The sequence below is a fragment of the Ranitomeya imitator genome, chromosome 1 (genome assembly GCF_032444005.1).
Source record: "Ranitomeya imitator isolate aRanImi1 chromosome 1, aRanImi1.pri, whole genome shotgun sequence".
Lineage (NCBI taxonomy): Eukaryota > Metazoa > Chordata > Amphibia > Anura > Dendrobatidae > Ranitomeya > Ranitomeya imitator.
Window position 1 is genome coordinate 421,979,482 of NC_091282.1, and position 144,179 is coordinate 422,123,660.

Below are 144,179 nucleotides of genomic sequence, written 5' to 3' on the forward strand. Positions count from 1 at the left end.
TTCTGTCATGTGCTGCTCCCATCCTGCGCCACCGTTCTATCATTTGCTGCTCCCATCCATATGCCCCATACGCTGCTCCATAAAGGTTGATGGCCCCCATAAGATGCTCCATAGTATATGCCCTCGTACACTGCTCCATTATGGTTGATGGCCCCATAAGATGCTCCATAGTGTATGCCCTGTATGCTGTTCCATAAAGGTTTATGGCCCCCATAAGATGCTCCATGGTATATGCCCCCATACACTGCTCCATTATGGTTTATGGCCCCCATAAGATGCTCCATGGTATATGCCCCCGTACACTGCTCCATTATGGTTTATGGCCCCCATAAGATGATCCATGGTATATGCCCCGTACACTGCTCCATAAAGGTTTATGGCCCCTTTAAGATGCTCCATGGTATATGCCCCCGTACACTGCTCCATTATGGTTTATGGCCCCCATAAGATGCTCCATGGTATATGCCCCAGTACACTGCTCCATTATGGTTTATGACCCCCATAAGATGCTCCATGGTATATGCCCCCGTACACTGCTCCATAAAGGTTTATGGCCCCCATAAGATGCTCCATGGTATATGCCCCCGTACACTGCTCCATTATGGTTTATGGCCCCCATAAGATGCTGCATTGTATATGCCCCGTATGCTGCTGCAATATATAAAAAAAAATACCATACTCACCTATCGTCGCTGGGCGCCAAGTGCTGGGGGGCCTGAGCAGGCGGGGACACCGGCATGCTGTGGGGATCAGGTGCCGGTATCGCCGCTAGCTCAGGCCCCCAACACTTGCTATATTCACCTGGCCCAATTCCACCGCTGCGCGCCGCCATCTTCCGGCTCCTCTGGCTGTGACTGTTCAGTCAGAGGGCGGCGCGCATTAAGCGTGTCATCGTGCCCCCTGAACTGAACGACACAGGCAGAGGACCGGGACACGGAGACGGAGCCGCACGCAGCGCTGGAACGGGGGACAGGTGAATATAGCCGATACTTACCCTCCTGGCGGTCCCTGCTTCTCCTTTGGAGATCGCGGTGTGCGTTCAGTGTTTATGCATACCGCGATCTCCTGGGAGCATCACTCTGTGGGGTCCAGACTGTGCCGGTGCTTGCGCTTGCACAGTTCATAAAGGCTTCGGACAGATTGACGCTCCCAGCGTTATATTATAGATTGTAGTGTCAGTGTCACTGCCCACTTCCCATCCTCCCCTCCTTATCAGGGATGCCGACTCACCGCCCCTTCCCTCGTCTCGCACTTTCACCTCCTCCTGCTGCTTTCTGGGATCTGTGCATGCCTGGCTGATCCCCTGGCACTTAGGGTGCTCACGCTCCCCGAAAGTGACAATATGCACCGTCCAAAAGTGTCCCCAGCCAATGGCTGGGAGACACCTATTATTAAGGGCCCCTCCACCTGTTGGGAGGTGCCTTATCGATGTGTTAAGTCAGTTAATTTGCATGATTGCTAGTTCTCAGGTTCCCTTTTTGTTAGCACCTGACAGTACCCGCTTGTTCCTGGTAATACCTGCCAGTACCACTTGTCCTTGCTCGTTCCTGCCTGTCCCAGCTTGTGCCTTTCATCTGCATGCACCTGCCATGCCATTCTGTATAACAGCCGCACCTGAATGCACCTGCCGTGCCATTCTGTAATACCAATCATACCTTCCTGCCCCTGCCGTGCCAATCTGTATACCAGACATACCTGCCTGCATCTGCCATGTCAGTCTGTAAACCAGCTGTACCTGCCTGCACCTACCGTGCCAGTCTGTATACCAGCTGTACCTTCCAGCACCTGCCATGTCAGTCTGTATACCTGCCGTGTCTGCCTGTACTTATCAAATCCATCCATTCCCGGCCGTACCCACTACCTGCCCCTTTGGGGGCCAACTGCAAAGTGTCCGAGGTCTGTCCTGGAGAAGCACCATCTGGCACCAAGTCTATCCCTACCATCTAGGGCTCTAGTGAAGAGTCAGTCTCCTCAGTCCACGGCACAGTGGTTCTACCACTAACTCCCGTTGGCTCTCTATCTTCCTCTATCTCTGATCTGGAGGAGGTCTCCTGCCAGATCAACCAGCAGGATAAAATCTTCTCCTACGGACAGTGACCACTCGCTTGGACACGCTGACATCTGCAGCCACAGCCGCACCTGTTCAAGCTGCTGCAACTTCAGATGTGACTCACCAGCCTACCATCTTTTTTCCTGGTTCTAGACCCCGTGTATCGACTCCACCACATTATAACGAAGATCCATTAACACCGTGGATTCATTAATCATTGCACTCTGCACTTTGAGCTTTTGGCATAACAGGTCACTTCAGATCGGGCCAAAGTCGTATTTATCATGTACCATTACTCTTCATATTGCACCAGAGTAACCTCAAAGTGGGCCAGTACATCATTTGATTTCGTACCCTGTCCTCCAAACTCACCTGGAACAATGAGGCGCTGGTAGCTGTTCTCGGGGAGAACCTTTCTGGGACAATTAAAGACGAGCTGGCTGGTCATGATAGTCACACCTCGCTGGATGACCCGGTATCCCTGGCTACTCAGATCAACATCAGATTTAGGGACTAGGGAGTGCTCCAAGGAGATGACCCATGAGAAATGATCTGTGCACTTGGTTCCTACCTTTCAAAGGACAGTCATGCCGCTGACCTCAGCCTAGACACCCTCCTCTGAATCCATGAAAATCGACTGGGTGAAGCTGGGCAGCCACCATCAGGTGGTCTGCCGTGCCAATGGGAGGTGCTTCTATTGTGATAGTCTTGAACAATTAATCCACTCCTGCCCTGAAAAACTGGTAAACTCCAAAATCTAGGGTCTGTTGGAGAGGCTACCCTGGGCGAAAACTACTCCTTTCCTCCACTGACTCTATCAGTATCCGTTTCCTGTGGCAACATCCGTTTCATTGAGTCAGTCTTTCTGGACTCTGGTTCCGCAGGAAATTTAATTTAACAGGCCGTTGTGGAGCGGTATCAGATCCACTTCCAGCGTCTATTGAATCCTTTTCTTGATTTTGGTGGTATCATCCGTGGATAGGAAACCTCTGTCCAAGGCCTTTCTTTTTGTTTCCAAGCCTGGGGAACTTTGGGTAGGAATGTTGCACTCAGAGAAGATCCCTCTTTATGTACGATCAGGTCTTTCCCATCCTCTGCACAAGCCTGTCTTGGATTAGAGATCAGGAGAAATACTTTGTTGGGGCCAAGCCTGTCACGAGAGATGTTTTGCCCCCATTTGTCCTGCTCAACCTCTGGCTACTCCATTAAATTTACCTAGCTTGCTACCCATTTATTGAACTTGCGCGGATGTCTTTGATAAAAAGGAGGTAGAGTCGCTACCACCACACAGGCCGTACAATTGCCCTATAGACCTCCTTCCTGGCTCTTCTCCTCCATGAAGCCGGATCTACCATTTGTTAGAAAAAGGACTGATCACTTAGTCTCTGTATTGATTAGGGGTCTCTACCACATAATGATGAAAAATAAATATCTTCTGCTCCTCATGTCAGAGATGTTTGATCCTCTCAAAGGTTCCAGAGTCTTTACTAAACTTGACCTGCGGGGAGGGGGGGATTTATGCCAGGAGGAAGTGTGGAAAACTGCCTTTAACACCTGGGATGGTCAATATGAGTATCGCAAAATGCCTCTTGGGCTCTGTAATTCCCCAACAGTCTTCCAAGAACTGGTGAATTATATCTTCTGTGACCTTCTCTACTTGTGTGTGGTGGTTTCCCTGGACGATATATTATTTTTCTCTCCCAATCTGCCCACACATGAGGGATGTTTGCCAGGTTCTATAGAGACTGAGGAAGAACAGTTTGTGTGCCAAGTTTGAAAAGTGCATCTTCAAGTAAACCTCTCTTCCATTCATAGGGTACATCATCTCTGAGACTGGATTGAGGATGGATCCCAAGAAGGTGTCCGCTGTCCTGAAGTGGCCTCGTCCTGATGGTCTGAAAGCAATCCAGTGGTTCCGCGGATTTGCTAATTACTATGACGAGTTAATTCAGCATTTCTCCTCTCTGACCACCCCAATCTCGGCCCTGACCCGCAAAGAAGCTACCCCAGGTGGTCTCTCTTCTGAGCCCGTTTTGATTTTATTCTTTATTTCCAGAGAGCGGACAAGAACATCAAGGCAGATGCACTTTCTAGGTCCTTCCTGTCTTCAGACCAGGAAGAAGAGCCCTAACATAATATGGAGTCCTCCAATATGGTTACTGTGGATCTGTCCCAGGTTCCATCTGGAAAGACCTTTGTCGCAGAATCAGACAGGAAATGGTCCTTCACTGGGGTCACTCATCTAAATTGGCTGGTCATGCCGGACAGAATAAAACGGCTCTTCTCATTTCTCGGCATTATACGAGGGGCGATCCAAAAGTAATCGGTTATTTCTATTGCACACAGAAATTAAAATAAAATGTTTTCTTCTCTCTTAGGTACCCACTAGTCCAGGAAAAAAAAATTGCGGATTTCATTTTGGTCTATCCCTCTTGTGCCCAGAATAAGACTCTGAAACAGCTTTCAACTGGTTGGTTGCTTCCTCTCCCTGTACAGTCAGCTCCCTGGCAGCACATTGTAATGGATTTATATATTTTTGGCAATTTACCTATCCATTTTTTACTTATTGTTATTCCATGTTCCAATTCTGTTACATTATTATATATCATCATTGTGGGGAATATGTTTGGAGGAATTTTTAATATCTCTTTATCCCTTTAACCCCTTTACCCCCAAGGATGGTTTGCACGTTAATGACCGGGCCAATTTTTACAATTCTGACCACTGTCCCTTTGTGAGGTTATAACGCTGGAACGCTTCAACGGATCCCAGTGATTCTGACACTGTTTTCTCGTGACATATTGTACTTCATGACAATGGTAAAAATTCTTTGATAGTACCTGCGTTTATTTGTGAAAAAAACAGAAATTTGGCGAAAATTATGAAAATTTCGCAATTTTCCAAATTTGAATTTTTATGCAATTAAATCACAGAGATATGTCACACAAAATACTTAATAAGTAACATTTCCCACATGTCTACTTTACATCAGCACAATTTTGGAAACAAAATTTTTTTTTGTTAGGGAGTTATAAGGGTTAAAAGTTGATCAGCAATTTCTCATTTCTATAACACCATTTTTTTTTAGGGACCACATCTCATTTGAAGTCATTTTGAGGGGTCTATATGATAGAAAATACCCAAGTGTGACACCATTCTAAAAACTACACCCCTCAAGATGCTCAAAACCATATTCAAGAAGTTTATTAACCCTTCTGGTGCTTCACAGGAATTTTTTGAATGTTTAAATAAAAATGAACATTTAACTTTTTTTCACAAAAAATTTAATTCAGCTCCAATTTGTTTAATTTTACCAAGGGTAACAGGAGAAAATAGACCCCAAACATTGTTGTACAATTTGTCCTGAGCACGACAATACCCCACATGTGGGGGTAAACCACTGTTTGGGCGCATGGCAGAGCTCGGAAGCGAAGGAGCGCCATTTGACTTTTCAATGCAAAATTGACTGGAATTGAGATGGGACGCCATGTTTCGTTTGGAGAGCCCCTGATGTGCCTAAACATTGAAACCCCCCACAAGTGACACCATTTTGGAAAGTAGACCCCTTAAGGAACTTATCTAGATGTGTGGTGAGCACTTTGACCCACCAAGTGCTTCACAGAAGTTTATAATGTAGAACCGTAAAAATAAAAAATCATATTTTTTCACAAAAATTAACTTTCCGCCCCCAATTTTTTATTTTCCCAAGGGTAAGAGAAGAAATTGGACCACACATATGTTCTGAGAGGTTTGAACCCCCAAGTGTTTCACTACAGTTTGTAACGCAGAGCCGTGAAAATTGAAAAAAAAAATCTTTCCCCCCAAAATTATTTTTTAGCCCCCAGTTTTGTATTTTCCCGAGGGTAAGAGGAGAAATTTGACCCCAAAAGTTGTTGTCCAATTTGTCCTGAGTACGCTGATACCCCATATGTTGGGGGGAACCACCGTTTGGGCGCATGGGAGGGCTCGGAAGGGAAGGAGTGCCATTTGGAATGCAGACTTAGATGGAATGGTCTGCAGGCGTCACATTGCGTTTGCAGAACCCCTAATATACCTAAACAGTTGAAATCCCTCACAAGTGACCCCATATTGGAAACTAGACCCCCATGGAACTTATCTAGATGTGTTATGAGAACTTTGAACCCCCAAGTGTTTCACTACAGTTTATAACGCAGAGCCGTGAAAATAAAAAATCTTTTTTTTTACCACACAAAAATTATTTTTTAGCCCCCAGTTTTGTATTTTCCCAAGGGTAACAGCAGAAATTGGACCCCAAAAGTTGTTGTCCAATTTGTCCTGAGTACACTGATACCCCATATGTTGGGGTAAACCCCTGTTTGGGCACACGGGAGAGCTCGGAAGGGAAGGAGCACTGTTTTACTTTTTCAACGCAGAATTGGCTGGAATTGAGATCGGACGCCATGTCGCGTTTGGAGAGCCCCTGATGTGCCTAAACAGTGGAAACCCCCCAATTATAACTGAAACCCTAATCCAAACACACCCCTAACCCTAATCCCAACAGTAACCCTAACCACACCTCTAACCCTGACACACACCTAACCCTAATCCCAACCCTATTCCCAACTGTAAATGTAATCTAAACCCTAACCGTAACTTTAGCCCCAACCCTAACTGTAGCCTTAACCCTAGCCCTAACTTTAGCCCCAACCCAAACTGTAGCCCTAACCCTAGCCCTAACCATAGACCTAACCCTAACCCTAACTTTAGCCCTAACCCTAACTGTAACCTTAACCATAGCCCTAACCATAGCCCTAACCCTAGCCCTAACCCTAATCCTAACCCTAACCCTAGCCCTAACCCTAGCCCTAACCCTAACCCTAGCCCTAACCCTAACACTAGCCCTAACCCTAGCCCTAACCCTAGCCCAAACCCTAATCCTAGCCCTAACCCTAGCCCTAGCTCTAACCCTAATGGAAAAATGGAAATAAATACATTTTTTTTAATTTTTCCCTAACTAAGGGGGTGATGAAGGGGGGTTTGATTTACTTTTATAGCGGGTTTTTTAGCGGATTTTTATGATTGGCAGTCGTCACACACTGAAAGATGCTTTGTATTGCAAAAAATATTTTTTGCGTTACACATTTTGAGAGCTATAATTTTTCCATATTTTGGTTCACAGAGTCATGTGAGGTCTTGTTTTTTGCGGGATGAGTTGACGTTTTTATTGGTAACATTTTCGGGCACGTTACATTTTTTGATCGCTTTTTATTCCGATTTTTGCGAGGCAGAATGACCAAAAACCAGCTATTCATGAATTTCTTTTGGGGGAGGCGTTTATACCGTTCCGCGTTTGGTAAAATTGATAAATCAGTTTTATTCTTCGGGTCAGTACGATTACAGCGACACCTCATTTATATCTTTTTTTTATGTTTTGGGGCTTTTATACGATAAAAACTATTTTATAGAAAAAATAATTATTTTTGCATCGCTTTATTCTCAGGACTATAGCTTTTTTTCTTTTTAGCTGATGATGCTGTATGGCGGCTCGTTTTTTGCGGGACAAGATGACGCTTTCAGCGGTATCATGGTTATTTATATCTGTCTTTTTGATCGCGTGTTATTCCACTTTTTGTTCGGCGGTATGATAATAAAGCGTTGTTTTTTGCCTCGTTTTTTTTTTTTTTTTTCTTACGGTGTTTACTGAAGGGGTTAACTAGTGGGCCAGTTTTATAGGTCGGGCCGTTACTACGGACGCGGCGATACTAAATATGTGTACTTTTATTGTTTTTTTTTTTTTCAGATAAAGAAATGTATTTAGGGGAATAATATTTTTTTTTTTTTTTCATTTTTTAGGAATATTTTTTTTTATTTTTTTTTACACATTTTGAAATTTTTTTTTTACTTTTTTACATTGTCCCAGGGGGGGACATCACAGATCAGTGATCTGACAGTGTGCACAGCACTCTGTCAGATCACTGATCTGACATGCAGCGCTGCAGCCTTCACAGTGCCTGCTCTGAGCAGGCTCTGTGAAGCCACCTCCCTCCCTGCAGGACCCGGATCCGCGGCCATCTTGGATCCGGGGCTGGACTGAGCAGGGAGGGAGGTAAGACCCTCGCAGCAATGCGATCACATCGTGTTGCTGCGGGGGGCTCAGGGAAGCCCGCAGGGAGCCCCCTCCCTGCGGGAAGCTTCCCTATACCGCCGGCACATCGCGATCATCTTTGATCGTGGTGTGCCAGGGGTTAATGTGCCGGGGGCGGTCCGTGACCGCTCCTGGCACATAGTGCCGGATGTCAGCTGCGATAAACAGCTGACACCCGGTCGCGATCGGCGGCGCTCCCCCCGTGAGCGCCGCCGATCACGCTGGACGTACTATCCCGTCCGTGGTCATGGGGGCCCACCCCACCTCGACGGGATAGTACGTCCGATGTCAGAAAGGGGTTAATTGTTTATATAATAAAGGTTAAAAGGCTTTCCATTCCTTGACAGAGACAAAAATGATGTGAATGACAATTTACTATGTTATTCGTTCATGTGTCCGTCTGTTTGCTTCATCTGTCTTGTAGGTCTCTGTTTTATAATGTAACACTGCGTTATCATTTTAATGGCAGGAGGCGGTGCCGGAAGTGAAAGAGTTGCGTTCCACCTGGGGGAGCGCATCACGGTGTCTATCATGTGTCCAGACCCAGAAGTGATGCGTTCTACACAATGGAGCGCATGGTGTATTGCACAGAAGCATTCTGGAGCGCACAGAGCTCACACGGTGGAACGCACGCCAGCGGTAAATAGCATATGTTATGGAACATGGTTTGTTCTGACCCGGTTATTATTCTCGACGGCCACTTGGTGGGCGGAGCTTATTAGGGTGTAAAGATTCAATTGGGGTTATTTAAGTCTGCTCATTTGACCGCCGGGTTATGTCAGCTATAATTATGGCATCTGTTATCTTGAATATCCATGCTACCTCCTGATGAACCATGACAACTGGGAAACATGTCGGAGTGTTTCCAACTCATGCTAAGTTACACTCTCTATCCTGTGTCAGCGACGGCCAGCCGGAAAGCAGAGCGGTGACGTCACCGCTCTGCTTTCCGGCCGCTGTGCTCACAGTCAGTGCAGGAAGCAGTGCGTCGGGGACAGACAGCAGAAGGTAAGTATGTAGTGTTTGATTTTTTTTACTTTTACGATGGTAACCATGGTAAACATCGGGTTACTAAGCGCGGCCCTGTGCTTAGTAACCCGATGTTTACCCTGGTTACCGGCTTCGTTGGTCGCTGGAGAGCGGTCTGTGTGACAGCTCTCCAGCGACCAAACAGCGACGCTGCAGCGATCGACATCGTTGTCGGTATCGCTGCAGCGTTGTTTAGTGTGAAGGTACCTTTAATGAAACACATGTTCCAACACTGCAGAGAGAATCCCCCCCCCCCCACCTCCGCACTGCACAGCCAGGGCTCACGGCAATCAGGCAGTATTTAAATTAATATGCCTTGGAGATCGCAGTCATACAGATCAAGAGTTGTGGAAAGCTATCCATGATGAGTTTGAGCAATGGTTGTCTACACTCAACCTGGAGCCATGGAGGCAGTGTGCGATAATGGTACAAACCTGGTGGTGGCCCTACACCGGGCCGACCTCACACATGTGCCTTGCATGGCTCGCATCCTCAACCTGATTGTACAGCAATTTCTATGCCACTGTTCCAGCCTGGATATGCTGCTACAGAAACCACTGTCATTGTGTGCTCATTTCCACCATTCCACTTAAGTTTGTATAGAGATCTTTCGGACTACCAGTTAACCGGTTGATATGCGATGTGACCACACCATGGAATTCACCTCTGCACATGTTGCAGCGACTGTGGCAGCAGTGCTGAGACCTGGTGCAGTATGACATTTTGTATAGCCTGGCACAACCCAGTACAGACATGGTGCAATTGACAGATAGTCACAGATGAAGGACCTCTGCACTAGGGTTGAGCGAAACGGATCGGACAAATTCAAAAATCGCTGACTTTCGGCAAAGTAGGGTTTCATGAAACCCGACCCGATCCTAGTGTGGGATCGGCCATGAGGTCGGCGATCTTCGCGCCAAAGTTGCGTTTCGTATGACGCGTTCAGCACCATTTTTCAGCCAATGAAGGAGGACGCAGAGTGTGGGCAGCGTGATGACATAGGTCTCGGTCCCCACCATCTTAGAGAAGGGCATGACAGTGATTGGCTTGCTTTCTGCGGTGTCACAGGGGCTATAAAGGGGCGTGCACGCTGACCGCCATCTTACTTCTGCCGATCGTAGCATAGGGAGAGGTTGCCGCAGCTTCATCAGAAGAAGGGATATAGTTAGGGAGGGAAGATTAAGCCCCGAAACTGCTTGTGCTGTAGCAATTTCCACTGTCCAAACCACCATTTGTTTGCAGGGACAGTTGCTGCCATACTTGTCCTGAGATCATTGTAGGGAGATTGAAATTGTACTACAGTCCTTGTATTTTTTCATATCTTCCAGCCACTTTCTGCCACTTACATTGTGTTGTTTTATGCACAGGGCCTGAGGTTTGGTTTAGTCTCCCCCCAAAAAAGTGAGATTCAAATTATCACAAAGTGGATATATTTCAGTCTTGTTAGTTGTGGTATATGAGCCAGCCACTTTCTGCCACTTACATTGTGTTGTTTTATGCACAGAGCCTGAGGTTTGGTTTAGTCTCCCCCCAAAAAAAGTGAGATTCAAATTATCACAAAGTGGATATACTTCTGTCCTGTTAGTTTGTCGTATATCAGCCAGCCACTTTCTGCCACTTAGATTGCGTTGTTATATACACTGGGCCTAAGTTGTGGTTCAGTCTCCCATAAAAAAAGGGGAGATTCAAATTTTCACAAAGTGGATATACTTCTGTCCTGTTAGTTTGTCGTATATCAGCCAGCCACTTTCTGCCACTTACATTGTGTTGTTTTTTTGCACAGGGCCTGATTTTATGTTCAGTCTCCCAAAAAAGGGAGATTTTAAATCTCAACACGTTTATATACACCTTCTACCTTGTTTTACAGTACCATATAACGGTTGTTATTTTGGTTAGATTTTCCAAAAAATGAGGAAGTCAGGTGGAAGAGGCCATGGGCGGTGGTTGCGAGCTGGTACTGATGGTGGTGGTGCATCTGGTGGTAGTGGCAAAAGCACAATAGCACCTAAGGCTGGAGGTGCTGAGCCAGCGTCATCGTCTGGCTACACAAGGCCTCGAAGGCTCCCTTATTTGGGAGTAGGAAAACGGCTTTTAAAGCCAAAGCAGCAGGAAAAAGTTTTGGCTTTCCTTGCTGATTCAGCCTCTAGCTTTTTCGCTTCCTCTTCAGAAAGTTCCAAACATAAAAGCAGCGAGTCGTCAGTGGATGCTCCCGGTCAGGAAAAAGACATTTCAAGTGTCCTTCACCCAAACCAAAAGTGAAGCATGCGTCAGGCGACACTACAGGTAACTCCATGGAGCTCTTTACACACACCGTGCCTGGGTTAGAACGGGAAATTGTTAACTGCCCATTACAAGATGAATCGGACATGGAGTGCACTGATGCACAGCCACAGCTAGATTATAATGCTGCTCCATTGACTCAGATCACTACATTGCCCTCACAGTGTACTGAGCCAGAATCTGACCCTGATGAGAATATGGTGCCCCGTCCCGAACGCTATAGCACCTTACATGGTGACACAGAGGAAGGTGCACATGACACTGAAGAGGAGGTGATAGATGACTCAGTTGTTGACCCAGATTGGCAGCCATTGGGGGAAGAGGGTGCCGCTGCCAGTAGCTCAGAAGCGGAGGAGGATGATCCGCAGCAGCCATCTACATCGCAACAGCTGTCATCTGGCAGGCCCGTATCAGGCCAAAAATGTTTGTCAAAAACAAAAACAGTTTTAGGACAGCGTGGCAATCCGGTGAAAGTAGCACAGCGTGCAATGCCTGAAAAGGTATTCCATAGTAGGAAGAGTGCAGTGTGGCAATTTTTTAACTAAGATCCGAATGGTCAGTCAAAAGTTATCTGTAAGAAATGCTCAAAGACCTTTAGTAGAGGGAACAATCTTCAAAATTTAAATACAACGTGCATGCTTAGACAATTAACCAGCATGCACTTGCAAGCCTGGACTAACTACCAAATGTCCCGTACCGTTGGTGCACCTGCTCAGAATCAAGGTAGTCAGCAACGCTACATTGCTTCCCTCACTATAAGCCCACCGGTTAGGACACCACCAGCAGCAAATGTGGAGGTATCGTCGCAAGGCCAAAGCAGTCAGGGAATTACAAAGTTATTGGTAGGAAACACTGTATACAGGCCAACATCGAGAATACCATCACCAACCCTCTCTCAATCCGCCATGTCCACCACCACCACCACCGTTAGTTCCACCATATGCACCTCTCCAGTCCAGCTCACCCTACAAGAGACTCTCGTTAGGAAAAGAAAGTACTCATCCTCTCATCCGCGTACACAGGGTTTGAACGCCCACATTGCTAGACTAATCTCGTTAGAGATGATGCCCTACCGGTTGGTTGAAAGCGAAGCTTTCAAAGCCCTGATGGCCTACGCAGTACCACGCTATGACTTACCAAGTCGACACTTCTTTGCAAGAAAAGCCATGCCAGCCCTCCACCAGCATGTCAAAGACCGCATTGTCCATGCACTCAGGCAATCAGTCAGTAGAAAGGTGCACCTCACAACAGATGCATGGAATAGTAGGCATGGCCAGGGACGTTACGTGTCCATCACGGCACACTGGGTTAATGTGGTGGATGCAGGGCCCACAGGTGACAGCCATAGTGGGACAGTTCTGCCTAGCCCACGGTCTAGGAAAGAGTTGGATGTAGGCATTCGCCACCCCTCCTCCTCCAGAAGCGAAAGCTCATCCACAGAGCGCAGTCGCACGACCACTCCATCCGCAGCTGCCAGTGTTGCACACGAGGTGTCCTATTATCGAACAGCTAGTGGTAAGCGTCAGCAGACTGTGTTAGAAATGAAGTGTTTGGGTGACAACAGACACACCGCGGAAGTACTGGCCGAGTACTTGCAGCAACAAACTCAGTCATGGCTGGGCAGTATACATTTTGAGGCAGGCAAGGTAGTCAGTGATAACGGAAGGAATTTTATGGCTGCCATAGCCCTTTCAGAACTTAAACACATACCTTGCCTGGCTCACACCTTGAACCGGGTGGTGCAGTGCTTCCTCAAAAATTATCTGGAGTTACCAGCCCTGCTCCTGAAGGTGCGAAGACTTTGCTCGCACATCCGCCGGTCGCCCGTACACTCCAGCCGTATGCTGAACCATCAGCGATCGCTGAATCTACCCCAGCACTGCCTAAGAATCGCTGTTACAACAAGGTGGAACTCCACACTGCACATGGTTCAGAGGCTGTGCAAACAGAGGCGTGCTGTAATTAATTTGTGGGAGGATACACATACACGGGCAGGCAGTTGGATGGCAGACATGAAGTTGTCTGGTGTGCAGTGGTCGAAGCTCCAAGACCTCTGTCAAGTCCTTCAGTGTTTTGAGGAATGCACATGGCTGGTAATTGCAGACGACGCCATCATAAGCATGAGCATCCCACTAATGCGTCTGCTGATGCAAAGTTTGACGCACATTAAGGAGCTGGCGTCTCCAGCCGAGGAGGAGGGAAGCCTTGATGACAGTCAGCCATTGTCTGCTTAGGGAACTCTCCTGGATGAGGTGGCAGATGAAGAGGAGGAGGATGATGATGATGGGGATGAATATTTATGGGAGGGGGATGCTTCACATTGGCAATAGAAACTGGTGGCGTTACAAGGTCAGGTAAAGGGTTTTTGCGAGACACAAGTGATGTTGATTTGTAAGAAAGTGCTCCTCAACCCAGCACAAGCAGTGAATTGACACCTGGAACATTGGCCCACATGGCTGAGTATGCCTTGCGTATCCTAAAAAGGGACCCCCGCATTATCAAAATGATGACCGATGACGATTACTGGTTGGCCTGCCTCCTGGATCCGTGATATAAAGGAAAATTACAAAATATCATGCCAAATGAGAACCTTGAGCAAATATTGGCTACCAAACAAGCAACTCTTGTAGACCGTTTGGTTCAGGCATTCCCAACACACAGCGGCGGTGATGGTTCTCACACGAGCCGTATGGGGCAACATGGCAGAGGTGTTAGAGGTGCTCAAATCCGAAGTGGCGTTGGACAAAGGGGTTTTATGACCAGGTTGTGGAGTGATTTCGCAATGACCGCTGACATGACAGGTAGTGCTGCTTCAATTCAAAGTGACAGGAGACAGCATTTGTCCAGTATGGTTACGAACTACTTTTCCTACCTTATCGATTTTCTCCCTCACAGGTCATTCCCCTTTGATTACTGGGCATCTAAAATAGACACCTGGCCTGAATTGGCAGAATATGCATTACAGGAGCTTGCTTGCCCTGCTTCTAGTGTGCTATCAGAAAGAGTCTTCAGTGCTGCTGGTTCAATATTGACCGAAAAAAAGACACGTCTGGCTACCCAGAATGTTGATGATCTAACCTTCATTAAAATGAACCAATCATGGATTTCAAATTATTTTGCCCCTCCTTCTCCTGCTGACACGTAGCTTGCCTGAAAAATGTCTTGCTTTTGGCCTCCTCTTACTGACACCTCCAATTCCGCCATTTGCAGCTGCTGAATGTCCACCATAGGCCATTTTTATACCTCCCTAAATGGACTGACTCCTCCCACAGGGCCGTGGTCACCACCTGGCGCAAGCACTGTGCGAGTGCCGTTTGCCTGGACAGGTGGGTGCACCCACTCTTGGGCGACGGCACTGGCACAGGGTCCCTCATAGTACAATGAAGTGTCTCTGACGGTGGTGGTGCACAACCAACGTCAGACACACCGTCGTAATATGAGGGGCCCTGTGCCAGTACCGCCGCCCACGAGAGAGTGTTCCCCCCAGCTCGAAACAGTACTCTACCACTTGCAATACTTACCTCTACCTGCTCCACCACTGTGTAGTTTGTGCTGTTAAATCCTTCAATGGCACTGCCAATACAAATTTGTTGAAATGATAGATGATAGTTAAAATATACAGGGGCCCTGGCCTCCATTTAGACCAGTTAATACTTTGCACCTACTACCACTGTCTGCTACTCAGCAGAGGAGCCCACCCCAGTACCTAGCTATGCCGCCTGTTTAGTCCTGTTACCAATTATGAACTGCATTTAGCCTACTTTTTTTATTGTGGGCCTACAAACTGTGTCTGCGCCACTCATTACAGTTGTCCTCCACTGAACAAAGCTATGCCGCCTGTTTAGTCCTGTTACCAATTTTGAACTGCATTTAGCCTACTTTTTTATTGTGGGCCTACAAACTGTGTCTGCGCCACTCATTACAGTTGTCCTCCACTGAGCAAAGCAATGCCGCCTGTTTAGTCCTGTTACCAATTTTGAACTGCATTTAGTCTACTTTATTATTTGGGCCTATATCTGTGTTTCCTCCTCATCCTGCCCATTGCCCAGCCACTGCTAGATGAGTCTGCTGGTACATTGACCCAGACCACCACATTCCCCTTGCACTCTACACAGCCAGAATCTGACCCTGCTGAAAGTCAGGTTCCCCTTCCCGCATACTATACCACCTTACACGGGGACAAAGAGGAAGGTGCAGATGAAAGTGCAGGTTCCTTTATCAGGTGGGGTAGGCATACTCGTTGGCGACGTCACTGGCACAGGGCCCCTCATAGTACGCAAAAGTGTTTCTTGCAATGGGAGGTGGCACCCGCCGTCAAACACACGGCCGTATTATGACGGGCCCTGTCCCAGTGGCAACAAGTGTGCCCCCCCCTGCTTGCTCAGGATCACAGCATTGCAAAGTTGAAATACTTACCTTACGTATTCCGCATTTCCTGGGCCCACGAAAATCTTGAGCCAGCCCTACCCCCCCCCACAACTTTAGCCAAATGACCCCCTGTTTTCAATGCCTAACTATTATTATAAAGTAAATTAAGATTGACAAGCTTAAGAAATAAGAATTGATGTTTTTGGCATTAAAATGGGCACTGTAGGTGTTTTCCTGTCCTCCACTCTGCCGACTTTGATTCCCCATTGATTTGCATTGGGTTTCGTGTTTCGGTCGGCCCTCGACTTTTCGCAATAATCGGCCGATTTCACCCGACCCGACTTTTGACAAACTCGATCCTAAAAAAGTAAAAGTCGCTCAACTCCACTCTGCACCCTTCCGCACATTTTCAAAATGGCTACTAAGATGGTTAGCAGTGATGATGCCATCATCAGCATCACTATTACTGTCATCTACACACACTTGGTGGTGCACACTTTAAATTGTCTGGGTGAGGAGGTGGTGGTGGTCCTGGGGGAAGAGGAGGAAGCAGAGGAGGATGCCTTTAGGGTTAACAATGTCTATAAGTTCAGGACTGTCACAGGAGGTTGCCATGGGAGGAACAAATGGGGAAGGATCATGAAAAGGATGAGAAGGAAAATGTGATGGACTTGCAACAGTTAGGAGATGAAGACGATAATGATTCCATCTCTGTTGTCCGTAGTTGTCAGAAGGGGATGGAGGAAGAAAGCTTGAGTGTTATCCCGCCTTCAACACACTGTGGAGTTGGACCTCATGAAAGAGACTGACCAATGAGCGCCTTCTTGTAGCACTATCTGCAATATGATTGTTACCCGTATAGTTATGATTTGAAATAGTGCCTGACTACTGGTTGCCAGTGTGTTCTATCCACGATACAAAAGTACATTTTGCCAGTTGCTTCACTCCTGGAAAGGGATGTGCCCATGCTGCAGTATCAAGACATGCTGGAAGACAATCTTGACAGTGGTTTTCCCCAAGATAGCAGTGGAGCACAAAGTTTGCATAACAGTGATAGGCTTCCAACCCCACAAATGTTGAGTCATCAATGCAAAAACATTAGCAGCCTTGCAGCACTGGAGTACTGTGTTCAAACCACACCAAGGACAACATCTGCAAAGAGTTTGCATGTTCTCCCAGTGTTTACTAGAGTTTCCTCCACTAATTTTTCTACCCACACTCCAAAGACATACAGATAGTAAATTTAGATTGATAGTCACAATGGTGACAGTGCCATTAATGTCTGTAAAGCAAATGTTGAATAATTGTCGCTAAGGTATAACCAAAAAATAATTGAAATTGATGCTCAACCACACTCAGGTGGCACAAATATCAGTTTCGTAGAATACTATTGTTAGAAAAATGTAAGGATAGTAACATGAGTAGTTAAATTAAAGAGAGTGGAGTACTGCTGGTATCTGAGGCCTACTGCTGAAGGCAACACACATGAAGGAAACCCAACCAGGTGTCTACACATTTCCAAAAAATTATTGACAGACACCAACAAAGTGACATCAATTTTACCACAGTAAAATAGGAACCAACAGATCTTCCACTACACCCAACCCAGCAGATGTACACCCAACCAGGAGTGCTCACATTTCCAAAAATTAGTGGCAGACACCAACAAAGCGGCATCAATTTCACAACACTGGAAATAGTATAATAGGGACTGACATCTTCAACTACAGCCAACCCAGCAGATGGACACTCAAGCAGGACTGTTCACATTTCCCCAAATTAGTGTTAACAGCAGGCACAGAATCCCCACTAAAGATATCACAGACTGCAATTATGCGAGTACAATGCAGCACACTAAAAAATACAACATCCAGTAACAGAAGTTGGCAGTTGTCTTTGGATAGGACATAGCACTGTTGGTTCACTAGTAGTGTTGAGCATTCCGATACTGAAATATCGGGTATCGACCGATATTCGCTGTATCGGAGTTCTGATACTTTTAGAATATCGAATACCAGAATCGGAAGTTCCCATAATGCAATTAGCCAGTTTAATTTTATTCAGCCAATGAGGATCCTAAGATGTGTGGGCACATCCTGTTAGGCATGTTAACTAATGGCATGGCTGTGATTGGCTGCTGAAATGATGTCATGATGAACTATAATGGAGTGTGGGCGGTGAGTGGGTGGAGACTGCATGTCTGTGTGTGCGGGCGGGGTCTGTGCGCGTCCGTCGAGGGTCTGTGCGGCCCTGCAGGGGGTCTGTGCGGGCCTGCCGGGGGTCTGTGCGGGCTGCTGTGGGTTTGTGCGGTACTGCCAGGGGTCTGTGCGGGCCTGCTGGGGCTCTTTGCGGGCCTTTGTGTGTGTGTGCAGGCATCTGTTATGGACCTGGTGGTTAGGAGCACCCGGCACGACCTGATAGTTAAACTCACACAGGACAAGCTCTGGGATGTGGGAGCTCTGCTGACCGCAGACCCTAATCCTATCACCACAACTAAAAATAGCCGTGGAGCGTTCCCGACTCTCCCTAGACGCCTCTTCACAGCCTAAGAGCTAGCTAGCCCTAGAGATAGAAAATAAAGCCTACCTTGCCTCAGAGAAATTCCCCAAAGGAAAAGGCAGCCCCCCACATATATTGACTGTGAGTAAAGATGAAAGTCACAAACACAGAAATGAAACAGGTTTCAGCAAAGGGAGGCCAGACTTACTAAACAGACAGAGGATAGGAAAGGTATCTTTGCGGTCAGCACAAAAAACTACAAAAGACCACGCAGAGTGTGCAAAAAGACCTCCGCACCGACTAACGGTGCGGAGATGCCACTCTGTATCCCAGAGCTTCCAACTAGCAAGACAAAATCATGATAACCAGCTGGACAAGGAAACAATGAACAAATAATAACTATCAGGAACTTAGCTTCTGCTGGAGAAGACAGGTCACCAGAAAGATCCAAGAGCGAACTGAACCAATGCAGGAACATTGACAGCTGGCATGGAGTAACGATCTGAGTGGAGTTAAATAGAGCAGCCAACCAAAGGATAAACCACGTCACCTGTGTAAGGAACCTCAGAAGCAGCAGCTTCACTCACAGCCACCAGAGGGAGTCCATGGACAGAACTCGCCGAAGTACCATTCACGACCACAGGAGGTAGTTCGACAACAGAATTCACAACAGTACCCCCCCCTTGAGGAGGGGTCACTGAACCCTGACCAGAGCCCCCAGGCCGATCAGGATGAGCCAAATGAAAGGCACCAACTAGATCGGCAGCATGAACATCAGAGGCAAAAACCCAGGAATTATCTTCCTGACCATAACCCTTCCACTTGACCAGGTACTGGAGTTTCCGTCTCGAAACACGAGAATCCAAAATCTTCTCCACCACATACTCCAACTCCCCCTCGACCAACACCGGGGCAGGAGGATCAACGGAGGGAACCATAGGCGCCACGTATCTCCACAACAACGACCTATGGAACACATTATGAATGGCAAAAGAAGCTGGAAGGTCCAAACGAAATGACACAGGATTAAGAACTTCAGAAATCTTATATGGCCCAATGAAACGAGGCTTAAACTTAGGAGAGGAAACCTTCATAGGAACATGACGAGATGACAACCAAACCAAATCCCCAACACGAAGTCGGGGACCAACACAGCGCCGGCAGTTAGCGAAACGTTGAGCCTTCTCCTGGGACAATGTCAAATTGTCCACCACATGAGTCCAAATCTGCTGCAACCTGTCCACCACCGTATCCACACCAGGACAGTCCGAAGGCTCAACCTGCCCTGAAGAGAAACGAGGATGGAAACCAGAATTACAGAAAAAAGGAGAAACTAACGTAGCCGAGCTGGCCCGATTATTAAGGGCGAACTCAGCCAAAGGCAAGAAGGACACCCAATCATCCTGATCAGCAGAAACAAAGCATCTCAGATATGTTTCCAAAGTCTGATTAGTTCGTTCGGTTTGGCCATTAGTCTGAGGATGGAAAGCCGAAGAAAAAGACAAATCAATGCCCATCTTAGCACAAAAGGACCGCCAAAACCTCGAAACAAACTGGGAACCTCTGTCCGAGACGATGTTCTCTGGAATGCCATGCAAACGAACCACATGCTGGAAAAACAATGGCACCAAATCAGAGGAGGAGGGCAATTTAGACAAGGGTACCAAATGGACCATCTTAGAGAAGCGATCACAAACCACCCAAATGAACGACATCCTTTGAGAAACAGGGAGATCAGAAATAAAAAATGCGTCCAGGGCCACTTTGGGACCGGCAAGGGCAAAAGCAACCCACTGGCACGAGAACAGCAGGGCTTAGCCCGAGCACAAGTCCAACAGGACTGCACAAAAGAACGCACATCCCGTGACAAAGAAGGCCACCAAAAGGATCTAGCCACCAAATCTCTGGTACCAAAGATTCCAGGATGACCAGCCAACACCGAACAATGAACCTCAGAGAGAACTCTACTAGTCCATCTATCAGGGACAAACAGTTTCTCCGTAGGACAACGGTCAGGTCAACGGTCAGGTCTATCAGCCTGAAACTTCTGCAGCTGCAGCACGCGCCTCAAATCAGGGGAGATGGCAGACAAAATTACCCCCTCTTTAACCCCTTCCCGACCTTTGACGCATACGCTGCGTCATGAAAGTCGGTGCCATTCCGACCCATGACGCAGCATATGCGTCATGGAAAGATCGCGTCCCTGCAGATCGGGTGAAAGGGTTAACTCCCATTTCACCCGATCTGCAGGGACAGGGGGAGTGGTAGTTTAGCCCAGGGGGGGTGGCTTCACCCCCTCGTGGCTACGATCACTCTGATTGGCTGTTGAAAGTGAAACTGCCAATCAGAGCGATTTGTAATATTTCACCTAAAAAAATGGTGAAATATTACAATCCAGCCATGGCCGATGCTGCAATATCATCGGCCATGGCTGGACACACTAATGTGCACCCACTCCACTACTCCGATCGCCCCCCCAGCCCCCCGATCTGCGGTCTGCTCCCCTCGGTCCTGTGCTCCGCTCCCCCGTCCTCCTGCCCGCTCCCCCGTGCTCCAATCACACCCCCCGTGCTCCAATCAAACCCCCCCGCACTCCGATCCCCACCCCGCACAGCGATCCCCCCCCCCGCACAGCGATTCCCCCCCCCGTGCTCCGATCCACCCGCCCGCACAGCGATCCCCCACTCCGTGCTCTAATCCACCCCCCCGTGCTCCGACGCCCCCCCGTGCCCTGATCTCCCCCCCTTATACTTACCTGGCCTCCCGGGGACCGTCCGTCTTCTTTCCTGGGCGCCGCCATCTTCCAAAAAAAAAAAAGTAAATGACCCCCCCCCCTTGTCACCCCCATAGGTAGGGACAATAAAAAAAATATTAATTTTTTTTCCACTAAGGTTGGGGTAAGAACTAGGGTTAGGGTTAGGGGTAGGGGTAGGGTTAGGGGTATGGTTAGGGGTAGGGTTAGGGGTAGGGTTAGGGTTAGGGTTAGGGTTAGGGGTAGGGGTAGGGGTAGGGGTAGGGTTAGGGATAGGGGTAGGGTTAGGGTTTCGGTATGTGCACACGTATTCTGTTCCTCTGCGGATTTTTCCGCTGCGGATTTCATAAATCCGCAGTGCTAAACCGCTGCGGATTTATGGCGGATTTACCATGTTTTTTCTGCGCATTTCAATGCGGTTTTACAACAGCGATTTTCTATTTGAGCAGTTGTAAAACCGCTGCGGAATCCGCAGAAAGAAATGACATGCTGCGGAATGTAAACCGCTGCATTTCCGTGCAGTTTTTCCGCAGCATGTGTACAGCGATTTTTGTTTCCCATAGGTTTGCATTGAACTGTAAACTTATGGGAAACTGCTGCGGATCCGCAGCGTTTTCCGCAGCGTGTGCACATACCTTTAGAATTAGGCTATGTGCACACGGTGCGGATTGGCAGCTGCGGATCCGCAGCAGAGTTCCATCAGGTTTACAGTACCATGTAAACATATGGAAAGCCAAATCCGCTGTGCCCATGGTGCGGAAAATACCGCGCGGGAACGCTGCGTTGTATTTTCCGCAGCATGTCAATTCTTTGTGCGGATTCCGCAGCGTTTTACACCTGTTCCTCAATAGGAATCCGCAGGTGAAATCCAGACAAAAAACACTGGACATCCGCGGTAAATCCGCAGGTAAAACGCAGTGCCTTTTACCCGCGGATTTTTCAAAAATGGTGCTGAAAAATCTCATACGAATCCGCAACGTTGGCACATAGCCTTAGGGCTAGGGTTGGGTTGGAATTAGGGTTGTGGTTAGGGTTAGGGGTGTGTTGGGGTTACGGGTGTGTTGGGGTTAGGGTTGTGATTAGGGTTACGGCTACAGTTGGGATAAGGGTTAGGGGTGTGTTGGAGTTAGAATTGAGGGGTTTCCACTGTTTAGGCACATCAGGGGGTCTCCAAACGCAACATGGCGCCACCATTAATTCCAGCCAATCTTGTATTCAAAAAGTCAAATGGTGCTCCCTCACTTCCGAGCCCCAACGTGCACCCAAACAGTGGTTTACCCCCACATATGGGGTACCAGCATACTCAGGACAAACTGCGCAACAATTACTGGGGTCCAATTTCTCCTGTTACCCTTGTGAAAATAAAGAAATGCTTGCTAAAACATCATTTTTGAGGAAAGAAAAATGATTTTTTATTTTCACGGCTCTGCGTTGTAAACGTCTGTGAAGCACTTGGGGGTTCAAAGTGCTCACCACATATCTAGATAAGTTCCTTGTGGGGTCTAGTTTCTAAAATGGGGTCACTTGTGGGGGGTTTCTACTGTTTAGGCACACCAGGGGCTCTGCAAACGCAATGTGACGCCCGCAGACCATTCCATCAAAGTCTGCATTTCAAAAGTCACTACTTCCCTTCTGAGCCCCGACGTGTGCCCAAGTAGTGGTTTACCCCCACACATGGGGTATCAGCGTACTCAGGAGAAACTGGACAACAACTTTTGGGGTCCAATTTCTCCTGTAACGCTTGGGAAAATAAAAAATTCTGGGCTAAATAATTATTTTTGAGGAAAGAAAACGTATTTATTATTTTCACGGCTCTGCATTATAAACTTCTATGAAGCACTTGGGGGTTCAAAGTGCTCACCACACATCTAGATAAGTTCCTTTCGGGGTCTAGTTTCCAAAATGGGGTCACTTGTGGGGGGTTTCTACTGTTTAGGCACATCAGGGGCTCTGCAAACGCAACGTGACGCCCGCAGAGCATTCCATCAAAGTCTGCATTTCAAAACGTCACTACTTCAATTCCGAGCCCCGGCATGTGCCCAAACAGTAGTTTACCCCCACATATGGGGTATCACCGTACTCAGGAGAAACTGGACAACAAATATTGGGGTCAAATTTCTCCTGTTACCCTTGGGAAAATTAAAAAATTCTGGGCTAAATAATTATTTTTGAGGAAAGAAAACGTATTTATTATTTTCACGGCTCTGCATTATAAACTTCTATGAAGCACTTGGGGGTTCAAAGTGCTCACCACACATCTAGATAAGTTCCTTTCGGGGTCTAGTTTCCAAAATGGGGTCACTTGTGGGGGGTTTCTACTGTTAAGCCACATCAGGGGCTCTGCAAACGCAACGTGACGCCCACAGAGCATTCCATCAAAGTCTCCATTTCAAAATGTCACTACTTCACTTCCGAGCCCCGGCATGTGCCCAAACAGTGGTTTACCCCCACATATGGGGTATCAGCGTACTCAGGAGAAACTGGACAACAACTTTTGGGGTCAAATTTCTCCTGTTACCCTTTGTAAAATAAAAAATTGCAGGCTAAAAGATCATTTTTGAGAAAATAATTTTTTATTTTTATTTTCATGGCTCTGCGATATAAACTTCTGTGAAGCACTTGGGGGTTCAAAGTCCTCACCACACATCTAGATTAGTTCCTTTGGGGGTCTAGTTTCCAAAATGGGGTCATTTCTGGGGGATCTCCAATGTTTAGGCACACAGGGGCTCTCCAAACGTGACATGGTGTCCGCTAATGATTGGAGCTAATTTTCCATTTAAAAAGCCAAATGGCGTGCCATCCCTTCCGAGCCCTGCCGTGCGCCCAAACAGTGGTTTACCCCCACATATGGGGTATCAGCGTACTCAGGACAAACTGGACAACAATATTTGGGGTCCAATTTCTCCTATTATCCTTGGCAAAATAGGAAATTCCAGGCTAAAAAATCATTTTTGAGGAAAGAAAAATTATTTTTTATTTTCATGGCTCTGCGTTATAAACTTCTGTGAAGCACCTGGGGGTTTAAAGTGCTCAATATGCATCTAGATAAGTTCCTTGGGGGGTCTAGTTTCCAAAATGGGGTCACTTGTGGGGGAGCTCCAATGCATAGGCACACAGGGGCTCTCCAAACGCGACATGGTGTCTGCTAACAATTGGAGCTAATTTTCCATTCAAAAAGTCAAATGGCGCGCCTTCCCTTCCGAGCCCTGCCGTGTGCCCAAACAGTGGTTTACCCCCACATATGAGGTATCGGCGTACTCGGGAGAAATTGCCCAACAAATTTTATGATCCATTTTATCCTACTGCCCATGTGAAAATGAAAAAATTGAGGCGAAAAAATTTTTTTGTGAAAAAAAAAGTACTTTTTCATTTTTACAGATCAATTTGTGAAGCACCTGAGGGTTTAAAGTGCTCACTAGGCATCTAAATAAGTTCCTTGGGGGGTCTAGTTTCCAAAATGGGGTCACTTGTGGGGGAGCGCCAATGTTTAGGCACACAGGAGCTCTCCAAACGCGACATGGTGTCCGCTAACGATGGAAATAATTTTTCATTCAAAAAGTCAAATGGCGCTCCTTCCCTTCCGAGCCTTACCATGTGCCCAAACAGTGGTTTACCCCCACATATGAGGTATCGGCGTACTCAGGAGAAATTGCCCAACACATTTTAGGATCCATTCTATCCTGTTGCCCATGTGAAAATGAAAAAATTGAGGCTAAAAGAATTTTTTTGTGAAAAAAAAGTACTTTTTCATTTTTACGGATCAATTTGTGAAGCACCTGGGGGTTCAAAGTGCTCACTATGCATCTAGATAAGTTCCTTGGGGCGTCTAGTTTCCAAAATGGGGTCACTTGTGGGGGAGCTCCAATTTTTAGGCACACGGGGGCTCTCCAAACGTGACATGGTGTCCGCTAAAGAGTGGAGCCAATTTTTGATTCAAAAAGTCAAATGGCGCTCCTTCCCTTCCAAGCCCTGCCGTGCGCCCAAACAGTGGTTTACCCCCACATATGAGGTATCAGCGTACTCAGGACAAATTGCACAACAACTTTCGTGGTTCAGTTTCTCCTTTTACCATTGGGAAAATAAAAAAATTGTTGCTAAAAGATAATTTTTGTGACTAAAAAGTTAAATGTTCATTTTTTCCTTCCATGTTTCTTCTGCTGCTGTGAAGCACCTGAAGGGTTAATAAACTTCTTGAATGTGGTTTTGAGTACCTTGAGGGGTGCAGTTTTTAGAATGGTGTCACTTTTGGGTATTTTCAGCCATATAGACCCCTCAAACTGACTTCAAATGTGAGGTGGTCCCTAAAAAAAATGGTTTTGTAAATTTCGTTGTAAAAATGAGAAATCGCTGGTCAAATTTTAACCCTTATAACTTCCCAGCAAAAAAAAATTTTGTTTCCAAAATTGTGCTGATGTAAAGTAAACATGTGGGAAATGTTATTTATTAACTATTTTGTGTCACATATCTCTCTGGTTTAACAGAATAAAAATTCAAAATGTGAAAATTGCGAAATTTTCAAAATTTTCGCCAAATTTCCGTTTTTATCACAAATAAACGCAGAATCTATTGACCTAAATTTACCACTAACATGAAGCCCAATATGTCACGAAAAAACAATCTCAGAACCGCTAGGATCCGTTGAAGTGTTCCTGAGTTATTACCTCATAAAGGGACACTGGTCAGAATTGCAAAAAACGGCAAGGTCTTTAAGGTCAAAATAGGCTGGGTCATGAAGGGGTTAAGAATACCCGCCGGCTCCGGAACACCCGGAGAGTCAGGCACAAAACTCCTTGACAGGGCATCAGCCTTCACATTCTTAGATCCTGGAAGGTATGAAACCACAAAATCAAAACGGGAGAAAAAGAGTGACCATCGAGCCTGTCTAGGATTCAACCGTTTGGCAGACTCGAGATAAGTCAAATTCTTGTGATCCGTCAAGACCACCACGCGATGTTTAGCTCCTTCAAGCCAATGTCGCCACTCCTCGAATGCCCACTTCATGGCCAACAACTCTCGATTGCCAACATCATAATTGCGCTCAGCAGACGAGAATATTCTAGAAAAGAAAGCACATGGTTTCATCACCGAGCCATCATAACTTCTTTGTGACAAAACAGCCCCTGCTCCAATCTCAGAAGCATCAACCTCGACCTGAAACGGGAGCGAAACATCTGGCTGGCACAACACAGGGGCAGAAGAAAAACGACGCTTCAACTCCTGAAAAGCCTCTACAGCCGCAGAGGACCAATTGACCACATCAGCACCTTTCTTGGTCAAATCAGTCAACGGTTTAGCAATACTAGAAAAATTAGCGATGAAGCGACGGTAAAAATTAGCAAAGCCCAGGAACTTCTGCAGGCTCTTCACAGATGTCGGCTGAGTCCAATCATAAATGGCCTGAACTTTAACAGGGTCCATCTCGATAGTAGAAGGGGAAAAAATGAAACCCAAAAATGAAACCTTCTGAACTCCAAAGAGACACTTTGACCCCTTCACAGACAAGGAATTCGCACGAAGGACCTGGAACACCATTCTGACCTGCTTCACATGAGACTCCCTATCATCCGAAAAGACCAAAATGTCATCCAAATATACAATCAAGAATCTATCCAGGTACTCTCGGAAAATGTCATGCATAAAGGACTGAAACACAGATGGAGCATTAGAAAGCCCGAATGGCATAACCAGGTACTCAAAATGGCCCTCGGGCGTATTAAATGCTGTTTTCCATTCATCGCCCTGTTTAATTCGCACAAGATTATACGCCCCTCGAAGATCTATCTTGGTGAACCAACTAGCTCCCTTAATCCGAGCAAACAAATCAGACAGCAGCGGCAAAGGATACTGAAATTTGACTGTGATCTTATTAAGAAGGCAGTAATCAATACAAGGTCTCAAAGAACCATCCTTCTTGGCCACAAAAAAGAACCCTGCTCCCAATGGTGACGACGACGAGCGAATATGACCCTTCTCCAAAGATTCCTTTATATTACTCCGCATAGTGGCGTGCTCTGGCACAGATAAATTAAACAGATGGCCCTTAGGAAACTTACTACCAGGAATCAAATTAATAGCACAATCGCAATCCCTATGAGGAGGTAGGGCACCGGATTTGGGCTCTTCAAATACATCCCGGTAATCTGATAAAAACTCAGGGACTTCAGAAGGAGTGGAAGGCGAAATTGACAACAATGGAACATCACCATGTACCCCCTGACAAACCCAGCCGGACACAGACATAGATTTCCAATCCAACACTGGATTATGGACCTGTAGCCATGGCAACCCCAAAACGACCACATCATGCAGATTATGCAACACCAAAAAGTGAGTATCCTCCTGATGTGCAGGAGCCATGCACATGGTCAATTGAGTCCAGTACTGAGGCTTATTCTTGGCCAAAGGCGTAGCATCAATTCCTCTCAATGGAATAGGATACTGCAAGGGCTCCAAGAAAAAAACCACAGCGCCTGGCAAACTCCAAGTCCATCAAATTCAGGGCAGCGCCTGAATCCACAAATGCCATAACAGAATAGGACGACAGAGAGCAAATCAGAGTAACGGACAAAAGAAATTTAGACTGTACCGTACCAATGGTGGCAGACCTAGCGAGCCGCTTAGTGCACTTAGGACAATCGGAGATAGCATGAGTGGATTCACCACAGTAAAAACATAGCCCATTCCGACGTCTGTGTTCTTGCCGTTCAGCTCTGGTCAAAGTCCTATCACACTGCATAAGCTCAGGCCTATGCTCAGATGATACCGCCAGATGGTGCACAGCTTTGCGCTCAAGCAAGCGCCGATCGATCTGAATGGCCAAGGACATAGACTCATTCAGACCAGCAGGCGTGGGAAATCCCACCATGACATCCTTAAGGGCTTCAGAAAGACCCTTTCTGAAGATTGCCGCCAGGGCACACTCATTCCACTGAGTAAGCACAGACCACTTTCTAAACTTCTGACAGTACACCTCCGCTTCATCCTGACCCTGACACAAAGCCAGCAAGATTTTCTCTGCCTGATCCACTGAATTTGGTTCATCATAAAGCAATCCAAGCGCCAGAAAAAACGCATCAACATCACGCAATGCAGGATCTCCCGGCGCAAGGGAAAATGCCCAGTCTTGAGGGTCACCACGCAACAAAGAAATAATGATTTTTACTTGTTGAACGGGGTCACCAGAGGAGCGGGGTTTCAAAGCTAGAAACAGTTTACAATTATTTTTGAAATTCAAGAACTTAGATCTATCCCCAGAAAATAAATCAGGAATAGGAATTCTAGGCTCTAACATAGGATTCTGAACCACAAAATCTTGAATGTTTTGTACCCTTGCAGTGAGATCATCCACACAAGAGGACAGACCTTGAATGTCCATATCTACACCTGTGTCCTGAACCACCCAAAGGTTTAGGGGAAAAGAAAGACAAAACACAGTGCAAAGAAAAAAAAATGGTCTCAGAACTTCTCTTATCCCTCTATTGAGATGCATTAATACTTCGGGCCAGCTGTACTGTTATGGACCTGGTGGTTAGGAGCACCCGGCACGACCTGATAGCTAAACTCACACAGGACAAGCTCTGGGATGTGGGAGCACCAAAAACTGCATCAAAAACCGCATAAATAACTGCATCAAAAACCATATCACAAGACCCACGTAAACGGACATGCGGTGCATCTTTTCAGAACGCAGCATGTCCTTACAATGCTCAAACAACGCATGAAAAACACAGGTGACCTGCCAGTGACCTCAGGTGCAGATTTGGTGCAGATTTTACCTGCGTAAAATCCTGACCAAATCCTGATGTAATCCTGAATGTGGACACATACCCTAAGAAATGAAGGTCAGTCAGTCCAAAAAATTGGCAAAACTTTGAAAGTGTCCCCAAGTGCAGTTGCAAAAACCATGAAGCGCTACAAAGAAACTGGCTCACATAAGGATCGCCCCAGGAAAGGAAGACCAAGAGTCACCTCTGCTTCTGAGGATAAGTTTATCCGAGTCACCAGCCTCAGAAATCGCAGGCTAACAGCCGCTCAGATTAGAGACCAGGTCAATACCACACAGAGTTCTAGCAGCAGTCACATCTCTACAACAACTGTTAAGAGGAGACTTTGTGCAGCAGGCCTTCATGGTGAAATAACTGCTAGGAAACCACTGCCAAGGACAGGCAACAAGCAAAAGAGACTTGTTTGGGCTAAAGAACACAACGAATGGACATTAGACCAGTGGAAATCTGTGCTTTGGTCTAATGAGTCCAAATATGTCTTTGTGTGACACAGAAAAGGTGAACAGATGGACTCTACATGACCGGTTCCCACCGTGAAGCATGGAGGAGGAGATGTGATGGTGTGGGGGTGCATTGCTGGTGACACTGTTGGGGATTTATTCAAAATTGAAGGCATACTGAACCAGCCTGGCTACCACAACATCTTGCAGCGGCATGCTATTCCATCCGGTTTGCGTTTAGTTGGACCATCATTTATTTCTTAACAGGACAATGACCCCAAAGACACATCCAGGCTGTGTAAGGGCTATTTGACCAAGAAGGAGAGTGATGGGGTGCTACGCCAGATGATCTGGCCTCCACAGTCACCAGACCTGAACCCAATCGAGATGGTTTGGGGTGAGCTGGACCGCAGAGTGAGGGCAAAAAGGCCAAAAAGTGCTAGGAATCTCTGGGAACTCCTTCAAGATTGTTGGAAGACCATTTCCAGTGACTACCTCTTGAAGCTCATCAAGAGAATGCCAAGAGTGTGCAAAGCAGTCATCAAAGCAAAAGGTGGCTACTTTGAAGAACCTAGAATATAAGACATATTTTCAGTTGTTTCACATGTGTTAATTCATATAATTCCACATGTGTTAATTCATAGTTTCAGTGTGAATGTACAGTTTTCGTAGTCATGAAAATACAGAAAAATCTTTAATGAGGTTTGTCCAAACGTTTGGTCTGTACTGTATGTAGTATGTATGTTGTTTGTATGTAGTATGTTGTACAGGTCCTTCTCAAAAAATTAGCATATAGTGTTAAATTTCATTATTTACCATAATGTAATGATTACAATTAAACTTTCATATATTATAGATTCATTATCCACCAACTGAAATTTGTCAGGTCTTTTATTGTTTTAATACTGATGATTTTGGCATACAACTCCTGATAACCCAAAAAACCTGTCTCAATAAATTAGCATATTTCACCCATCCAATCAAATAAAAGTGTTTTTTAATAACAAACAAAAAAAACATCAAATAATAATGTTCAGTTATGCACTCAATACTTGGTCGGGAATCCTTTGGCAGAAATGACTGCTTCAATGCGGCGTGGCATGGAGGCAATCAACCTGTGACACTGCTGAGATGTTATGGAGGCCCAGGATGCTTCAATAGCGGCCTTAAGCGCATTCAGAGTGTTGGGTCTTGCGTCTCTCAACTTTCTCTTCACAATATCCCACAGATTCTCTATGGGGTTCAGGTCAGGAGAGTTGGCAGGCCAATTGAGCACAGTAATACCATGGTCAGTAAACCATTTACCAGTGGTTTTGGCACTGTGAGCAGGTGCCAGGTCGTGCTGAAAAATGAAATCTTCATCTCCATAAAGCATTTCAGCCGATGGAAGCATGAAGTGCTCCAAAATCTCCTGATAGCTAGCTGCATTGACCCTGCCCTTGATGAAACACAGTGGACCAACACCAGCAGCTGACATGGCACCCCACACCATCACTGACTGTGGGTACTTGACACTGGACTTCAGGCATTTTGGCATTTCCTTCTCCCCAGTCTTCCTCCAGACTCTGGCACCTTGATTTCCGAATGACATGCAAAATTTGCTTTCATCAGAAAAAAGTACTTGGGACCACTTAGCAACAGTCCAGTGCTGCTTCTCTGTAGCTCAAAAGTGGCTTTACCTGGGGAATGCGGCACCTGTAGCCCATTTCCTGCACACGCCTGTGCACGGTGGCTCTGGATGTTTCCACACCAGACTCAGTCCACTGCTTCCTCAGGTTCCCCAAGGTCTGGAATCGGTCCTTCTCCACAATCTTCCTCAGGGTCCGGTCTCCTCTTCTCGTTGTACAGCGTTTTCTGCCACATTGTTTCCTTCCAACAGACTTACCATTGAGGTGCCTTGATACAGCACTCTGGGAACAGCCTATTTGTTGAGAAATTTCTTTCTGGGTCTTACCCTCTTGCTTGAGGGTGTCAATGATGGCCTTCTTGACATCTGTCAGGTCCCTAGTCTTACCCATGATGGGGGTTTTGAGTAATGAACCAGGCAGGGAGTTTATAAAAGTCTCAGGTATCTTTTGCATGTGTTTAGAGTTAATTAGTTGATTCAGAAGATTAGGGTAATAGGTCGTTTAGAGAACCTTTTCTTGATATGCTAATTTATTGAGACAGGTTTTTTGGGTTATCAGGAGTTGTATGCCAAAATCATCAGTATTAAAACAATAAAAGACCTGACAAATTTCAGTTGGTGGATAATGAATCTATAATATATGAAAGTTTAATTGTAATCATTACATTATGGTAAATAATGAAATTTAACACTATATGCTAATTTTTTGAGAAGGACCTGTATGTATGTATGTAGTATGTATGTTGTATCTATGTATGTAGTATGTATGTAGTATATAGTATTTTGTATGTATGTATATGTAGTATGATGGATGATGATGGGACTACTACTGTCCCATCATTGGCTAGTGTGTCAATCACTGTCATTGTAGCATTGTAGCAGGCATAGCCCGATGGGACTTGTAGTCCCATCGGACGATGCCTGCACAAACACACAAAGACCCCCGACAAGCCCGCACAGACCCACGAGAGGCCTGCACAGACCCCCGACAGCCCGCACAAACCCCCGAGAGGCCCGCACAGACCCCTGACAGGCCCGCACAGACGCCCGACAAACCCACACAGACCCCCCGGTAGGCCCGCACAGACCCCCGGCAGCCCGGACAGACCCCCGGCAGCCCGCACAGACACCCGGCAGTAAAGAAATGGTTTATTTTCTTTCCAATATTTGTGTTCCATTGACTTGCATTAGTTTCCGGTATCGGAATCGGCGATATCTGATATTTTTCGGGTAGCGGTCCGATCCAATCAGATCCGAAATTTCCCAATATCGGAAGGTATCGCTCAACACTATTCACTAGTGCTTTCCCAAACATTACCACCTACCCACATACACCTTGAACACCAAAGTTTCACTTTTTCCCAGTCATGTTTCTCAGTGTACTAGGATTACAGTATTAGCAACTAAAAATTAGATTTCTTACTCTGCACCACCTTTGCACACAGCTGAATTTCAGCAACACCAAATAAGGTGAACTATTGTGTGCTGAATCGCGTTAGTCACAGATTAAAGAATTGTTTCAGTGTGCATGAGGGCTGTACAACATAGACTAGATACTCTAAACAATTTAAAAGTGAGATATACCCTACTTTATTATGTTAGTAGCAGAAGAAAGAAGTGTGGATGAGGGCTGTATGACACAGAAGATATGCGCCAAACAATGTTAAAATTATATCTCCCCTACTGTATGACTTTAGTAACCGACATTTTTTTTGGCCTGTGGATGAGGCCTGTATAACATTGACTAGATGCTCCAAACAACTTAAAAATGAGATCTCCCCTACTGTATGACGTTAGTAACAGAAGACATTTTTTAGGGGTGTGGATGACACCTGTATAATGTAGACTAGATGCTCCAAATAATTCAAAATGAGATATCCCTTACTGTATCACGTTAGTAACCAAAAAAAAAATTGTTTTTAGTGTGGATGAGTCCTGTATAATCTAGAAGATATGCTCAAAGCAATTATAAACTGATCTTGGCTGTTGTATCACATTTGTAAAAAAAAAATATATATATTTAATGTCCAAGAGCTCTGCACACAGAACAATTTCAATGCCACTAAATGACAGGGTGGGGACATGGCAGGCTGTATCACATTTAATTTTTTTTTTTAAATGTGCGTGAGGTCTGCAGACAGCTTCATATCACTGCCACAAAATTACAATGTGTGATGCGGCGGGCTGTATCACATTTTGCAACAGAAAAATATATTTTTTTAATTTTCATGAGATCTACAGACAGCTTCAAAGCAAGTCACAAAATTACAACGTGGGATACGGTGAGCGGTATCATGTTTTGCAAAAGAAAAATGTTTCTTTTTTTTAATGTGCGTTAGGTCTTCAGACAGCTTTATTTCACTGCCACAATATGACAATGTGGGATACAACGGTTTATATCACGTTTTGCAACAGAAAAAAAAATATTTTTTTGAACGTGCATGAGCTATGCAGACTGTGGAATTTCACCGCCACTAACTAACAAGGTGAGACATGGCATGGTGAATCATGATAGCAACTGTACGCCCCCTCAATTTTTTTTCATGCACATCAGCTCAAATCACAGAACAATGCAATCATGCTGTCTCACATTTAGCTAGTGAAAAAATAAGATTTAGAATGCTATACCCATGCATAGAGTACTTTTAAAATACTTTTACTGAATGTTACCAATTTTGTCTGGTTTAAAAAATTTTGCTTGTGTTTCTGATCACAAGTCTGAATTTGCCATACTCATGCCGAATTTATGTTTGATGATCGTTTTCCAAACAAACTCGCTCATTACTAATCAGAATATGGGCATGTTTCTCTTACTATGGTGCCGGACCTATTTAGTGCATACCAGGGATCACGGACCAGTTTGTATATATTAAAATACTTGAAGACGTCATGCTGCCTTACGCTGAAGAGGATATGTCCTTGAATAGGTGATTCAACAAGACAAGGACCCTAATCACACCAGTAAATGAGCAAAATCTGGATGCATAAGCAAAATTCTGGCACAGTCACTACTTACCACAAAAATAAATGGCTTAAATGGAAGGGATCAAAGGTCTTAACTGGAGGTCAGCAGTTACAGACTTTCTCATAATCCAGCATATTTCATAATCGAACATCAGTTTCCATTGGAACTGGATAAAATAAATCTCACTGGATAGCTTACTGCTCCATTCCTAAACATTGTGCAAAATTTAGGCTAGTGCGCCATCTAGTGATAGAATTCTTACGTGATTTTTGTGCTGTAGTTTTCTTACCTCCTAACCAAATGTTTTTTATTGGATTTTTAATAAACAAAGGATTTAAGCAGCAATATAACCATTATAAAACTGGCGATAAGAACATGGGATGGAGGGGGAGTAATAAAGAGATGATTTATGGTTTAAAACACAGCAAACTCAAATAGAAGGAAGAAAGGATGGGAAAAGGTAATGATGGAAGGGAGGAAGGAGCAGGGGAAGGAGTCAATGAATACTGCAAGCACGGTCGAAAAATGACCTATAGGCATTTACATATGAGTAAATAAACAGTTGTATATAAAAGTGGTAATAAGTAATATAAATATGAAAATTGCAACCGAGAGGTGAGCGACAAAATATTTATGTCAGTGAGAAAGGAAATGTTTTTGGTCCAAAGGGAATGGGGATATTTTGAAATGTGCGGCAGCTTTTGACCATGCTTATATGATATGCCCTTCTAATCCAAGAAAAAGGGGTTCAGTTACAAAATGTATACTAAATGCGGGGGAGTGTCATGCGAGAAAACATTGCATAGCACTCGGCTCCGTGTTAATCGATGCAGCAGCTCACATCAGAGTTTATTTTCTCAGCCGTATTCGACGTGCAGGTAAAATTGCAGCATGCTACGATCATCACCGAGACTCGCCAATGCAGGCCAATGGGTGCGAGAAAAGGGAAAAAATAAAAATAAAATTGCACCGCACTCGGACCATGCGAGTGTCGTCCGATTTTTATGCATCGGTCTCTTTTGAAAAGCCGGCAATTCATGTGCTGCACAGTAAAATCAAAGCGTGACAGGTTACAATAGAATATACAGCACAGACCGAAAGTTTGGATACACCTCATTTAACCCCTTTACCCCCAAGGGTGGTTTGCACGTTAATGACCAGGCCAATTTTTACAATTCTGACCACCGTCCCTTTATGAGGTTATAACTCTGGAACGCTTCAACGGATCCCAGTGATTCTGACATTTTTTTCTCGTGACATATTGTACTTCATGATAGTGGTAAAAATTCTTTGATAGTACCTACGTTTATTTGTGAAAAAAATTGAAATTTGGCGAAAATTATGAAAATTTCGCAATCTTCCAACTTTGAATTTTTATGCAATTAAATCACAGAGATATGTCACACAAAACACTTAATACTTAATAAGTAACATTTCTCAAATGTCTACTTTACATCAGCACAATTTTGGAACCAAAATTTTTTTTTGTTCACACTTTTTTGTTAAGTATATAATTCCACATGTGTTAATTCATAGTTTTGATGCCTTCAGTGTGAATGTACAATTTTCATAGTCATGAAAATACAGAAAAATCTTTAAATGAGGTGTGTCCAAACTTTTGGTCTGTATTGTATACACATAGAACACACACAATATATATATAATATCATTGACACATTATATATTATTACATAGATGAAAAGTCGGCAATTCATATGCTGTGTACTGTAAAATAACTGCAGCTTTCTGTACATGTATTTAATAAAAGATAATTTTTCTGAAACAAATTACGTGGGCTCCCGTGGAATTTTTGTAACCAGCAGACAGAAAGCCGACGTTTATAACCTGGGAAGGGGGTAATACGCCTGGAGCCTCCCGGGCTATTAATATCAGCTCACAACTGTATACTAAGCCTTTACTGGCTATTAACCCCTTACCGGCATCGGACGTACTATACCGTCCGATGCCGGCTCCCCTGCTTTGATGCGGGCTCCGGCGGTGAGCCCGCACCAAAGCCGGGACATGTCAGCTGTTTTGAACAGCTGACATGTGCCCGTAATAGGCGCGGGCAGAATCGCGATCTGCCCGCACCTATTAACTAGTTAAATGCCGCTGTCAAACGCAGACAGCGGCATTTAACTACCGCTTCCGGCCGGGCGGCCGGAAATGACGTCATCGCCGACCCCCGTCACATGATCGGGGGTCGGCGATGCTTGTGAATGGTAACCATAGAGGTCCTTGAGACCTCTGTGGTTACTGATTGCCCGTCGCTGTGAGCGCCACCCTGTGGTCGGCGCTCACAGCACACGTGCAATTCTGCGACATAGCAGCGATCAGCAGATCGCTGCTATGTAGCAGAGCCGATCGTGCTATGCCTGCTTCTAGCCTCTCTTGGAGGCTATTGAAGCATGGCAAAAGTTAAAAAAAAAAGTTTAAAAAAATGTGAAAAAAATAAAAAAAACATAAAAGTTTAAATCACCCCCCTTTCGCCCCAATCAAAATAAATCAATAAAAAAAATATCAAATCTACGCATATTTGGTATCGCCGCGCTCAGAATCGCCCGATCTATCAATTAAAAAAAAGTATTAACCTGATCGCTAAACAGCGTAGCGGGAAAAAAATTCGAAACGCCAGAATTACGTTTTTTTAGTCGCCGCAACATTGCATTAAAATGCAATAACGGGCGATCAAAAGAACGTATCTGCACCGAAATGCTATCATTAAAAACGTCATCTCGGCACGCAAAAAATAAGCCCTCAACCGACCCCAGATGATGAAAAATGGAGACGCTACGAGTATCGGAAAATGGCGCAATTTTTTTTTTTTTTTTAGCAAAGTTTGGAATTTTTTTTCACCACTTAGATAAAAAATAACCTAGTCATGTTTGGTGTCTATGAACTCGTAATGACCTGGAGAATCATAATGGCAGGTCAGTTTTAGCATTTAGTGAACCTAGCAAAAAAGCCAAACAAAAAACCAATGTGGGATTGCACTTTTTTTGCAATTTCACCGCACTTGGAATTTTTTTCCCGTTTTCTAGTACACGACATGCTAAAACCAATGATGTCGTTCAAAAGTACAACTCGTCCCGCAAAAAATAAGCCCTCACATGGCCAAATTGACGGAAAAATAAAAAAGTTATGGCTCTGGGAAGGAGGGGAGCGAAAAACGAACACGGAAAAACGAAAAATCCCCCGGTCATGAAGGGGTTAAAATGGGTGACACTAAAAAAAAAATTACGTAGGGTCTCCCTATAATTAATAACAAGCAAAGGCTATACAGACAGCTATGGGCTGATATTAATAGCCTAGGAAGGGAAGATGGATACTGGCCTCCCCAGGCTAAAAACATCAGCTCTCAGCCACCCCAGAAAAGCCGCATCTCTAAGATAGGCAAATTCTGGCACTTAGCCTTGCTCTTTCCACTTGCCCTGTAGTTGTCAAGTGGGGTGACAGTTGGGGGGGATATGCCACTTTTGTATTGGCAAGTGACATCAAGCCCCAAGGTTAGTAATGAAGAAATGTCAATAAAACACCCCATTACTAACCCCATAGTCACATTGTATGAAAACCACCCCCCCCAAAATAGTCCTTTAATTGAAAGAATGACAGACTCCTTTAATAAATCTTAATTGCACCATACTGACGACCTCACCCATTCCACCGATGCCCTTGTCATCTGCAAGAGAGTTAAAAAAAACAGAAAAAAAACCCAATATTTTTTATTAGAGATAGGCGGACACTTGGACGTTCGGGTCTGGTGGGTTCAGCCAGAACAGTACCCAAACCCCGTTCACTTGAATGGGGGGCTTGAACGTCCAGTGTTTGCCATGCTGTCATGTGCATGACAGCACGGCTAACCTCTCTTCTGATCAGCAGTGGAATCATCCCCGACAGTCAGAGCCGTCAAAAGACAGCGTGAGCACTCAGCTGTGATCGGAGGTATAAAAGGTTACCTGCAGTCACTGGTGTCAGCGGGACGGGAAAACAGCTCCCATCATCCGACATCTGCTGCCACTAGTAACAGTGAGAGCAGGAGCGGCCGATAGGTATATTCATTAGTCAGCTCCTGCGCTGTAAATAATTAAAAAAAAAAAAAAAACAGCGTGGGTTCCCCTCTATTTAACCAACCAGGCAAAACTCACATCTGGGGGTTGCAACCCTCAGCTGTCAGCTTCAACAAGTCTGGTTATCAAGAATAGAGGGGTCCCCACGCTGTTTTTATCGAAATAATTTATAACAAAAAAAAAACAACGTTGTGGGGTCCCCCGCATTTTTGACAACCAGCCTTGCTAAAGCAGATGGCTGGGGGCTGGTATTCTCAGGCTGGTAAGGGACCATAGATATTTCTCCCCCCAGCCTAAAAATAGCAGCCCGCAGCTGCCCAGAAAAGGCACATCTATTAGATGGGCCAATTCTGGCGCGTTTCCCGGCTCTTCCTCACTTGCCCTGTAGCGATAGCAAGTGGGTTTAATATTTGTGGGGTTAAGGTCACCTTTATATTATCAGGTGACATCAAGCCCATGGATTCGTAATAGAGAGGCTTCTATAAGGCACCTATCCATTACTAATCCTATAGTTATATGGTAAATAAAGACACAGCAAGAATAAAGTCCTTTTACTAGAAATAAAAAAAGCGCCAGAATTGGTGCATCTAATATGTACCGTTTCTGGGCGGCTGCGGCCTGCTATTGTTAGGCTGGGTTGGCTATATTCATGGCCCCTTACCAGCCTGAGAATACCAGACCCCCCTGCTTTAGCAAGGCTGGCAAAAATGGGGGTCCCCATGTCATTTTTTTAAATTACTTAAATAATTAAAACATATGGCATGGGGAGCCCTCTATTCTTGATAACCAGCCTTGTTGAAGCTGACAGCTGAAGGTTGAGCTGTGAGTTTTGCTTGGTTGGTTATCTAAAATACAGGGGAACCCAGTTTTTTTATTTAGTTACAGCACAATAGCCAGCTAATGAATGCACTCATCAGCGGCTTCTGCTCTCGCTGTTATACCTCTGATCACAGCTGAAGGCTCACATGACAGCGTGACGGGCAGCCAAACCCGAACAGTAACACGGACTTCCTGATGAAGTCCGTACCCGAAAAGTAGGTGTTCGGTATGGACACTGAATTTTACTGTTCGGGTTCACCCATCTCTATTCCTCACCTTTCCGCAAAGATGCTGCTAATCCATTTGTCCCATGACAGGTCTAGCTCTGCTACATCTAGATGGCAGGCTGCATGGTTGTATGTTGCGACCATACAGCCTGTCATCCAGCAGAGACACCGCGAGAGAAAGTTCTCCTGCTCGCGGTGCCATCAGACAGATTCTGGGAGTTCACAACCAATAAACTCAATTCACCTATGTGACGTCAGCGCAAGCGGTGGGAAATTTTCAAATGGCGCTCACGCTGACGTCAGAAAGGTGAAGCGAGTCAGATGAGACATGACTCAGATGAAACCGCGAGGGATCCGTTCACTATAATGAGGCAGCAGAGTTACTCTGGAATCCATCTGTCATCTGTTCAGAGGTGTTCTTTTCAGAAGTGCACAAAACTGTGGTCATTCGCGTCCACAATGCCTCTATCTGCCTCATTATAGGGAATCTTCCGTCAGGGGCTCCGTCTGAATCACGTATTTCTGATATTTACATGGAAACCCAGATGTAAGCACCCAGCGCAGGATATATGTGCGCCGAGCCTTACTGAGATCTTTGGAAGGCAAGAATGAAAAAATTCAACAGCATGTGAAGAATTGGTTTTATTTTTTTTCACCATTCTTCATGCGGTGTAAGCAATTACACTTTATTCTTCAGTTGGTGCGATTACAGCAATACCAGATTTATATCGGGTTTTTATGTTTGACTACTATCACACACTAAAATAAGCTTTTTATTGCAAAAACTAGTTTTTGCGTTGCCATATTTAGATAGTTATAATTTTTCCATATTTTGGCCAACAGAGTCATGTGAGAGCTTGTATTTTGCAGAATGAGTTGATGTTTTTATTGGTACCATTTTCGGGCACACGACATTTTTTTGATCACTTTCTATTAATATTTTCGTGAGGTAGAATTAACCGTTCAGTGCGTGGTAAAATCGGTTAGGCAACTTTATTAGTCAGTACAATTACAATGATACAACATTTATATAGTTTTTTTTTCATGTTTTGGCACTTTTACACAAAAATTATTTTATAGAAAAAATAATTATTTTTGCATTGCCTATTCTGAGAGCTATAGTTTTTTATTTTTCCGCTGATGAAGCTGTCTGGTGGCTTGTTTTTTGAGGGACAAAATTAAGTTTTCAACGGTACCATTTACATTCTTCTTTTTGATAACGTTTTAGTGCACTTTTTGTTTGTATTTTTTTTTTTTTACGGTGTTCACTGAAAGGGTTAACTAGTGGGTCATTTTTATAGAGCAGGCCGTTCTGGACACGTCAATACCAAACGTGTACTTTTATTTTTTTAGATAAATGTATTTATTAGATTCATATTTTTTCTTTTTTTGTTCTCTATCTGGGGAATTTTCTCGTTAATTTTTTTTTTACATTGTCTCACTATAGGATATCATTCTTATACTGAGATTGCTGATCTGATACTCTGCAATGCAAAGCATCATATCAGCGTCTGACAGGCAATGACGAGGTGTGTCAGCTCCTGCTCTTAGCAGGCACTAACAAGCAACCTTCCCAGAAGGATCCCGACGCCATCTTGCGGCCGGTGGTCACCATGAAGACCATGAGCACAATGCGATCACATCGCCTTGTGCTGATTTGAGCAGACAGAGAGCATAGTATTTCTGCGACGCTCCTTGATGTCGCTGTCACTATTGACAGCGGCATCACAGGAGTTAAATGTCCGCAATCGGTGCTCACAGAGCGGACACCCACACCCAATCGCCGCAGTGCTCCCGGGGAGGCCACACCGTACATATACTTCAGAGCAGTATATGTACAGCACATGTCGGGAAGGGGTTAATATGTCTCAAAACTTTAGCACTTAATGTGCGTTTTTTATTCTCTTAAAAAAAAATTTTGGGACCCTGTTGACTATTTACAACAAAACTTTTGATGGTTCTGAGATCACACCCCAATAACTTACCGTATATACTCGAGTATAAGCCGACCCCCCTAATTTTGCCACAAAAAACTGGGATGCTCCCTATAAAGATGTGCAATATATAATGCTCTATACCGTTCAGTATGGCCCCATAGATGCTCCATATAAAGATGTGCCATATATAATGTTCTGCACCGTTGATTATTGCCCCATATAAAGCTGTGCCCCATATAATGCTCTGCACCGTTCATTATGGCCCCATAGATGCTCCATATAAAGTTGTGCCATATATAATGCTCTGCACCGTTCATTATGGCCCCATAGATGCTCCATATAAAACTGTGCCATATATAATGCTCTGCACCGTTCATTATTGCCCCATAGATGCTCCATATAAAGCTGTGCCCCATATAATGCTCTGCACCGTTCATTATGGCCCCATAGATGCTCCATAGAAAGCTGTGCCATATATAATGCTCTGCACCGTTCATTATTGCCCCATAGATGCTCCATATAAAGCTATGCAATATATAACGCTGCTGCTGCAGTAAAAAAAAAAAAAAAAGACATACCTCTTTTGCTGCCCGCAGCTCCTCAGCGTCCCGTCTCGGCGTCTCTCCGCACTGACTGTTCAGGCAGAGGGCGGCACGCACACTAGTACGTCATCGCGCCCTCTGACCTGCACAGTCACTGTAAGAGGACGGGAAGACGGAGCGGCGCCAGGCGGGTGGAACATGGACAGGTAAATATAAGATACTTACCTGCTCCCGGCGTCCCTGGCTCCTTTTCCCTGACAGATGGACTTCGGGTGCCGCAGCCTCTTCCTCTGTCAGCGGTCACCGTTACCGCTCATTAGAGGAATGAATATGCGGCTCCACCCCTATGGGAGTGGAGTCCATATTCATAACTTTAATGAGCGTTACCATGTGACCGCTGAACATGGGAAGAGCTGCGGCACCCGAAGACCATGGGACAGGCAGGGAAAGCGCCAGGAGGGTCGGAAGCAGGTGAGTATGCGACAGTCCTCTCTCCCCCTCACCCGCCGACCATGACTCGAGTATAAGCCGAGAGGGGCACTTTCAGCCCAAAAATTTGGGCTGAAAATCTCGGCTTATACTCGAGTATATACGGTAATTTCAAGAGGGCTGCATTCCTCTGTACGACTTGCGCACTGTATAATCGTATATACAACCCCTGGCAAAAATTATGGAATCACCGGCCTTGGAGGATGTTCATTCAGTTGCTTAATTTTGTAGAAAAAAAGCAAAATCACAGACATGGCACAAAAATAAAGTCATTTCAAATGGCAACTTTCTGGCTTTAAGAAACACTAAAAGAAATCAAGAACAAAAAATGTGGTAGTCAGTAATGATTACTTTTTTAACCAAGCATAGGGGAAAAATTATGGAAATTACTCAATTCTGAGGAAAAAATTATGGAATCATGAAAAACAAACAAAAAAACACTCCAAAACATCAGTAGTATTTTGTTGCACCACCTCTGGCTTTTATAACAGCTTGCAGTCTCTGAGGCATGGACTTAATGAGTGTCAAACAGTCTTCTTCATCAATCTGGCTCCAACTTTCTCTGATTGCTGTTGCCAGATCAACTTTGCAGGTTGGAGCCTTGTCATGGACCATTTTCTTCAACTTCCACCAAAGATTTTCAATTGGATTGAGATCCGGACCATTTGCAGGCCATGACATTGACGTTATGTGTCTTTTTTCAAGGAATGTTTTCACAGTTTTTCCTCTAAGGCAGGATGCATTATGATTTTGAAAAATGATTTCATCACCCCCAAATATCCTTTCAGCTGATGGGATAAAAAAAAGTGTCCAAAATATCAACAGTGCCTTTACCTGACATGCAGTCCCATATCGTCAATGACTGTGGAAATTTGCATGTTCTCTTCAGGCAGTCATCTTTATAATTATCATTGGAACGGCCCAAACAAAAGTTCCAGCATCATCACCTTGCCCAATGCAGATTCGCGATTCATCACTGAATATGACTTTCATCCACTCATCCACAGTCCACGATTGCTTTTCCTTAGCCCATTGTAAACTTGTCTTTTTTTCTGTTTAGGTGTGAATGATGGCTTTCATTTAGCTTTTCTGTATGTAAATCCCATTTCCTTTAGGCAGCTTCTTACAGTTCTGTCACAGACGTTGACTCCAGTTTCCACCCATTCTTTCCTCATTTGTTTTGTTGTTCATTTCCTGTTTTGGAGACATATTGCTTTAAGTTTTCGGTCTTGACGCTTCGATGTCTTCCTTGGTCTACCAGTATGTTTGCCTTTAACAACCTTCCCATGTTGTTTGTATTTGGTCCAGATTTTAGACACAGCTGACGGAACAACCAACATCTTTTGCAACATTGTGTGATGATTTACCCTTTTAAGAGTTTGATAGTCCTCTCCTTTGTTTCAATTTACATCTCTCCTGCTGGAGCCATGATTCATGTCAGTCCACGTGGTGCAACAGCTCTCCAAGGTGTGATCACTCCTTTTTAAATGCAGACTAACAAGCAGATCCAATTGGATGCACGTGTTATTTTTGGGTATGAAAATTTAAAGGATGATTCCATAATTTTTTCCTCCGAACTGAGTGATTCCATAATTTTTCCCTTATGCTTTGTTAAAAAAAAGTACCGTATTTTCCGGCATATAAGACAACTTTTTAACCCCTGAAAATCATCTCAAAAGTCGGGGGTCATCTTATACGCCGGGTACGGCATGTGCAGGGAGCGGTCCTGTATGGTTTCCAGGGTCTGAAGGAGAGGAGACTATATTCATGTAAAAAAATAAAATAAAAAAATATGGGATATACTTACCCTCCGATGGCCCCCCGGCTCTCAGCGGTGCAAGCGGCGGCCTCCGTTCCTAAGGATGCATTGAGCAAAGGACCTTCGATGACGTCACGGTACCGCGACATCATCGAAGGTCCTTCGCTCAACGCATCCTTAGGAACGGAGGCCGCCGCTTGCACCGCTGAGAGCCGGGGGGCCATCGGAGGGTAAGTAAATCCCATATTTTTTATTTTTATTCATTTTTTTTCCCTCTCCTCCAGACCCTAGGAACCTTCCGTACCACACACGCCGTATAAGATGACTGGGCGTTTAAGATGACCCCGTCTTATACGGCGAGTATATCCCAACCTCCATATTTTATATGGAAAAGTTGGGGGTCATCTTATACACCAGAAAATACGGTAACCATTACTGACTACCACATTTTTTGTTCTTGATTTCTGTTAGTATTTTTTAAAGCCAGAAAGTTGTAATTTGAAATGACTTTAGTTTTGTGCAATGTCTGTGATCTGCCCTTTTTCTACAAAATAAAATAACTGAATGAACATCCTCCAAGGTTGGTGATTCCATAATTTTTGCCAGGGGTTGTATGCAAGTTGTCATTCGAAACAGAAAGAAACACGCACTCATATAGCTTTATAGATCGACAAAGAAAATCTTACATTTTGGAAGAAAGAGAAAAAAAATAAAGTGCAAAAATCAAAATTGGTCACAGTGGCAAGCAGGTTGAATAGATACAGAGCTCCAGAATACCTACATAGCGTTCAGTTCAGGTCAGTGGGGCGCTAACTTCATGTTATTTTTTAGTTCAATGTATATAGCATGCAGTAAGCGCCCTCTAGTGGTAGACAAAATGTTACGCTTCTAACTATATTTATGGAAGGAATTTAGAGCTTCTTTATTAAATATTTGACCACTATATATTGTGAAATTAATCAGCACATGCCTGGACACAAAAAATGACATTGGGTTAGAAAATAGATAATGAATAGTGTTGAACGAATATACTCGTTACTCGAGATTTCCCGAGCATGCTCGGGTGTCCTCAGAGTATTTGTAAGTACTCGGAGATTTAATTTTCCTCACCGCAGCTGAATGATTTACATCTGTTAGCCAGCATAAGTACATGTGGGGATTCCCTAACAACCAGGCAACCCCCACATGTACTTATACTGGCTAACAGATGTAAATCATTCAGCTGCAGCAAGAAAAACTAAATCTCCGAGCACTAAAAAATACTCGGAGGACCCCCGAGCGTGCTCGAGAAATCTCGAGTAACGAGTATATTCGCTCATCACTAATAATGACTTCAGGATAAGACCGATGGCAGGTCGAAACGTCGCATCTATGGCAGAATAAAGATGCTTTGGGGATTTTTTTTTTACCTGATTTTGGACGCCAATTGTTTTATTAATGACTTTAGGATAATCCGCTTTAATAATGTGTGCATGTGTCATAAGGCTGTTGCATCATTAGAATACAAGATCCATTTAAAGACCATTTATTATATGCAAAAAGTTAAATACAAACAAGGTCTGATTGTCAAATAATTAAAAAAAACATTTAATTGATGTTAAAAGTTTTGGGGGGGTTTTTTCAGTCACTTAAAATATTTTGATCATGAAGATTTATTAGGTGAAGAGTGGATGAAAATTAAAGACACTTATCAAAGTTGGATGTTGTCAGACGCTGAACAAAACAAAGAAACATTTAGAGTAGCATACAAAAGTCAAGTGCAGGCAAAGGATAACCAAATGACCTCCTATTAGGTGGACGCGGGTAACAAACATGGAATGGATTCATTTTCTTCCAGGGATACAGTATTATAAGGCATTTTGCATAATGTTACAGAAATACTGGGCCTCCTTTATCATAACCGCCTAACAGAAAACCCTAGTCTTGTTTCCGACCACCACCACAAGGCAGGTTTCTTTGGACCAGCACTGAGGTCCTAATGGCTGAAGAACAAGGGCGGCTTTTCTATTAGACAGTTTTGATAATGTTCTCCCGCTGACTCTTTGCATAGCTTGGGAGCTCTTCAGATGAAGATGTGCAAGGCATTGCGGGATTTCTAGAGGAACCATCGCGCAGACGACTAGTCAGAGTCTTCATCATCAAGGTATTCTTCTGCGTTGCTGGACGATCGTACAATGTCTACAAAAACAAAGGTGAAGGATGAAGAGATCCATAACATCTCGAGATATATACTAAGCAGAGGATGCATGAACTCAACATGGTTTCTCCTTTTATAGTAAAACAGGCAGATTGTGTCCACGTGTTGGTAAAATGACCAACATATGCCTGACAGTAATAGGTAAAAAATAGAGTATGCTTCTGGCCACTGAGTAGACATACTGAGCCACATGTGTTCCACAATTCTGGGCGCAGATTCTGAGTGCTGTACTTCTACCCACAAAGACCCCCAAGTATGGTTCTGAACAGGACTTTCCATTGGAAAGGATACCGTGCTCCTGGCATTATAGAGACAAAGGCCAACTTCAGTGGTATATTTAACGCTACTCCTGACCGCCATGGTTAATTCTCATTTTTGCCATTTTGTTTTTTAACTCCGCTTATTCCAAATATCATAACTTTCTTATTTCTCGGTCACGTAACCATACAATGTCTTGTTTATTGTGGGACAAGTTATAGTTTTGAATGACAATTCATTTTACTATATAATTTACTGAAAAATTGGAAAAAATGCCAAGCCTGGTGAAAAGAAAATACACAATACCACATTATTTTTTTTTTTTTTTTTGCAGTGCTGTAAAAATTACCTGGAAACAGGATTCTACAGCTCAGTGCCACTATGGCAAAACCAATCTAGTTTTTCCCATTATTTTAGCAGTAAAAAAAATAATCTGAAATTAGTATATTATAAAAAAATTTAAAAAAAAAGTTATGTTGCCATTGTTCTTAGGTGCATAACTGTTTTTCTGTCGATGGTGCTGTGTGAAACCTTGTTTTTTATGTGGCAAGCCAATTTTTTTTTGTACTATTTTGGTGTAGATATAATGCTTTTATTGTATAGTATTTTAGGGAAATGTGCTTTTTTTCTTTGCAGTACCGCCTTTACCGTATGGATTAAATAATTTTAAGTCTTGATAGATTGGACTTTTACAGACAACAATTTTTTTTTTTTTTTAAGATCTTTATTTTGAAAAGAGGGAAGAGCGAGTGATCCAACTGTTTATTTTTTCTCTCTTTACTTCTGTAGTCTCTGCAGAGGGCTTGAACCTGCAAAACATCCTATTGTTTGTACTGTATAAGGGCAGCACAGTGGTTTAGTGGATAGCACTGCAGCCTTGCACTGCTAGAGTCCTGGGTTCAAATCCCACCAAGGACAACATCTGCAAGGAGTTTGTATGTTCTCTCTGTGTTTGCGTGGGTTTTTTCTGGTTTCCTCCCACATTCCAAAGACATACTGATAGGGAATTTAGATTGTGAGCCCCAACGGGGACAGTGATGATAATGTGTGCAAACTGTAAAGCGCTTCGGAATATGTTAGCGCTATATAAAAATAAAAATTATTATTACTGTATATTACAATACATTTGTACTTCAGTATGTAGCTAAAACTTATATATATGCCGCTGCCACAGATGAAGCTAGCAGCATAAATCAAAGTTTTGCTGCTATTATAGGCAGCTGCCGGCTGTATAACACAGCCTGAGCCCAGTATCTGCCAAACATGATGAAGACATGGCGAACCGCGTGTAGAGGCGCCAGGCTGGGATCCTCTCGCTCTTATCTTGTCAGAACTAGCCTAACACATGCATCTTATATCTTTGTTCTGCACAGTACGCACCTTACTTTATCATGACACAATACATTTGATCTTGTTCTGACATTTACCACCTCACATGAGGCCGTTACATAATGCCTGGGTTTCATGTGTGGGTGCCAGAATTAACCATGACTGTTGATAAACGAAATGAAATGAACGGCACTAGAGGCAAACTAGTTCTCATGGAATAAGACTCAAATGAAAAGCCGAACTGCAGGTGTCACGAAGCTGAAGGGTACAAGGTGCTCTGCATATCAAGCATATAGCTTGATATTTTTATATCGGTAAAACGATAAGACCAATGGCTACAAGATTTAAAGAACACTATAATTCGATTGTGACAGGCAAAGGCTGTTTAAGGTTGATCCAGAATATGAAGGAGAAACATAATTCCAATCCTAATTTGCTCAGTTTCGCTGGTCTCGAGATTGAAAAATATCCTCCGCAAGGAGGAGATCAAAATAAACTGCTATTAAGAAAAGAAGCCAGATGGATTTTAAACGCTAATGCGCAAGGTCCGATCGGCCTTAATGATCGTTTAGATATGGCAGTATTTTTATAACAAACGAGGTTAAAAGGTAAATAAAACCAGATATATAAAATAGTTCTGGAATCATATGTTTAGGATTATAATTCTGCAAATAGATATGATTACTTATTATAAATATATGTTTTTTGCACAGATCACATTATATTTCACAGCAATTTGTTATGTATGTTGTTGTACGCACGTCAGGAATCCTAAGGAAATGACGTGAAGGTAATCAATCACCTGGACCCGTTGAAGCACTTAGTGTGCGAAACGGCCGTCGTCCTGTCTCCAATACCGCACCCTCACATGTACCTGATGTTTTAATGGATGTATAATCATTCTACTATTTTACTCCAATAAAGAACACGAATGCTCAGCATAAAGACGGGTGAGTGCCGCATATTTTTTTCTTTTTTGCTTTAACCATGACTGTGTTCACATTAACTCTTTACGGCTGCACTGTTGATGCACACTGATTAATTGCCTGACGACAATTTACTTTATTTGCGATTAGCATCTATTTGCAATATAACAGACAGGGCTTCACGCTTTGAACAAACTTACTTGCCTTACATATCTGTACTCCGGCTATACTTTCCATTACGGATCCCTTAATTATTCCTGCTTTGGTAGTGATACTCTGTTCAGACTTGTTTTTAATGTGTTAATAATGCTAATAAAACTTATCTTCTGGTTGAATAAACTCTTTGATCCCCTGTTGCTTTAATTATGCTTACTGGGGTCCCTTGTGTTTATACTGCTTTTTAAGTTTCGACCTTCTATTTTCCTTACTTATTTTGGGAAACCTGTTGCCAAATATGTATGTTAAAATACCTGCAATTAATGTAGGTTAAGAGGTTAAATATATACAACTGATTTTGTAATAGGGTTCATTATAAATTTTGGATCGTTAGGCTAACGTATAGTCTATTACTTGGAGGGCTGTTTTCTATTAGCTGATTGAATTAATAATCTATTTAAAGGGAACCGGTCAGCAGGATTTTACCAAGGTAACTACATGCATTGTCAGGTTGGCAGTTGTTAAACTGATTAAAATGATACCTGGAGCGAATAAATCCACCTTGTGGTTCTTGTGTAATCAGTGTTAGAAGTTTTCAGTTAATGAGGTGCCCATGCTCCGGAGGGGGACTGTAGCCAGAGTCTTATCTTCCTGCTCTAAGCCAGAGAAACCAAGGAAAGACCTGCCCACTGGCAGCCTTGAAGTACAAACATGTTCCTCATCATAGAGAGAGACACACACAGACAGCTTGTGCTTAGGGGCGGCCTGTGGACAGGTTTAGTCTTGGTTTCTCTAGCCTAAAGCAGGAAGAGAAGACTCTGCCTACACAGTCCCGCCCCAGAACACAAACAGTCTATTTATGATGAGGAACATGTTTGTGCTTCGGGGCAGGTCTCATCTTGGTTTCTCTGGCTTACAGCAGGAAGATAAGACTCTGTCCTACAGTCCTGCCCCGAAGCACAGGCATACCATTAACTAAAAACTTCTAGCACTGATTACACAAGAACCACAAGATGGATTTCTTCACTCCAGGTATCATTTTAATCAGTTTAACACTGCCAACCTGACAGTGTCTGTAGGTTACTTCGCAAAATCCTGCTGACAAGTTCGTTTTAAGTTGTAAATAATTAGAAAGGTAGGGACATAATATTCTATAAGCATTCTTCTTTCACAGCTCAACACTACCTGATCTGATTAACCGTTTCATGACCGGAGGTATTTTCATTTTTGCGTTTTCGTTTTTTGCTCCCCTAATTTCCAGAGCCATAACTTTTTTATTTTTTGGTCAATATAGCCATGTGAGGGCTTGATGTTTGTGAGAAGAGTTGTACTTTTGAACAACACCATTGGTTTTAACATATCGTGTCCAGGAAACAGGAACAAAAATTCCAAGTGTGGTGAAATTGCAAAAAAAAGTGCAATCCCACAGTTTTTTTTGTTGTTTTGCTTTTGTACTATGTTCACTAAATTCTAAAACTGACCTGCCACTATCATTCTCCAGGCCATTAACCCCTTACCAACCTCCGCCGAACTATTATTGCGGAGGTCGGATCCCCTGCTTTGATGTGGGCTTCGGCGGTGAGCCCACATCAAAGCCGGGACATGTCAGCTGTTTTGAACAGCTGACATGTGCCAGCAATAGCGGCAGGTGAAATTGCGATTCACCCGCCGCTATTAACTAGTTAAATGCCACTGTCAAATGCTGACAGCGGAATTTAACCGAAGCTTCCGACCGCGCGGCCAGAAATGCTCGCATCGCCGATCCCTGTCACATGATCGGGGGTCAGCGATGCGTCGGCATAGTAACCAGAGGTCTCCTTGAGACCTCTATGGTTACTGATGCCGGCTTGCTGTGAGTGCCACCCTGTGGTCGGCGCCCATAGCAAGCCTGCAATTCAGCTACATAAGAGTGATCTGATGATCGCCGCTATGTAGCTGAGCCGATCAGGCTATGCCAGCTTCTAGCCTCCCATGGAGGCTATTGAAGAATGGCAAAAGTAAAAAAAAAAAAAAAAAAATGAAAAAAAAATAAAAATAATAATAATAATAATAATAATAATAAATAATATATAATATATATATATATATTTCGCCCCATTCAAAATAAAACAAACAAAAAAATCAACCATACACATATTTGGTATCGCCGCGTTCAGAATCGCCCAATCTATCAATAAGAAAAAGGATTAACCTGATCGCTAAGCAAAATAGCGAGAAAAAAATTCGAAAAAGCCACAATTACGTTTTTTTTGGTCACCGACATTGCATTAAAAAAAATAACGGGCGATCAAAAGAACGTATCTGCACAAAAGTGGTATCATTAAAAATATCAGCTTGGCACACAAAAAGTAAGCCCTTATCTGATCCAAGATCACGAAAAATGGAGACGCTACGGGTATCGGAAAATGGCGCAATTTCTTTTTTTTTTTTAGCAAAGTTTGGAATTTTTTTTTACCACTTTAATAAAACGTAACCTAGACATGTTTGGTGTGTATGAACTCGTAATGACCTGGAGAATCATAATGGCAGGTCAGTTTAAGCATTTAGTAAACCTAGCAAAAAAGCCAAACAAAAAACAAGTGTTGGATTGCACTTTTTTTGCAATTTCACCGCACTTGGATTTTTTTTCCATTTTCTAGTACACGACATGCTAAAACCAATGATGTCATTGCAACTTATCCCACAAAAATCAAGCCCTCACAAGGCCATATTGACGGAAAAATAAAAAGTTATGGCTCTGGGAAGGAGGGGAGCGAAAAACGAGAACGCAAAAACGGCAGAGGGCAAGGTATTGGAGGGGTTAAAGGGACTCTGTCACCCCCAAAATCGTATATGAGGTAAGCCCACTGGCATCAGGGGCTTATCTACAGCATTCTGTAATGCCACCGATGTATCCTGAAAGATAAGAAAAACAGGTTATATTATGCTCACCCACGGGCGGTCCCGCTGCAGTCCGGTCGGCGTCGCGGTCCGGTCCGGGGCCTCCTATCTTCTTACAATGATGTCCTCTTCTTGTCTTCACGCCGCAGCTCCAGCGCAGGCAAACTTTGTCTGCCCTCATGAGAGCAGAGCAAAGTACTGCAGTGCACAGGTGCTGGGAAAGGTCAGAGAGGCCCGTCACCTGCAAACTGCAGTACTGTGCTCTGCCCTCATCAGGGCAGACAAAGTGTGCCGGAGCCGCAGCAAGAAGACAAGAAGAGGACACCATCGTAAGAAGATAGGAGGCCCCGAACCGTGACGCCCATCGGACCCAGACCACAGCAGGAATGCCCCTGGGTGAGTATAATCTAACCTCTTTTTCTCATCTTTCAGGATACATCGGGGGCTTATCTACAGCATTACAGAATGCTGTAGATAAGCCCCTGATGATGGTGGGCTTACCTCATATACGATTTTGGGGTTGACAGGTTCCCTTTAAGAGTTCATAGAAACCAAATATGTCTAGGTTCTTTTTTTATCTAAGTTGTGAAAAAAAATTCCAAACTGTTTTCGATACCCGTAGCGTCTCCATTTTTCTTGATCTTGGGTTGGGTGAGGGCTTATTTTTTGTGCGCCGTTTTTAATTATACGATTTTGGTGCAGATACAATCGTTTGATCGCCCGTTATTGCATTTTAATGCAATGTCACGGCAACAAAAAAAAAAAACGTAATTCTGACGTTTTGACTTTTTTTTCCTCGCTATGCCGTTTAGCGATCAGGTTAATCTTTTTTTGGTATTGATAGGTTGCGGTGATACCAAATATGTGGATGTTTAATTTTTTTATGGTTTTATTTTTAATGGGGTGAAAGGGGGGTGATTTGAACTTTTATATTTTTAAAAACTTATTTTTTTTTTTTTTTTAACTTCTGGCATGCTTAAATAGCCTCCATGTAACTAGGAGCTGCCTTAACCCGATTGGCTCTGCTACATACAGGTGATGATCAGAAGCTCACACCAAAGGGAGGGTGTCCAACATCGGCGTATTATTACAGCCATTGTCGGAAATGAGTTAAAGGAGAATTCCCATCTTGAATAGTAGCAAACACATCCATTTAGAAATGTAGTATAGTTTTTCTGACTCGCTATTCCCCCATATGCAGGGCATTGCAGAAGCTTAGGTATGCATGGTTACGACCACCAACAGCTTGCTGTCGCTATATGAGTGGTTGGAACCATGCATACCTAAGCAACTGCAATGCTCTGCACATGGGGTAAGCAACATAGCTAATCGGAAGAAAAATGCTGCATTTCCAATTGGAGGCATTTGCCATCATTAATACACCTACTACATATTGGCATAGGATCTTGGAAATGGGAATACCCCATTAACTGTGAATCAAGTACTGCGATATAAAGAAGCTGTAGAACCCAAAATAGGCAATATTTTTCATGAAACTTATCTGCAAAACAGCTTTTTACCTAAAAACACATGATTGGCCAAGATTTTTAGGTATAACGTTGCGCAGACAGATGTTAGCTTAACCCTATAGGAAGTTATTAAACACACTGCAAGCAGTCAATCTTTTCAGGATTCCACTTCACTTTCAGTGCACAGAAATCGCTCAAAAGGACGAGCATATGCATTTTTATGTAACAACCACTTTTGGACGTGTTCAGTCTTTTTGGTGTAGTTTAAATGCTTCAGGTTTCTAAAAACTGTTTTCTGCTCGGACGACATTCTGTTCTTCACAATAAAAGTCAATGGGAAAGAAGTTTAGAACAAGACCACACATTTTTTTTGGGGGGGGAGGGGGGGTGTTTCGCCATCGATTTTGCTTAAAAAAATTGCTAAGGCTACTTTCACACATCAGGTTTTTCTGTTTCAGGCACAATCCGGCCAATTTTTGAAAAAATTGATCCGTCGCAAAAAGTGCAAAAAGTGAAAGACTGATGCGACGGATCAGTTTTTCTGCTGGATCGTTTTTTTTGTTTTTAACCTGGGGATAACTTCCTGTTCCAGGGTAGAGGAGAGAGGAGAGAGGAAGGTGAGGAGGAGAGATTTTCCAGAATAGCAAAATGAATGATTTGTGTAGAAAACTGGATACGGCCGCCGGATTCGGCCAAGTTTTTTTTCCCAGATCAGTCGCTGTGCGGTTTTCCGACGGACAGAAAACACGTTCCTCTGGATGTTTTCTCCGTCCGCCAGAAAACTAATTTTTGACGGATCTGGCAAAAAACGGATGAAACGTTAGGACATCAGGCGCAATCCAGCGCTAATACAACTCTATGAAAAAAAAAAACGGATCCGGCTGGAAAAAAAATGGATCAGTTTTTTGAAAAATTCGCCGGATTGTGCCTGATGCCAGAAACCTGATGTGTGAAAGTAGCCTAACTGTTTCTTCTTTATTCCATGGGAGTGAAAAAAACTAGAAAATGATAGTTAAAAAAAAAATCATGGACGTCTTTTGGAGCACTTTGCCATCAATTTGGCTTAAATAAAACACTAGCAGTTCAGTTATTATTCAAGGAAGTAAAAATGAACTCAGGAGCTTCAGGGAAAAAACGCTAGTTTCCAGAAGAGTCTTCTGCTTGAAACTCTCACTAAGCTTGCCTTAGTTTAAAAAAAAGACGTGTGCACATATCCTTAGTAGTTTTGGGTCGCTGGAGCGGTTTTTTAATACATTTTCCCATAGACGTCTCTACAGGACTGCAAAAATGCATGGGAAAAAAAGCCACAAAAGAAGTAAAGAAAATCATGAAGAATTGTGATTAGTGGCATCTGTACCACAGGAAAACTTTGGAGGTTGAAAAAGGAAGAACATGAATTTTAAAATGTTAACCACCTTTTTAAGAACATAAATCATTGAAAAATGTTTACGTACCTTGTCCCTGTCTCCTTTTAAGCAGTGAGGCACATTGTGCATTAGTGGCCATATCCAAGGCCAATTTTTTCTCATTATTCCTTAAATCTGTCCTTGCTCCTATAAAAACAATTCATGCATATCAGAGGACAGAGGAGGCTTAAACCAGTCCGAGCTCCGCTCATGGTCACTTTACAATTTGTTTTCTTTAACTCTTTCTCTGCCAGTGAAATTTTCAACATTTTGCCCCTCTGTTGGCCAATTTTCACATTTTGCAAAAAGTACATAAAAAAAAAATTCATACCGAATTGGAAAAGTAGATACCTGGCAGACTGATGTATAATTGCATTAAGATGCTTATGTGGATAAAGTGCATAGTGGCAGTTTGACAAAATGTAATTTTTCATAAAAATGCTTAAAAGTTCTTAATTGTGGCTAAAAGTCTGACCCAAGCAGAAAAATAGATGCACAATAATGTGTTCCTTATGTTGCGAACACACTTCTAACATTAACAAGTGGTAAATTGACTTCTGAAGATACTTGAAAAATAATATTAAAAATATTTCCACATGTATTCTATTTTCTTTAACACCACGTTAAATGTAATGAAAATTAAATAGTGAATGGATAGTACCAAAATAGATTAGGCAAAAATGAATAGAAATCATAGAATAGAATCTCCAAGAGTTGGATGGTACTAATATCCTGTTGGTGAATAAACTATAAAGCTTTATGTGGGACCCCATTATACTGTATGGAGTACTATGTGGGGCCCCATTATACTGTATGGAGAACTATGGGGCCCTATTACACTGTATGTAGAACTATGGGGCCCTATTATACTGTATGTAGAACTATGGGGCCCTATTATACTGTATGTAGAACTATGGGGCCCTATTATACTGTATGTAGAGCTATGTGGCCCTATTATACTGTATGTAGAACTATGGGGCCCTATTATACTGTATGTAGAACTATGGGGCCCTATTATACTGTATGTAGAACTATGGGGCCCTATTATACTGTATGTAGAGCTATGTGGCCCTATTATACTGTATGTAGAACTATGGGGCCCTATTATACTGTATGTAGAACTATGGGGCCCTATTATACTGTATGTAGAGCTATGTGGCCCTATTATACTGTATGGAGGAGTATGTGGAGCCCATTATACTGTAAGGAGGGCCATGTGGGGATTACAATTGGAGAATTATACTGTGATGGGGGGTCACAATTCTTTGTCAGGGAATTGTGAAGGGCGATACAGTAGGGTCATCATACCGTGTGTATGGCAGAATTCACTGTGGGGGTATCATACTGTGTTTCGGGCACTTTTGTTGGCAAAACAAAATACTTTATCTGTATTATTCAAAGCTTTTTATCCTCTGTTAATACATATTTAAGTATTGGGCCATAAGCTTTTTACTGTTCTTATACAATGTATATGAATCCAATATTTTATTCTAACATCTACTTATTATAATCTACTTTGTTCATGGGACAACCCTTTAACCCCTTCAAGACGCAGCCTTTTTTGTTTTTGCGCTTTCGTTTTTCACTCCCTTCCTTCCCAGAGCTATAACTTTTTTTTATTTTTCCGTCAACATGGTCATGTGAAGGCTTATTTTTTGCAGGACGAGTTGTACTTTTGAACACCACCATTGGTTCTACCATGTCTTTTACTAGAAAACGGGGAAAAAATTCCAAGTGTGGTGAGTAAAAAAAGTGCTATCCCACACTTGTTTTTTGCTTGGTTCTTTTTCTAGCTTCAATAAATGCTAAATCTGATATTATAATTATCCAGGAAATTACGAGTTCATAGACACCAAAGATGTCTAGGTTATTTTTTTTACCTAAGTGGCGAAAAAAAAAATTCAAAACGTTGCTAAAAAAAAAAAAAAAAAAAAATTCTGATACCCATAGCGTCTCCATTTTTCATGATCTGGGGTCGGGTGAGGGCTTATTTTTTGCGTGCCAAGCTGACGGTTTTTAATAATACCACTTTTGTGCACATACGTTTTTTTGATCACCCGTTATTGCATTTTAATGCAATGTCATGGCGACCAAAAAAACGTAATTCTGGCGTTTTTGAATTTTTTTCTCGCTACGCTGTTTAGCGATCAGGCTAATGCTTCTTTTTATTAACATACATAGTAACATAGTAACATAGTTAGTAAGGCCGAAAAAAGACATTTGTCCATCCAGTTCAGCCTATATTCCATCATAATAAATCCCCAGATCTATGTCCTTCTACAGAACCTAATTGTATGATACAATATTGTTCTGCTCCAGGAAGACATCCAGGCCTCTCTTGAACCCCTCGACTGAGTTCGCCATCACCACCTCCTCAGGCAAGCAATTCCAGATTCTCACTGCCCTAACAGTAAAGAATCCTCTTCTATGTTGGTGGAAAAACCTTCTCTCCTCCAGACGCAAAGAATGCCCCCTTGTGCCCGTCACCTTCCTTGGTATAAACAGATCCTCAGCGAGATATTTGTATTGTCCCCTTATATACTTATACATGGTTATTAGATCGCCCCTCAGTCGTTTTTTTTCTAGACTAAATAATCCTAATTTCGCTAATCTATCTGGGTATTGTAGTTCTCCCATCCCCTTTATTAATTTTGTTGCCCTCCTTTGTACTCTCTCTAGTTCCATTATATCCTTCCTGAGCACCGGTGCCCCGGTGTATCTATTGATAAATTGGGCAATTCTGAACGCAGCGATACCAAATATGTGTAGGTTTGATTTTTTTTTATTGTTTTATTTAGGATGGGGTGAAAGGGGGGTGATTTAAACGTTTATTTTTTTTATTATTTTTATATTTTTAAAAACATTTTTTTTTTACTTGTGCCATGCTTCAATAGCCTCCATGGGAAGCTAGAAGCTGGCACAACTCGATCGGCTCTGCTACATAGCAGCGATCATCAGATCGCTGCTATGCATCTGAAATGCAGGCTGAAATGCAGGCTTGCTATGAGCGCTGACCACAGGGGGCGCTCACAGCAGGCCGGCATCAGTAACCATAGAGGTCTCAAGAAACTCTATGGCAGGGGTCCCCAACTCCAGGCCTCGAGGGCCGCCAACAGTGCAGTTTTTCAGGATTTCTTTAGTATTGCATCGGTGGTAATGTGATCATCTGCACAGGTGATGATTCCAACCCCTGTGCAATACTAAGGAAATCCTGAAAACCTGCACTGTTGGCAGCCCTCGAGGCATGGAGTTGGGGACCACTGCTCTATGGTTACTGTCCTGACACATTGCCGACCCCCGATCATATGACGGGGGTCGGCGATGCGCTCATTTCCGGTCGCGTAGCCGGAAGTGGTAGTTAAATGCCGTTGTCAGCGTTTGACAGCGGCATTTAACAAGTTAATAGCAGCGGGTGAATCGCGATTTCACCCGCCGCTATTGCGTGCACGTGTCAGCTGTACAAAACAGCTGACATTTCGCGACTTTGGTGTGGGCTCACCGACAGAGCCCACATCAAAGGGGGAGACACGACATGCGCTGCACTAGTATGGCGCATGTCGTGAAGGGGTTAAGTTTGTTTCCATATGAAAAATAGGGATTTGTGTGTACTCACCATAAAATCCTTTTCTCCGAGCCATTCATTGGGGGACACAGATCATGGGTGTATGCTGCTGCCACTAGGAGGCTGACACTAAGTGATACAAAGAAAGTTAGCTCCTCCCCTGCAGTATACACCCTCCTGCTGGCTTTCTCGGTGGAAAAGCAGTAGGAGATCAATAACAACATGTCACATTATATATATGAGAGTATAGCATGTCAAATTATAAAACAAGCACAAGCTAATAGGGTGGGAGCTGTGTCCCCCAATGAATGGCTCGGAGAAAAGGATTTTACAGTGAGTACACAAAAATCCCTATTTCTCCTACGCCTCATTGGGGGACACAGACCGTGGGACGTCCCAAAGCAGTCCCTGGGTGGGGACATCATCAGATCAGGCCCTGTGTAACCGCTACTTACAAGTGCGACACGGCGGCCTGCAGAGTACACTTGCCCAGACTCACATCTGTGGAAGTGTGGGAATTATAGTGCTTAAAGAATGCATGTTGACTGGACGAACCCGCAAGCTTGCAGGCGTGCTGTGCCGACGCCTGGTGCCTAGAATCCAAGAAACCTCGATAGGCTGACAACTAACACGGAAGGATTCCTGGATGGTTTAACAAATCTACCAAGCTAACATGGCCGATGAAACGGCTAAACCCTTCCTGTAACAGTCAGGAAGCAGTCCTCTTACAGTGAGGTAGCCCAAATAAAGTGTCCAACCTTCGGAAGGACGCCGTCCTCGAGACATACCTACTCAGAGCACTCACCACGTCCAGAATATGGGGAACCCATTCAGTTATGTGGACTGGTGCCGAAAGATGAGGAAAGAACAATGCCCTCATAAAATGTGGGAATATAATACCACCTTGGTAACAAGGGACGGGGATGGCCTGTGGGCAACCTTGCCTTGATGGTAATAAGGGAAAAAAATCTGAAAGAACAGTGCGGCTAGCTCCGAAGACTCGTCAGGATGAGGAGAAGGAAAAAAAGGGGCGACTCCCAGGATCATTAAGGTCCCAAAGATCTAACGGTATGCGATAGGGAAGAACCACATGTGAAGACTGCCTGCGAGGATGTTCATATTTGCAGTTTTGTTGCAATAAGATGGAAAAACACTAGTTCCGCAAACGAGAAAACCTGACATCGTCAGTGCGGATCTCCCAGGATCATTGGGGCCCTTCCTGCTTCCGAAAAGATCTAAGAAGTAGTGGAAGAGGGGATAAGGAAACTGGTACCATGGAAGAACCAGAGAATGCACTGCGATGGCTTTGGACCTGGAGGCCGAACCCAGAACTTAGAATACATTGGCGTTCAGTCTGGATGCCATCCGACCTACATCTGGAGTGCTCCAGAAAAGACAGATCTGATGGAAGACTTCTGGGTGAAGTTCCCACTCACATGAGGCGGGACCCTGACAGCGTCTGCCGCCCAGAGTTCTACTCCTGAGATGTAGTGTGCCGAGATCACCAAATGATAGATCGTGGCCCAACAGAGAATGTGAGGTACCTCGGCCATGACGCCTGACCGTGGGTACCTGCTAGATGATTGACGTATGGCACAGACGTGTGATTGTCCGATTGAATCGGATGGGGTGACACGCCAGAAGGTAGTGGACCTGTTGTAGAACTAGCTGTACCATTCGGATCCCCAGAACAATGATCAGGAGGAGAGGACTGGCATCGGTAGTCACTAATAACCATTGAACCGGGAGAAAGAATCTTCCGTGGATGAGGAAGAAGCTCAGAGACTACCCTCTGAAAGCCTGAATAACCTGCAGAAAGCGAGGAAAGAAAACTGCTTCCAATGTTGTCACCAATTTTTCTCAGAACACTCCTAGCAAATCGAATAGAGTGAGGGGATGAGTGAACAAGAGCGCAAACTCCCTGTTGAAGGGCCACAGCCTTGTCTCAAGGGAGAATCACCAACCTTCTGGAAGAATCCAGGATCATCCTCAAAAAGGATATCTGCTGGGCTGGAAATGAGGAAAAACTTGTCTAAATTTAGCTGCCAGCCCAGAGAGAGATATAGACGACTCAGCGCCGGGCTGAAAGAGCGGCTAGAAAGTCGACCAGATAGGGCAGGACGACCATGCCTCTAGGGTACAAGAGGAACATGACAGCCCTATAACCCTTGTGAACACTCTGGGTGCGGTAGCAAGACCGAATGACAAGGTCGTGATTTGAAAATGCTGTTCGCGAAAGGGAAAGTGAAGGAATTTTGAAGAGGGAAAAACATAGGAATGTGAAGGTAAGCATCCCGAATGTCGGTGGATGCCAGAAACCCAACCTTTTTTCCATTGAAGTAAAGGCTGAGTGAGGGAACTCCATCCGAAGAAGGGGGACCTTGTCAGGCTTGGTAGAAGTTTGAGGTTCAGGGTCGGTCTTACTTTTCAGTCCCCATTTTGGAACCAAAATCCCTTAGATCTAGACTGTCCTGGACAACTGATCCAAATTAAAATACCGTATATACTCGAGTATAAGCCGACCCCCCTAATTTTGCCACAAAAAAATGGGAAAACTTATTGACTCGAGTATAAGGGTGGAAAATGCAGCAGCTACCGGTGAATTTCAAAAATAAAAATAGATGCTCCATACCGTTCATTATGGCCCCATAGATGCTCCACATAAAGCTGCCCCATATAGAATGCTATGCACTGTTCATTATGGCCCCATACATGCTCCATATAAAGCTGTGCCATATAGAATGCTCTGCACCGTTCAGTATAGCCCCATAGATGCTCCACATAAAGCTGCCCCATATAGAATGCTCTGCACCGTTCATTATGGCCCCATAGATACCTCCATATAAATCTGTGCAATATAGAATGCTGCTGCAAAAAAAAACGAACAAAAAAAAAAACGACATACTCACCTCTCTTGCTTGCAGCTCCTCAGCGTCCCGTCTCGGCGTCTCTCCGCACTGACTGTTCAGGCAGAGGGCGGCGCGCACACTAGTACGTCATCACGCCCTCTGACCTGAACAGTCAGAGCCAGAGGACGGGAAGACGGAGCGGCGCCTGGCGTGTGGAACGCGGACAGGTAACTATGACATACTTACCTGCTCCCGGCATCCCTGGCTCCTTCCCCCGGACAGCTGGTCTCCGGGTGCCGCAGCCTCTTCCTCTGTCAGCAGTCACCGTTACCGTTCATTAGAGAAATTAATATGCGGCTCCACCCCTATGGGAGTGGAGTCCATATTCATAACTTTAATGAGCGGTACCATGTGACCGCTAAACAGGGGAAGAGCTGCGGCACCGAAGACCGTGGGACAGGCAGGGGGAGCGCCGGGACTAGGCGAGTATGCGACACGCTCTCTCCCCCTCACCCGCCGACCCCACCGCCGACCATGACTCGAGTATAAGCCGAGAGGGGCACTTTCAGCCCAAAAATTTGGGCTGAAAATCTCGGCTTATACTAGAGTATATGCGGTAGTTAAGGTCTCTGACCAAGAGACCATTACTCTCGCAACACATGCGGCTAAGGGAGGGTAGAGTGCTGAACTGGAGGCCGCAAGACGGGACGAACTAGATTTGCTATCTGACAGTCCGTTGTATTTTTAATTGATGACCCATCGGGTAGGGATACTGGTAGGGATGCCACAGGAGATTCTACCTGGTTAATATGCCCAGTGGCAGAATGCGCGGCTGCATGCAGAAGGAGGAAAAACTGTCTCTTACTATCGCCGCTCTCTTTTGACTGTGCGGAGTTAAAATGATGAACCCTCGATCCAGGATCCTCTTAATAGGGAAGTGGAGAGGGATCGTCCGCCTTCTTGCATCATCTGCTAAATAGTGGAGATGCAGATGGGGTGTTTGGACGCCAAAAGGGAGCCTCTGTACATCCACAGAGTTAAGGTCCCTGGGTGGACAGGGCTGGTTGTCTGGCGTTAGGCCTGGCTGTTGAAGAGGATACATGAAGGCGTGTGCTAGTCTATTGCTGGTGTGGGGAGATCGGTGTCCTTTTAAAGGACCCGTCGTCCTTATGAATCAGACCAGGCATGGCATTTCAAGTCTTAGGTGGGTATACGTGGAGGGAACACCCCGTGTGTTTGCATATTGGCTGAAAAAGGATACCACGCTTGCAGAGGTTTCAGTCCAGTGGATCGCTTATCCGGACCGTTCCCTGTCCGGGTGAATGGTAGATGCTCTCTGTGAGGGAGTTTAGTTTCCTCATGAGGGACACTGCGTGATCTAGAGTAGAACCGAAGTCCTCGTCAATCTACAGAGATTGGTTAATGATATAAATAGGCGAATCCATCCTTTTCTGAAGTTCTGGTGAGTCCAGAACCAAGGCAATATCGATCCATATTCAGAGACTTGTTCTCAGCAAATCATTGGTGAGGGATCAGGAAATGAAACTTCCTTTTTCTAGGCGCGTGTACGTTTCTAGACGCCTGTACGTTTCTAGAGTACTTGCGGCCCCTGCTAGCTGACAGCTTGCATGAAGGAAAGAGACCATCTATATATCGGTCCTGCGAGCACTCCGAGCCACAGAGGGTTCAAGGAGGGATTCAATCTTGTGTCAGAGAATCCATGGGTTGCGGCAGTGACGAAGCCCACTCAGGGAACTAGGTACTCTGGGATAAGCTGGGATTGGCGGCGGAGGGCTCCTGAGCTCATTTAGGGTGACCGGGTTCAGACTGGTCATGTGCCCCTAAGACCAGGGCATTCCTGTTCATGTGCCCTTAAGACCAAGGAATGCTGGTCATGTGCCCTTAAGGCCAGGAAATACTGGTCATGTGCTTTTAAGACCAGGTAATACTGGTCATGCGCCTTTAAAACCAGGTAATACGGGTCATGTGCCTTTAAGACCAGGGAAAACTGGTCATGCGCCTTTAAGACCAGGAATACTGGTCATGTGCCTTTAAGACCAGGAATACTGGTCATGTGCCTTTAAGACCAGGAATACTGGTCATGTGCCTTTAACCCCTTTCTGACCTCGTATGGGATAGTACGTCCGAGGTCAGAAGCCCCGCTTTGATGCGGGCTCCAGCGGTGAGCCCGCATCAAAGCCGGGACATGTCAGCTGTTTTGAACAGCTGACATGTGCCCGTAATAGGCGCGGGCAGAATCGCGATCTGCCCGCGCCTATTAACTAGTTAAATGCCGCTGTCAAACGCAGACAGTGGCATTTAACTACCGCATCCGGCCGGGCGGCCGGAAATGACGGCATCGCTGACCCCCGTCACATGATCGGAGGTCGGCGATGCTTCAGTATTGTAACCATAGATGTCCTTGAGACCTCTATGGTTACTGATCCCCGGCAGCTGTGAGCGCCACCCTGTGGTCAGCGCTCACAGCACACCTGATTTTCTGCTACATAGCAGCGAACAGCAGATCGCTGCTATGTAGCAGAGCCGATCGTACTGTGCCTGCTTCTAGCCTCCCTTGGAGGCCATTGAAGCATGGCAAAAGTAAAAAAAAAAAAAAAGTTACAAAAAATGTGAGAAAAATAGGAAAAATATAAAAGTTTAAAATCACCCCCCTTTCGCCCCAATCAAAATAATTCAATAAAAAAAAACAAATCTACACATATTTGGTATCGCCGCGTTCAGAATCGCCCGAACTATCAATTAAAAAAAGCATTAACCCGATCGCTAAACAGCGTAGCGAGAAAAAAATTCGAAACGCCAGAATTACGTTTTTTTGGTCGCGCGAAATTGCATTAAAATGCAATAACGGGCGATCAAAAGAACGTATCTGCACCAAAATTCTATCATTAAAAACGTCATCTCGGCACGCAAAAAATAAGCCCTCAACCGACCCCAGATCATGAAAAATGGATACTCGTACTGACCTGGAGAATCATAATGGCAGGTCAGTTTTAGCATTTAGAAAACCTAGCAAAAAAGCCAAACAAAAAACAAGTGTGGGACTGCACTTTTTTGCAATTTCACCGCACTTGGAATTTTTTTCCCATTTTCTAGTACACGACATGCTAAAACAAATGATGTCGTTCAAAAGTACAACTCTTCCCGCAAAAAATAAGCCCTCACGTGGCCATATTGACGGAAAAATAAAGTTATGGCTCTGGGAAGAAGGGGAGTGAAAAACGAACACGGAAAAACAAAAAATCCCAAGGTCATGAAGAGGTTAAGACCAGGAATACTGGTCATGCGCCTTTAAGACCAGGAATACTGGTTATGCTCCTTTAAGACCAGGTAATAGTGGTCATGCACCTTTAAGACCAGGAATGGTCTTGTACCTTTAAGACCAGGGAATAAGGGTCAAGGCAGGGGATACTAGTCATGTTAAGCACAGGGGGGAGATGCAGCGGAAGAGAGCAGTACTTCCTTACCCGGATGCAGAGTCGTTGTGCCCCTTTAATACAAGACCACAAGACCATTGCGTGTGTGTGTGTGTGTGTGTGTGTGTGTGTGTGTGTGTGTGTGTGTGTGTGTGTGTGTGCCGGCAGGGTGGACCAAGATGGCTACTGGGAGTTGCAGAGGTGGTAAAGTCTCGCAGAGAGCAAGAGGCGGCAATTTGGGGGCGGGGCCACATACATCATGTGGGCGGAGCCTCGTGACTTCCATGAATAGGCCCAAGCCGGGGCCTAAATTTCTGCAGCCGGCGTGAGCAATACCAGCGTTGCTGAGGGAAGCGATCGCTCCCGTGCCAGGGAAAAAGCGCCAGAAAAGGTGGGCAGAGCTGCCTGCGGGCGCGGCTTCTGGGATGCGGTCTACACATCAGCCGAAGCGGGGGGCTAAATTTTTGCAGCCGGCCGGAGCGTTACCTCAGGGAGGCGGGCCATATGGGAAGTGACTGAGGCTGCCAGTCAGCATGTGAATATCACACTGCAGAGGCACCATTGGTGCGCTTCCCGGCATGGAGCCGCTGCGATGACTGGGTTTCAGCGCCGAGGAAAGCGCGCGCACTCTACTGTTCTGTTGCAGGTGCAGGGATAGAGGGATAAACCTCAATCCACCATCCCTTTGTTAGGGAGGTGGAGAGGAACCGTCCACCTCCTTGTGCCATCCGCTTTCACAGTGGTGGGACAGTGGGGGCTGCTCGGACACCTCTGTACATCCATGGAGTTCAGTCCCCGGGTGGACAGGGCCAGTTGTCCGGCATTAGGCCTGACTCCAGGAGAGGATACATGGAGGCGACACTCCTTGTGCTCGCCTGCTGCTGGTGTGGGGAGATCGGGACCCGAAGGAACCATCGCTCCTGAAGTGAGCTCAGGCATGGCTTCCCACGTCGCAGGAGAGGGTACGGGGAGGCAACACTTGGCGTTCTCGCCTGTTGATGGTTCGGGGGAGATCAGAACCTTGAAAGGATCCGTCGCCCCCTTCACTCCATTAATTAAAAAATAAAAATTTACAGTAGTAAAAAATAAAATAAAAATGATGGGGTCTTTACTGTTAGGGCAGTGAGAATCTGGAATTGCTTGCCTGAGGAGGTGGTGATGGCGAACTCAGTCGAGGGGTTCAAGAGAGGCCTGGATGTCTTCCTGGAGCAGAACAATATTGTATCATACAATTATTAGGTTCTGTAGAAGGACGTAGATCTGGGGATTTATTATGATGGAATATAGGCTGAACTGGATGGACAAATGTCTTTTTTCGGCCTTACTAACTATGTTACTATGTTACAAGTGCCTCCTACAGACGCCAAGCAAGAACTGGGTCTCTGGAAGCCAGCAGGAAGGTGTATACTGCAGGGGAGGAGAGAACTTTCTTTGTATCACTCAGTGTCAGCCTCCTAGTGGCAGCAGCATACACCCACAGGCTGTGACCCCAATGAGGCGAAGGAGAAAGTTTACAATTACATTTGATAAAGAAAAACCTTCTCGATTTTAGCCTTTTTTCCCAGAAATATGAAGGTTGGCCCGCGATTTTGTTCCAAGCTTTTAATTTTGGCCCTCTGTGTATTTGAGTTTGACATCCCTACGCTAAGGGCATTGGAAGATGCAATCACATGACTGATAAGTGTCTAGATGCGAAGTAGATGTCATACGTTTCACATTCAACTCTTTCTTACTTGATGACCGTTCCTATGAACAATAAGATAGCTCCTTTTATGGCGACTTAAAAAAAAAGTAACAAACTCACCTTTTAAGAGCAACAATTCTATGATGTCGGCATATCCTTTCCATGCAGCAGCATGCAGAGAAGTGTCACCAAGCTTGTTCTAACAGATTAAAGCAAATCATAAGCCTCAGTTTCTCTACTTGACAACGCACACAGATAAAAGTGTGCACACCCAGTCTAAATGGTATGATATCATATGCCTTCACACTCACAAGATCTGCTCTACTCACAGTACAGGAATATTTCTTCTAACATAAAGGCGAGATGTATGTTACCAAGAGCAGATTTTGGAAAAGGTTGAAGATGTCAGGAGAACTACTGAGAATACAGTGATTAAAGAGAGAAAACCCTCAGCTCAGGTCCATGACAAATTATATTTGGGTCTGTAACTGAATGTGTCACTTCTGTGTCTTTATAGAGAACAGATCTCCAGTATGTACATTATAACGTCATAAAAATACATCGTACCATTGCATATGCAAAAGACGGGATCACATACCTGTTGGTTGAGTTCAATGTTTGGCTGTGACAGCAAGACTTCGACAACATCTAGAAGATGAAAAAGTAAAATTTATAAAAGTGACCAAATACACATCAACCAGGAGATTATGGTGCACTTTTTCAGAGCACCATATTACAGTAAGTGGTCTACCAAAACTAATGGGCCTATTGCATGAATGCTGCTAAGAAACAAACCAATGCACCCATAGCTATGAGTTGGCTTTTCTCATGCGAGGCTTCCTCCCTCGGCAATGACTGACACCGATGGCTGTTGATGTATCTCCCTGTGCACCCCCACTGCCCGTGAAGTAGCACTTGTTTCTGACCAGTTCTCCATCCCCCTATAATCAGTGAGCTGCCACCATTACAATTTGTCTAGTGCTGTCCATGATAGCGCCATGCTCTTCCTAACCTAAACCTCCTTCTCTTTTTTTTCCTAATCGCATTGTGACCTCAGAGGAAGTAAAAGAATATGTAGAAAGAAAAATGAAAATATGTGTATTATATTATCATTATTTTACACTTAAATCGATTGGGCTACACTTTTAATACCGTTTCAATAAGGTTTGTAATGCAATGTGACATTACATGAATTCAACATAGAAAAAAGGGTTTTCTGTCACAGAATAGCAACAAATTGACCAACGTCTTACATTTTGTACACTTCAAGCCAACAAAAACTAATCTGGAGAAGCCATTTTCAGAAACGTGTTCCAGTTAATGTAACAAATGATATAAGAAGACAGCAGCTACAAATCACCTCTATGTCCCCCGTGACATGCCCAATATAAGGCAGTGCTTCCAGCTTTATCCAAACCATTGACTCCAACTCGGTTCTCTAAGCATTCTCTTAGCCAGCTAAGGTTACCTGGAATGTAGAAAGGAAGATGTAATAGGAAGGCAAGCCAGAAGATATCACCCACCTTATAAACATTCCAAACGTCACAAGTTTTGATTAATTATTAGATCACTAGATGGTGGCCCGATTCGAACACATCGGGTATTCTAGAATATGTATGTAGTTTATTTATGAAGATTTTAGAATAATGCTATGAATACACAGGATTCGGCCGGCCGCGACCAATTAACGAAGCGTGGTTCAACGGAGTGTATAACACAGCCCGCGCAGTACATTGCACAGCCCGCGCAGTACATTGCGCAGTACATTGCACAGCCCGCGCAGTACTTTGCAATGTGGGCATCATATCCCTGTTAAAAAAAAAAAAAAAGAATTAAAATAAAAAATAGTTATATACTCACCTTCCGTTGGCCCCCGGATCCAGGAAGCGTTTACCGACGCTCCTCGCGCGCTCCGGTCTCAAGAGTGCATTGCGGTTTCACGAGATGATGACATATCGGTTTCGCGAGACCGATAAGTCATCATCTCGCGAGATCGCAATGCATGGAGCGGTCACCGGGGCGTCGCAAGGAGCGGGAAAGGCCTGATCTGGATCCGAGGGGCTGACGGACGGTGAGTACCGTATTTTTCGGACTAAAAGACGCACTTTTTCCCCCCCAAAAAAGGGGGGAAAATGGGGGGTGCGTCTAATAGTCGCAATGCAGGCTTACCTAGGTGGCAGAGGTGCGGTGGCAGAGGTCCGGTGGCAGAGGTGCGGTTGCGGGGGTGTGGCGGCAGAGGAGGCGCAGTAAGCGGGGTCCCTTTCCCCGGTATGGTGATGCAGCAGGCCCGGTATGCAGCAGAGCCGGGTGAATCCTCTTGTTATCGGTGGTGGCGGCCATTTTCCGGAGGCCGCGCGTGCGCAGATGGAGCGCTCTGCTTCCCGGGGCTTCAGGAAAATGGCCGCCGCGATCTCCATCTGCGCACGCGCGGCCTCCCGCGGCCATTTTCCTGAAGCCCCGGGAGCAGAGCGCTTCATCTGCACACGCGCGGCCTCAGGAAGATGGCCGCGCCCACCGATAACAAGAGGATTCACCCGGCTCTGCTGCATACCGGGCCTGCTGCATCACCATACCGGGGAAAGGGACCCCGCTTCCTGCGCCTCCTCTGCTGCCACACCCCCGCCACCGCACCTCTGCACCGGACCTCTGCCACCGCACCTCTGCCACCTAGGTAAGCCTGCATGGTACGCCAGGGACCCCTCTCACGCCATACCTCTCACTGCACCTCCTGATCCCAGCACCTCCTGATCCCAGCACCTCCTGATCCCAGCACCTCCTGATCCCAGCACCTTCTCATCCCAGCACCTTCTCATCCCAGCACCTCCTCATCCCAGCACCTCCTCATCCCAGCATCACCCCACCTTGCCTCCTGTGACCCTGCTCTGCCACCGCCATAAGATACTGTAAATTCGGACAATAAGACGGACCCCCATGTTATAAAAAATCTTTTTTTCTGCAATTTTCACCCCAAATTTGGGGTGCGTCTTATGGTCCGGTGCGTCTTATAGTCCGAAAAATACGGTATATAACGATTTTTTATTTTTTTTAATTATTTTTAACATTAGATCTTTTTACTATTGATGCTGCATAGGCAGCATCAATAGTAAAATGTTGGTCACACAGGATTAATAGCAGCGTTAATGGAGTGCGTTACACGCATAACGTGGTCCGTTAGCGCTGCCATTAACCCTGTGTGAGTGCTGACTGGAGGGGAGTATGGAGCGGGCACTGACTGTGGGGAGGAAGGCGCGGCCATGTTGCCGCCGGACTGTGCCTGTCGCTGATTGGTCATGGCAATGGTCGTGGACGTTTTGCCACGACCAATCAGCGACTTGGATTTCCATGACAAGACAGAGGCCGCGACCAATGAATATCCGTGACAGACAAGCAGAAGGACACACAGACAGACGGAAGTGACCCTTAGACAATTATATAGTAGATTACTAATATACGGTGGATATAGAAAGTCTACACAGCCATGTTAAAATGCCAGGTTTCTGCAGTGGAAAAAGTTCTGAAATTTATGTATTTTTTTTTTTGTTTTTTTTGTTTTTTTTACACCTTTACTATAATCCATAAATGTACAATTCAAGAAAAAAAATCTTTATGGTGGAAAAATAAAGAAGTAAAATAAATTGGTTACATAAATATTCACATGCTTAAACTACTGTATGAGACACTAAATGCTTTCAGCATGGCACAACTAAAATTGTCAATCCTTGTCCACTCTTCCTCGCCTTAGTGCTCCAAGTCTATTGGATTGTAAGGGCATCTCCTGCATAAAGCGCACTTCAGGTCAACCCACAGATTTTCATTTGGATTCAAGTCAGGGCTCTGGTTGGGACAATCCAAATATTTGAAGCCATTCTTTTGTTGATGTAGCAGTAGTCTCAGGGTCATTTTCATATTGAAAGGTGAAATTCAACTTTTTTAGCAAAGGTCTGAAGGTTTCATGCAAAATTGAATATTTAGAGCTGTTCATAATTCTCTCCACCTTAACTAAAGTCCCAGTTCCAGCTGCAGGAAAACAGCCTGAGAAGCAGAATAAAGCCTCCACCATGCCTTGCTCTGGGTATGGACTTCTTTTGGTGAAGCGTTTTATTGGCTTTGCGCCAAACATGCCTTTCAATATTATGGCCAAAATGTTCAGCTTTGCTCTCAATAACACTTTTTCTCAAATGCTTTTGGCAGACTTAGATTTTGACAAAGTATAGCCAGGCTTGGATATTTGTCTTTTTAAGAAGAAAGCCAGACATATGAAGGGTAGATTGCTTGGGAGATGGTTTTCACATGCAGTAACACAACCACTACTTGCCAGAAATTCCTACAGTTCCTTTAATGTTACTGTAGGCCTCTTTGCAGCCTCCAAGACCAATTTTCTTCATGGCGTTGCATCAATTTTTGAAGACCATCCTGCACTAAGTAAAATCACTTTTCAAATTTAATTTAGCCAATTCTTGATGACAATACCATGGAACACCGTGAAGACTATCTAATGTCTTTGAAATATTTTTGTACCCTTCTGTCGACTGACCATTTGCAGCATAGTAAGCGGTTTACATACGATGGCTTTTGCTGTAAAATACAACTATGAAAGAACAGGAAAATCCTACGAGGACAGCTAAATGTTATATGTGGCTCATCCGAATCACTTTAAATGGTAGCAGGTGTGTACTCCCTACTATTTAACATGAGTTTAAGGGCTCTCAGACCACAAAGCACCAACTTGCCACAACTCTCCTGACCAGAGTATGACAGATTCATATATTTCTGTGAGGCTGTCACACTTTCATTGGGAGACCCGCAGACCAATTTGCACGTATCTCTGCATGAGCATTAAGTGTGATAGGTTAATTCTGCACTCAACCACATCCCCAATTCTGAGTTCACATTTATGCAAACACTTTATTTTGGCTATTTTCATTCTCCCTCAAAAATGATTTCTGTTTCACAATCGATTTATACAGATTATAAGTAACATTAAAGGTAAAAAAAAAGTTCTGAAATTCTTCAGCTTGGTATAATTTTTTTACACGTCAAAAAAAATTGTATTTTAACTGGGGTACGTGGACTTTTTACATCAGCCTTATCTGTTTGGAGCAATACTGGTGAACAGTCACCTACATTTCGAATGCATTTCTGTGTACCAATATTTTGCCACTTTTAAAATTTCTACCCGCTGTCCGTTATATGTTGCTAATATACAGAGGCTAAATCCTGTAGCAAAAAAAACAAAAAAAACAACAAGGCCAGCTCACAGCTAAAAAAATACAATAGTTGTCTATGTGAGCTAAACAGTCTGGACTCCAGAATAAGACATTTCCACTGCGATGACACACTGTAGTAAACTAGAAGCAAAGGAGAGAGATTAGTGCCTCTGGTTAGAGGCCAGACTTCACTCATGGCCAGGAGTTGGGGAAAGATTGGGCTGTGCTGCCTTATTTACCTCCAGTACAGAAACAGCCATGCAGTATGTACCCCACCAGCAGGCGTGCCAGAATGCTGCCAGGACAAGGCCAATAGTGCGTAGAAGGTGCAGGGATTTTTCCTTCATGGAGCTTGGCATGGCATTCAATATATTTTGGCAACATAGAATTGATTTTGAAATTTTGTTCATACAGGAAATTGAAAGTTTCTCAACCAGCTAATTAATAGAATTTGATTAAAGAGGATTTGTCAGTGGGACTAACCTTCCCATGTCATCTATATGCGCATAGAGAGGTCACAGGAAGCCAAATAATGATACCTTCGATTCAATGTCTTATTCCAGAGAAATCCACATTTTCCTTAATACATAAATTAGACATTAAGATCTATGGGCCGGGCAAAGATCTCTCCAAGAATCTGCCTACAAAGCATATTTTAAAATAAAATGGGAAGTTACCGGTGTGATATGGAATGGCTGCTCTCACTGCAGAGCTGTGCATGATTACAACTAACACAGTAGATCTTTTTTCTTTTTTTATTTATTTTTTTAGGGAGGAGTGGTCACGAAAAGATTTTCTCCGATTATGGCGTTTTGATAGATCACACTTATGAATGTAGCGATAGCAAATACCGTATGTACTCATGTATGGTGGGGGAGGGGGGGCGTCAGAGCAGGAGTCACAGGAGGCAGGTGCCGGGGGCTGCGGCTAAAGCCTGTGCCTGCTGTTAAAGAGAAATGAATATTCACTGCACTGGCAATGAATATTCATTTTTCTTATAGAGCGTGCACAGTTACAGCCACTGGGCTCAAATGGGTGCCCGCTCATTAAGGTAATGAATATTCACCCCTCTCCACTCCCATAGGCGGGAGAGAGGTGAATAACAATGAGCGTGAACACATGAGATGCTGCGAGGGCGCGCAGGGAAGGTAAGTAGGATGTTGGTTTTTTTTTAATGCTTTTCTCATGGGCGGCTATACATACAAGGATGGAGATGAAGAACCATGCATACCAGGGTAGGGATAAGGAGCCACGCAGACAAGCATGGGGATAAGGAGCCACGCAGACAAGGATGGGGATAAGGAGCCACGCAGACAAGGATGGGAATAAGGAGCCACGTATACAAGGATGGGAATAAGGAGCCACGCAGACAAGGATGGGAATAAGGAGCCACGCAGACAAGGATGGGGATAAGGAGCCACGCAGACAAGGATGGGGATAAGGAGCCACGCAGACAAGGATGGGGATAAGGAGCCACGCAGACAAGGATGGGGATAAGGAGCCACGCAGACAAGGATGGGGATAAGGAGCCACGCAGACAAGGATGGGGATAAGGAGCCACGCAGACAAGGATGGGAATAAGGAGCCATGCAGACAAGGATGGGAATAAGGAGCCATGCAGACAAGGATGGGGATAAGGAGCCATGCAGACAAGGATGGAGATAAGGAGCCACGCAGACAAGGATGGGGATAAGGAGCCACGCAGACAAGGATGGGAATAAGGAGCCATGCAGACAAGGATGGGGATAAGGAGCCATGCATACAAGGATGGAGATAAGGAGCCACGCAGACAAGGATGGGGATAAGGAGCCACGCAGACAAAGATGGGAATAAGGAGCCATGCATACAAGGATGGGGATAAGGAGCCATGCAGACAAAGATGGAGATAAGGAGGCATGCATACAAGGATGGGGATAAGGAGCCATGCATACAAGGATGAGGATAAGGAGCCATGCAGACAAGGATGGAGATAAGGAGCTATGCATACAAGGATGAGGATAAGGAGCCATGCATACAAGGATGGAGATAAGGAGCTATGCATACAAGGATGAGGATAAGGAGCCATGCATACAAGGATGGGGATAAGGAGCCATGCATACAAGGATGAGGATAAGGAGCCATTCATACAATGATGGGGATAAGGAACCATGCATACAAGGATGAGGATAAGGAGCCATGCATACAAGGATGGAGATAAGGAGCTATGCAGACAAAGATGGGGATAAGGAGACATGCATACCAGAATAAGAATTAGGGGAGAATTTATACCCGACTCTACTCGAGTCAATAAGTTTTCCCAGCAAAAGTAGGAGCCTTGGCTTATACTCGGGTCGACTTATACACGAGTATATAAGGTATGTTTAATTTTTTTTTTTTTTTCAATGGGAGAAAAGGAGTGTGATTTGAACTTTATTTTTTAGTCCCCTAAGGGAACTTTAACCTGCAATCCTCCGATTGCAACACCACAGTAAATGGTTGACAGCAGCAGCCGGAGTTCATTTCCCACCATGGCAGTCAGAGACAGATGACGAGTATTTAAGATAGCCACCATCTGCTATACTCCACAAGCGTTCACCCCCCGCAATCACATACATGTATATGATATTGCGTTAAGGGATGAAAGGCGTTTTCTGGTTACAGAAAAACTCTGTCCCATGGCGCAGTTTATATTTAAAAAATTATTTACGTATTCTCCCCGGGTCCAGCGCCGAGTGTCCGTTACTGCTCCCGACAGTAACAGACATCACATCAATAGAACTACAGGTTTTCCCATGTAGACAGCACAAAACAATTTGAGAAACTGAAGTCATACATTGGCTGCAGTGCTCTTGACGTGACATGAGCATTGCAGATGATAACAGACTCAGCGCTAGACCCGGAGAGGGTAAGGAAAGCAAGGTTTGCGTTTTTAAAACAAACTATACATTGAGGAGAAAGGTTTTACCTCTGCAAATACCCAACCCTAAGGCCGAGTTCACATGTTCTGGGCCTGTGGCTCTTTTTGTTTTAATCAAGGTAAAACCACACAATTCTATCATGGCAGAAAACTCACCGCAGCATGCAACCCATGAACGCAGCTTATCTGATACACTTTTGCTTTTTACATTTTTCTCAAAACGTGTCTTAATTTACTGACAGAAAACAGAGGTCTTTAAAAAAATAAAAATAAATTGTCAATGGACAAAAAAACAAAACAAAACCTTTTACAAGGTTAATGGTGACAATCTGGCACTTATAAAAACACAGCAATCATCCAATGAAAACGATCAATACTAAAAATGCATTTGAGTAGATAAAAAAAAAAAAAAAAAAGTTTGTGTACGGAGTTAGTATACATGGGACCTGTCAGCAAGTTTTCACATAGGGACGAAGCACTCCAAGTGCATTAACCCTAGTGCATGTCCAGCCTGATTTGCACAAAAAAATAATAATAACCAAGTCACCATTTCCTAAAGCGTCTTCTAATATTTTATGCAGGAAGGGCTGACAGGATCCTTTAAAAAGAAAAAAAGTCCTGGTAAGTAGATAACACTCACCTCTTTTAGCTGCTTCATGCAGTGGATTGTCAATGGATTCAGCCTGTTCTGCAACTGAAAAGAAGAGTTCCATTTTTCATTATGACACATATGTGCAAGCAGCATCAAGAAATAGTTCCGTAAACTATTTTTTATACATATTGGCATATTTTGCTAAATTATCTTGCATGTCTTGGAAACATGCTTATTGCTGACTTAATATTAGCGCTATAGTGCTGCCCCCATTGATTTAACGATCCAGGATTTTGCAGGTCTGCAACAGAATTTGCATGCGCTGCATTTGAAATTAGTTCAGATCTCATTTTTTTCGCATTTTAAAGTGCAAAATCTGCAGTAATCTACAGTCGTGGGCACAAGTTTTAAAATCGATACAAATTCTGGCTTTAAAGTTTGGTCCTTTAAGCAATGTTCACACACTGCTTTTTTACTGCAGCCAAAACCCGCTTCCAAAAAGGTTTTGCTGCAGATTATATGCATCATTTATCTACAGTGCATGTTTAATAAAGTTCGTATCATTCACCAAAAACTCATGGTTGCGTTTTTGCACTTTTATTGCTTTCTATGGTGAAAAAAATGTTGTCAAAATGCTGAAAGAATTGATGTTGCCGTTTTAAATAGTAAAATTTAAAATCGGGTGCGTGAGATTTCTGAAATCTCATGGCTTTCGCAGGTACTGTAAAAAGTAGCTTTTAATATGCATTAAAAAGTGGTAAAAACACATCATGTGAACATAGCCTTAACCTTCGTGTTTTTGGAACTTTTATTCAGATGCTTCTATGGTTGCTGGAGAACAATTATAAGCAATATATACGCTTTCACACTTGTATTGACATTTACGACAAATGTATGCAGAGACTAAAAATTTGACCCTTATTTTTCAAAGCTTCTGCAATTTGCCCTGGCGTGCCGGACACTGAGCCATTTATCACCTTTGCTTTGTGACATGGCGCTCCAACATGCTGCAAAACATTGTTCATCACTAAACTGCTCCTGGATCGTTGGTAGAAGCTGATCTTGGAGGATGTTTAGATGCCATTCTTTCTTCATGGCAGTGTTCTTGGGCAAAATTGGGAGCGAGTCCACTCCATGGAATGAAAAGTATGAATGGTCTTATGATGCTTTACTGTTGGCATGGCTCACGCCAGTACTCTGTAGTCCAATCTCTGTACTTCCTGCAAAGTAATTTTCTCTGTCCCTTCAGACTGTTTGGGACATCTGGATGAAGGGAGAATAAGACGTGAGCACTATCACGAGCACTGTGTCATGCCAACAGTAAAGTATACTGACACCTTTTAAGTGTGGGAGCTTTTCATCATCAATGGAGTGGTCTCACTCGCTATTTTACCCAAGAACATTGCCATGAATAAAGAGTGGCATCTAAACATCCTCCAAGATCAACTCTGCGATGAACAATGAATTTTTCAACATGATGGCGCAATGTCACAAGGCAAAATTGATAAGAGGCTCAATGAACAAAGCATAGTAACTTAGGGCACTTGGACAGGAACCTCCCCAGATCAAAATACCCTTGAGAACTTGAGCAATTCTCAAAAAGTTGGAGGACACAGAAATAGTGATAAACTTCAAAGCACTGGTTAAGAATGGGTTGCACAAATCGTAATTTTGGCCAGAAGCTGATATCCAGCATGTCGGGCCGATGTCTTAGAGTCAACACTGTAAATATTGAGTCTTGATGTACGTCAATAAAAGTGGAAAAACATCTAAAAAAGGCTGTAATAATAAGAAAATTTGATAGCTATGGCTCAACCAAAAAAATAGGCAAAATTCGGCTGGATTATACTAAAATGTTGCATTTGGATCGGTGGTTACAAGCCTGAGGGTATGTGCACACGTCAGGATTTCTTGCAGAAATTTTCCTGACAAAAAACGGACATTTCTGCCAGAAATCCGCATGCGTTTTTACCGCGATTTTGATGCCTTTTTGGTGCGTTTTTTCCAAAATGCATAGAATTGCGGGAAAAACGCAGAAAATCCGCAAAAATAATGAACATGCTCATTTTTTTACCGCGATGCATTTTTTTCGCGGAAAAAATGCATCCATGTGCACATAACATGCAGAATGCATTCTAAATGATAGAATGCATAATGTATGCGTTTTTTTAATGAGTTTTTATAGCGTTTTTACCGCGAAAAACCGTGAAAAAAACGCGAAAAAACCTGAACGTGTGCACATAGCCTCAAGTTAGCCACAGACATGACATAAGTACTGCTGCCATCTCCATTTGCACCATAACCATGTCTGTTGGATTTGGCCATCCAGCAGATTATCAGCAAGTAGAGGAATAGATATCAATTTGTATAGCTAGATGACAAATCTGGAATTACTACAGTCACATCTAAAAAGAACACTCCAATACTGAGATCACCACCACTGTGAGGAGGAATACTTATTATTCTGCCCATTTCTGCATTTTAAAAAGCTGAAATTAAGACTTTCTCTTTAACCCAAAGACATGAGCCAACATCAAGGCTTCCTATACCCTCCCTAGTTTCTCCTGCTGCCCAACTGCTTGCTCTGCAAATTGTTCTTAGTGGGGAAAATCAGTCTTCCTCCTTTAAATTTATAAGTTGCAGCTCGGTGTATGTTCACAGTCTTAGGCCGTCCATATTGCATTTGGGCCACATGGCCACCTTACTGAATCCTTCAGGGCTTCTGACTGAAGCCATGAAAAACGTGATTCGGGTGTAATCTTTAATGAGGCAAATGAGTCATTATGTCCTCCGTCTTGCCTCAGTTTTGGTAGGGCCTGCCTTATTGAGCCTCGGAGCACCAAAAACAATCATCCCACATAAACTCTGAACATTCACACTTGGCAAACACATCAATGCCCTAAACAAACAGGGGTGAGCTTTGGTCTATATGTGTAAGAAAAAAATGCTGATTACAATGTAATGTCTATTGCTAGTAGTACATCACCGAGATTTCAACATCTGACTTAACTACAACGCATTTGTGAAAAGCGAGCTGTCAAAGTGCCGGGACGTATGGTAAGCCGGCGGCTCACAGGAGGAACAAGGTACATTTTCTCCTGGCACTCAGGATTTCAGTAAGATGACCGGACAAGAGTGCAACACTACTAAGCTGCAGATTAACCCCATATCTGCACATTAAGTTTATTTCTCTGCGGCTTTCAGTAAGGAGCGAGTGGCGTGTGTAACCGTGCCCCAGTACTGACTGACAGCCAGCTTTGCACTGAATGACTGCTGAGTGATTTCCTCCTGATTGCCAGGCTTTCAGCGCAGTGGCAACACAGCTTTACAACGCCATAAACCTGCAGAGTAACCCCGTATCTGCAGTATAATAGCATTTGGAACATGACTAGTTCCCTTGAAGATTACAGAAATGATTTAGCAGTCGGACAAATACCCATATTTTGAACCCACAGAAAACACAGGGGACATAAAATCTGCAATTCTTGACTCGCCCCAGTATGATGAAGGTAGCACAGAAAAATCTTACCATAATTACTTGGTATGAGCCCAGTTTTTCCTTTACAGGTGCCCTTCCACCAATTTGTATCACTCTGTGAAAAAGAGTACAGAACAACAGAATATAACTCCAAGTAAATCAAACTTCTGTGAAATCAAACTGTCCACTTAAGAAACAACACTGTTTGACAATCAATTTCACATGCTGTTGTGCAAATGGAATAGACAACAGATGGAAATTATTGGCAATTATCAAGACACTCAATAAAGGAGTGGTGCTGCAGGTGGGGACCACAGACCACATCTCGGTACCAATGCTTTCTGGCTGATGTTTTGGTCACTTTTGAATGTTGGTTGTGCTTTCACACTCGTGGTAGCAGGAGACGGACTCTTCAACCCACACAAGTGGCTCAGGTAGTGCAGCTCATCCAGGGTGGAACATCAATGCGAGCTGTGGCAAGAAGGTTTGCTGTGTCTGTCAGCGTAGTGTCCAGAGGCTGGAAGCGCTACCAGGAGACAGGTCAGTGCACGAGGAGACATGGAGGGGGCTGTAGGAGGGCAACAACCCAACAGCAGGACCGCCACCTCAGCCTTTGTGCAAGGAGGAACAGGAGGAGCACTGCCAGAGCCCTGCAAAATGACCTCCAGCAGGCCACAAATGTGCATGTGTCTGCACAAACTGTTAGAAACCGACTCCATGAGGATAGTCTGAGTGCCTGGAGTCCACAGATGGGGGTTGTGCTCACAGCCCAACACCGTGCAGGACGATTGGCACTAGCCACAGAACACCAAGATTGGCAAACTCGCCACTGGCGCCCTGTGCTCTTCTAAGATGAAAGCAGGTTCACACTGAGCACATGTGACAGACGTGACAGAGTCTGGAGATGCCGTGGAGAGCGATCTGCTGCCTGCAACATCCTTCAGCATGACCGTTTTGGCAGTGGGTCAGTAATGGTGTGGGGTGGCATTTCTTTGTGCTAGCCAGAAGTAGCCTGACTGGCATTAGGTACCGAAAAGAGATTCTCAGACCCCTTGTGGAACCATATGCTGGTGCAGTTGGCCCTGGGTTCCTCCTAATGCAGGACAATGCCAGACCTCATGTGGCTGGAGTGTGTCCGCAGTTCCTGCAAGATGAAGGCACTGAAGCTATTGACTGGCCCGCCCGCTCCCCAGACCTGAATCCGATTGAACACATCCGAGACATCATGTCTCGCTCCATCCACCAACGTTACGTTGCACCACAGACTGTCCAGGAGTTGGCGGATGCTTTAGTCCAGGTCTGGGAGGAGGTTCCTCAGGAGACCATCCGCCACCTCATCAGGAGCATGCCCAGGCGTTGTACAGTAGGGAGGTCATACAGGAACGTGGAAGCCACACACACTGCTGAGCATCTTTTCCTTGTCATGAGGCATTTCCACTGAAGTTGCATCAGCCTGTAATTTGATTTTCCACTTTGATTTTGAGTATCATTCCAAATCCAGGCCTCCATGGGATATTCATTTTGATTTACATTGATAATTGTTATGTTTTATTGTTATGAACACATTCCACTATGCAATGAATAAAAATTTGCAACTGGAATATTTCAGATATCCAGGATGTGGCATTTTAGTATTTTCCTCCAGATGTAGTATATTCTATATATATCCCCACATACGGTATACTATATAAGTTTTCTCCACCCACATATGGTATATATATATATATATATATATATATATATATATATATATATACCGTATATACTCGAGTATAAGCTGAGATTTTCAGCCCAAATTTTTGGGCTGAAAGTGCCCCCCTCGGCTTATACTCGAGTCACGGTAGTGGCAGGGTCGGCGGGTGAGGGGCTGAGGGCGCTGAGGTATACTTACCTAGTCCCAGCGATCCTCGCGCTGTCCCTGCCGTCCCACGGGCTTCCGCGCTGCAGCTTCTTCCTCTCTTCAGCGGTCACGTGGGACCGCTCATTAGAGATATGAATAAGCGGCTCCACCTCCCATAGGGGCGGAGCCGCGTATTCATTTCTCTGTCAGCGGTGCCGGTGACCGCTGACAGAGAAAGAAGCTGCAGCGCGGAAGACAGCTGTGACAGGAGGGGACAGTGCGAGGATCGCCAGGACTAGGTGAGTATGTTATATTCACCTGTCCTCGTTCCAGCCGCCGATCCATCTTCCCGGCGTCTATCTGCGCTCTGACTGTTCAGGTCAGAGGGCGCGATGACGCACTAGTGTGCGCGGCGCCCTCTGCCTGATCAGTCAGTGCAGACAGACGCCGGGACCAGACGCTGGGAGCTGCAAGTAGCGAGGTGAGTATGGCTTTTTTTTTTTTTTTATTGCAGCAGCAGCGGCCATCGCACAGATTAATGTGGGGCATCTATGGGCCACTATGAACACTGCAGAGCACTGTATTGGGGCATCTATGGGGCCACTATGAACACTGCAGAGCACTGTATTGGGGCATCTATGGGGCCACTATGAACACTGCAGAGCACTGTATTGGGGCATCTATGGGGCCACTATGAACACTGCAGAGCACTGTATTGGGGCATCTATGGGGCCACTATGAACACTGCAGAGCACTGTATTGGGGCATCTATGGGGCCACTATGAACACTGCAGAGCACTGTATTGGGACATCTATGGGGCCACTATGAACACTGCAGAGCACTGTATTGGGACATCTATGGGGCCACTATGAACACTGCAGAGCACTGTATTGGGGCATCTATGGGGTCACTATGAACACTGCAGAGCACTGTATTGGGGCATCTATGGGGCCAATATAAACACTGCAGAGCACTGTATTGGGGCATCTATGGGGCCAGTATAAACACTGCAGAGCACTGTATTGGGGCATCTATGGGGCCAGTATAAACACTGCAGAGCACTGTATTGGGGCATCTATGGGGCCAATATAAACAGTGCAGAGCACTGTATTGGGGCATCTATGGGGCCAGTATAAACACTGCAGAGCACTGTATTGGGGCATCTATGGGGCCAGTATAAACACTGCAGAGCACTGTATTGGGGCATCTATGGGGCCAGTATAAACACTGCAGAGCACTGTATTGGGGCATCTATGGGGCCAGTATAAACACTGCAGAGCACTGTATTGGGGCATCTATGGGGCCAGTATAAACACTGCAGAGCACTGTATTGGGGCATCTATGGGGCCAGTATAAACACTGCATTTCCACCCTAGGCTTATACTCGAGTCAATAAGTTTTCCCAGTTTTTTGTGGCAAAATTAGGGGGGTCGGCTTATACTCGGGTCGGCTTATACTCGAGTATATACGGTATATATATATATATATATATATATATATATATATATATACACACTAGATTGTGGCCCGATTCTAACGCATCGGGTATTCTAGAATATGCATGTCCCGGTAGTATATGGACAATGATTATTCCAGAATTCGCGGCAGACTGTGCCCGTCGCTGATTGGTCGAGGCAACCTTTATGACATCATCGTCGCCATGGCAACCATTATGACGTCTACGTCGATACTGTGCCCGTTGCTGATTGGTCGAGGCCTTGTGGCCTCGACCAATCAGACGCGGGATGTCTACGTCCTTTATGACATCATCGTCGCTGTGCCCGTCTCTGATTGGTCGAGGCCTGGCGGCCTCGAACAATCAGAGATGCGGGATTTCCAGGACAGACGGACAGACAGACAGACAGACGGAAAAACCCTTAGACAATTATATATATATATATATATATATATATATATATATATATATATATATATATATATATATATATATATATATATATATATATATATATATATATATATATATATATATATATATATATATATCTATCTATATATCTATCTATCTATCTATCTATATATATACATATAAGAAAAAAAGGAAAACAGCACACAAAAAAATAAAGAAAAGTGGGCTTTAATGCCTGGACGGCGTGGCACGCCGTCCAGGCATTAAAGCCCACTTTTCTTTATTTTTTTTGTGTGCTGTTTTCCATTTTTTCTTATATTATTGGAACCATTTGGATACTGGTTTGGAAAGCTTTGCACCGCAAGTTTGGTATTATGATGCTGTTCTAATTTTTTTCTTTATATATATACATATATATATATATATTCCCCACCCCCACATACACACATTGTATATCCGCGCACACATGGTATGTGCATATATTTTCTTACTCATCAATATAAATGTAGGAAATGAGTCAGGCGGAGATTGTGGGTGAATGACACACTTACCATATCTGAAATGTAAAGAATATCCCCTTCATCAAAGTATAGTTCATCAGGCTGAAAATAGAACAGACAACATATGTATGCTCAATCCTAATACACCTGGAAACTGGAGATGAAATTATCTAGTTGCTGCTGCCCAGTAAAATCTATTCTGAGAAACATCGTATTTGTTAGACCAGTATACATTCATTCTTTCCCATCACCCCGACATGGTGGTTTTGTGACTGAGGAAGCCACAATCTGTTCTTATTCTATATTAACACTTAAGATGCCATCACTCCTCTCACCTGAGGCTCATCTTAAGCAACTGAACTCTTACAATGCTAATCCTAATCATTTCATAAAGAAGGAGAAGAAGAGCGATGAGAATGCAGATGGTGCATACCGTTCTAGGTTCAAATGTGTACAGCGCCCGGAAAACTTTCACTTGCCCTGCAAAAAGAAAACAAAATAGAAACAATTAGTAAGTAATCATTCAATCAAGGAAACCTTTTGCAACTACTTAGCAAGTTTTAATATAATGGCACGTTGACAAGCTGTATAGCAAATAGACGACAACGACCTACGGGGATATACCAGTAGCAGATAAGTCAGGCCTTCTTACTACTTGTAAGGGTATGTGCACACGTCCGGATTTCTTGCAGAAATTTCCTGAAGAAAAACGGAAATTTTCTGCAAGAAATCCGCATTTATTTTTGCGTTTTTTTTTTTTCGCGTTTTTTTTAGCATTCTGCAAGCGTAATTAGCTTGCAGAATGCTAATGTTTTCCAAGCGATGCTACAGATCGCTTGGAAAACTTTAGCATTCTGCAAGCTAATTACGCTTGCAGAATGCTAAAAAAACCGCCAACAAAAAACTGACTGACAGGTTGGTCACACTTGTCAAACATAGGTTTGACAAGTGTGACCAACTTTTTACTATAGATGCTGCCTATGCAGCATCAAAAGTAAAAGATAGAATGTTTAAAAATAATAAAAAAAATGGTTATACTTACCTGCAGACAGCCGATCTCCTCGGCGGCGTCCGTTCCTATAGATGGTTTGTGTGTGAAGGACCTTTGATGACGTCGCGGCTTGTGATTGGTCGCGTGAGCGGTCACATGAGCGGTCATCGCAGGTTTTACACACAGACCATCTAAAGGAACGGAACCGGCAGCATGCACTGGAGAGGCGGGAACACTCCTGGGGCCATCAGAGGGTGAGTATATCACTAATTTTTTATTTTAATTCTTTTTTTTACCAATTATATGGTGCCCAGTCCGTGGAGGAGAGTCTCCTCTCCTCCATCCTGGGTACCAACCGCACATAATCTGCTTACTTCCCGCATGGTGTGCATAGCCCCATGCGGAAAGTAAGCAGATCAATGCATTCCTAGGTGTGCGGAATCCCCGCAATTCCGCATATTTAATGAACATGTTGCTTTTTTTTCCGCGATGCGATTTTTTTGCGGAAAAAAATGCAGAATACCCTGCAAATAATAGGAGGCATATGTTAGCATTTTTTTTGCATTTTTATCACGTTTTTATAGCGAAAAAACGCAAAAAATCCTGAACGTGTGCACATGGCCTAAAGGTACCGTCACACTAAGCGACGCTGCAGAGATACCGACAACGATGTCAATCGCTGCAGCGTCGCTGTGTGGTCGCTGGAGAGCTGTCACACAGACCGCTCTCCAGCGACCAATGATGCCGAAGTCCCCGGGTAACCAGGGTAAACATCGGGTTAACTAAGCGCAGGGCCGCGCTTAGTAACCCGATGTTTACCCTGGTTACCGTTGTAAATGTAAATGAGGGGTTTACCATACAAGAGGCTGTGAAACTATTGCTCCAGCATTTTCTTTTTACTATTCGACAATTTTATTCTGTTCTTACCAAGAAGAATTGCACAAATATTCCCTAAAATTATTCTGCTCAGCTAAGGACCGGCATTTGCTGCAACAAGACAATAATTGAAAGGGATTTTACAGTCCTGGGCAACCCCTGTTTAATCAATTCAGAGCCCGACAGAAAATAAAAACAATGTATACGTACAACAATGTACGTGCCCGCAGAGGGATATGACAGATTGCTTTGTCTCGGGGCCGCTGCAGTGGCCACAGCAAGGAATAGGAGCATTGCTGCAGGATCCGAGAACATACAGGGGGCCTGAATGGATTAAGGCAGTGAGTGGTAGTCCAGTAGTAGACAACTCCTTTAATAATATCCCTTATTTACAGTACTAACCACTGAACTATATTTTTTCTTTTAGGATATGTGCACGCACTGAGTATTTGGATGTAGAAATTTCTACATTTCTTGGCAGGAAAAACGCTGCGGCAAAAACTCCTATTTTTGCATGCGTTTTTTCATTCATGTTTTTCCAGCGTTTGTGGACAGCAATGAATGCTATATAGATAACAGATATACAGTAGATAATAAATATATAGACAGACAAAGACATCCAGGCAGACCTAATTGCCCAACTTCCCAACATATTACAAAATTGCACCCTGTGGAGCTTATTGGATAACTTTTAATGATTAAATAAGGTAAAGCAGACAGCCAATACTAGGCTGGGAAGGTCCCTTTTTATCGGGCCCTTTCCAACTTAAAAATATCAACCCGCAGCTGCCACCGAAGTGGTAAATCACATGAGATGCTTCAATTCTGGAGCTTTGCCTTAGCCCTTTCTGATTGCCCTGGTGCATTGGCAATAGGGGTAATGGGGCTTGGGGTTGATGTCAGCTGTGAATTGTCCAAAACCACAGCTGACATAAAAGCCATGGTGTTCGTAATGAGAGGCATCTATCAGACAGCTTCATTACTAGGCAAGTAAGTAAAAAAAAAAAAAGTTCTCATGCAGGTCCGACGTAGTCGAGCACCTCCCACGACGTCCTCCGAATCAGTCGTTCAAAGCCTATGGAGGCTCATTCTGAGGCTCCATAGGCTTTAGCAGCAGCCGCCATTTTCCACCTACCGCTATCTGCAAGACCTGGTGTCTCTGAACATCAGTAACGTTACTGCTCTAAACAGTCACTGAGTCGAGGAGTGCAGCAAAACCCAGCGCTTCTACAGAGTGGTGCGACATCAGTAACATCGCTGCTCTTCAGACGTTCCTGCTCGTCTGTGCTCTGGACTACATTGGATTCGATGGACTACGTCACACCTGCGTGGGAACTTTTTCTTGTTAATACAATGGTGCACCAGGGAAAGTGTAAGGGACTGTTTATTTAAATAAAGATTGTATGTATTTTTTTTCTTTTTACTTACTGGGTTAGTAATTAGGGTGTCTGATAAGAAACCTCTCCATTACAAACACCAGGGCTTGAAGTCAGCTGTGTTTTTGGACAATTCACAGCTGACATCAACCTTCAGCACTGTTACCCTGATTGGCACACCAGGGCAATCAGGAAGAGAAGGGAAAAGCACCAGAACTGGCACATCTAATGTGAAGCGCAGCTTCTGGGGCAGATGCAAGCTAGTATTTTTAGGCTGGGACAGGCCCAATAGCAAGAGATCTTCCCAGCCTGGTATCAGCTCACAGCTGTCTGTCTTATCTTTGCTGGTTACCAAAAACGTAGAGCAACCCACGTTTTCTATGGGATTAAGGTCTGGAGACTGGCTAGGACACTCCATGACCTTAATGTACTTCTTTTTGACCCACTCCTTCGTTGCCTTGGCTGCATGTTTTGGGTCATTGTTTTGCTGGAAGACCCAGCCACTGCCCATTTTTAATATCCTGGCGGAGAGAAGGAGGTTGTCAGTCAGGATTTTACGGTACATGGCTCCATCCATTCTCCCATTGATGCGGTGAATTAGTTCTGTGCCCTTAGCAGAGAAACACCCCCAAAACATAATGTTTCCACCTCCATGCTTAACCCCTCTGTGACCTTAGACGTACTATCCCGTCGAGGTGCCCTGGGCTTATCTGACCCTGGACGGGATAGTACGTCATAGCGATCGGCAGCGCTCACGGGGGGAGCGCCGCCGATCGCGGCCGGGTGTCAGCTGCTTATCGCAGCTGACATCCGGCACTATGTGCCAGGAGCGGTCACGGACCGCCCCCGGCACATTAACCCCTGGCACACCGCGATCAAAGATGATCGCGATGTGCCGGCGGTGCAGGGAAGCACCGCGCAGGGAGGGGGCTCCCTGCGGGCTTCCCTGAGCCCCCCGCAGCAACGCGATGTGATCGCGTTGCTGCGAGGGTCTCCTCACCTCCCTCCCTGCTCGAGCCCCGGATCCAAGATGGCCGCGGATCCGGGTCCTGCAGGGAGGGAGGTGGCTTCACAGAGCCTGCTTAGAGCAGGCACTGTGAAGCCTGCAGCGCTGCATGTCAGATCAGTGATCTGACAGAGTGCTGTGCAAACTGTCAGATCACTGATCTGTGATGTCCCCCCCTGGGACAAAGTAAAAAAGTAAAAAAAAAAAATTCCAAATGTGTAAAAAAAATAAAAAAAAATATTCCAAAATAATGAAAAAAAAAAAAAAAATATTATTCCCATAAATACATTTCTTCATCTAAATAAAAAAAAAAAACCAATAAAAGTACACATATTTAGTATCGCCGCGTCCGTAACGACCCGACCTATAAAACTGTCCCACTAGTTAACCCCTTCAGTAAACACCGTAAGAAAAAAAAAAAAAAAACGAGGCAAAAAACAACGCTTTATTATCATATCGCCGAACAAAAAGTGGAATAACACGCGATCAAAAGGACAGATATAAATAACCATGGTACCGCTGAAAGCGTCATATTGTCCCGCAAAAAAAGAGCCGCCATACAGCATCATCAGCAAAAAAATAAAAAAAAGTTATAGTCCTGAGAATAAAGCGATGCAAAAATAATTATTTTTTCTGTAAAATAGTTTTTATCGTATAAAAGCACCAAACCATAAAAAAATGATATAAATGAGGTATCGCTGTAATCGTACTGACCCGAAGAATAAAACTGATTTATCAATTTTACCAAACGCGGAACGGTATAAACGCCTCTCCCAATAGAAATTCATGAATAGCTGGCTTTTGGTCATTCTTCCTCACAAAAATCGGAATAAAAAGCGATAAAAAAATGTCACGTGCCCGAAAATGTTTTCAATAAAAACGTCAACTCGTCCCGCAAAAAACAAGACCTCACATGACTCTGTGGACCAAAATATGGAAAAATTATAGCTCTCAAAATGTGGTATTGCAAAAAATATTTTTTGCAATAAAAAGGGTCTTTCAGTGTGTGACGGCTGCCAATCATAAAAATCCGCTAAAAAACCCGCTATAAAAGTAAATCAAACCCCCCTTCATCACCCCCTTAGTTAGGGAAAAATAAAAAAAAATGTATTTATTTCCATTTTCCCATTAGGGCTAGGGTTAGGGCTAGGATTAGGGTTAGGGTTAGGGCTAGGGTTAGGGCTAGGGTTAGGGCTAGGGTTAGGGCTAGGGTTAGGGTTAGGGCTAGGGCTAGGGTTAGGGCTAGGGTTAGGGCTAGGGTTAGGGCTAGGGTTAGGGCTAGGGTTAGGGTTAGGGCTAGGGTTAGGGCTAGGGTTAGGGCTAGGGTTAGGGTTAGGGTTGGGGCTACAGTTAGGGTTGGGGCTAAAGTTAGGGTTAGGGTTTAGATTACATTTACAGTTGGGAATAGGGTTGGGATTAGGGTTAGTGGTGTGTCAGGGTTAGAGGTGTGGTTAGGGTTACCGTTGGAATTAGGGTTAGGGGTGTGTTTAGATTAGGGTTTCAGTTATAATTGGGGGGTTTCCACTGTTTCGGCACATCAGGGGCTCTCCAAACACGACATGGCGTCCGATCTCAATTCCAGCCAATTCTGCGTTGAAAAAGTAAAACAGTGCTCCTTCCCTTCCGAGCTCTCCTGTGTGCCCAAACAGGGGTTTACCCCAACATATGGGGTATCAGCGTACTCAGGACAAATTGGACAACAACTTTTGTGGACCAATTTCTCCTGTTACCCTTGGGAAAATACAAAACTGGGGGCTAAAAAATAATTTTTGTGGGAAAACAAAAAGATTTTTTATTTTCACGGCTCTGCGTTGTAAACTGTAGTGAAACACTTGGGGGTTCAAAGTTCTCACAACACATCTAGATAAGTTCATTGAGGGGTCTAGTTTCCAATATGGGGTCACTTGTGGGGGGTTTCTACTGTTTAGGTACATTAGGGGCTCTGCAAACGCAATGTGACGCCTGCAGACCAATCCATCTAAGTCTGCATTCCAAATGATGCTCCTTCCCTTCCGAGCCCTCCCATGCGCCCAAACGGTGGTTCCCCCCCACATATCGGGTATCAGCGTACTCAGGACAAATTGGACAACAACATTTAGGGTCCAATTTCTCCTGCTAACCTTGGAAAAATACAAAACTGGGGGCTAAAATATAATTTTTGTGGAAAAAAAAATATTTTTTATTTGCATGGCTCTGCGTTATAAACTGTAGTGAAATACTTGGGGGTTCAAAGCTCTCACAACACATCAAGATGAGTTCCTTAGGGGGTCTACTTTCCAAAATGGTGTCACTTGTGGGGGGTTTCTACTGTTTAGGTACATTAGGGGCTCTGCAAACGCAATGTGACGCCTGCAGACCATTCCATCTAAGTCTGCATTCCAAATGGCGCTCCTTCCCTTCCGAACCCTCCCATGCGCCCAAATGGTGGTTCCCCCCCACATATGGGGTATCAGCGTACTCAGGACAAATTGGACAACAACTTTTGGGGTCCAATTTCTCCTGTTACCCTAGGGAAAATACAAAACTGGGGGCTAAAAAATAATTTTTGTGGGAAAAAAATTTTGTTTTATTTTTATGGCTCTGCATTATTAACTTCTGTGAAGCCCTTGGTGGGTCAAAGTGCTCACCACACATCCAGATAAGTTCCTTAGGGGGTCTACTTTCCAAAATGGTGTCACTTGTGGGGGGTTTCAATGTTTAGGCACATCAGTGGCTCTCCAAACGCAACATGGCGTCCCATCTCAATTCCTGTCAATTTTGCATTGAAAAGTCAAACGGCGCTCCTTCCCTTCCGAGCTCTCCCATGCGCCCAAACAGTGGTTTACTGCCACATATGGGGTATCAGCGTACTCGGGACAAATTGGACAACAACTTTTGAGGTCCAATTTCTTCTCTTACCCTTGGAAAAATAAAAAATTGGGGGCAAAAATATAATTTTTGTGAAAAAATATGATTTTTTATTTTTACGGTTCTGCATTATAAACTTCTGTGAAGCACTTGGTGGGTCAAAGTGCTCACCACACCTCTAGATAAGTTCCTTAGGGGGTCTACTTTCCAAAATGGTGTCACTTGTGGGGGGTTTCAATGTTTAGGCACATCAGTGGCTCTCCAAACGCAACATGGCGTCCCATCTCAATTTCTGTCAATTTTGCATTGAAAAGTCAAACTGCGCTCCTTCCCTTCCGAGCTCTCCCATGCGCCCAAACAGTGGTTTACTGCCACATATGGGGTATCAGCGTACTCAGGACAAATTGGACAACAACTTTTGAGGTCCAATTTCTTCTCTTACCCTTGGAAAAATAAAAAATTGGGGGCAAAAATATAATTTTTGTGAAAAAATATGATTTTTTATTTTTACGGTTCTGCATTATAAACTTCTGTGAAGCACTTGGTGGGTCAAAGTGCTCACCACACATCCAGATAAGTTCCTTAGGGGGTCTACTTTCCAAAATGGTGTCACTTGTGGGGGGTTTCAATGTTTAGGCACATCAGTGGCTCTCCAAACGCAACATGGCGTCCCATCTCAATTCCTGTCAATTTTGCATTGAAAAGTCAAATAGCGCTCCTTCCCTTCCGAGCTCTCCCATGCGCCCAAACAGTGGTTTACTGCCACATATGGGGTATCAGCGTACTCAGGACAAATTGGACAACAACTTTTTGGGTCCAATTTCTCCTGTTACCCTTGGTAAAATAAAACAAATTGGAGCTGAAGTAAATTTTTTGTGTAAAAAAGTTAAATGTTCATTTTTATTTAAACATTCCAAAAATTCCTATTAAACACCTGAAGGGTTAATAAACTTCTTGAATGTGGTTTTGAGCACCTTGAGGGGTGCAGTTTTTAGAATGGTGTCACACTTGGGCATTTTCTATCATATAGACCCCTCAAAATGACTTCAAATGAGACGTGGTCCCTAAAAAAAAATGGTGTTGTAAAAATGAGAAATTGCTGGTCAACTTTTAACCCTTATAACTCCCTAACAAAAAAAAAAATTGGTTCCAAAATTATGCTGATGTAAAGGAGACATGTGGGAAATGTTACTTATTAAGTATTTTGTGTGACATATCTCTGTGATTTAATTGCATAAAAATTCAAAGTTTGAAAATTGCGAAATTTTCAAAATTTTCGCCAAATTTCCGTTTTTTTCACAAATAAACGCAGGTACTATCAAAGAAATTTTACCACTATCATGAAGTACAATATGTCACGAGAAAACAATGTCAGAATCACCAGGATCCGTTGAAGCGTTTCGGAGTTATAACCTCATAAAGGGACAGTGGTCAGAATTGTAAAAATTGGCCTGGTCATTAACGTGCAAACCACCCTTGGGGGTAAAGGGGTTAATAGTAGGAAGGTGTTCTTTGGGTCATAGGCAGCATTTCTCTTGCATCAGCATTTCTGATACACCCCTTCTGAGGAAGAAATGCCGAAACATGCGTTAAGGGGGGGGGGGTCGACTGTTGCAGGCTGGAGCTCTGGTACATATGCCTGTCTGTATGCCTATAATGAGTGCTTAAGAGATCTTCTTAGTAAACCATATTTGGTCTGCTCTGGTCTGTCTGCTACCAGATGGTTTGGAATCATGCTATTATAGCATTATTTCTAATATCCAAGCCGTCTGGTTTGAACCACACACCGGGGACAATCTCCGGTATCATGTACACTACCATTCAAAAGATTAGTGTCACTTAGAAATTTCCTTATTTTTGAAAGAAAATCACAGTTTTTTTTTCCAATGCAGCTAACATTAAATGATTCAGAAATACACTCTATACATTGTTAATGTGGTAAATGACTATTCTAGCTGCAGACTTCTGGTTTGTAATGCAGTATCTTCATAGGTGTATAGAGGCCCACTTCAACAACCATCACTCCAGTGTTCTTATGGTACTTTGTGTTTGCTAACTGTGTAAGAAGGCTAATGGATGGTTATAATACCATTGAAAACCTTTGTGCAATTATGTTAGCACAGCTGAAAACAGTTTGGCTGATTAGAGAACCTATAAACCTGACCTTCCTTTCAGCTAGTTGAGAATCTGGAGCATTACATTTGTTGGTTTCATTAAACTCTCAAAATGGCCAGAAAAAAAGAACTTTCATGTGAAACTAGACAGTCTAGTCTTGTTCTTAGAAATGAAGGCTATTCCATGCGAGAAATTGCCAAGAAACTGAAGATTTCCTACAACGGTGTGTACTACTCCTTTCAGAGGAGAGCACCAACAGGCTCTAACCAGAGTAGATAAATAAGTGGGAGGCCCCGATGCACAACTGAGCAACAAAACAAGTACATTAGAGTCTGTAGATTGATAAATCGACGCTTCACAGGTCCTCAACTGGCAGCTTCATTAAATAGTACACGCAAAACGCCATCTTGCTCACTATACGCCTGGAGAAAATCCTTGAGGGGTGTGGTTTCCAAAATGGGGTCACGTGTGGGAGGTTAACACTGTTCCAAACACGACATGGCGTCTGTTAATTATTACAGCAAATTTTACATTTAAAAAGTCAAATGGTGCTCCTTCCGAGCCTTGCGATGCACCCAAACAGTAGATTTCCCCCCCCCCCCCACAAATATGGTAATGGCGTATTCATGAGAAATTGCACAATACATTTTGGGGTCCGTTTTCGCCTGTTACCCTTGTGAAAATAAAAAAGTTTGGGTCTGATATCAATGGTTTGTTTATGAAAAAAGTTACATGTTCATTTTTTCCTTGCACAATGCTTCAGTTCTTGTGAAGCACATGAAGGGTATGTGCACACGTTCAGGATTTTTTAAATTTTTTTCGCTGTTTTTCGCGATAAAACTGCAAAAAAAAGCATACATTAAGCATCCTATTAGAATGCAATCGGCAATTTTTGTGCACATGTGGCGTTTTTTCCGCGGCGGAATTGCATTCCTGAAAAATACGCAGCATGTTCATTCTTTGTGCAGAATCGCGGGGATTCGGTACACAAGGGAATGCATTGATCCACTTACTTCTCGCATGTGGCTATGCCCACCCTGCAGGAAGTAAGCGGATCATGTGCGGTTGGTACCCAGGGTGGAGCAGAGGAGACTCTCCTCCAGGCCCTGGGAACCATATAATAGTTAAAAAAAAGAATTAAAATAAATCGTGATATTCTCACCTTCTGGCGTCCCCAGCAGTCTTCCCGCTCCTCGCGATGCTTCCCATCACAGTGATGCTTTGCGGAAATGACCTGTGATGACGTCCGGTCTCGCGAGAGGTCATTCCTGCTAAGCATTATTGGGAACGGGAGCATCGCGAGGAGCGGGAACGCTGCGAGGGATGCCGGAAGGTGAGAATATCACGATTTATAATTTTTTGTTATTATTTTTAACATTAGATCATTTTACTATTGATGCTGCATAGGCAGCATCAATAGTAAAATGTTGGTCACACTTGTCAAACTCTATGTTTGACAAGTGTGACCAACCTGTCGATCAGTTTTCCAAGCGATGCTACAGATCGCTTGGAAAACGCTAGCATTCTGCAAGCTAATTATGCTTGTAAAATGCTAGTGTTTAGAAGGAATGTGCATGCCAATTCCGCATGCGTTTTACCTGCGGCACAGTTGCGGAATTGCCACGGAAATCTCTGCGGCAATTCTGGACATGTGCACATAGTCGAAGGGTTAATTTACTTCTTGAATATGGTTTTAAGCACCTTGGCATATAGATGGAGGGTTGTGGACTTCCTCCGTGAAGCCCCGCCCTCAGCCGCACCTCCGCCGCTAGCTCCGCCTACTTCTGCAATCGGCCAACGTACCTATCTTTAACATTAGGTACGCATGTCGTGCGGCTGTATGCGGATGCTTCTGCATGCGTCGTTTTGACGATGCGGAGAAAAAAAGAAATTGCTACCAGCTGCGTCCTACGCTGGTCGCCGCATCGTCAAAACAACGTATGCGGAAGCATCCGCATACAGCCGAATGACCTGCGTACCTAATGTTAAAGATAGGTACGCAGGCTGCATGCAGAAGTAGGCGGAGCTAGCGGCGGAGGTGAGGCCGAGGGCGGGGCTTCACGGAGGAAGTCCGCAGCTCCTCAGAACGCTAATATGAAACCGCCCTTAGACCATTTTTGGGGGGTTATAAAATTTCCCCAATAATAAAACAATGAGATTCCCCAGGGGTCAACTGCAATGTGTGCAGACCTGCCATCCACTGTAGCACACTGCCTGTTTAAGAAGTCCTGGGTACTCATGAGCAGATCCTTGAGCTGTCCTTACTGTATAACCATTGTTCAGCCATTTCCACTTGTCCCATAGACCTTGGATACCGAGAGAGTGCACACAGGTGGCCATTAGTCTACATGTACGGGCCCGGGAGTTGTGCTCCGCCAGGATTACCGTCATCACATGTTTAACAACCTATACTGTACACCAATTACAGACATTTTTCACTGACCCACCATTAAGTACCACCCAGATCTACACATTCATGTTCACCTCAATAAGTGGGGAATAAGACACTGACAGACATCATTGGCAGCAGTTTCTCTCCCATAGGAACAAACATCGGGCATTATTAAAGAGGGTTTGCTCATCGTCTTCAGTAGCACACTGCTCCTCCGCCTCCCTCTTTAGAAGGGGCTGAGCACTCCTGAGGATTTTCCCTCCAGACCAGTGGTGTGCTTGCGAGGATGTGTATTCTCCTATGTGCCTTTGCATCAGTAACACGGAAGTAGTGCTGGGACACAAACTGGCTGGAGCAATGAGGCCAGCCTTAGGAGTTGACCTTTAAAAAGTGTACGCTCCCCGTCTACGACACTGGTCATTTTGAGGTGTCTGGTAACTAGCAGTAAATTATAGAATTAGAAAATTCCTCCATTATTGAGAACAGAGAGGATTTTAATAAGTAAATTGCACAGTTGCTTGTATTTACAATCACTTTGCAATTTTACCCACTAATGAACTTGAGGACAATCCCTTTAAGAACATGATTATATGCATAAGCGTCTGCGGCGTAAACAAATGCATTTCCTATACAGTTGTGGAGAAAACCTCAATTATACAACGTATGCCTGGAAACGCAGGAAGAAGCTGTGCAATACCAGCAATCGTGCTGAGCTGCCTGTCCGTTCACGCTGAATGACTAGTGCCCAACTTCTCCTGTAACACCATGACAGGAAGTGAAGGAAACGAGTTGAGACATCTTTCCTGCACCTGAAGCTAGTTCCACCCTGCGCAATACTTGGTAAGTAAACGTGTAATGTCTGTATCTGAGCCGTCATGCCCACTTCTACGTCCCACCATGTCAATCACATGGAATCCAGTACAATGGATTGTGTTACTGTGTATGGAGCAGAGCCCCCTCCTCTGTAGTGAAGACTCCACAGATGTCTATACAGAGATGGTGTCATCTCATGATTGGCAGGAAAGGGAGGGGACTCAGATATCACTCATCAGCAGTCTCCGACACTTCTATTTAGCATTCTAAGCTTATTTCATGATGCGTATACAGACCATAATGCCCGGACTGACCCAACCTTAAAGACACGAGACCTGCCAACATACTGGGCATTATGGTCCATTATGGTCCATGAAATCTGCTAGTGTGAACCCAGGATTTCGAGGATTAGAAAGGGACAGCTCTTTTTCTAGAAAAGCACCATTTGTGTCAGTGGGTTGTACACGGTATTGCAGTTTATCTTTTCCAGACACAAGATAATGATGACCTATTCCTAGGGTAGGCCAATAATATCGAGTTGGTGGGAACTGACAATCACCAACCCCACAACTCAGCTGCTGGCAGCTCCATTCAATGTGTAGTGCAAGTGCAAGTACTGCAGAACAGCTACTACTCTCTTGAATAATGTCTGTATCGGAATATCAGCTGTTCTGAATTTTCCTGGAAGTTTACAGGGAGCTAGCAGTCGATCGTGGGGAGGCAGGATGGTGGCAAACAATATTTAACAAGCCATTACTAAGCAATCCCCCGCCGCTCTGGTTGCCGCTGCAGAATTGGCAGGAATGACTACTCAGACTAAACCGTATCAATGCTGAATTCTCATGTAGTCATAAACCGGTTTAGAAGAGAAGTTACAGGTCTCGTAATTAGACAAGCTCATTATATTATGTAGGTGATACATAGAGGCGGTAGGAGCTAACCTGCAGAAAATGTTATAATCCTACAGAGAAAACTTATTTTCGTTGACAATACATGTGTTAAAGTGCGAGTTTACATGGGTTAGACAGAATGTATTGCTTTTTCCTTCTAAACTCCCTGTATCCTAATAACATCCCTAAAGTAACTCCATTATACCTTCAGATACTCAAATTCAAATTCAAATGAGCTTTATTGGCAGGACTAAGTACATGTTAGCATTGCCAAAGCATATGGTAAAAATACGGGGGTGGGGGAGGGGGGGCATATAGAGGTCCAGGGAATATCAAATTCCTTTTAGAGGATAGGGGATGTTTCCAGGGTGGGGTATAGGAGTCCATGACATATCGGGCTCTTTAGTCGGGGGATAGGGATATGTCCAGTGTTGGGGTACGGGAGTCCATGACATATCAGGCTCCTCTTAGTCTGTGGCAGGCACTGACATATTCCGCTGCTACGGCCACTGCACTTTCCTCTTCCCCCAGTATTATCGGCAGTTTCTCTTCCTCCTCCTTGGAGGTGAAATCTGGGAGGAGATCAGACAGCCTCTTGAAGTGAGTGTCCCTCACTGCGGAGTATTTGGGGCACCTCAGCAGGAAGTGGGCCTCATCCTCCACGGCCTCCTGGGGGCACTGCTGGCAGAGTCTGTTCTCTCGAGGCTTGTAGTTCTGTCGCTGCCGCCCGGATTCGCTGAGTAGGCTGTGGGCGCTCAGTCTGTACCGGCTCAGGATCTGTCGATCTTTGGGGTTTTCTAGTTTCTCTAGATATGGGGCCAGTTTGTACTCCCTCTGTAGATTCCGGTATATTGTCAGTTTCTGGGATTTGTTTATGCCGTTCCTCCAGATGCTGAGATATTCCTCTTTGACTTTGTGTACCATTTTCTGGATTTCACCTTTTGTCAGGCCATGGAGGTTGATGGCTTGGTCAGACTGGCTTTGGGTACTTTTCCTTGGGAGGCTTCCTGAGGCTTCCTGGTGTAGGAAGGCTTTGTGATGGTAGGAGCTGGGACTGCTACTTTGTAGATGAGCCTTGAATGACAGCGCCTTCTTCTTTATTGCGATGTGTAGTGGGAATCTGCCCAGCTCTGCTCGGCAGGCGCTATTTGATGTGCTCCGATGGACTTGGAGAAGATGCTTGCAGAACTCTAGGTGGAATATTTCTGTCGGCCCAGCGTCCCACTTTGACCAGTTTGGGTATGAGACTGGGCCCCAGACCTCACTACCGTATAGAAGAATTGGGGCAATGATGGAGTCAAAAATTTTTAGCCATACGGTTACTGGTGCCTTGAGGTGGTACAGACGCCTTCTGATGGCATAGAAGGCTTTGGATGCCTTGTCTTTTAGTGACTCTATGGCTTGCTTGAAGCTCCCTGACTGGCTGAGTTCTAGGCCCAGGTAGGTGTACCTGTTGGTTTCAGTAAGTGGACGGTTGTCTATCATAAAGGTAGGATTGCCAGTGGGTTTCTGCTTTCTTTTCTGGAACACCATGATATTAGTTTTTTTCTCGTTGATTGGCAGTGCCCATGTGCTGCTGAAGGTCTCTAGGATTTTCAGATGATCTTGGAGGCCTTTCTCAGTTGGTGATAACAGCACGAGGTCATCTGCATACAGCAGAAATTTCACCTGGGTGTCATGGAGGGTGAGTCCTGGTGCTGAGGAGGACTCTAGGGCCACTGCCAGCTCGTTGATGTAGATGTTAAAGAGCGTTGGACTGAGGCTGCAGCCCTGTCTCACTCCTCGACTTTGTTGGAAATAGGCTGTCCTCCTTCCGTTGACCTTCACACTGCAACTGTTCTCTGTGTAGGAGCTTCGGATGACATATGTTTTGCCTCCTATTCCGCTCCCCAGCAATTTTAGGAATAGTCCTGGGTGCCACACTGAGTCGAAGGCCTTCTTGAAGTCCACAAAACAAGCGTATATCTTCCCGTTCTTTGTATTGTGGACGTGGCTCTTGATGAGGCTGTGCAGAGTGTAGATGTGATCAGTGGTGCGGTGGTTTGGCATGAACCCTGCTTGGCTCTTGCTGAGGACGTTGTGCTCGGTGAGGAAGGTGAGGATCCTCTTGTTCAGGATGCAGTTGAAGAGTTTACCCAGGTTGCTGCTGACACATATCCCTCGGTAGTTTGCTGGGTCGTACTTGTCCCCATTTTTGTGTATAGGGATTATGAGGCCTTGGTTCCAGTTTTTGGGGAAGCAGCCGGCCTGCAGTACAATATTAAATAGTTTTGTTATCGCAGCCTGGATGTCTGGAGGGCTGTATTTCAGCATTTCTGGGAGGATCCCATCTGGACCACTGGCTTTTTTACCTTTTATCTGTGTGATCCTTTCTGTTATTTCTGTCAGTGTGATTGGTGTATCCAGAGGATTTTGGAAATCTTTGAACTTTTCCTCCATATCTTTCAGTTTTTTCACAAGCTCTTTTTGTGCCAGGTTCAGGTCTTCACTTGGGATGTCATTGTAGAGGTCCTTGAAGTACTGGAGCCAGATGTTGCCGCTCTGGATGTGGAGGCTGTTGCTTTTCTGGTTGGATCCAAGGTGATTCCACAGTTCCCAAAATTTGTTGTCTTCAAGGGCATCTTGGAGTTGGAGGAGTTTGGCAGAGATGTCGTTTTGCTTTTTCTTTCTGAGGATGGCTTTGTAATTTCGTTGTACGGTGTGGTAGGCTTCTCTCAGAGTGGGGTTATTGGGGTCTCTGTGTTTTTTATTTGAGGCCATTCTTAGGGCCTTCCGTATGGTCTTGCATTCTTTGTCAAACCAGTTGTTGGGATTTTGTTTACTCGGTCTCTTGTTGATGATTCTTTTCAGGTCAGACATTTCTGCCATGGCATATAGAATGTCGTTAAGGTCTCTTACCGCTAGGTGTACTCCTTCTGGGTTGAGTTCATACACGTTATTATGGAAACATTGGAGCTTCTCCTTGATCTCTGGTCTGTTGATGGCATCTTTGTATTTTGGGGCCGACATCTTGGACCATTTGAAGGATGGTGGCAGGCTAAAGAGGCTGGTCTTTTGCGGGGTTTGTGAGGGTGATTTCTTTGTGGATTTGATGTATAGGAGCAGTTGGTTATGGTCTGACAGATGTGTTTGTAGGGTGACTATAAGGGCGCCAATATTTGTAGGGTCCATATCTGTGATGGCATAGTCTATCACACTGCTGCCCACATGGGAGTTTAGGGTATGTCTTCCCAGTGAGTCTCCCTTGGTGCGGCCATTGAGGATACGAAGTCCAAGGCTTCGGCATAGGTTCAACAGCGTTCTGCCACTTTTATTAACTGTGCAATCATAGCTGTTCCTGTCGGTGTGCACTGGGTTGTCACAGTCGGTATCTGCTCCAAGTATATAGATGTTTCCATCAGTGGTCAGGTAGTCTCTTTCTCTTCCCGTTCTTGCGTTGAGGTCTCCGTAGATGAGAACGTTCCCAAGAGTCTGGAAATGGGCAGCTTCAGTCTTTAGGGTCTCAAAGCTGTCTGGGTTGAAGTATGGAGACTCTGGAGGAGCTACGTAAACTGCACAGAGGTAGATGTCGGCCACGGATGTGAGGATGGAGCGGCTTATTCTTATCCAGATATGGCCGTCTCCTCTCTTCACTGCTCTGATATGTTCATGGAGCTCTTCTTTGTACCATACTAATATTCCTCCTGAGCTCCGGCCCTGTTTGATGTTTTTGTTTTTCAGGGCGGAGACAGAGAATTCCCTGTATCCGATGGGGACATAGGATTCATTATTGGCCTTAGTCCATGTTTCAAGGAGGATCTGTATATCAATGTCTTTCAGTCTTTGGTTAAAGTCTGGGTCATTTGTCTTGTATCCAAAGGCTGAGGTGTTCAGGCCCTGGATGTTCCAGCTACTAATGATTAGAGTTGACATTGTGTAGCTGTATACCTTGTAATGGGCTGTCCTGCATAGGACATCTTGGGTTGCTGACTGGTGAACTTGTTGTAGGCAATTGGTCCAGTCGCGTGAGTTTCTTGCATATGGAGCTGATCATGGTCTTTATTTCTGCCAGCTCACTGCTCTGTTTCACTCTGTGTGGGGAGGGTGGTGTCTTCCATGGTTTGTGTCTCTCATAGACTGGTTTTCCATACAGGTTGCAGTTTTCAGTTTGTTGAGCATATTCCATATTAGGTCTGTTAGTTGGTGCTCTTCCTATAGGTTTTCGGTTTGTATGGGTTCTTGGTCCAGGGACTCTGTTGAGTACAATGTCTTTAAGTTCTTTGGCAAGAAGGCTGACTCCTTGGTTGTTAAGATGTTTGTCATCATACAGGTGGTGGAGGTTTATGATGGGATGTTGTGCCAGGGTGATGTCTAGCATCGTATTGATCTTGGCTATTAGTTCTCTGTTGACGTCTTGGGTGATGTATTGGAAGGAATCTTTTCTTGGCAGCAGAGATGACAGGATGATCTTGCTGCTGGGGAACTTCTGTTGTGTGGTCTCTGCCAGCTGACACAATTGTCCTGCTACCTGCTGGTGTTGGTCCTGGAGATTGTTGGTGCCAGTATGTATGATGATGTGGTTTGGGTTGGTGAAATATGGATTGTCAATTACGGCCTTTGCTTGTTCTATAGTTGAGCAGCGGATTTTGGAGACCTTTTTTCCTGGGAAGAGTCGCCTTGTATTGAGGTATTTTCCGTTGGAGTCTATAATCAGGACTATATCCGGACATGTTGGTTGGCTGCTCCTATGGGAGATTCTGTTTACGTTCTTCTTGTTGCTCTGTCCTGTTGTTGTGGTCTGCTTTTGTTCTAGACTTGGGGTTTGTTTGGTGCTTGGGTCTGGCCCATCCTGTGGTTCTTGGTTATTTTCTCTTTTGCCCTCAATATATAGGCAGTTATTTAAGTTAGTGGTGGTTTGGCTGTTAGCTCTCATAGCTACTCACTGCCCAGCTTCTTACATCATTTTTTGTCGCCAACACGTCAAAGGTTATGCTCACATCTGCGTATATATAGTAGCCAAGATTCTCAGGCAGAAAAGTTGGAGAATATCACGCGTTTTTCCTCACCTAGCACCCGTACGCCATGTGTGCGCGTTTTCCCCACCTAGCATCCGTACACCATGCGAGTGTGCGTGTTTTCCTCACCTAGCATTCGTACGCCATGCGAGTGTGCGTGTTTTCCCCACCTAGCATCCGTACACCATGCGAGTGTGAGTCCAAATAAGAATTCTCCTTCACAGGGGATGGTACACAACTTAGATTTTGTTGGAGATCCCTTGGCCAACACTTTAGCCAAAGGGCTCGTCTCGCAGCATTAGAAAATACTGCTGACCTAGCAGACAGTCTGAATCCACGGAGGCATCTGCTAAGAAAGCGGCAGCTCCACGCATTACTGGCAAAGTGTTTAAAGGGAAGGTGCCGCAATTTTGTTTTTGTATTAAAAATAATTATATAAACAATTATTTTTAATACAAAATTATTTTTTTTAACTTTAACCCCTTACCGGCATCGGACGTACTATACCGTCCGATGCCGGCTCCCCTGCTTTGATGCAGGGCTCCGCGGTGAGCCCGCACCAAAGCCGGGACATGTCAGCTGTTTTGAACAGCTGACATGTGCCCGTAATAGGCGCGGGCAGAATCGCGATCTGCCCGCACCTATTAACTAGTTAAATGCCGCTGTCAAACGCAGACAGCGGCATTTAACTACCGCTTCCGGCCGGGCGGCCGGAAATGACGTCATCGCCGACCCCCGTCACATGTCTGGGGGTCGGCGATGCGTCTCCATTGTAGCCATAGAGGTCCTTGAGACCTCTATGGTTACTGATTGCCCGTCGCTGTGAGCGCCACCCTGTGGTCGGCGCTCACAGCACACGTGCAATTCTGCTACATAGCAGCGATCAGCAGATCGCTGCTATGTAGCAGAGCCGATCGTGCTGTGCCTGCTTCTAGCCTCCCATGGAGGCTATTGAAGCATGGCAAAAGTTAAAAAAAAAAGTTTAAAAAAATGTGAAAAAAATAAAAAAAAACATAAAAGTTTAAATCACCCCCCTTTCGCCCCAATCAAAATAAATCAATAAAAAAAATATCAAATCTACGCATATTTGGTATCGCCGCGCTCAGAATTGCCCGATCTATCAAATAAAAAAAAGTATTAACCTGATCGCTAAACAGCGTAGCGGGAAAAAAACTCGAAACGCCAGAATTACGTTTTTTTGGTCGCCGCGACATTGCATTAAAATGCAATAACGGGCGATCAAAAGAACGTATCTGCACCGAAATGCTATCATTAAAAACGTCATCTCGGCACGCAAAAAATAAGCCCTCAACCGACCCCAGATCACGAAAAATGGAGACGCTACGAGTATCGGAAAATGGCGCAATTTTTATTTTTTTTTTTTAGCAAAGTTTGGAATTTTTTTTCACCACTTAGATAAAAAATAACCTAGTCATGTTTGGTGTCTATGAACTCGTAATGACCTGGAGAATCATAACGGCAGGTCATTTTTAGCATTTAGTGAACCTAGCAAAAAAGCCAAACAAAAAACCAATGTGGGATTGCACTTTTTTTGCAATTTCACCGCACTTGGAATTTTTTTCCCGTTTTCTAGTACACGACATGCTAAAACCAATGATGTCGTTCAAAAGTACAACTCGTCCCGCAAAAAATAAGCCCTCACATGGCCAAATTGACGGAAAAATAAAAAAGTTATGGCTCTGGGAAGGAGGGGAGCGAAAAACGAACACGGAAAAACGAAAAATCCCCTGGTCATGAAGGGGTTAATATATTTTTTATTATTAATTATTTTTGCAGCCACTGGGCACCGCCATTTTGCTTTGCAGCAGTGTAAGAGTCCCAGCACGACACTTACACTGTGCAAATACGGCAGGCCTGGACATAGGAGGCTGCGGTTGGGAGCCGACCCCATAGCTATCATTGTGCTCTGATGTGGCCACGCCCCCTGGGCGGTCTCCACATCACAGCAGAGGCAGGAGATCGGCGCCATCTTGCTTCAGTCACAGTGGAGTGTACCTGTGAGCTCCACTGTGACTGAGAGCTGTGTTGTTGGAGGGGCAGCTCCATCTGTCTCCCCTCACACTGTCAGCGGCCGTTCCCTGTCCTCTGCTGCCTGGTGTGTGGCTGTAATCCCTAGAGAGGGTGAAGGAGTGCTGCCGTCTGATGTCCTCTATCAGGAGCTGCAGAGAGGTAACAGAGGGGGATGGGGGAGGCTCTGTGCTGCACGACCTCTCACTGCAGCTCCTCACAGGACATCAGACCGTGCATCTCTCACTATACTGTGCTGAGCCATGTATCTAATCCTCTCCTGTGTGATACTGTCTGCTGGCCCGTGTATCTAATCCTCTCCTGTGTGATACTATGCTGAGCCATGCATCTAATCCTATACTGTGTGATATTATGCTGAGCCGTGTATCTAATCCTCTCCTGTGTGATACTGTCTGCTGAGCCGTTTATCTAATCCTCTCCTGTGTGATACTGTCTGCTGAGCCGTTTATCTAATCCTCTCCTGTGTGATACTGTCTGCTGAGCTGTGTATCTAATCCTCTCCTGTGTGATACTGTCTGCTGAGCCGTGTATCTAATCCTGTACTGTGTGATACTGTCTGCTGAGCCGTTTTTCTAATCCTCTCCTGTGTGATACTGTCTGCTGAGCCGTGTATCTAATCCTCTCCTGTGTGATACTGTCTGCTGAGCCGTGTATCTAATCCTCTCCTGTGTGATACTGTCTGGTGAACCGTGTATCTAATCCTCTCCTGTGTGATACTGTCTGCTGAGCTGTGTATCTAATCCTCTCCTGTGTGATACTGTCTGCTGAGCTGTGTATCTAATCCTCTCCTGTGTGATACTGTCTGCTGAGCCGTGTATCTAATCCTCTCCTGTGTGATACTGTCTGCTGAGCCGTGTATCTAATCCTCTCCTGTGTGATACTGTCTGCTGAGCCGTGTATCTAATCCTATCCTGTGTGATACTGTCTGCTGAGCCGTGTATCTAATCCTCTCCTGTGTGATACTGTCTGCTGAGCCGTGTATCTAATCCTCTCCTGTGTGATACTGTCTGCTGAGCCGTGTATCTAATCCTCTCCTGTGTGATACTGTCTGCTGGCCCGTGTATCTAATCCTCTCCTGTGTGATACTATGCTGAGCCATGCATCTAATCCTATACTGTGTGATATTATGCTGAGCCGTGTATCTAATCCTCTCCTGTGTGATACTGTCTGCTGAGCCGTGTATCTAATCCTATACTGTGTGATATTATGCTGAGCCGTGTATCTAATCCTATCCTGTGTGATACTGTCTGCTGAGCCGTGTATCTAATCCTATCCTGTGTGATACTGTCTGCTGAGCCGTGTATCTAATCTTATACTGTGTGATATTATGCTGAGCCGTGTATCTAATCCTCTCCTGTGTGATACTGTCTGCTGAGCCGTGTATCTAATCCTATCCTGTGTGATACTGTCTGCTGAGCCGTGTATCTAATCCTATCCTGTGTGATACTGTCTGCTGAGCCGTGTATCTAATCCTCTCCTGTGTGATACTGTCTGCTGAGCCGTGTATCTAATCCTCTCCTGTGTGATACTGTCTGCTGAGCCGTGTATCTAATCCTATACTGTGTGTGTAATCCACTCCTATGCACTCCTCTCCCCCTGCATATCTTTCCCCATTGCACACACAACTCAATGCGTGCAATAACAGGAGCTGCGGGCGTCATGCGGTATTATGGCATTATGTGAGATCTATATGACGGTATTATGTGATCTGTATGGTGGTATTATGCTTGATCAGTATTGTGAGAATTATATGGTGGTATTGTGTGTGATCTCTATGGCGGTATTATGTGAAAACACTGGCAGTATTATGTGTGATCTATATGGCGGTATGTGAGAACACTGGTGGTATTATGTGTAATCTATATGGCGGTATTATGTGAAATCTATATGGCGGTATTATGTGAGAACACTGGTGGTATTATGTGTGATCTATATGGCGGTATGTGAGAACACTGGTGGTATTATGTGTGATCTATATGGCGGTATGTGAGAACACTGGCGGTATTATGTGTGATCTATATGGTGGTATTATGTGTGATCTATATGGTGGTATTATGTGAGAACTGTATGACAGTATTGTGTGATCTATTTGATAGTATTATGTGTGATCTATATGACGGTAATATGTGAGAACACTATGGCAGTATTATCTTCAGAAAGCGGACCCATTCTATGGTGGTTCTGGCTGAGCACCTGCACGCGGGTCTGGGGTAATAGAGGGGACAGCGTGACCTCCAGTTAGGTGTAGTCAGGGGAAGGCTGGTGAGGTAGCTGAAGAGAGGGGTCTCGTTTCTATTGTTACTATATGGCTACATTTCCTTCCCAGCGTCACCCCGTACTTCGCCTGTCGCCTCGCTTTCACATATTGCCAGGACAGAATGGAGAAGACAGGATCTGAGGAGGGGAATGGGGTCTGTATGCAAAGTGTGGATCAGAACAGGCCATCAATCCGCAGAAATGTTTCCTGGATTTCTGTGAAGCAGACGGTCCATCCATGTGTATAAAAGACAGTGCTCTATGTACAATCCCTGGCTGCTCCGCGCACCAAACAGGGGTCCCCTATAGACCAGCACACTGCTCTCCTGAAATACTCTGTGCTGCTGTCACCCTGCTCCCTCCACCACATATCTCCCAGAATCCTTGCTGCCTGCCATCCTCGGTGACCGTCTACTTGTCAGTATAAGGCTGCTTTCACACTAGCGTCGGTACGGGCCCGTCGCAGTGCGTCGGGCCGACGTATGCTGTGAAAGAAATGTCCGACGTGGGCAGCGGAAGCAGTCTTACGACGCTTCCGCTGCCCCATTGTAAGGTCTGGGGAGGATGGGGCGGAGTTTCTGCCGTGCATGCGCGGTCGAAAATGGCGGACTCGACACACAAACGTTACATGTAACTTTTTTTGTGGCGGCGGTCCACCAAAACATGACGCAACCGTCGCACGACAGTTGCGACGTGTGGCAATACGTCGCAATGCGTCGGTAATGTTAGTCTATGGGGAAAAAACGCATCCTGCAGACAACTTTGCAGGATGTGTTTTTTTCTCCTGAACGACGCATTGCAACGTACAGCCAACAACGCTAGTGTGAAAGTAGCCTAAGGCTGCCGTCCACGCTCAGTATTTGGTCAGTATTTTACCTCAGTATTTGTAGCTAAAACCAGGAGTGGGTGATAAATACAGAAGTGGTGAATATGTTTCTATTATACTTTTCCTCTAATTGTTCCACTCCTGGTTTTGGCTTACAAATACTGAGGTAAAATACTGACCAAATACTGATAGTGTGACGGCAGCCATACTCTGCAGTCACCAACAAAATGGCTGCTCACTGGGTTCCTGAATATCATCCTCTCTAATCCCTTAGCAAACACCCAGAAGGGGAGGAGAGGAGACATCACACAGGTCAGCAGACTCCGCCCATAATTACTGCAGTGCTGTAATGTGAGCTATTTGTACACTAGGTTTTTCTGAAATTTCAGCAGCTGCTCCCCCTAGTGTTTAAAAGTGGAAATTCCAAAACTTTTCAAATTATTTTTCATAGTTTACTAAATTATAAACAAATGATACTATTTTTTAAGAACATGTAATCATTAATTCTTTACATTTTTACAATTTCTGAAAAAAAATTTTTTTTGATGGCACCTTCCCTTTAAGATTGAGTCACGAGATGACCTATTCTTAAAGGGCCACTGTCACCCCCCTCCAGCCGTTATAAACTAAAAGAGCCACCTTGTGCAGCATAATGCTGCATTCTAACAAGGTGGCTCTTTTAGTTTTAGGTTCAAGTATACCCCAAATAAAGCGTTTTTATACTTAGCCACAATTCCTGTCTCTAGCCAGGGAGGCGGGTCCTCACTCCCCAGCTCTAACCGCTCCTCTGCCGTCACTCCAATCTTCCTGCGCCGCCCCCTCAGCGCTGTGTACGTTTCAAAACCGGCGCCTGCGCAGTGTACTGCTGTGCTGCGCAGACGCAGTAAGCTCTGGCCGTCTGACGTCCCAGCCAGGCTTGCAGACTGCGCCTGCGCGGGCATTGCGGCCAGCCACCTTTAGAATCCCCGCCCCGCACTGTGTTATGCATTATGCATAATATTTCGCTCAGGTTTTCAGACAGAAAAACCTGAGCGAAATATTAGAAGTGGAGCACTCCGGGCGGTGGTCTGCAGCCATGTAAATATACGGGAGGGCTTAGTCGCTGCCATTGTGAAAAGCCGTACGAGACTGGCTGCTTAGAATATTTTACCTCACGGCACAGACTAACAACCAGGTAATTTACCCTCATTTATGTCTAAGCACTGGCAGTAAAAGTGTACATGTAATTACAATTACCTCTGTATAGATAATTAGCAGAGGCCGCCAAATACAACAATGCCAAGTATGTCTGCTTCCTATGGCAGAGTCTGCTTTCTATTCTGCACACTGTTCTGTTTGATTTATCACATCAATCATGTCTGCCAATGGGTCCGAGTGCAGCTCCGTCTGCATAGCTGGTGGGTCAGGAAGTGCCCGCTACTTACAGGCACTAGCCTGGTCCGCAAATTGAGCCTGAGGTCCATGTGGAAAATAAACTATGTGGGCAAGCACATGGGCTATCATTGGAGAACAGACAGCACACGGACCAAAATACGTTCGCATGCATGCACCTATAGTGTGAGTGGGGAACACAAGAACTGAGTTCTCCACTCTTCCCCAGTGGTCACAGAAGGACTTCCCCGGTCCACCATCACCCTTATAATCTAGGGCAGCACGATGGCTCAGTGGTTAGCACTGCAGCCTTGCAGTGCTGGGGTCCTGGGTACAAACCCCACCAAGGACAATATCTGCAAGGAGTTTGTATGTTCTCCCCGTGTTTGTGTGGGTGTTCTCCGGGTACTCTGGTTTCCTCCCACACTCCACAGACATACTGATAGGGAATTAGACTGTGAGCCCCAATGGAGACAGAGATGATGTCTGTAGAGCGCTGTGGAAGTAATGGCGGTATAAAATGAGTAAAATAACTAGTCATAGCAAAGATAGCTTTCTGCGTCATCTCTGCCATCATTGACTGATCCAGGGGAGCACAGCATTCTGCTTTCCTACCAGAAAGGAAGCACTCAGCCGTCTCACGCATTACTGTAATGGCTGACTTGCTAGTCCACATAGCAGCCTGGTACTGTGCAGCTGTCTAATAAAGGGAAATCAAAAACATTTTCCCACCTCTAGCATTGTGACCAACTCCGATCAGGTGCAGAAGTGGACTTCTTCTAAAATCTCTGGCAAAGATACTGTCCCCTCCATAAGTAATTATTGGAGCAGGCGCAGCAGGACATAGACTCCTTGGGGTTCTAGTGATCAGTGGAGGTCCCAGTGGTGGACCTTAGTGATAAACATTATCTAATATGCAGACAGCTGATGAATGACTATTGTGGTAAACCACTTTTAAACCTGCCAAGCAGCTTCCACTCTAGTTAAAAAAATTAAAAAAATAAAAATTATAGTCTCCACAAAAAGCAATCGACTCCTAGAAAATTATCAGAAAGACTGCAGGAGGGAGTGGGAAGCCATACTGGCCACCATATTTGTTCATCAGAACTACAGATTGTCATTACTGTAACCTGAATAATGGCAATGTAACTGCTCAAAGAACGTTTGATAAGTCAGAGACAGCAGTTTGCAGGTGGCTGTCCGCTTGCTTAGACCCCATAAATCGCTATAAGGAAGGATGAGAGGCACTCAGCTGAGTAATGCTGTCCTGGAGACTGAAGAAGGGCCTGATAGATGGCCTAAGCGCCCATCGCCAATCTCCGAGAGCAGCTCTCCACTGAGCACTTCTGCCTTTTTATTTCAGCAATTGTGGATTCTCAGCTCCTGGAGCCCTGATAATCAAAATGACCGACAAAAATGATCACTAAACCCCCAAAAACAAACAGGCATTTTACCGGAAAAGTAACCATCTTTAGTAGTACAATAAGCAGTTCCATCGGAATACATATAAAGACTTAAGGTAACCAGATCAAAGTTCCAGGAATTTATTGCTGCCTAAAGCCGTATTCACACATCTGTCATAGCCCAAGCACCGACTATGATGGACAGACTGTCCGAAGGTCTCCTCACCCGAACCGGTCACCCTCGTGTATGCTGATGAGCCCGTCAAGTTCGGGTCAGGAGACCTGTTGACAGTCTGTGCATCATGGTCTGTGCCCGGGCTGTGACAGATGTGTGAATAAGGCATTAGACAGAAATAAAAATACTTTGGGTTATCTTTTATGTTCAAAATGTTAGAAAAATATATAATTTCCGTAGATTTGCCTGGGCAAATGATGGTACATTACACGGAGGACTGTGAGGATAAATGGCTGCACTTGCAATACGGTGATGACTCACGTCTGCCAGAATAAGGCTATGTGCACATGTTCAAGATTTCTTGCAGAAATTTCCTGAGAAAAACTGGAGATTTTTCCGGACATTTCCCAATGCGTTATATAGTGGGAAATCCGCAAAAAATCCACAAAATTAATGAACATGCTGTGTTTTTTACCGCGATGCATTTTTTTTTGCAGAAAAAAACGCATCATGTGCACAAAAATTGCAGAATGCATTCTAAATGATGGGATGCATAATGTATGCTTTTTTTGCGGTTTTATAGCGTTTTTATAGCGAAAAAACGCGAAAAACCTGCGAAAAATCAGCAACGTGTGCACACAGCCTAAGAGCTACACCCATTCTGGATCATGAAAGGGCTCCTGAGTGGGGGACCCCACTATGACCTCTATAAGCCCCAGTAGAGCATATGGGCAGAGGCTGTCATCTTTATATGAGGCTAGGTATACAGCAATATCTGAAGAACTCCGACGTCCGCTGTGCAGGAATTTGCTATGGTAACAAGCTCTGATTCGGATGAAAAGCTCTAGTGTATATGGAGCTGTGCACAGGGGATCGGTACGCCCCGGTCACTAATATATGTGCATGGCGTTTGTTGTGATGCCACTCTGCGGTATGCCAGTGTCAAACACCATGAACACACCATGCCCACAGAAGAACAACAATTCCCTGTGCACAACACAACTGAATGTGAGGATGAAAAATCCCAGGCAGATCCCGCAGATTGGTTAGGGGTCAGTGTTATGACCTCAATGCTACCATGGTATACAAGTCATACCTATCCTATGGGCACAGGTGACACACACCAGCGCCAGCAGTAGGAAGGGCCATAGAAAGGAGATGAAGCGCCAGCCAAGAGAATACTCCACAATATTGGGAAATTCAGGCGAGATCCACCTGCTGTTATGGTGTAAAATGTTCCATAAGTGTCAGAGGACATCAATTCCCAAACCCTAGGGACCCTCAGGGCCTAAAAAAGGCTTTTAAAGGGATTGACCTAAAATTTTAAACAAAAAAAAAATGTGGCTAATAGTAGGTACGTTGATAAGACACAAAACAACCTATGCTTGCTCCATTACCGTCAGCGAAGCATTGCTGTTCCAGTCTAGGGGTAAATGAATCTACGTAACAACGCCGGCCGGGGACCACAGGAGCGTTGGCACAGGAGCGGCAGGTAGTAGTTTTCTCTCTTATAAATCCCGGGCTGCCCAGGAACATTTCTCGTGGATTCTGGCCTGTATTAGTCCAGATGAATGAACTGTGGCATGCCAGGCCCCCGCGTCTCATCAGGAAGCCCCCGGTCAGCTTCAAACGTCTGCTGAACATCCCAGCACAACAGTCAGCTACTTCTGACGTTATGTAACCTACATGGAAATGTGGCGAAAGCCCTGTACGGTAATATTTGGGCAGTACTAAATAAAAGCATTATTCTTGGCACATGCAGTGGGCATTATATGGGCATTATGCAGTGGGCATTTTATTATTATTTTTATTACTATTATACATTTTTAAAGCGCCATTTATTCCATGGCGCTTTACATGTGAAAAAGGGGGCAAATGTAGACAAATACATTAAACATGAGCAAATAACCAGGCACACGAGTACATAAGGAGGGAGGACCCTGCCCACGAGGGCTCAGTCTGCAGGGGACGAGTGATAAAACACTAGGAGAGGGTAGTGCAGGTTGTGCAGCGGTTCAGTAGGTTGAGGATCACTGCAGGTTGTAGGCTTGTCGGAAGAGGTGGGTCTTCAGGTTCGTTTTGAAAGTTTCCGTGGTAGACGAGAGCCTGATGTGTTGGGGTAGAGAGTTCCAGAGTATGGGTGAAGCACGGGAGAAGTCTTGGATGCGGTTGTGGGAAAAAAAGAGATTAAGAGGGGAGTAGAGAAGGAGGTCTTGAGAGGATCGGAGGTTGAGTGTAGGTAGGTAACGGGAGACCATGTCACAGATGTATGGAGGAGACAGGTTGTGGATGGCTTTGTACGTCATTGTAAGGCTATGTGCACAGGTAGGAAATGTGGTGCAGAATTTTCTGCACAAAATCCGGATCTCCTGGCAGAATACGCAGCTACGGATTTACCGCGGTTTTGCCGCGGAATTGATGCGGATTTTGTGGGGATTTTCTGCAGTTTTTGCCACTGCGGATTTTTATCATGGAGGGGTGCAGAAACGCTTGCAGATCCGTACAAAAGAAGTGACATGCACTTCTTTGAAATCCGCAGCAATTCCGCACTGATTTTTCTGCACAACTTTTTTTTACCCATTAATTTACATTGTACTGTAAATCACAGTGCGGATCTGCAGCGTTTCTGCACGGAAAAATCCGCAGCAAATCCACATCGTGTGCACATAGCCTAAGGGTTTTGAACTGGAGTCTCTGGGTGATAGGAAGCCAGTGAAGGGCTTGGCATAGGGGAGAGGCTGAGGAATTGCGGGGAGACATGTAGATTAGTCGGGCAGCAGAGTGTAGGATGGATTGGAGTGGTGCCAGAGTGCTAGAGGGGAGGCCAGAGAGTAGGAGGTTGCAGTAGTCAAGACGGGAGATGATGAGGGCATGTACTAGGGTTTTTGTGGTGTCGCGGTCAAGGAATGCGCGGATCCAGGGAATATATTTGAGTTTGAGACGGCAGGAGGAGGCACGGGCTTGGATATGTGGCTTGACAGAGATGGCAGAGTTGAGGATAACCCCGAGGCACTGGGCGTATGGGACTGGGGAAAGTGAGCAGCCACTGACATTGATGGATAGGTCTGATGGAGGGGTAGAGTGAGATGGAGGAAAGATGATGAATTCTGTTTTGTCCATGTTCAGTTTTAGAAAGCGAGCAGAAAAGAAGGCCGAGATAGCAGACAGACAGTGTGGGATTTTGGTGAATAAGGAGGTGAGGTCAGGTCCGGATAGGTAGATCTGCGTGTCACCGATGTAGAGATGGTATTGCAAACCGTGGGCTTCTATGAGCTGTCCCAGGCCGAAGGTGTAGATGGAGAAGAGTAGGGGTCCTAGAACTGAGCCTTGAGGAACACTGACAGACGGCGCGAAGTGAGGAGGTGATGTGGGAGAGGGAGACACTGAATATTTGGTCTGTCAGATATGATGAGATCCAGGATAGGGCCAAGTCTGTGATGCCAAGAGATGAGAGGATCTGTAGCAGAAGGGAATGGTCGACAGTGTCGAAGGCAGAAGACAGATCCAGGAGGAGGAGGAAGAGATATCGGGTGATAGCTAGACACAGAGGATGGGTCGAGGGAGGGCTTTTTGAGGATGGGTGTGATCTTGGCATATTTGAAGGATGAGGGGAAGAAACCTGATGTGAGAGAGGTTGAAGAGATGTGTTAGGGTTGGGATGAAGACCTTGGCAAGGTTAGGGATGAGGTGGGACGGGAGCAAGAGCGCAGATGGTGAGGTGAGATCTTTACATGAGGGTGGAGAAGCTGGTTTTGGAGGAACAGGGTTGAGCAGCCAAGAGGGGCGTTGAGCGCTGTGGGCCAAAGCTTTCTCTGATCGTATCGATCTTTTGTTTAAAGAAAGAGGCAAAGTCTTCAGCAGAAATGAGAGGGGAGGGAAAGGGTGTGGGGGGACGGAGTGGAGAATTGAAAGTGTTGGAAGGCTGGGAATTATATGGGCATTATGCAGTGGGTACTATACGGGCATTATGTAGTGGGCATTATATGGCATCACGCAGTGGGCACTATATATGGGCATTATGCAGTGGGTATTATATGGGCATTATGCAGTGGGTATTATATGGGCATTATGCAGTGGGTATTATATGGGCATTATGCAGTGGGTATTATATGGGCATTATGCAGTGGGTATGCTGTATGGTGGCACTATTCATTCACCATGGAGAGGAATTATTCAGCCACTATACGGTGGTATTATTCAGGCACCGTGCAGCGGTATTAGGGTGGTTTCAAATTTGCATCTCTGTGCGCAGCGTATCATCCGCATGCATACCTATCTTTAACATGGTGCACGCAGCGACATACGTTTGCATCATTTGAGATGCATCGTTTCTCGGTGTGCGGCGGGGTCTGTTGCATTTTTGGAAGCGCCAAAAATCCATCAAATATGCGCAGTCATGCGCATGCGGACGAGTACATTACAAAAACGCATTACTGTCTATGGGAAAGCATTACTGTCTATGGGAAAGCATTACTGTCTATGGGAAAGCAAGTCCTTCCATATGCACGAGTTCGATGTGCTTGTGTACTTCACATGTCCAGGAACTGAATGAGACACGGCCTCCTGGAAATATCGAGCGCATGTGCATTAAATGCAAACGCAGGCAAAAAACGCAAACGCATACAAACGCATGCACACACAGTGTGTTTTTTTGCCGTCATGCATAAGCGGATACAGATAAAAATTGCTGTGTAAACATGCGGTTTTACATGCGGTTTTGCAGATGATACGCTGCGCACATATAATGTGAACTTATTTAGGTATGATAAGGTGGTAATATTCGGGCACTATGCAGTCGTAGCCATCGTGCACCCTATGGTGGTAGTATTGGGGGGCAGTAATAACAGCATTTTGCAGCTCCTGCCCAGTGCCACTCACACCCGGCGCCATGCTGCGGTGCCACCACAACCTCTGGGCAGGTAGAAGCCATTAATGCTCGGGAGTGGCTGCCTGCAGGTCCACATGGGGTTAATGACAGGAAGTCCAGAGCCACCATCGCCCCACATGACAGGTTCCCGTACTCTGCACAGCCCGGTGGCCGCAGTGCAGCAGAGCGCCTCTCCCGGCTGCAGCACGCGTGTCTGCCGATGTGCCCGGCCTCTCTCACCTGGCTTCACCGGCTTAGGTGGCGGCTTGGACATGGCGTGAGCAGGGCTGGTGTCCCGGTGCAGGCTGCGGAGGGACCGAGGGTGAGGGTGTCACTGTCCGGGCTGACAATGAGGAAGTGAGCGCTCCACCGCGGGAGGAGGGGCCTGAGCGTCACCGCCCTCATCCACGCAAGCAGGAGAGTCCACGGGCCAAAACACTACGCGCGTGTACACAGGGAGCACACTGCAGGTATACACAAGCGGCACACTACAGTTATACACAAGCGGCACACTGCAGGTATACACAAGCGGCACACTGCAGGTATACACAGGGAGCACACTACAGGTATACACAAGCGGCACACTGCAGGTATACACAGGGAGCACACTGCAGGTATACACAGGGAGCACACTGCAGGTATACACAAGCGGCACACTGCAGGTATACACAGGGAGCACACTACAGGTATACACAGGGAGCACACTGCAGGTATACACAGGGAGCACACTGCAGGTATACACAGGGAGCACACTGCAGGTATACACAAGCGGCACACTGCAGGTATACACAGGGAGCACACTGCAGGTATACACAGGGAGCACACTGCAGGTATACACAAGCGGCACACTGCAGGTATACACAGGGAGCACACTGCAGGTATACACAAGCGGCACACTACAGGTATACACAAGCGGCACACTACAGGTATACACAGGGAGCACACTGCAGGTATACACAGGGAGCACACTGCAGGTATACACAAGCGGCACACTGCAGGTATACACAAGCGGCACACTGCAGGTATACACAAGCGGAACACTGCAGGTATACACAAGCGGCACACTGCAGGTATACACAAGCGGCACACTGCAGGTATACACAGAGCACACTGCAGGTATACACAGGGAGCACACTGCAGGTATACACAGGCGGCACACTGCAGGTATACACAGGCGGCACACTGCAGGTATACACAAGCGGCACACTGCAGGTATACACAAGCGGCACACTGCAGGTATACACAGGCGGCACACTGCAGGTATACACAGGGAGCACACTGCAGGTATACACAAGCGGCACACTACAGGTATACACAAGCGGCACACTGCAGGTATACACAAGCGGCACACTACAGGTATACACAAGCGGCACACTGCAGGTATACACAAGCGGCACACTGCAGGTATACACAGGGAGCACACTGCAGGTATACACAAGCGGCACACTGCAGGTATACACAAGCGGCACACTGCAGGTATACACAGGGAGCACACTGCAGGTATACACAGGGAGCACACTGCAGGTATACACAGGGAGCACACTGCAGGTATACACAAGCGGCACACTACAGGTATACACAGGGAGCACACTGCAGGTATACACAAGCGGCACACTGCAGGTATACACAGGGAGCACACTGCAGGTATACACAGGGAGCACACTGCAGGTATACACAAGCGGCACACTGCAGGTATACACAGGGAGCACACTGCAGGTATACACAGGGAGCACACTGCAGGTATACACAAGCGGCACACTGCAGGTATACACAAGCGGCACACTGCAGGTATACACAAGCGGAACACTGCAGGTATACACAGGGAGCACACTGCAGGTATACACAGGCGGCACACTGCAGGTATACACAAGCGGCACACTGCAGGTATACACAAGCGGCACACTGCAGGTATACACAGGGAGCACACTGCAGGTATACACAAGCGGCACACTCCAGGTATACACAGGGAGCACACTGCAGGTATACACAAGCGGCACACTGCAGGTATACACAAGCGGAACACTACAGGTATACACAAGCGGAACACTGCAGGTATACACAGGGAGCACACTGCAGGTATACACAAGCGGCACACTCCAGGTATACACAGGGAGCACACTGCAGGTATACACAAGCGGCACACTGCAGGTATACACAAGCGGAACACTACAGGTATACACAAGCGGAACACTGCAGGTATACACAGGGAGCACACTGCAGGTATACACAAGCGGCACACTGCAGGTATACACAAGCGGCACACTGCAGGTATACACAGGGAGCACACTGCAGGTATACACAGGGAGCACACTGCAGGTATACACAAGCGGCACACTGCAGGTATACACAGGGAGCACACTGCAGGTATACACAGGGAGCACACTGCAGGTATACACAAGGAGCACACTGCAGGTATACACAAGCGGCACACTGCAGGTATACACAAGGAGCACACTGCAGGTATACACAAGCGGCACACTGCAGGTATACACAAGGAGCACACTGCAGGTATACACAAGCGGCACACTGCAGGTATACACAGGCGGCACACTGCAGGTATACACAGGGAGCACACTGCAGGTATACACAAGCAGCACACTGCAGGTATACACAAGGAGCACACTGCAGGTATACACAAGCGGCACACTGCAGGTATACACAGGGAGCACACTGCAGGTATACACAAGCGGCACACTGCAGGTATACACAGGGAGCACACTGCAGGTATACACAGGGAGCACACTGCAGGTATACACAAGCGGCACACTGCAGGTATACATAAGCGGCACACTGCAGGTATACACAAGCGGCACACTGCAGGTATACACAAGCGGCACACTGCAGGTATACACAAGCGGCACACTGCAGGTATACACAAGCGGCACACTGCAGGTATACACAAGCGGCACACTGCAGGTATACACAGGGAGCACACTGCAGGTATACACAGGGAGCACACTGCAGGTATACACAGGGAGCACACTGCAGGTATACACAAGCGGCACACTACAGGTATACACAGGGAGCACACTGCAGGTATACACAAGCGGCACACTGCAGGTATACACAGGGAGCACACTGCAGGTATACACAGGGAGCACACTGCAGGTATACACAAGCGGCACACTGCAGGTATACACAGGGAGCACACTGCAGGTATACACAGGGAGCACACTGCAGGTATACACAAGCGGCACACTGCAGGTATACACAAGCGGCACACTGCAGGTATACACAAGCGGAACACTGCAGGTATACACAGGGAGCACACTGCAGGTATACACAGGCGGCACACTGCAGGTATACACAAGCGGCACACTGCAGGTATACACAAGCGGCACACTGCAGGTATACACAGGGAGCACACTGCAGGTATACACAAGCGGCACACTCCAGGTATACACAGGGAGCACACTGCAGGTATACACAAGCGGCACACTGCAGGTATACACAAGCGGAACACTACAGGTATACACAAGCGGAACACTGCAGGTATACACAGGGAGCACACTGCAGGTATACACAAGCGGCACACTCCAGGTATACACAGGGAGCACACTGCAGGTATACACAAGCGGCACACTGCAGGTATACACAAGCGGAACACTACAGGTATACACAAGCGGAACACTGCAGGTATACACAGGGAGCACACTGCAGGTATACACAAGCGGCACACTGCAGGTATACACAAGCGGCACACTGCAGGTATACACAGGGAGCACACTGCAGGTATACACAGGGAGCACACTGCAGGTATACACAAGCGGCACACTGCAGGTATACACAGGGAGCACACTGCAGGTATACACAGGGAGCACACTGCAGGTATACACAAGGAGCACACTGCAGGTATACACAAGCGGCACACTGCAGGTATACACAGGGAGCACACTGCAGGTATACACAAGCGGCACACTACAGGTATACACAAGCGGCACACTGCAGGTATACACAGGGAGCACACTGCAGGTATACACAAGCGGCACACTACAGGTATACACAAGCGGCACACTGCAGGTATACACAAGCGGCACACTACAGGTATACACAAGCGGCACACTGCAGGTATACACAAGCGGCACACTGCAGGTATACACAGGGAGCACACTGCAGGTATACACAAGCGGCACACTGCAGGTATACACAAGCGGCACACTGCAGGTATACACAGGGAGCACACTGCAGGTATACACAGGGAGCACACTGCAGGTATACACAGGGAGCACACTGCAGGTATACACAAGCGGCACACTACAGGTATACACAGGGAGCACACTGCAGGTATACACAAGCGGCACACTGCAGGTATACACAGGGAGCACACTGCAGGTATACACAGGGAGCACACTGCAGGTATACACAAGCGGCACACTGCAGGTATACACAGGGAGCACACTGCAGGTATACACAGGGAGCACACTGCAGGTATACACAAGCGGCACACTGCAGGTATACACAAGCGGCACACTGCAGGTATACACAAGCGGAACACTGCAGGTATACACAGGGAGCACACTGCAGGTATACACAGGCGGCACACTGCAGGTATACACAAGCGGCACACTGCAGGTATACACAAGCGGCACACTGCAGGTATACACAGGGAGCACACTGCAGGTATACACAAGCGGCACACTCCAGGTATACACAGGGAGCACACTGCAGGTATACACAAGCGGCACACTGCAGGTATACACAAGCGGAACACTACAGGTATACACAAGCGGAACACTGCAGGTATACACAGGGAGCACACTGCAGGTATACACAAGCGGCACACTCCAGGTATACACAGGGAGCACACTGCAGGTATACACAAGCGGCACACTGCAGGTATACACAAGCGGAACACTACAGGTATACACAAGCGGAACACTGCAGGTATACACAGGGAGCACACTGCAGGTATACACAAGCGGCACACTGCAGGTATACACAAGCGGCACACTGCAGGTATACACAGGGAGCACACTGCAGGTATACACAAGCGGCACACTGCAGGTATACACAGGGAGCACACTGCAGGTATACACAGGGAGCACACTGCAGGTATACACAAGGAGCACACTGCAGGTATACACAAGCGGCACACTGCAGGTATACACAAGGAGCACACTGCAGGTATACACAAGCGGCACACTGCAGGTATACACAAGGAGCACACTGCAGGTATACACAAGCGGCACACTGCAGGTATACACAGGCGGCACACTGCAGGTATACACAGGGAGCACACTGCAGGTATACACAAGCAGCACACTGCAGGTATACACAAGGAGCACACTGCAGGTATACACAAGCGGCACACTGCAGGTATACACAGGGAGCACACTGCAGGTATACACAAGCGGCACACTGCAGGTATACACAGGGAGCACACTGCAGGTATACACAGGGAGCACACTGCAGGTATACACAAGCGGCACACTGCAGGTATACATAAGCGGCACACTGCAGGTATACACAAGCGGCACACTGCAGGTATACACAAGCGGCACACTGCAGGTATACACAAGCGGCACACTGCAGGTATACACAAGCGGCACACTGCAGGTATACACAAGCGGCACACTGCAGGTATACACAGGGAGCACACTGCAGGTATACACAGGGAGCACACTGCAGGTATACACAGGGAGCACACTGCAGGTATACACAAGCGGCACACTACAGGTATACACAGGGAGCACACTGCAGGTATACACAAGCGGCACACTGCAGGTATACACAGGGAGCACACTGCAGGTATACACAGGGAGCACACTGCAGGTATACACAAGCGGCACACTGCAGGTATACACAGGGAGCACACTGCAGGTATACACAGGGAGCACACTGCAGGTATACACAAGCGGCACACTGCAGGTATACACAAGCGGCACACTGCAGGTATACACAAGCGGAACACTGCAGGTATACACAGGGAGCACACTGCAGGTATACACAGGCGGCACACTGCAGGTATACACAAGCGGCACACTGCAGGTATACACAAGCGGCACACTGCAGGTATACACAGGGAGCACACTGCAGGTATACACAAGCGGCACACTCCAGGTATACACAGGGAGCACACTGCAGGTATACACAAGCGGCACACTGCAGGTATACACAAGCGGAACACTACAGGTATACACAAGCGGAACACTGCAGGTATACACAGGGAGCACACTGCAGGTATACACAAGCGGCACACTCCAGGTATACACAGGGAGCACACTGCAGGTATACACAAGCGGCACACTGCAGGTATACACAAGCGGAACACTACAGGTATACACAAGCGGAACACTGCAGGTATACACAGGGAGCACACTGCAGGTATACACAAGCGGCACACTGCAGGTATACACAAGCGGCACACTGCAGGTATACACAGGGAGCACACTGCAGGTATACACAGGGAGCACACTGCAGGTATACACAAGCGGCACACTGCAGGTATACACAGGGAGCACACTGCAGGTATACACAGGGAGCACACTGCAGGTATACACAAGGAGCACACTGCAGGTATACACAAGCGGCACACTGCAGGTATACACAAGGAGCACACTGCAGGTATACACAAGCGGCACACTGCAGGTATACACAAGGAGCACACTGCAGGTATACACAAGCGGCACACTGCAGGTATACACAGGCGGCACACTGCAGGTATACACAGGGAGCACACTGCAGGTATACACAAGCAGCACACTGCAGGTATACACAAGGAGCACACTGCAGGTATACACAAGCGGCACACTGCAGGTATACACAGGGAGCACACTGCAGGTATACACAAGCGGCACACTGCAGGTATACACAGGGAGCACACTGCAGGTATACACAGGGAGCACACTGCAGGTATACACAAGCGGCACACTGCAGGTATACATAAGCGGCACACTGCAGGTATACACAAGCGGCACACTGCAGGTATACACAAGCGGCACACTGCAGGTATACACAAGCGGCACACTGCAGGTATACACAAGCGGCACACTGCAGGTATACACAAGCGGCACACTGCAGGTATACACAGGGAGCACACTGCAGGTATACACAGGGAGCACACTGCAGGTATACACAGGGAGCACACTGCAGGTATACACAAGCGGCACACTACAGGTATACACAGGGAGCACACTGCAGGTATACACAAGCGGCACACTGCAGGTATACACAGGGAGCACACTGCAGGTATACACAGGGAGCACACTGCAGGTATACACAAGCGGCACACTGCAGGTATACACAAGCGGCACACTGCAGGTATACACAAGCGGAACACTGCAGGTATACACAGGGAGCACACTGCAGGTATACACAGGCGGCACACTGCAGGTATACACAAGCGGCACACTGCAGGTATACACAAGCGGCACACTGCAGGTATACACAGGGAGCACACTGCAGGTATACACAAGCGGCACACTCCAGGTATACACAGGGAGCACACTGCAGGTATACACAAGCGGCACACTGCAGGTATACACAAGCGGAACACTACAGGTATACACAAGCGGAACACTGCAGGTATACACAGGGAGCACACTGCAGGTATACACAAGCGGCACACTCCAGGTATACACAGGGAGCACACTGCAGGTATACACAAGCGGCACACTGCAGGTATACACAAGCGGAACACTACAGGTATACACAAGCGGAACACTGCAGGTATACACAGGGAGCACACTGCAGGTATACACAAGCGGCACACTGCAGGTATACACAAGCGGCACACTGCAGGTATACACAGGGAGCACACTGCAGGTATACACAGGGAGCACACTGCAGGTATACACAAGCGGCACACTGCAGGTATACACAGGGAGCACACTGCAGGTATACACAGGGAGCACACTGCAGGTATACACAAGGAGCACACTGCAGGTATACACAAGCGGCACACTGCAGGTATACACAAGGAGCACACTGCAGGTATACACAAGCGGCACACTGCAGGTATACACAAGGAGCACACTGCAGGTATACACAAGCGGCACACTGCAGGTATACACAGGCGGCACACTGCAGGTATACACAGGGAGCACACTGCAGGTATACACAAGCAGCACACTGCAGGTATACACAAGGAGCACACTGCAGGTATACACAAGCGGCACACTGCAGGTATACACAGGGAGCACACTGCAGGTATACACAAGCGGCACACTGCAGGTATACACAGGGAGCACACTGCAGGTATACACAGGGAGCACACTGCAGGTATACACAAGCGGCACACTGCAGGTATACATAAGCGGCACACTGCAGGTATACACAAGCGGCACACTGCAGGTATACACAAGCGGCACACTACAGGTATACACAAGCGGCACACTGCAGGTATACACAAGCGGCACACTGCAGGTATACACAAGCGGCACACTACAGGTATACACAAGCGGCACACTGCAGGTATACACAAGCGGCACACTGCAGGTATACACAGGCGGCACACTACAGGTATACACAAGCGGCACACTACAGGTATACACAGGGAGCACACTGCAGGTATACACAAGCGGCACACTACAGGTATACACAGGGAGCACACTGCAGGTATACACAGGGAGCACACTGCAGGTATACACAAGCGGCACACTGCAGGTATACACAAGCGGCACACTACAGGTATACACAACCGGCACACTGCAGGTATACACAAGCGGCACACTACAGGTATACACAAGCGGCACACTACAGGTATACACAAGCGGCACACTACAGGTATACACAGGGAGCACACTGCAGGTATACACAGGGAGCACACTACAGGTATACACAAGCGGCACACTGCAGGTATACACAAGCGGCACACTACAGGTATACACAGGGAGCACACTGCAGGTATACACAGGGAGCACACTGCAGGTATACACAGGGAGCACACTACAGGTATACACAGGGAGCACACTACAGGTATACACAGGCGGCACACTGCAGGTATACACAAGCGGCACACTACAGGTATACACAAGCGGCACACTGCAGGTATACACAAGCGGCACACTACAGGTATACACAAGCGGCACACTACAGGTATACACAAGCGGCACACTACAGGTATACACAGGGAGCACACTGCAGGTATACACAGGGAGCAAACTACAGGTATACACAAGCGACACACTGCAGGTATACACAAGCGGCACACTACAGGTATACACAGGGAGCACACTGCAGGTATACACAGGGAGCAAACTACAGGTATACACAAGCGGCACACTGCAGGTATACACAAGCGGCACACTACAGGTATACACAAGCGGCACACTGCAGGTATACACAAGCGGCACACTACAGGTATACACAGGGAGCACACTGCAGGTATACACAAGCGGCACACTACAGGTATACACAGGGAGCAAACTACAGGTATACACAAGCGGCACACTGCAGGTATACACAGGCGGCACACTGCAGGTATACACAGGGAGCACACTACAGGTATACACAGGCGGCACACTACAGGTATACACAGGCGGCACACTACAGGTATACACAAGCGGCACACTACAGGTATACACAGGCGGCACACTGCAGGTATACACAGGCGGCACACTGCAGGTATACACAGGGAGCACACTACAGGTATACACAGGGAGCACACTACAGGTATACACAGGCGGCACACTACAGGTATACACAGGCGGCACACTACAGGTATACACAGGGAGCACACTGCAGGTGTACACAGGCGGCACACTGCAGGTATACACAGGGAGCACACTACAGGTATACACAAGCGGCACACTGCAGGTATACACAGGGAGCACACTACAGGTATACACAAGCGGCACACTGCAGGTATACACAGGGAGCACACTGCAGGTATACACAGGCGGCACACTACAGGTATACACAGGGAGCACACTGCAGGTATACACAGGGAGCACACTACAGGTATACACAGGCGGCACACTACAGGTATACACAGGCGGCACACTACAGGTATACACAGGGAGCACACTGCAGATATACACAGGCGGCACACTGCAGGTATACACAGGCGGCACACTGCAGGTATACACAGGGAGCACACTACAGGTATACACAGGCGGCACACTACAGGTATACACAGGCGGCACACTACAGGTATACACAAGCGGCACACTACAGGTATACACAGGCGGCACACTGCAGGTATACACAGGCGGCACACTGCAGGTATACACAGGGAGCGCACTACAGGTATACACAGGGAGCACACTACAGGTATACACAGGCGGCACACTACAGGTATACACAGGCGGCACACTACAGGTATACACAGGGAGCACACTGCAGGTGTACACAGGCGGCACACTGCAGGTATACACAGGGAGCACACTACAGGTATACACAAGCGGCACACTGCAGGTATACACAGGGAGCACACTACAGGTATACACAAGCGGCACACTGCAGGTATACACAGGCGGCACACTGCAGGTATACACAGGGAGCACACTACAGGTATTCACAGGCGGCACACTACAGGTATACACAGGGAGCACACTACAGGTATACACAGGCGGCACACTGCAGGTATACACAGGCGGCACACTACAGGTATACACAGGGAGCACACTACAGGTATACACAGGCGGCACACTACAGGTATACACAGGCGGCACACTACAGGTATACACAGGGAGCACACTGCAGGTGTACACAGGCGGCACACTGCAGGTATACACAGGGAGCACACTACAGGTATACACAAGCGGCACACTGCAGGTATACACAGGCGGCACACTGCAGGTATACACAGGGAGCACACTACAGGTATACACAGGCGGCACACTACAGGTATACACAGGCGGCACACTGCAGGTATACACAGGGGGCACACTACAGGTATACACAGGCGGCACACTACAGGTATACACAGGCGGCACACTACAGGTATACACAGGCGGCACACTACAGGTATACACAGGCGGCACACTACAGGTATACACAGGCGGCACACTGCAGGTATACACAGGCGGCACACTGCAGGTATACACAGGGAGCACACTACAGGTATACACAGGGAGCACACTACAGGTATACACAGGGAGCACACTGCAGGTATACACAGGCGGCACACTACAGGTATACACAGGCGGCACACTGCAGGTATACACAGGGGGCACACTACAGGTATACACAGGCGGCACACTACAGGTATACACAGGGAGCACACTGCAGGTATACACAGGGAGCAAACTACAGGTATACACAAGCGGCACACTGCAGGTATACACAAGCGGCACACTACAGGTATACACAGGGAGCACACTGCAGGTATACACAGGGAGCAAACTACAGGTATACACAAGCGGCACACTGCAGGTATACACAAGCGGCACACTACAGGTATACACAAGCGGCACACTGCAGGTATACACAAGCGGCACACTACAGGTATACACAGGGAGCACACTGCAGGTATACACAGGGAGCAAACTACAGGTATACACAAGCGGCACACTGCAGGTATACACAAGCGGCACACTACAGGTATACACAGGGAGCACACTGCAGGTATACACAGGGAGCACACTGCAGGTATACACAAGCGGCACACTGCAGGTATACACAAGCGGCACACTGCAGGTATACACAAGCGGCACACTGCAGGTATACACAAGCGGCACACTACAGGTATACACAAGCGGCACACTGCAGGTATACACAAGCGGCACACTGCAGGTATACACAAGCGGCACACTACAGGTATACACAAGCGGCACACTGCAGGTATACACAAGCGGCACACTGCAGGTATACACAGGCGGCACACTACAGGTATACACAAGCGGCACACTACAGGTATACACAGGGAGCACACTGCAGGTATACACAAGCGGCACACTGCAGGTATACACAGGGAGCACACTGCAGGTATACACAGGGAGCACACTGCAGGTATACACAAGCGGCACACTGCAGGTATACACAAGCGGCACACTACAGGTATACACAAGCGGCACACTGCAGGTATACACAAGCGGCACACTACAGGTATACACAAGCGGCACACTACAGGTATACACAAGCGGCACACTACAGGTATACACAGGGAGCACACTGCAGGTATACACAGGGAGCAAACTACAGGTATACACAAGCGGCACACTGCAGGTATACACAAGCGGCACACTACAGGTATACACAGGGAGCACACTGCAGGTATACACAGGGAGCACACTGCAGGTATACACAGGGAGCACACTACAGGTATACACAGGGAGCACACTACAGGTATACACAGGCGGCACACTGCAGGTATACACAAGCGGCACACTACAGGTATACACAAGCGGCACACTGCAGGTATACACAAGCGGCACACTACAGGTATACACAAGCGGCACACTACAGGTATACACAAGCGGCACACTACAGGTATACACAGGGAGCACACTGCAGGTATACACAGGGAGCAAACTACAGGTATACACAAGCGACACACTGCAGGTATACACAAGCGGCACACTACAGGTATACACAGGGAGCACACTGCAGGTATACACAGGGAGCAAACTACAGGTATACACAAGCGGCACACTGCAGGTATACACAAGCGGCACACTACAGGTATACACAAGCGGCACACTGCAGGTATACACAAGCGGCACACTACAGGTATACACAGGGAGCACACTGCAGGTATACACAAGCGGCACACTACAGGTATACACAGGGAGCAAACTACAGGTATACACAAGCGGCACACTGCAGGTATACACAGGCGGCACACTGCAGGTATACACAGGGAGCACACTACAGGTATACACAGGCGGCACACTACAGGTATACACAGGCGGCACACTACAGGTATACACAAGCGGCACACTACAGGTATACACAGGCGGCACACTGCAGGTATACACAGGCGGCACACTGCAGGTATACACAGGGAGCACACTACAGGTATACACAGGGAGCACACTACAGGTATACACAGGCGGCACACTACAGGTATACACAGGCGGCACACTACAGGTATACACAGGGAGCACACTGCAGGTGTACACAGGCGGCACACTGCAGGTATACACAGGGAGCACACTACAGGTATACACAAGCGGCACACTGCAGGTATACACAGGGAGCACACTACAGGTATACACAAGCGGCACACTGCAGGTATACACAGGGAGCACACTGCAGGTATACACAGGCGGCACACTACAGGTATACACAGGGAGCACACTGCAGGTATACACAGGGAGCACACTACAGGTATACACAGGCGGCACACTACAGGTATACACAGGCGGCACACTACAGGTATACACAGGGAGCACACTGCAGATATACACAGGCGGCACACTGCAGGTATACACAGGCGGCACACTGCAGGTATACACAGGGAGCACACTACAGGTATACACAGGCGGCACACTACAGGTATACACAGGCGGCACACTACAGGTATACACAAGCGGCACACTACAGGTATACACAGGCGGCACACTGCAGGTATACACAGGCGGCACACTGCAGGTATACACAGGGAGCGCACTACAGGTATACACAGGGAGCGCACTACAGGTATACACAGGCGGCACACTACAGGTATACACAGGCGGCACACTACAGGTATACACAGGGAGCACACTGCAGGTGTACACAGGCGGCACACTGCAGGTATACACAGGGAGCACACTACAGGTATACACAAGCGGCACACTGCAGGTATACACAGGGAGCACACTACAGGTATACACAAGCGGCACACTGCAGGTATACACAGGCGGCACACTGCAGGTATACACAGGGAGCACACTACAGGTATACACAGGCGGCACACTACAGGTATACACAGGCGGCACACTACAGGTATACACAGGGAGCACACTACAGGTATACACAGGCGGCACACTGCAGGTATACACAGGCGGCACACTACAGGTATACACAGGGAGCACACTACAGGTATACACAGGCGGCACACTACAGGTATACAAAGGCGGCACACTACAGGTATACACAGGGAGCACACTGCAGGTGTACACAGGCGGCACACTGCAGGTATACACAGGGAGCACACTACAGGTATACACAAGCGGCACACTGCAGGTATACACAGGGAGCACACTACAGGTATACACAAGCGGCACACTGCAGGTATACACAGGCGGCACACTGCAGGTATACACAGGGAGCACACTACAGGTATACACAGGCGGCACACTACAGGTATACACAGGCGGCACACTACAGGTATACACAGGGAGCACACTACAGGTATACACAGGGAGCACACTACAGGTATACACAGGCGGCACACTACAGGTATACACAGGCGGCACACTACAGGTATACACAGGCGGCACACTACAGGTATACACAGGCGGCACACTGCAGGTATACACAGGGAGCACACTACAGGTATACACAGGGAGCACACTACAGGTATACACAGGGAGCACACTGCAGGTATACACAGGCGGCACACTGCAGGTATACACAGGCGGCACACTGCAGGTATACACAGGGGGCACACTACAGGTATACACAGGGAGCACACTACAGGTATACACAGGCGGCACACTACAGGTATACACAGGCGGCACACTACAGGTATACACAGGCGGCACACTACAGGTATACACAAGCGGCACACTGCAGGTATACACAGGCGGCACACTGCAGGTATACACAGGGAGCACACTACAGGTATACACAGGGAGCACACTACAGGTATACACAGGGAGCACACTGCAGGTATACACAGGCGGCACACTACAGGTATACACAGGCGGCACATTGCAGGTATACACAGGGGGCACACTACAGGTATACACAGGCGGCACACTACAGGTATACACAGGGAGCACACTGCAGGTATACACAGGGAGCAAACTACAGGTATACACAAGCGGCACACTGCAGGTATACACAAGCGGCACACTACAGGTATACACAGGGAGCACACTGCAGGTATACACAGGGAGCAAACTACAGGTATACACAAGCGGCACACTGCAGGTATACACAAGCGGCACACTACAGGTATACACAAGCGGCACACTGCAGGTATACACAAGCGGCACACTACAGGTATACACAGGGAGCACACTGCAGGTATACACAGGGAGCAAACTACAGGTATACACAAGCGGCACACTGCAGGTATACACAAGCGGCACACTACAGGTATACACAGGGAGCACACTGCAGGTATACACAAGCGGCACACTACAGGTATACACAAGCGGCACACTGCAGGTATACACAAGCGGCACACTACAGGTATACACAGGGAGCACACTGCAGGTATACACAGGGAGCAAACTACAGGTATACACAAGCGGCACACTGCAGGTATACACAAGCGGCACACTACAGGTATACACAGGGAGCACACTGCAGGTATACACAAGCGGCACACTACAGGTATACACAGGGAGCAAACTACAGGTATACACAAGCGGCACACTGCAGGTATACACAGGCGGCACACTGCAGGTATACACAGGGAGCACACTACAGGTATACACAGGCGGCACACTACAGGTATACACAGGCGGCACACTACAGGTATACACAGGCGGCACACTACAGGTATACACAGGCGGCACACTGCAGGTATACACAGGCGGCACACTGCAGGTATACACAGGGAGCACACTACAGGTATACACAGGGAGCACACTACAGGTATACACAGGCGGCACACTACAGGTATACACAGGCGGCACACTACAGGTATACACAGGGAGCACACTGCAGGTGTACACAGGCGGCACACTGCAGGTATACACAGGGAGCACACTACAGGTATACACAAGCGGCACACTGCAGGTATACACAGGGAGCACACTACAGGTATACACAAGCGGCACACTGCAGGTATACACAGGGAGCACACTGCAGGTATACACAGGCGGTACACTACAGGTATACACAGGGAGCACACTGCAGGTATACACAGGGAGCACACTACAGGTATACACAGGCGGCACACTACAGGTATACACAGGCGGCACACTACAGGTATACACAGGGAGCACACTGCAGATATACACAGGCGGCACACTGCAGGTATACACAGGCGGCACACTGCAGGTATACACAGGGAGCACACTACAGGTATACACAGGCGGCACACTACAGGTATACACAAGCGGCACACTACAGGTATACACAGGCGGCACACTGCAGGTATACACAGGCGGCACACTGCAGGTATACACAGGGAGCGCACTACAGGTATACACAGGGAGCACACTACAGGTATACACAGGCGGCACACTACAGGTATACACAGGCGGCACACTACAGGTATACACAGGGAGCACACTGCAGGTGTACACAGGCGGCACACTGCAGGTATACACAGGGAGCACACTACAGGTATACACAAGCGGCACACTGCAGGTATACACAGGGAGCACACTACAGGTATACACAAGCGGCACACTGCAGGTATACACAGGCGGCACACTGCAGGTATACACAGGGAGCACACTACAGGTATACACAGGCGGCACACTACAGGTATACACAGGCGGCACACTACAGGTATACACAGGGAGCACACTACAGGTATACACAGGCGGCACACTGCAGGTATACACAGGCGGCACACTACAGGTATACACAGGGAGCACACTACAGGTATACACAGGCGGCACACTACAGGTATACACAGGCGGCACACTACAGGTATACACAGGGAGCACACTGCAGGTGTACACAGGCGGCACACTGCAGGTATACACAGGGAGCACACTACAGGTATACACAAGCGGCACACTGCAGGTATACACAGGGAGCACACTACAGGTATACACAAGCGGCACACTGCAGGTATACACAGGCGGCACACTGCAGGTATACACAGGGAGCACACTACAGGTATACACAGGCGGCACACTACAGGTATACACAGGCGGCACACTACAGGTATACACAGGGAGCACACTACAGGTATACACAGGGAGCACACTACAGGTATACACAGGCGGCACACTACAGGTATACACAGGCGGCACACTACAGGTATACACAGGCGGCACACTACAGGTATACACAGGCGGCACACTTCAGGTATACACAGGGAGCACACTACAGGTATACACAGGGAGCACACTACAGGTATACACAGGGAGCACACTGCAGGTATACACAGGCGGCACACTACAGGTATACACAGGCGGCACACTGCAGGTATACACAGGGGGCACACTACAGGTATACACAGGCGGCACACTACAGGTATACACAGGCGGCACACTACAGGTATACACAGGGAGCACACTGCAGGTATACACAGGCGGCACACTACAGGTATACACAGGCGGCACACTACAGGTATACACAGGGAGCACACTACAGGTATACACAGGCGGCACACTGCAGGTATACACAGGGAGCACACTACAGGTATACACAGGGAGCACACTACAGGTATACACAGGGAGCACACTACAGGTATACACAGGGAGCACACTACAGGTATACACAGGCGGCACACTACAGGTATACACAGGCGGCACACTACAGGTATACACAGGCGGCACACTACAGGTATACACAGGCGGCACACTGCAGGTATACACAGGCGGCACACTGCAGGTATACACAGGGAGCACACTACAGGTATACACAGGGAGCACACTACAGGTATACACAGGGAGCACACTGCAGGTATACACAGGTGGCACACTACAGGTATACACAGGCGGCACACTGCAGGTATACACAGGGGGCACACTACAGGTATACACAGGCGGCACACTACAGGTATACACAGGCGGCACACTACAGGTATACACAGGGAGCACACTGCAGGTATACACAGGCGGCACACTACAGGTATACACAGGCGGCACACTACAGGTATACACAGGGAGCACACTACAGGTATACACAGGCGGCACACTGCAGGTATACACAGGGAGCACACTACAGGTATACACAGGGAGCACACTACAGGTATACACAGGGAGCACACTACAGGTATACACAGGGAGCACACTACAGGTATACACAGGCGGCACACTACAGGTATACACAGGCGGCACACTGCAGGTATACACAGGGAGCACACTGCAGGTATGCACAGGGGGCACACTACAGGAATACACAGGCGGCACACTACAGGTATACACAGGCGGCACACTACAGGTATACACAGGGAGCACACTGCAGGTATACACAGGCGGCACACTACAGGTATACACAGGCGGCACACTACAGGTATACACAGGGAGCACACTGCAGGTATACACAGGCGGAACACTACAGGTATACACAGGCGGCACACTGCAGGTATACACAGGGAGCACACTGCAGGTATACACAGGGAGCACACTACAGGTATACACAGGGAGCACACTACAGGTATACACAGGCGGCACACTACAGGTATACACAGGCGGCACACTACAGGTATACACAGGGAGCACACTGCAGGTATACACAGGGAGCACACTGCAGGTATACACAGGCGGCACACTGCAGGTATACACAAGCGGCACACTGCAGGTATACACAGGGAGCACACTGCAGGTATACACAGGGAGCACACTGCAGGTATACACAGGGAGCACATTACAGGTATACACAGACGGCACACTGCAGGTATACACAGGCGGCACACTGCAGGTATACACAGGCGGCACACTGCAAGTATACACAGGGAGCACATTACAGGTATACACAAGCGGCACACTGCAGGTATACACAAGCGGCACACTGCAGGTATACACAGGCGGCACACTGCAGGTATACACAGGGAGCACACTACAGGTATACACAGGCGGCACACTACAGGTACACACAGGCGGCACACTACAGGTATACACAGGGAGCACACTGCAGGTATACACAGGCGGCACACTACAGGTATACACAGGCGGCACACTACAGGTATACACAGGCGGCACACTACAGGTATACACAGGCGGCACACTGCAGGTATACACAGGGAGCACACTACAGGTATACACAGGCGGCACACTACAGGTATACACAGGCGGCACACTACAGGTATACACAGGGAGCACACTGCAGATATACACAGGCGGCACACTGCAGGTATACACAGGCTGCACACTGCAGGTATACACAGGGAGCACACTACAGGTATACACAGGCGGCACACTACAGGTATACACAAGCGGCACACTGCAGGTATACACAGGGAGCACACTGCAGGTATACACAGGCGGCACACTACAGGTATACACAGGGAGCACACTACAGGTATACACAGGCGGCACACTGCAGGTATACACAAGCGGCACACTGCAGGTATACACAGGGAGCACACTGCAGGTATACACAGGCGGCACACTACAGGTATACACAGGGAGCACACTGCAGGTATACACAGGGAGCACACTACAGTTATACACAGGCAGCACACTACAGGTATACACAGGCGGCACACTACAGGTATACACAGGGAGCACACTGCAGATATACACAGGCGGCACACTGCAGGTATACACAGGCGGCACACTGCAGGTATACACAGGGAGCACACTACAGGTATACACAGGCGGCACACTACAGGTATACACAAGCGGCACACTGCAGGTATACACAGGGAGCACACTGCAGGTATACACAGGCGGCACACTACAGGTATACACAGGGAGCACACTACAGGTATACACAGGCGGCACACTGCAGGTATACACAAGCGGCACACTGCAGGTATACACAGGGAGCACACTGCAGGTATACACAGGCGGCACACTACAGGTATACACAGGGAGCACACTGCAGGTATACACAGGGAGCACACTACAGGTATACACAGGGAGCACACTACAGGTATACACAGGCGGCACACTACAGGTATACACAGGGAGCACACTGCAGGTATACACAGGGAGCACACTACAGGTATACACAGGGAGCACACTACAGGTATACACAGGCGGCACACTACAGGTATACACAGGCGGCACACTACAGGTATACACAGGGAGCACACTGCAGGTGCACACAGGCGGCACACTGCAGGTATACACAGGGAGCACACTACAGGTATACACAAGCGGCACACTGCAGGTATACACAGGCGGCACACTGCAGGTATACACAGGGAGCACACTACAGGTATACACAGGCGGCACACTACAGGTATACACAGGCGGCACACTGCAGGTATACACAGGGGGCACACTACAGGTATACACAGGCGGCACACTACAGGTATACACAGGCGGCACACTACAGGTATACACAGGCGGCACACTACAGGTATACACAGGCGGCACACTACAGGTATACACAGGCGGCACACTGCAGGTATACACAGGCGGCACACTGCAGGTATACACAGGGAGCACACTACAGGTATACACAGGGAGCACACTACAGGTATACACAGGGAGCACACTGCAGGTATACACAGGCGGCACACTACAGGTATACACAGGCGGCACACTGCAGGTATACACAGGGGGCACACTACAGGTATACACAGGCGGCACACTACAGGTATACACAGGGAGCACACTGCAGGTATACACAGGGAGCAAACTACAGGTATACACAAGCGGCACACTGCAGGTATACACAAGCGGCACACTACAGGTATACACAGGGAGCACACTGCAGGTATACACAGGGAGCAAACTACAGGTATACACAAGCGGCACACTGCAGGTATACACAAGCGGCACACTACAGGTATACACAAGCGGCACACTGCAGGTATACACAAGCGGCACACTACAGGTATACACAGGGAGCACACTGCAGGTATACACAGGGAGCAAACTACAGGTATACACAAGCGGCACACTGCAGGTATACACAAGCGGCACACTACAGGTATACACAGGGAGCACACTGCAGGTATACACAGGGAGCACACTGCAGGTATACACAAGCGGCACACTGCAGGTATACACAAGCGGCACACTGCAGGTATACACAAGCGGCACACTGCAGGTATACACAAGCGGCACACTACAGGTATACACAAGCGGCACACTGCAGGTATACACAAGCGGCACACTGCAGGTATACACAAGCGGCACACTACAGGTATACACAAGCGGCACACTGCAGGTATACACAAGCGGCACACTGCAGGTATACACAGGCGGCACACTACAGGTATACACAAGCGGCACACTACAGGTATACACAGGGAGCACACTGCAGGTATACACAAGCGGCACACTGCAGGTATACACAGGGAGCACACTGCAGGTATACACAGGGAGCACACTGCAGGTATACACAAGCGGCACACTGCAGGTATACACAAGCGGCACACTACAGGTATACACAAGCGGCACACTGCAGGTATACACAAGCGGCACACTACAGGTATACACAAGCGGCACACTACAGGTATACACAAGCGGCACACTACAGGTATACACAGGGAGCACACTGCAGGTATACACAGGGAGCAAACTACAGGTATACACAAGCGGCACACTGCAGGTATACACAAGCGGCAAACTACAGGTATACACAGGGAGCACACTGCAGGTATACACAGGGAGCACACTGCAGGTATACACAGGGAGCACACTACAGGTATACACAGGGAGCACATTACAGGTATACACAGGCGGCACACTGCAGGTATACACAAGCGGCACACTACAGGTATACACAAGCGGCACACTGCAGGTATACACAAGCGGCACACTACAGGTATACACAAGCGGCACACTACAGGTATACACAAGCGGCACACTACAGGTATACACAGGGAGCACACTGCAGGTATACACAGGGAGCAAACTACAGGTATACACAAGCGACACACTGCAGGTATACACAAGCGGCACACTACAGGTATACACAGGGAGCACACTGCAGGTATACACAGGGAGCAAACTACAGGTATACACAAGCGGCACACTGCAGGTATACACAAGCGGCACACTACAGGTATACACAAGCGGCACACTGCAGGTATACACAAGCGGCACACTACAGGTATACACAGGGAGCACACTGCAGGTATACACAAGCGGCACACTACAGGTATACACAGGGAGCAAACTACAGGTATACACAAGCGGCACACTGCAGGTATACACAGGCGGCACACTGCAGGTATACACAGGGAGCACACTACAGGTATACACAGGCGGCACACTACAGGTATACACAGGCGGCACACTACAGGTATACACAAGCGGCACACTACAGGTATACACAGGCGGCACACTGCAGGTATACACAGGCGGCACACTGCAGGTATACACAGGGAGCACACTACAGGTATACACAGGGAGCACACTACAGGTATACACAGGCGGCACACTACAGGTATACACAGGCGGCACACTACAGGTATACACAGGGAGCACACTGCAGGTGTACACAGGCGGCACACTGCAGGTATACACAGGGAGCACACTACAGGTATACACAAGCGGCACACTGCAGGTATACACAGGGAGCACACTACAGGTATACACAAGCGGCACACTGCAGGTATACACAGGGAGCACACTACAGGTATACACAAGCGGCACACTGCAGGTATACACAGGCGGCACACTGCAGGTATACACAGGGAGCACACTACAGGTATACACAGGCGGCACACTACAGGTATACACAGGCGGCACACTACAGGTATACACAGGGAGCACACTGCAGATATACACAGGCGGCACACTGCAGGTATACACAGGCTGCACACTACAGGTATACACAGGGAGCACACTACAGGTATACACAGGGAGCACACTACAGGTATACACAGGCGGCACACTACAGGTATACACAGGCGGCACACTACAGGTATACACAGGCGGCACACTACAGGTATACACAGGCGGCACACTGCAGGTATACACAGGGAGCACACTACAGGTATACACAGGGAGCACACTACAGGTATACACAGGGAGCACACTGCAGGTATACACAGGCGGCACACTACAGGTATACACAGGCGGCACACTGCAGGTATACACAGGGGGCACACTACAGGTATACACAGGCGGCACACTACAGGTATACACAGGCGGCACACTACAGGTATACACAGGCGGCACACTACAGGTATACACAGGCGGCACACTACAGGTATACACAAGCGGCACACTGCAGGTATACACAGGCGGCACACTGCAGGTATACACAGGGAGCACACTACAGGTATACACAGGGAGCACACTACAGGTATACACAGGGAGCACACTGCAGGTATACACAGGCGGCACACTACAGGTATACACAGGCGGCACATTGCAGGTATACACAGGGGGCACACTACAGGTATACACAGGCGGCACACTACAGGTATACACAGGGAGCACACTGCAGGTATACACAGGGAGCAAACTACAGGTATACACAAGCGGCACACTGCAGGTATACACAAGCGGCACACTACAGGTATACACAGGGAGCACACTGCAGGTATACACAGGGAGCAAACTACAGGTATACACAAGCGGCACACTGCAGGTATACACAAGCGGCACACTACAGGTATACACAAGCGGCACACTGCAGGTATACACAAGCGGCACACTACAGGTATACACAGGGAGCACACTGCAGGTATACACAGGGAGCAAACTACAGGTATACACAAGCGGCACACTGCAGGTATACACAAGCGGCACACTACAGGTATACACAGGGAGCACACTGCAGGTATACACAAGCGGCACACTACAGGTATACACAAGCGGCACACTGCAGGTATACACAAGCGGCACACTACAGGTATACACAGGGAGCACACTGCAGGTATACACAGGGAGCAAACTACAGGTATACACAAGCGGCACACTGCAGGTATACACAAGCGGCACACTACAGGTATACACAGGGAGCACACTGCAGGTATACACAAGCGGCACACTACAGGTATACACAGGGAGCAAACTACAGGTATACACAAGCGGCACACTGCAGGTATACACAGGCGGCACACTGCAGGTATACACAGGGAGCACACTACAGGTATACACAGGCGGCACACTACAGGTATACACAGGCGGCACACTACAGGTATACACAGGCGGCACACTACAGGTATACACAGGCGGCACACTGCAGGTATACACAGGCGGCACACTGCAGGTATACACAGGGAGCACACTACAGGTATACACAGGGAGCACACTACAGGTATACACAGGCGGCACACTACAGGTATACACAGGCGGCACACTACAGGTATACACAGGGAGCACACTGCAGGTGTACACAGGCGGCACACTGCAGGTATACACAGGGAGCACACTACAGGTATACACAAGCGGCACACTGCAGGTATACACAGGGAGCACACTACAGGTATACACAAGCGGCACACTGCAGGTATACACAGGGAGCACACTGCAGGTATACACAGGCGGTACACTACAGGTATACACAGGGAGCACACTGCAGGTATACACAGGGAGCACACTACAGGTATACACAGGCGGCACACTACAGGTATACACAGGCGGCACACTACAGGTATACACAGGGAGCACACTGCAGATATACACAGGCGGCACACTGCAGGTATACACAGGCGGCACACTGCAGGTATACACAGGGAGCACACTACAGGTATACACAGGCGGCACACTACAGGTATACACAAGCGGCACACTACAGGTATACACAGGCGGCACACTGCAGGTATACACAGGCGGCACACTGCAGGTATACACAGGGAGCGCACTACAGGTATACACAGGGAGCACACTACAGGTATACACAGGCGGCACACTACAGGTATACACAGGCGGCACACTACAGGTATACACAGGGAGCACACTGCAGGTGTACACAGGCGGCACACTGCAGGTATACACAGGGAGCACACTACAGGTATACACAAGCGGCACACTGCAGGTATACACAGGGAGCACACTACAGGTATACACAAGCGGCACACTGCAGGTATACACAGGCGGCACACTGCAGGTATACACAGGGAGCACACTACAGGTATACACAGGCGGCACACTACAGGTATACACAGGCGGCACACTACAGGTATACACAGGGAGCACACTACAGGTATACACAGGCGGCACACTGCAGGTATACACAGGCGGCACACTACAGGTATACACAGGGAGCACACTACAGGTATACACAGGCGGCACACTACAGGTATACACAGGCGGCACACTACAGGTATACACAGGGAGCACACTGCAGGTGTACACAGGCGGCACACTGCAGGTATACACAGGGAGCACACTACAGGTATACACAAGCGGCACACTGCAGGTATACACAGGGAGCACACTACAGGTATACACAAGCGGCACACTGCAGGTATACACAGGCGGCACACTGCAGGTATACACAGGGAGCACACTACAGGTATACACAGGCGGCACACTACAGGTATACACAGGCGGCACACTACAGGTATACACAGGGAGCACACTACAGGTATACACAGGGAGCACACTACAGGTATACACAGGCGGCACACTACAGGTATACACAGGCGGCACACTACAGGTATACACAGGCGGCACACTACAGGTATACACAGGCGGCACACTTCAGGTATACACAGGGAGCACACTACAGGTATACACAGGGAGCACACTACAGGTATACACAGGGAGCACACTGCAGGTATACACAGGCGGCACACTACAGGTATACACAGGCGGCACACTGCAGGTATACACAGGGGGCACACTACAGGTATACACAGGCGGCACACTACAGGTATACACAGGCGGCACACTACAGGTATACACAGGGAGCACACTGCAGGTATACACAGGCGGCACACTACAGGTATACACAGGCGGCACACTACAGGTATACACAGGGAGCACACTACAGGTATACACAGGCGGCACACTGCAGGTATACACAGGGAGCACACTACAGGTATACACAGGGAGCACACTACAGGTATACACAGGGAGCACACTACAGGTATACACAGGGAGCACACTACAGGTATACACAGGCGGCACACTACAGGTATACACAGGCGGCACACTACAGGTATACACAGGCGGCACACTACAGGTATACACAGGCGGCACACTGCAGGTATACACAGGCGGCACACTGCAGGTATACACAGGGAGCACACTACAGGTATACACAGGGAGCACACTACAGGTATACACAGGGAGCACACTGCAGGTATACACAGGTGGCACACTACAGGTATACACAGGCGGCACACTGCAGGTATACACAGGGGGCACACTACAGGTATACACAGGCGGCACACTACAGGTATACACAGGCGGCACACTACAGGTATACACAGGGAGCACACTGCAGGTATACACAGGCGGCACACTACAGGTATACACAGGCGGCACACTACAGGTATACACAGGGAGCACACTACAGGTATACACAGGCGGCACACTGCAGGTATACACAGGGAGCACACTACAGGTATACACAGGGAGCACACTACAGGTATACACAGGGAGCACACTACAGGTATACACAGGGAGCACACTACAGGTATACACAGGCGGCACACTACAGGTATACACAGGCGGCACACTGCAGGTATACACAGGGAGCACACTGCAGGTATACACAGGGGGCACACTACAGGAATACACAGGCGGCACACTACAGGTATACACAGGCGGCACACTACAGGTATACACAGGGAGCACACTGCAGGTATACACAGGCGGCACACTACAGGTATACACAGGCGGCACACTACAGGTATACACAGGGAGCACACTGCAGGTATACACAGGCGGAACACTACAGGTATACACAGGCGGCACACTGCAGGTATACACAGGGAGCACACTGCAGGTATACACAGGGAGCACACTACAGGTATACACAGGGAGCACACTACAGGTATACACAGGCGGCACACTACAGGTATACACAGGCGGCACACTACAGGTATACACAGGGAGCACACTGCAGGTATACACAGGGAGCACACTGCAGGTATACACAGGCGGCACACTGCAGGTATACACAAGCGGCACACTGCAGGTATACACAGGGAGCACACTGCAGGTATACACAGGGAGCACACTGCAGGTATACACAGGGAGCACATTACAGGTATACACAGACGGCACACTGCAGGTATACACAGGCGGCACACTGCAGGTATACACAGGCGGCACACTGCAAGTATACACAGGGAGCACATTACAGGTATACACAAGCGGCACACTGCAGGTATACACAAGCGGCACACTGCAGGTATACACAGGCGGCACACTGCAGGTATACACAGGGAGCACACTACAGGTATACACAGGCGGCACACTACAGGTACACACAGGCGGCACACTACAGGTATACACAGGGAGCACACTGCAGGTATACACAGGCGGCACACTACAGGTATACACAGGCGGCACACTACAGGTATACACAGGCGGCACACTACAGGTATACACAGGCGGCACACTGCAGGTATACACAGGGAGCACACTACAGGTATACACAGGCGGCACACTACAGGTATACACAGGCGGCACACTACAGGTATACACAGGGAGCACACTGCAGATATACACAGGCGGCACACTGCAGGTATACACAGGCTGCACACTGCAGGTATACACAGGGAGCACACTACAGGTATACACAGGCGGCACACTACAGGTATACACAAGCGGCACACTGCAGGTATACACAGGGAGCACACTGCAGGTATACACAGGCGGCACACTACAGGTATACACAGGGAGCACACTACAGGTATACACAGGCGGCACACTGCAGGTATACACAAGCGGCACACTGCAGGTATACACAGGGAGCACACTGCAGGTATACACAGGCGGCACACTACAGGTATACACAGGGAGCACACTGCAGGTATACACAGGGAGCACACTACAGTTATACACAGGCAGCACACTACAGGTATACACAGGCGGCACACTACAGGTATACACAGGGAGCACACTGCAGATATACACAGGCGGCACACTGCAGGTATACACAGGCGGCACACTGCAGGTATACACAGGGAGCACACTACAGGTATACACAGGCGGCACACTACAGGTATACACAAGCGGCACACTGCAGGTATACACAGGGAGCACACTGCAGGTATACACAGGCGGCACACTACAGGTATACACAGGGAGCACACTACAGGTATACACAGGCGGCACACTGCAGGTATACACAAGCGGCACACTGCAGGTATACACAGGGAGCACACTGCAGGTATACACAGGCGGCACACTACAGGTATACACAGGGAGCACACTGCAGGTATACACAGGGAGCACACTACAGGTATACACAGGGAGCACACTACAGGTATACACAGGCGGCACACTACAGGTATACACAGGGAGCACACTGCAGGTATACACAGGGAGCACACTGCAGGTATACACAGGGAGCACACTACAGGTATACACAGGCGGCACACTACAGGTATACACAGGCGGCACACTACAGGTATACACAGGGAGCACACTGCAGGTGCACACAGGCGGCACACTGCAGGTATACACAGGGAGCACACTACAGGTATACACAAGCGGCACACTGCAGGTATACACAGGCGGCACACTGCAGGTATACACAGGGAGCACACTACAGGTATACACAGGCGGCACACTACAGGTATACACAGGCGGCACACTGCAGGTATACACAGGGGGCACACTACAGGTATACACAGGCGGCACACTACAGGTATACACAGGCGGCACACTACAGGTATACACAGGCGGCACACTACAGGTATACACAGGCGGCACACTACAGGTATACACAGGCGGCACACTGCAGGTATACACAGGCGGCACACTGCAGGTATACACAGGGAGCACACTACAGGTATACACAGGGAGCACACTACAGGTATACACAGGGAGCACACTGCAGGTATACACAGGCGGCACACTACAGGTATACACAGGCGGCACACTGCAGGTATACACAGGGGGCACACTACAGGTATACACAGGCGGCACACTACAGGTATACACAGGGAGCACACTGCAGGTATACACAGGGAGCAAACTACAGGTATACACAAGCGGCACACTGCAGGTATACACAAGCGGCACACTACAGGTATACACAGGGAGCACACTGCAGGTATACACAGGGAGCAAACTACAGGTATACACAAGCGGCACACTGCAGGTATACACAAGCGGCACACTACAGGTATACACAAGCGGCACACTGCAGGTATACACAAGCGGCACACTACAGGTATACACAGGGAGCACACTGCAGGTATACACAGGGAGCAAACTACAGGTATACACAAGCGGCACACTGCAGGTATACACAAGCGGCACACTACAGGTATACACAGGGAGCACACTGCAGGTATACACAGGGAGCACACTGCAGGTATACACAAGCGGCACACTGCAGGTATACACAAGCGGCACACTGCAGGTATACACAAGCGGCACACTGCAGGTATACACAAGCGGCACACTACAGGTATACACAAGCGGCACACTGCAGGTATACACAAGCGGCACACTGCAGGTATACACAAGCGGCACACTACAGGTATACACAAGCGGCACACTGCAGGTATACACAAGCGGCACACTGCAGGTATACACAGGCGGCACACTACAGGTATACACAAGCGGCACACTACAGGTATACACAGGGAGCACACTGCAGGTATACACAAGCGGCACACTGCAGGTATACACAGGGAGCACACTGCAGGTATACACAGGGAGCACACTGCAGGTATACACAAGCGGCACACTGCAGGTATACACAAGCGGCACACTACAGGTATACACAAGCGGCACACTGCAGGTATACACAAGCGGCACACTACAGGTATACACAAGCGGCACACTACAGGTATACACAAGCGGCACACTACAGGTATACACAGGGAGCACACTGCAGGTATACACAGGGAGCAAACTACAGGTATACACAAGCGGCACACTGCAGGTATACACAAGCGGCAAACTACAGGTATACACAGGGAGCACACTGCAGGTATACACAGGGAGCACACTGCAGGTATACACAGGGAGCACACTACAGGTATACACAGGGAGCACACTACAGGTATACACAGGCGGCACACTGCAGGTATACACAAGCGGCACACTACAGGTATACACAAGCGGCACACTGCAGGTATACACAAGCGGCACACTACAGGTATACACAAGCGGCACACTACAGGTATACACAAGCGGCACACTACAGGTATACACAGGGAGCACACTGCAGGTATACACAGGGAGCAAACTACAGGTATACACAAGCGACACACTGCAGGTATACACAAGCGGCACACTACAGGTATACACAGGGAGCACACTGCAGGTATACACAGGGAGCAAACTACAGGTATACACAAGCGGCACACTGCAGGTATACACAAGCGGCACACTACAGGTATACACAAGCGGCACACTGCAGGTATACACAAGCGGCACACTACAGGTATACACAGGGAGCACACTGCAGGTATACACAAGCGGCACACTACAGGTATACACAGGGAGCAAACTACAGGTATACACAAGCGGCACACTGCAGGTATACACAGGCGGCACACTGCAGGTATACACAGGGAGCACACTACAGGTATACACAGGCGGCACACTACAGGTATACACAGGCGGCACACTACAGGTATACACAAGCGGCACACTACAGGTATACACAGGCGGCACACTGCAGGTATACACAGGCGGCACACTGCAGGTATACACAGGGAGCACACTACAGGTATACACAGGGAGCACACTACAGGTATACACAGGCGGCACACTAC

The 144,179-nt window shown here is 46.5% G+C and overlaps 1 protein-coding gene across 1 annotated transcript; it reads right to left on the reverse strand.

Moving 5' to 3' along the window:
* Positions 1-45,249: 45,249 nt before the first annotated feature.
* OSTF1 (osteoclast stimulating factor 1) lies at positions 45,250-113,900 on the reverse strand. Its single transcript, XM_069763195.1, has 10 exons — positions 113,762-113,900; positions 82,708-82,754; positions 82,326-82,376; positions 78,115-78,178; positions 74,634-74,687; positions 67,251-67,358; positions 66,489-66,538; positions 66,011-66,089; positions 54,410-54,508; positions 45,250-45,918 (listed from the first exon to the last, which is right to left on the reverse strand). The coding sequence occupies exons 1-10, from the start codon at positions 113,793-113,795 to the stop codon at positions 45,860-45,862; spliced, it is 645 nt and encodes a 214-aa protein (XP_069619296.1). The 5' UTR covers positions 113,796-113,900; the 3' UTR covers positions 45,250-45,859.
* Positions 113,901-144,179: the final 30,279 nt, after the last annotated feature.

Excerpts from the sequence above, each read along its gene's own strand:
- OSTF1 (XM_069763195.1), bottom strand. The coding sequence starts at position 113,795 with ATGTCCAAGCCGCCACCTAAGCCGGTGAAGCCAG. Across the intron at positions 82,377-82,707 it reads ACACATTTGAACCTAGAACG|CCTGATGAACTATACTTTGA; the intron begins GTATGCACCATC and ends TTCTATTTTCAG. Across the intron at positions 54,509-66,010 it reads AGAATTGTTGCTCTTAAAAG|GAGCAAGGACAGATTTAAGG; the intron begins GTGAGTTTGTTA and ends TTGTTTTTATAG.